This window comes from Zootoca vivipara, chromosome 4 (assembly GCF_965207765.1).
Source record: "Zootoca vivipara chromosome 4, rZooViv2.hap1.1, whole genome shotgun sequence".
Taxonomy (NCBI): Eukaryota; Metazoa; Chordata; class Lepidosauria; order Squamata; family Lacertidae; genus Zootoca; species Zootoca vivipara.
The window spans coordinates 33,592,062-33,708,061 of NC_142587.1; the positions used below are offsets into that span (position 1 = coordinate 33,592,062).

General features: G+C 42.9%; 4 protein-coding genes across 11 annotated transcripts; 3 read left to right on the forward strand and 1 right to left on the reverse strand.

Moving 5' to 3' along the window:
* The first annotated feature begins 21,000 nt into the window (after window positions 1–21,000).
* On the forward strand, window positions 21,001–50,962 carry CD99 (CD99 molecule (Xg blood group)). 4 transcript variants are annotated; one of them, XM_060273474.2, is made up of 12 exons: window positions 21,001–21,267; window positions 33,228–33,383; window positions 34,265–34,297; window positions 35,386–35,439; window positions 36,286–36,324; window positions 37,792–37,863; window positions 38,661–38,714; window positions 41,648–41,671; window positions 43,467–43,505; window positions 45,157–45,267; window positions 45,548–45,601; window positions 48,296–50,962. In XM_060273474.2, the coding sequence occupies exons 1-12, from the start codon at window positions 21,204–21,206 to the stop codon at window positions 48,322–48,324; spliced, it is 729 nt and encodes a 242-aa protein (XP_060129457.1). In that variant the 5' UTR covers window positions 21,001–21,203; the 3' UTR covers window positions 48,325–50,962. The 4 variants fall into 4 exon arrangements, with proteins under 4 accessions (XP_060129457.1, XP_060129458.1, XP_034970773.1 ...); XM_060273475.2 differs by lacking the exon at window positions 41,648–41,671; XM_035114882.3 differs by lacking the exon at window positions 33,228–33,383.
* Window positions 50,963–54,405: 3,443 nt separating this feature from the next.
* Window positions 54,406–75,876, forward strand: XG (Xg glycoprotein (Xg blood group)). The gene is made up of 11 exons (XM_035114887.3): window positions 54,406–54,584; window positions 55,099–55,302; window positions 65,508–65,546; window positions 68,368–68,409; window positions 69,010–69,075; window positions 69,583–69,621; window positions 70,573–70,641; window positions 71,731–71,787; window positions 72,245–72,283; window positions 73,331–73,450; window positions 74,565–75,876. The coding sequence occupies exons 2-11, from the start codon at window positions 55,245–55,247 to the stop codon at window positions 74,579–74,581; spliced, it is 546 nt and encodes a 181-aa protein (XP_034970778.3). The 5' UTR covers window positions 54,406–54,584; window positions 55,099–55,244; the 3' UTR covers window positions 74,582–75,876.
* Window positions 75,877–78,359: 2,483 nt separating this feature from the next.
* Window positions 78,360–97,657, forward strand: GYG2 (glycogenin 2). Of its 2 annotated transcripts, none has more exons than XM_035115355.3 (10): window positions 78,360–78,549; window positions 79,739–79,865; window positions 82,267–82,408; window positions 85,498–85,672; window positions 86,607–86,769; window positions 87,778–87,904; window positions 90,043–90,265; window positions 90,717–90,845; window positions 94,225–94,329; window positions 94,946–97,657. In XM_035115355.3, exons 2-10 carry the CDS (start codon window positions 79,859–79,861, stop codon window positions 95,105–95,107), a joined length of 1,233 nt encoding a protein of 410 aa, XP_034971246.3. In that variant the 5' UTR covers window positions 78,360–78,549; window positions 79,739–79,858; the 3' UTR covers window positions 95,108–97,657. The 2 variants fall into 2 exon arrangements, with proteins under 2 accessions (XP_034971246.3, XP_034971247.3); XM_035115356.3 differs by having other exon boundaries at window positions 78,372–78,549; window positions 79,736–79,865.
* Window positions 96,438–112,673, reverse strand: LOC118085068 (arylsulfatase D). 4 transcript variants are annotated; one of them, XM_035115351.3, is made up of 10 exons: window positions 112,183–112,673; window positions 110,000–110,140; window positions 109,346–109,467; window positions 108,179–108,301; window positions 106,691–107,114; window positions 106,140–106,276; window positions 105,083–105,217; window positions 104,240–104,402; window positions 101,812–101,933; window positions 96,438–96,821 (listed from the first exon to the last, which is right to left on the reverse strand). In XM_035115351.3, the coding sequence occupies exons 1-10, from the start codon at window positions 112,230–112,232 to the stop codon at window positions 96,445–96,447; spliced, it is 1,794 nt and encodes a 597-aa protein (XP_034971242.1). In that variant the 5' UTR covers window positions 112,233–112,673; the 3' UTR covers window positions 96,438–96,444. The 4 variants fall into 4 exon arrangements, with proteins under 4 accessions (XP_034971242.1, XP_088523821.1, XP_034971243.1 ...); XM_088667695.1 differs by lacking the exon at window positions 112,183–112,673 and adding an exon at window positions 110,842–110,856; XM_035115352.3 differs by lacking the exon at window positions 109,346–109,467 and having other exon boundaries at window positions 112,183–112,513.
* Window positions 112,674–116,000: the final 3,327 nt, after the last annotated feature.

Consider the following 116,000-nt stretch of genomic DNA (forward strand, 5'->3'; position numbering starts at 1 on the left):
CCCTCCAGATGTTTTGGACTACAATTCCCATCTTCCCCAACCACTGGTCCTGTTAGATCATGGGAGTTGTAGGCCAAAACATCTGGAGGGCTGCAGTTTGGGGATGCCTGTATTAATCTAATGAAAAATGGGGAAGAGATAGTCGTATCAAATTAAGCTTTCTAGATATGGCATTGCAAGGGAAACATCTTTGAAAGGAAAACACAGTATTTTTCTAGACTGTAGGAGTTTCCTTCCTTGATTGACTTATCTAATAGCTCCACCTAATGGGATTAATAGGAATATGCCTGCCAAGGCTTTTCTTCTTCTTAGAACTTTTTATTTGTAGGATTTATATTGTATATGGAGGAGGACCAGAGAGTTGCCGGTGATATTTGTGCTTCAGTCTCAAAGGTGGCATTGACTGATTTAATTGATGTTTACAGCTTCAGCTTCTAGAACATCCCCACACACTGCAAACTGCAAAGGGTGCTTTGACCTTAAATTCAGGCAGAAACTAAAATTGAGGGGAGTAGCAATGAGCCAGTCTTTTTCAGTACCAGTTCAGCACCACAGAAACAAATAAGGAAGCAGAGGTGCAACGCTTCTAACAATGAATTACACTGGGGAAGAGAACGCTGGCTGAAAGCTCCTGCGTGCTGACTAGCCTATTTGCACACAATTGGATTTATCATAACGTGAGAAGCAGAAAGACATGATCTCATCTGTGGCCAGATTTTAGCCCAGAAATGAATTTAGGCTAATTTAGAAACAGCAAAGGGTTTCAAAAACCACTTGTACTTCTGAAAGTCACCTGCTGGGCATATTAATCAGCATGTGAGGCTTCACTTTGTTTCATAGGAAGTGTCTGTGCCAATGTTAGTGGCCTCCAAAAAGACTTCTGTACGTTGTAACAGCTGCATGGCAGTGCCATAAACAGCTGGATTTCCTGAGGCATCTATGCAGCTGTGGTAATAAATGAAATTGCCACAACAGCCTAACATGATGCTCTAGCTAGCAGCACATGAAGCTCACATGTACATGGATTTCCTTGCAAAAAAACTCATTTTTTAAAAAAACTTGCAAAATTTTAAAGAGAAGGGAAAAAATGAAACCCAGAAGCAACACCATTAAACAAATAAAACTCCATCCCCCCAAAAAAGAGTCTGACAACTATTATGGCATGACAGCTGAACAACCATAATATTCTTTCTTGTTATAAGTTCTAACATAGCAACCTGATATTTACAATTTCCCGCTTTGAACATCGCATTTGAAGAATTAATTTAACAGCACGACTGACTCACACCTCTAAATCCCTGCTTCTTTTGAACATCCAAATCAGTCCTTTCAGAACATTTCAGGCTGCGCACAGGTTGCGATCTAGGCGTCGCTGCTTATTTCTAAATATCTGGATACACACAAAAAAGAGTTCATGCATCTGTAAAACATAAGAAAGAAGGGGAGAACTAGCTACCTGTCTTGATTTGCTTCCTGATACCGGTATCAATGAAGCTCCTGAATGAAATATGCAGAGCTCTCACAAGGAGAGGCTGTGAGGACTAGCGTCATGAAACTAGCTTCATAAAAACTGCAGAAATAGATCCGAGGTGCGATTCATACATCAGAATAGGAGCAAGAAGACTACTTCAAAATGGCAGCATATGGGCACCATTCCATGTGAGTAGCCCATGTAATCTCAACTACACCAGCACAGCCTCTCAATGTTAGGGGATTATGCTAGTGCACTTGAAATGACTAGAATTCCATCAGCATCACCCACCCTGGAATGACACTCATTTAAATGTGTTAAAGACAGTGATGTTTGATTATTTTTGTTTCCCCTCTTTATCTTCTAGAACTCTCCTATGATGTTTGAGGCCGGCAGCCATAGCTCGAGTCTGACACGATGATATGGGTGTCTCGTCTGCAACCACACCGGGAAATAAAGCGGCAAGAGGAACGGCTTAGGGATCTGGGTATGTTTAGCCTGGAGAAGAGAAGGTTACGTTAAGGGGTGATATGATAGCCATGTTCAAATATATTAAAGGATGTCATATAGAGGAAGGAGAAAGGTTGTTTTCTGCTGCTCCAGAGAAGTGGACACGGAGCAATGGATTCAAACTACAAGAAAGAAGATTCCACCTAAACATTAGGAAGAACTTCCTGACAGTAAGAGCTGTTCGGCAGTGGAATTTGCTACCAAGGAGTGTGGTGGGGTCTCCTTCTTTGGAGGTCTTTAAGCAGAGGCTTGACAGGCATATGTCAAGAATGGTGTTTCCTGCTTGGCAGGGGGTTGGACTGGATGGCCCTTGTGGTCTCTTCCAACTCTATGATTATATGATTCTAAGATGCAAAAGGCTGGGTGAGCTGGGCTGCATTTATTTAAATAGTTAAACCCCAAAACAATTTCATAAAGGGAACAAAGTGTGGGATCTAACTACCGGTAATAACCACACAGAGGTTGAGCCAACTCTGTCAAGGGCCAGATCAGTCCTTCTACTCATTCCCTCAAGCCCTGCACTTTCAGGAAAGGAAGGAGGTCTTTCTGCTACAGTCCTTCTTGGGGTCCCAGAACTCCAGGCACATGTTACAGGTTGGCCCTAAAGGCATTCCCTCACCATCAATCAAGTTCCACAGCCCTTGAAGGCAGGTTTCAGGTCTACACCCTTCCCCTTTAAAGGTGCTGAAGGGTGATATCACCAAACCTCAGCTACATCATAACTCCAAACACATCTACCAGCCAATGTGGCCAATTGACCAATTTAACAACCACCACCTTCTAAACACATCACTACAGAGCAGTAGGGCAACAAAAAAACCCAACAATTTCCAGGGCTACTAATGGAGAGCCTTTGAACTGCAAGCATTTTGTTTTCTGGGTTAATGTATATTACAGTTTTCATAAATAAAAAAGCATATTTTATTAATCCAAAGAGATTGAAAGTGGCCATTTTCATCAGAAGCAGGTGAAAAGAAAGCTCATACATTCCATGACCCTTGCAGAGTGACATTTCAGAGAAATGTGAAATGTCTATAAATAACTTTAATAAAGCATTACAGTGGATTGAGTACTATAATCTATATAAAAGCATTCTCTCTGCAACAATATATTTATCCTTTCAGCTTCTTCCTTTCCTCCCCAACCTTTTTTTTAAAAAAAAAATCATTTGGCATAATAGAAGCAGAAGATTAATTTTGACGCACTGCATCTCCTTGAACAAAGTAGTACTAATTTTTGGATTAATTTATTTTTCCTGAGTAGTCTAAATTTAGCCCGACAGAAATTGTTGCTGTCTTGGAATGAGGTGTCTAAATGTGAGCAAGTGTGTGAGATGGGGGCAGAAGGAGAAGGGAAACAATGAACTAAATCAGAAATATTCCACCATATTAATCACCAGTAAAGTCAGAAGGTGGGAACTTAAGGAAAGGATACTAGGAAAAGAAAGGTAAGATCCACTGAGGATTCCTCACAGATTGATGTGCCAGGTTCTGCCCCACACGCATGATGTCACACACATGACATCACATGGTGTGGTGCGACCTGGTGCAGTGTGCATATGACATCACACAGCATGGCGGGCCCCAGTGGGCCTCGGTGCACCATGTGACAAGTTTAGGAAAATGACAGAAATGGCCGCAGAGAATGAGTGGTTCTCTGTCTAGGGAGACCCACCACTCCCCACCCCCACCCTGGGATTTGCTGTTTAAAGGCAAATTGAAGGGGGTGGAATTGGGTCGGTGAATTTTAGCTATCATTTAGAGGGATAAAACACCATGTAGACATTTGATCTCCAGGAATTTTCCCAGAGTGGCAAACTCTGCTTGTGACTTAAAGGTAAAGGGACCCCTGACCGTTAGGTCCAGTCGTGACCGACTCTGGGGTTGCAGCCCTCATCTCGTGTTATTGGCTGAGGGAGCCGGTGTACAGCTTCTGGGTCATGTGGCCAGCATGACTACGGTGAACCAGAGCAGCACACGGAAACACCGTTTATCTTCCCGCTGTAGTGGTACCTATTTATCTACTTGCACTTTGATGTGCTTTCGAACTGCTAGGTTGGCAGGAGCTGGGACCGAGCAATGGGAGATCACCCCATCGCGGGGATTCGAACCGCCGATCTTCTGATCAGCAAGCCCTAGGCTCTGTGGTTTAACCCACAGCACCACCTGCGTCCTCATTGCTTGCTTGTGACTTACATACATTTAAAAGTTCTATAGCAGGCATGTCCAACTTGAAGTTGACTGTTGACTGTGCTCCATGACCCAATATGAAAACTGGCAGTGATCTACTGCCCAGGGATGGGTGCAGGGTGCTCAGGTGCTGGTTGCTTCCCCTGAGAGGGCAGGGATGGGTACAGGGTGGGCGACAGGGATGGGTGCAGGGCACACATGCTGGGCGCCGACGGGGCAGGGGTGGGTGTGTCCGCAGCATCAGAACAGCCCTTCCCAACGTCTCCAGCGGAAGGTGGGTGGCGATCGACCAGAATTCATCGCAGGATCTACCCGTCGATTGCAATCAACACATTGGACATGTCTGTTCTATAGCATTAAGTTAACATAGCCTTTCTTGATGGGTTACATGCACCTGCTCCTTTAAGTGTTCACAAAACACTGTTCTATGGCTTAAATGAAGCAGATTAGATAGGAGGCCTTCTGAGAACTAAAGGCAAGTTATTCTGAACTCCCTGGAGGAAGAGTGGCATGCAAGTATAAAAACAAAAGCTTTATCTCAGTCACCCATACCAGGCAAGTTTGATCATATTGTTGTTCATTCCTATAGTAATTACTGAAAACGACAGCTGAATTAGGCATTCAGAAATATAAAAATTGCATGGTATTTCCCTCCTGGGAATGAACCGCTTCATACGTTTGAATGCCTCCTCATGTTTAAAACAAGAGCACACCATACTAAACAGCACATCAGGGAAAGATTTAGGCTGACAGTCAGCTTTCCACAGGCGTGGAGATGTTTACAACAAAACATTGGGCCTCACAAATCACCACATACATTCTCAAACGTCTAAAAATTAAATCTGAGCACCTCTGTTTCGTGGAGCAGGCAATCTCGCATAGAATGACAAAAATGGTTTTGTTATCCAGCAAGTAGTCTGTTTGGGCTTTTTTCCTTTCTCAGCCCTCATTGCTTGCATCAATGATTTCATGTCTGTTCTTGTAGGTTTCCTTGGGAGAAGCTTATTGGCTTTCCTTCTCCTCATACGGTGCTGTTTTAAAAATGCCGTGCCCCCTTTCAAATTTAAGTCTTAATTATGTTACAGTCTCATCTGGATACTGCTTTTGATAGGCTTGTTCTACTGACTAGAGTCTAATAGGGCTGGAGGAGAAATTCAATTCAGTACACATTAAAAGCTGAAACAGACAGAATGAAACACAGCTAGCCCTCAAAATCTGCACTTATCTGAATTTTGCGATGTAGTTCTCCAACCAACCAAAGTTTACAAAAAATGCATATATTAAGGGAAGTGTTTGTAAGAATATATGGGGGAAACTGTGTGCAAAAACGTGTCCACATAAAATTATATGCATATAAAATGTGTTATTTCTATTAGGAAAAATTCACACAAAAATGCCAGTGAATGTGCTGCAAAATGTAGAATACGGAATTTGAGAATAGAAAAATGAAAAACAGGAGAACTGAAACTGATAAGTGCTCCAGCCCTTAGAATCTGCTCCTTTAATTTCTTCAAATATCTATTTTCTCCCCCTTTGCTTGTCTGGACAACTGCCTCTGTTAATGAACTATTCGCTCACGAAGTCTTCATACACATCCCATACCATAATTACCAATGCTTCCCCATTACATTCCAAGTTAAAAAATGTCTCTTAATATTGATGTTCCACTTTCCATGTGTTATTTGTGAAATCAGATTTGAGAATATGTTTGCTGCAGATTAGGTCTCAAGGTCATACATATGCCATTTATTACAATGAGCCCAAGGTCAAGCACACAACTAGAAATAATGTTGTTTTTAAATGTGCTGGCTGTGATGTATGTATTCCATTACACTGTGCGTTAATTGGGTCCAAAGTGAAACACAGCCCTTATTTTGATAATTTTTCTGATGTTTGTTAGTAGACTGGAACCAACATATTCCTATGTGTCCATATTCTAGTGTCAGAGCTACTTAGCTAAAAATCGAATTAAACATTCATGTGTTGTTTCAATTAGACTGAAATACTGGGTTGGGGGGGGGGAATTAGGAAGACTGAGAATTAAATATCAGATCTAGCCCAAGGGCAAAACTTAGATTTCTTTTTTAAAAGCATGAATGTTGGTTGTCATGATGTGGCATGTGAGTACGCTTGATAAGCTAACAGTCTTTTCACATACAAACACTATTCCCCCCCCCCAAAAAAAAATTATATAACACTCTTGAACAGAATTAGAACTGCAAATACAATGACAATATAATTGCAGTTATTATTACCCACGCTTGTTACCTGCCTTTCGCCTGCGGGCCCCAGGATGGATTGCTACAATTTCAATTCCAATATTAAAAACAGTTAAAACGAGTTTCAGTCACAAGAATAGGGTGGGTCCTGGAAAAAACACCCCACATCTCAGTTGTCAAAGGCATGGATGAAGGGACATGTCTTCAGCATTCAACAAAAACTGTATAATGAAAATGTACTAGACACACCTCTGTGAGGAAGGACCTTTCCCAGGTCACCACCAACTCAAATTTGCGTGGGTGGTGGAACTATGAAGAGCTTAACACCCGAGAGGGTCTGTAGGGAATGATGTACAGTAGTCTCTCGGATATTTGGGGCTTAAGTCATTTGGGCTTTAAACACTAGTGTGAGCACCTTAAATTGGGTTCATTCGAAACAGAGCACATTAGAACGGTGTCAAGTTCAAGTGTACTTCCTACATTCCTCGCTTCATGTGGGCAGCTGAGCAAACCAGGATTCAGCTCACTTAGCTACAGGCTATGTGTGCGTTCCAGAAACTGTGACTAATTACTTTAAAACAAAATCCAGGATATGATGCCATGGTTTGAAATGGGCTTAATATCTCAACTTGTTTTGAAGACATTAGCCATAGTTTCTGGGTCCATACATAGTGGGGAATTATGGTTAAGTGATGAATCTTGCCTTCTTCAGCTGCTTTAAAGCGTTAAAGGGGCTCCATGCCATTTGGACAATCTCTGGCTCATTAAGCCAGGATTTTTAATTTAGGTTTTCTTTCAAATGTGACCCACAGCGTTTATTTATGAGAAAATGCAGATAGAAAAGTGACAGTTACAGTCCCATCCTATCTCACTTTAAAATGGCTAGATAAAGATATAGGAAAGTCCTTCAGTTTAAAGGGATTATAGTGAAATTGTATGCATGTACATTGCAAATATGGCTGCTCTGTGGTCCTCCAGATGTTGTTGGACTCCCATCAGCCCCAGCCACTGCAGCCAATGGTTAAGGATGATGATGTAGTCCAATAGGATACGGAGAACTGCTGTTTAGTCATCCCAGATGCTTAGGTTTGCAGCTTAAGTGTGTGGATTGCAAGCTCCCCAAGAAGATGAGGTGGGATACAAGTCAGAAAGTATTAGATGTATTAGAGTGGTTATAATTTCAATTTAGCAATCAAGGATCAATGTCCAGGCTCATGAACTCAAAAGTTCATGAATAATGGTTTTAACCATTACTGGATCAGCCTCCATAGCACAATAATAAATCACCACTAGCACTGTTGATAGGAGATATCCATGTAAGACAATGGGTGCATTCCAGAAAAGATTGAAGTTTTGAAACGGAAGCAACTACCACTGTCAAAACTTGCAGGAAGACTAGTTATGAACCAACAGTGCAGATGACAAAGTCAGGCACTATCAGTTTCCAGAAGGGGGAAGCAAAGAATAATAAACAGGGATAGCTTGTACTTCATTCAAGTCCTGGCTACTAATGATCTCAGTGGAGTGGACGACATCTGGTCCTTTTTGTTTGGCTCTGGGGTACTTGCAAGGATTCTAATAAATCTCTTAAGATCATAAACAATGAGGCAAGAAGCTTGGTTTTCCACCATTTTTGTGTTTTGTTTTTGAAGTAGAAAAGCTCATGTAATGATGAATGCACAGAAACACTAAGCTCACTGTTCAAACCATCAGGAAACATGCTAAATCTTCTGAAATACAACAGGACAGGGTATTTGTAAAATACAAATGGGACAACTCATGAAGTTGTCTTCTGTCAAAAGCTGGCAAAATGGACAGGATTGCTACAAAACCCCATTTCTGGATCAACACATTTTTGACCTTGCTCCAGGACAGGCAGAGGGACTGGTCAAGATTGACAAGACATTTAAGTGCATGAATGTAATTAAAGTAAAATGTAATGTAAATAAAATTAAAGATTTTATGTAGATTACAGCCATGTGGAACCCTGAGCAGCCTTGGGAATGGAAGCAAAGCCAGCCCTACCATTAGACAGAGAGAGACAGCTGCCTGAGGCGGTGTTGGCCATTGGGGCTGGGTTCCAGGAACCTTCTTATATTATCACATACAATAATTTCCTCCTAGCTGGAGGTTATTTTTGTTTATTTTTACTTTTTTCTCTGATAGAAACATGCTATGTCTGAAACTTGCCTGCCACTTACAGAGAGGCTAGTAGTCAGAATTTCCCAGAGGCTCATGGCCATCCCATCTACTGCTACTTTTTGGAGAGACTCTTGGTACCTCAAAACCCGAAGCCTGATTGTCGGAAGTAGGTTTTATCAAGCTGGTGACTTGTTCTCTCTTCCTGACTGCTATAGTTGTTTGTGCTTAAGAGTAGAGTGGCGATGAAACATCTCTCCCACTGATGCAAACTTTGTTTATTGCCATCTTTTGAACGATCGCCCAAATGCTCCAAAGTGGAACTTTGCAGATGTGTCCAGTAACATTTAGTTACTGTATAGTGGCATGTGGTCAGTGGACAAGGGGAACTAGGCTACTCCCTTCATTGTTCCCCTGGCACCTCCTTCCCAAAGCCTGGGGAGCTTGTGCCCATCTTAGGGAGGGAAGCATGGTGTTCTGACGGGTCCAAGAGCCCTCCTGCCTGGCTTTGGGAAGGAGGCAGGAGGGCTACAGCATCCTGTCAGAAGCCTGATGCCTCCTTCCTAAAGTCTGGGACGCTTCTGCTTGGTTTAGGGAGGGAAGCATGATGCTCACACAAACATCTCTTCCTTCCACCCACCATTGCCCTCGGACACCGGCGCTTCTAGCCCTAAATGTTCCCCAACGAAAAAGTTCACCACATACCACTGTTACTGTATGATCTGTGGCCCTCCAGATGCTGTTTGACCCCAACTCCCATTATCCCCGACCACTGAGCATTCTACGTGGGGCTGGTGGGAAATAAATTCCAACAACATCCGGAGGGCCATAGGTTCCCCAGCCCTGCCGTATGTAAGCACTGCCATTCACTGAGGGTTACAAGAACAAAGGAGTGTGTCTGATGGTTAGTATTCATTTATTAAAGTTCTATACTTCCCTTCATCTGAGGATCACAGGGCAGCTTCTAATATAAAGACACAAAAATGCACAGCATATCAGCAAACAAAAACAATAGGCTTCTTCCAACATTTTGGGTGGGTTTGCTCATTTCAAAGCAAGAAAGTAGGGGTTCTTGTTTGTGCTGGAGTTGAAATGCCATCAGTTTTCTTAGAAAAAGTTTATAGCTTTAGGTGGCTAGTTAAAGACATACCTTTTCCCACAGGCATTTGGAGAAGAATCCTGATAAGATAAATGGATTAGTTGCAGTGGCAGAGTACATTCCTTTTCAGTGAGCTGCCGTGAGTTCTGGAATTGTGAATTTTAAGGACTTCGCTATTTTGCAGATGTTATGTATTCTTTTTATCTTATTTGACTTCGTTATAAACCACTTTGTGGTAGCATGTCATGCCAATTAGTATTACATCTAAAGATGCATCTATAATTTATATTAACTTAAGAGGCTTCACACTCAATAACATTTCTACTTCTTCTCTTAATAGTGTTACATCTCCATTTAAATATAGTACACTGGTGGATTGCCCACATCTACTGCCCACAGCAAAGTGTACCTGCCATTGAGTTTGGGGCTGGGCTGGGCTGTGGTGTCGTTTGGTGGTAGAGGACAGAGCTGCTTAGTTAACCTGGATAATATTGTCCTGTCACCAGTATTTAGGTGAGATTCAACACCAATCTGCTTGGTTTATTCTGCATGTGGAATGGGGGGGAGAGGGCATCTTGCCCTTTCCTCAGGCAGCGAATGGAACCAAAGGCAGAGGAGAAATTGGTGTCCTTCTCTCCCTGTCACAATGCAAACCACCATTTCCATAAGCTTCTATTTGCTTTTCTAAGGGAAGCATCCACTGGCACCCGCGAAGGTATCCCTTGAATTGCAGATAGCAGCTTCTAAGTGGGAATTCTAGATGGCACTGTGGGAGGTTCTACTGCTCAGGGTTCCCTGTAGCTTCTGTTTCCATAACTAAAATGTACATATTCATTGCAGTCATGCAATTAACATTGCATCAAGGTTGGCAGCCCTCGTTTGTGCTTCCATAGCACATCATCGTACGATCCCTATAAAATAATGAAATATGTCCAATGAAAACACAGTCTTTTGGGTCACAGGTACATTATTTATGCTTATCCCTGTGATCTTCGGATGAAGGGCAGTATATGAAACAAACAAACAAACAAATCTCACTAGTTCTGTGCATCAACACACACACACATAATCAGATATAGATTGTATGAATAAAGAAATAATCAAAAGAAAAATATATTAAAATGTACTGTGGGAAAGCCTGTAACGTTTTTAAAAGTAGATGTCTTGCAAAGATAATGTGAACCAATGGATAGGTGACATTTAATTAAGCTTACTGACCAACGTGAAAAGATTCCAAAGTTTCCCTTTTAGACCTTCTTGAAATATCATGCTACTGGCATCTTCATAAAATGCCACAGGTTTCTCAAATGCCAGGCAATCACATGCACTCGGTCTGAAACCGTGAATATCTGTATGGAAGATAGCTTTGCTTGCTTGCTTTTTCAATGGGAATTAATGGGGCTTCAAAGATGGAAATCTGAAGAGAGTTGATCTGCAAGAGTAAGTGATGTAGCATTGCTACACGTTGTGCAAAAGTAACTAAATGGATGAGAGACACTAAGAACCCTGATACCATTATCTGGTGCGCAAGGCCATAGACAGATAGCATGTCAATGAAGCTTTATCACTGCCCACATTTGCCTCTGGCCCTCCCCACCTCAGGCATGTGGCCCTCAGAATGTTTCTGAAAAGTGAATGCAATTCCCAACCTCAAAAAGGTTCATTGCTATGCGCCTGAGGCATCGGGATCTCTCTCATCCTGTCCTTTGTATGGGAAGAGCAGGATCATATTTTCTTACCATCCGTGGGTATTTCAGATCAAATCTTTTTCATCATTGTCAACAGTTTTAAACAGTGCTGACATCCACCTGCCTTCAGCCCTTCCGCTTGGCAGTGGCAATGTCTCAGCATGGACTCAATGCTCATCTTCAATGAGAAGAATCTAACCCTTGATAAATAAATTCAGCTTCATTTGGCATTTCTGATCATATCCGCTCATGATTTCACTGGTACGAGTGCAGCGGTCTTTGAAAACCTGGCACATATGTCAAGAAAAAGAAAGTAGTTTGTTGACAAGCCTGCTCTCAGTATGCGAAGAACAGGTTTCAGGAATCTGACAACTTGTACAGCTGTAAGGTGATTATACTTTGGTTGTTCTGCCTTGTATAATCTAGCCGGAGATTTTCCTTTTCATTAATATTTACTGCGAGTTAAAACTCCCCTATCACAGCACAGAAAATTCAGTACAATTTTGCTCTGTGAGTGGAACAGCATGTGCCATGTCTAGGTTAGAAAAATACGGGATCAGCAGCGCCGACACCGGAAGTCGCTTCTACGCATGTCCAAACATGCGTAGAAGCAACTTCCAGTGCCGGCACTGCCTGATTTCCGGTGCCCAGACATGGGCAGACCGGAAGAAATCCAGGGGAATTACGGGATATTTCGCCATTTGGGATGACAGGCTTTAAAAACGGGGGTTTCCCGGGGAAAACGGGAGACTTGGCAGCTATGTGTGTATGAAGTGAGCTTGCTTTCCCTTCTTACTCCACCCTGGCAGAAGGCGGGGAGAGACGTACAGAACAGAAAGAAGGCAGGAAAATTCAAAACCAATGAGTCACATTTGTGAGGGCGATGAACTGAACTGAAATGATAGAAAACCTGGTTGCTCGTATACACCTGAGACAAGGTGGCCACACCTCAGTCTCAGCTGAAATATGAGAAAATTGGCTCAAGGGGTGGGCAACTGTTGATTTATTTTAAGTTACTTAAACACAGACAGATTTTCTTTCGGAAATCCCACCTTGGGCTGTGCTCTGCTAAAGAATTTCAAAACACAATGACAGGCATGTTGCTAGTTATCACAAGTATGCTGAGAAAGGGGTAGAGGGGAACAATGGACAGCTAGAAGACTGAGCAGCACTTGGAAAAAAGCAATCTGTTTTTAATGCAAATCTCTCTCTCTCTCTCTCTCTCTCTCTCTCTCTCTCTCTCTCTCTCTCTCTCTCCCTCCCTCTCCCTCTCCCTCTCCCTCTCCCTCTCTCTCTCATGGCTTTTCATTGCTGCCTGCTGATGTTATCCCCCCCCCAAAAAAACCCCAATTTTGGATTATAATATATATATATATATATATATATATATATATATATATATATATATATAAAAACAATATATATGTATGAGTCATGAACTGATGACCAGATTAATGTGACTTTGATCACCATAGTTGGCTAGTTTCCACACTGAAGTCAATGGATTAAAAATAATAATCACAGATCAGCCCTCTGGAGCATTTTGTACAATTGCGGTTATGCTTCCTATTCAAACTCAGTAGCAGTTTGATGTTCCAGGAATGTACGCAATCTGTATTTTTCTTTATACACTTTATCTTGCTTTGGGTAACAATTGTGTGCAAAAGAAAAGAAAGCCCCAGGGTTGTTTTAGTAATGATCTTTACTGCTTATCATTACTGCCTAGTGTAATGTGGACGGAAAAGGTCAGCAGGCATGGGGCTGTACAGTATTTCTCCTTCAAGCTAAACACCACGGCGATTTGCATTCAGCAGGCCTCTCGTGCCTTGCTATGTCTATGATCTTGAGGCAGGGGAACACAACAAAATAATTACGGGAAAAACTCAAATGAAGACTCTATAACCTTCAGATCGTTCTATATCTTTGTTTGCTTAATGAAAAAACCCCACATATAAAACTGATGGTGGCAATGTTGCCGTCTTGGGCTGTATTTCCCCCCAAAGAATCATGACAACTATCATTTGTTTGGGGTGCTGGGAATTGTAGCATTGTGAGTGAGTAAACTACAGCTCCCAGGATTTGGGGTGGGGGGAAATGTGCTTTAAATGTATGGCATGTATACAACCTGGATATGACAAGAATTGAGACAAACACAGTTTTTTCCCCCATTTGCTTTAGAACAGGTTGGTCCTCCAGCATTCTGCATTATCTTCCCTACTCTGTGCCCTCCAGAGTTTGTGGACCTACAACTCCTGTCATCTCTGACCATTGCCCATGTGCCCAACAGCATCTGGGAGACCTGTCAAGGGTGCTTCCCAGCCAAGGAATGTGCAGGGCAGATAATTAAGTATTTATTGTCAAAGATAACACAGTCATTTCTACACACACCAATCTATTGGCTAGGCAGCTATTTCCAGGTCTGTGCTTTATGGAGCAGTTGCAGCAGTTACAATACCTGGAATAGCTCAGCTGGTAGTACATGTGACTCTTAATCTCAGGGTTGTGGGTTTGAGACCCATGTCGGGCAAAAGATTCCTGCATTGCAGGGGGTTGGACTAGATGACCCCCAGGGTCCCTTCCAACTATGATTATAACAGGGGGCTGCCCGCTTTCCACCAGTTTAAATACCTCCCCCCAACAGGCTGCATACACGCAGCCCGAGACTGAGCCTGCATGGAAACTTTCTCTGCACATCCCTTTTCAATTCCCTCCTGGTTCTGTGAGACAGTGGTACAGGAGAGGGTGGGGACTGGGGAAACACCAGTCCCTTCCCTTGCCTGACCTGCTTCTTTCTCCTCTTCTTCTGACCCATCCTGTGCTCCACCCTCCAGCTCTGAAGCTTCCCCTGCCTCTGACTCTTGCCTTCTAGATGGTACAGTTCCCCACAAATCACTGACCCCCTCTCCCAAGAGGGACTCCAGACCCCCTGCCCCCGGTACACACTCACTAGCGGCCTGCCAGTCCCTGACAAGACCACAGATTCTCTGTTGCAGCTTTAGGAAGAGGTGGGACATGATCCTTTACTTTTCACCTGCAACCTTTAACACATGTAATAATCCACTCTTCTCGGCATTCTTTGTGATAGGGTTGGTACTGCACAGCCATCTTCATTGTACTTTTATGTTGAGATGTCGATGGATTCTCTCTCTCTCTCTCTCTCTCTCTCTCTCTCTCTCTCTCTCTCTCTGTGTGTGTGTGTGTGTGTTTCATAGCTGCTACTCAAATATTTTCAGAGACGCTTAGTATGCCACTGGTAGGTGGTTAATGTACAGTGGTAAAGAGAAAGTGAGTGCAAACAGCCCTGTTTAGGGAAGTTTTTAATCTGTGATATTTTAATGTATTTTGTTATTAGTTGGAAGCCGCCCAGAGTGGCGGGGAGAACCCGGCCAGATGGGCGGGGTATAAATAAATAAATTAATAATAATAATAATAATAATAATAATAATAATAATAAATGGGCCCCCAGAAAGGACAGTTTGAAAAATCTTCCCAAGAGGAAAACAAAACAAAACAAACCAGTAAACAGGAGGGTAGTGTCACGAGGGTATAAAATCACATCATCCACCCAGAATTGGAAACAGACAAATCTACTTTCCATTCAGACACTGATATGCTATTCTACTCTCACATTTCTAATTTGTTTGTTTGTTTGTTTTCCATAGAATCATAGAATTGCAGAGTTGGAAGGAACCACTAGGTTCATCTAGTTCAACCTCTTGCAATGCAGGAATCTTTTGGCTCAGTGTAAAGCATGAACCCACGGCCCTGAGATTAAGAGTTAATTCAAACTGCAAAAGTTAAATCCTTTTTCATGTTATAACTGTTTTCAGGATAGTGGCATGTGGGAATACTCCTGCAAATTAAAATCTTCTCATGAGGCACTTGAGCTTGGAGTTACATTACCCTGAACAATCATCAGGATAAGAACATTCCCCAAGGAATACTACAACTGCTGCTTTGGCACAGTTGGCTGCGCAGTGTTTGGCTTGAAAGCAACACATCTGTTTTTCAGCAATGAGCACCAGGAGCACAATCTAACATCCTCTTTGATAGCTTCAGGAAGCTTTGGGGGGGGATAGATTCACAACTCAGATTTCTACCACATCCAAATCCATTCATCCACTGTGCTTCACTGGCATGAAGGGGGATGCCAGTTTGGTAATGCTAGCAAGTTTCATTGGGGGCAAAGACCAAAACTAATTGGGAATGTTTCAAGCCATTACGTGAATGAAATTCTGCTTGGAGATATGTATTTTCATATCTTTAACAGAAATTGTAATTCTCGAATTCCCCTTTGTCTTTGTCTTTCTCTTTGTCAAGGAAGTGAAAACAGAAAAATACAGGAAATAAATGGTTACTTAGCAATATTGTCATTTTCCTCTCTCTCTCTCTCTCTCTCTCTCTCTCTCTCTCTCTCTCTCTCTCTCTCTCATTGTGGTGATAAATCATTTCCTGCTGTTCTTCCATTCTCCAGCTAAGCAGTATTTCAAGTCCCACATCATGGCCACCCCACCCCACGAGCTGTTGCTAAGTGAAAATAAAAACAATGTTGGCAACAGTTTGAGAAGTCGGAGAGCTACATTTAATAGGCAGACAGCCTATTAGCTTGGCAGCAAGTTAGTAAAACTACCGGGGCTTCAATGCTGGTTGTTTCCATACATACACCCACTCAGCAGCAAACATGCACTGTTTGGCAGCTAACACACATTCATCAAAAGGGATTCCAAACTCTGTTTTGTTGTTTTATTTATCCATCATGTGCTTTTCAAGGCTGGGACAGGGAACCCACACTTGCTCCTGAAGGCCGAAGGCCACCCTTTTCAGTCTGTTTCCCTCTAAACTGGCTCACAGCATAAACTTGCACTCCCTCACTCATCCACAAAGACACCACTTCAACACAGCCAGAATCTGTATGCATCCCTAAAGTTCAAAGCATGCTGGGAACAAGAATACAGGTATTGTTTCCTTTTCCTGACAGCTGTTTTCCAATTTAGCCTTTGGGATTCAAAATGCCTGTGCTTCCCTGCGTAGGGAAGCTTTTGCTTCTTCATAGAGCATCGTACAGAACTGACAGCTTCTTTGTCTTCTACCCTTTCATGAGATGGGCAACTAGATGTCCCGCCTGCCAGAAGCACTACATAGGGAACATACGGTACCTATCTATGAAAGGAGAGCAGGTGGCTCAGACACACATTAACACCAGTGTATGTAGCAAGGAGCAAGAAGGCAAATTGCTAGCTTAAAGTTAATGATGCTATGCAGGTTCGAGGACTTGGAAGGCAATCACATTCAAGCCACGCAGTCTGCATATGGACACCTAAAGTGTTATGTTGGCATGATGAGGTAACATTTACAAATATTTAAATCAGCACCTGATGAGCTCAGACACAGAGTATCCCACAATGCATGGAATCTAGTAATATATGGCTGCAACAAGTTTATCCCACTTAATGTAATAGAAATCTCTAGGCAGTCTACTTAAAAACAACGGGTTGTATTCAGAGTAGTGCTATGTAAAGCATTCCGTCAGCACAAAGATTTCTCCTCCTCTCCTCTTGCCATGCCCTGCTCCATCTGTTTTGGAATTTCCCCATTTTCCCACAGCAGAATTATTTAGCTGAATACTGCCCAATAAAAGAACAACACATTCAATAACATTTTCTAAAAAGTGAATAAAAAAACAAAATGCAGCTGCATATCACAAATAAGACTGAGCAATGCACAATCCAAAACATAAGAGTCAGAGTTCACAAAAGCTTGGGGAAATATAGACATTTTAAAGAGACGGTTACAGGTCTTTGCCTCACAGATTACCTGAGGGAGAGCATTCCAGAGGGCGGCCGCTATCACTGAGAAGCTCTGCTTCCACGATGTCACCTGACCTTTCCTGTTATAGCAATGACCCTCTGAAAACAGGGTGGAGAATTTTACCAAAGATAAGCTCTGACAAATTAGATTATACTGAACATTGTAAAAACTGATAGGTAGTATAGATTTGATATGGTATCTCCTGTGGAGCTAACGGGCAACTTATTCTCTGAGACATACACATTTGTCTTAAAGGAAGTCACAGGAGCTTGTGCCTGTGTTCCACACACAATCTAGAGATTGCAAAGTACTTTTTGAAATAAGTATTTTAGTTTTGAAATAAAAAATGCTGCATTACCCAGCAGTGTGTCTATCAGAAAACAGTGCTATGCAATTCTGGCAATGTGGGGTGTGCCCACACTTGCCCAGTGTTGTTGTGGATGGCTGCCTACCAAGATCAGTTTCTGTGCTACAAACAGGTTAGCGTGGACACAGCTTGAGTTGTGAAGACCATTCAAATTTGTGAATATTTTGTGCCATTCCCACTCTCTCCCGACATTTTGAAGGATTGTCAAAGCCCTAGTGGATGCTTCTTCCTGTATGGCAAAGGCACTTCCTTTACCTTCTTCCCCCCAAAAAACCATTCCCCCAATCTTCCAGGATGTTTATTAGCTCTGTTGCCATTACTGCTGCCATGATGCAACCATGAGCAACTTTGCTTGACTCTTTCCTCCTGGATCTCAGTTCTCTAGGGTAGGAAACCACTGCTTTCAGTCACTCTCAGTGGAGTAGGTCCTGCAGGAAGAAGATGGAGAGCAGGTGCAGACAATTTTGACTCTAATTATGGCAGCACAATTGTCTCAGAAGGTGTGTGAAGGAGGATGAAGGTGTATGAGTGAGAGAGAGAGACCTGAGCAGTTGAATAGCCTAGTTAGCAAGACAGGATGTTCCAAAGCTTGGAGAACATTTTGTATGTAAAGAGTTGAACTGACCCTTAATAATAATAATAAATAACTTGTGTTGATTGTGGGCACAAAAATCTATGTTTAAATTATAAGCTTACTGAGAGATAAAATGTCTTATTAAGTAACACATTAATGTCTTGAACAATATCTAAAACAGCTCCCTTTCTGTTTGCTTGCCTGGTTAGCTGGAATGGATTCTAATCACCACAGGCAAATAAGCAAGTATCAACTTAAAAGCCCATCTTAGCTTCATGTGACATGTTTGTGAAGGGTGATGAGGAATCTGTTAGCTGAGACTGTTCTGGACTAGGATACCACTGAATGTGGTAATGAAATGTGTCCTTGATGTAAGAGAAACAGAGAAGATGAGGCGAAAAGGGTGGCTAATATTAAAATGGTTTAGAAACGCATCCAGATTTCATAGGAGAAAACACAAATTGTTTCAGGAACAGCTTGGCACTTTTTCATACAATATTAACTGTTAAAAAAATGCTGAAGATTGAGGAAAACAAATGACAACAATGTGATATTTAGTCACATCAAGTGATTCATTGCAGCTCAGTAGTCAATGCTGAGTTGTTCCTTCCTTGGCTTAAATTCCATTGTGCCAAGTTTTGGAAACACGCTCTTTAAACACTGTGTATGACTACACGATTCGCCATTTCTGATACAAACTTACCGTAACTCCCATTCTATTTTCCTCCCAATACAAACCTAAGTAGAGCCTGATGGATCAGGCCATGGTCCATCTAGTTCAGCCTCCTTTTCTCCTGTGGGAAAACTACAAGCAGAATTCAAGCCTAAGCAAACTCTTCCCCTTTGGTGGTTTCCAGCAACTAGTATTCAGAAGCATGGAGGCAGAGCTTTTCCATCATGGCTAGTTGCCACTGATAGTCCTATTCGCAAACAAGCTGATATAAGAGCCTGCTTTCTTCTTCCAGAAGGCAGAAATGTATGTAAATATCATATTAACTTTAACTGTTTGTTAAAAGAATGTTCAAACTGTTTTAGAGTGTGTGTTTTTCCTTTTTAATTGTGGGTGTGTTTGCTGCCCCACGGTCCTTCGGGAGGAAGGGTGGGATACAAATTTTGGCAAATAAATTCATTAAATAATATGGGAATAAAACACATGGGCCTGCCTTTTGCCAAACAAAACAATATTTTAAATCCACAGTATGGAAAGGGAGATCCTTGCATAATGCTGGCACAAACTCTGTATAATGCTTTCCAACAGGGAAGAAAGGTTGGGTCAGAGTGAAACAGTCCAGTAAACTTAGCAGGTGACAAATTATTTTAATTGTTAAGCGCAAACAACAACACCCACCCACACCAGTGTTCTCCTGGAGCTGGAGAAATCAAATCCTGAGTAACCACTAAATAATCATTTCTGAAGTTCAATTGATGAGGGAACTTAATATTTGTAACTTTCTAGAGTATAAAATATCTCTGCCCCTTGTCTGTGCAGAGGAGAGGCCATAGCCACCGCTCTGAGGCTTAATTTTTTTACAGTCAAGTGATGTATAAAGTTTATGAGATAAAATAAATTTGTTGTTTAGTCGTTTAGTCGTGTCCGACTCTTCGTGACCCCATGGACCATAGCACGCCAGGCACTCCTGTCTTCCACTGCCTCCCGCAGTTTGGTCAAACTCATGTTCGTAGCTTCAAGAACACTGTCCAACCATCTCATCCTCTGTCGTCCCCTTCTCCTAGTGCCCTCAATCTTTCCCAACATCAGGGACTTTTCCAGGGAGTCTTCTCTTCTCATGAGGTGGCCAAAGTATTGGAGCCTCAGCTTCACGATCTGTCCTTCCAGTGAACACCCAGGGCTGATTTCCTTCAAAATAACTCAGTGCTATTCAAAGACATGATGCCTACCAGGCAACAATACTTTCCTATGCTCACTAGCAATCATTCCATAAATTAAAGACCAAACTTGACCAACTTTCTTTCTGTTCCAGAGCTAGGGAGCATTTGGACCTCCAGGTGTTGCTGAACTCCTAACTTTCATCATCCCCAGTAGAAATGGACAGTACTCACAAGATGATGGGGTTGCAGTCTAGCAACATCTGAAGGACAAATTTCTCCATACCTATTTATACTAAGACAGCCAAAAGTAACCTGCCAGAAGAGGTTCAAGCATCCTCCCTTGATGAGATGCCTGGCTTTTGTGAAGCATTTCTAGATTGCCCTAAAAGGTTGTATCCAACTAAATGGAGCTGGTCAGGGTAGACCCACTGACATAAAAGGCCCTAAGTTAAGTCATGTTCATTCGTTTTGATGGGTCTGTCGGCTACAACACATCTAAGGCTGGCCTGCCCTGAGAGCAAGCAATGGGTATCATATGTATTGCATTTCTATCTTGCATTTCCGCCAACCATCTGAAGATCGCGCACGTGGTTCTCCCCTGCCAAGTTTATCATCAGGCCAACCTTTCAGGCTGCGCGTGTGAACTCTGGCGATAAGGGCGGATTTGAACCCGAGCCTCTCCGAAAGCCAACGGCGGGATCTCCAAGCCATCCCTGCCGCCACATGCGGAAACAAGATGACCCCGTTGACCTGCACACCTCAGCCTGCCAAACTCTCCGTTCAGCCAAATCCCTAGCCAAATCCGGGCCTCTTCTGCTGTGATCTGAGCAGCAGGCCTGCGATTCCACACACACGGCTCCCTTCGCAGATGGAAGACAGCCCAGCTGCACCACACCCGAGCCAGCGGCTGCCCGCGGGTTTCCTATTACTTCGGGGCATGACTCAACGCTGGTGTCTTCTCCTGGCCACCGGGGTGGGCGGTGCTCTCCCAGGCCTCTCCTTCCATTGGCTGCCGGCGCTCGGCGCCCACTCCGCATTGGCCGCCCTTCTCCTCGGGGGGCGCGTCTCCGAGCGAGCGCCGCTCCGAGTCCACTTTTGGCTGCGGGGCTGGAAGTTGCGGGCCGCTTGTTTTGCTGCTGAAGCGGAGAGGGCGAGGGGGGAGCTCGCGGGAAACGGGGTCGCTCGCTCCATCCTCTGAGGGGAGGGGAAAAACAAGGGGAGCGCGAGTGGAAAGCATTGGGAGCGCCGCGAAGTTCGCCTCAAGTCTCCGGGGGCAGCAGTAGCTGTCGACGGCAGCGGCGGCGGGACCATGACGAGACTCGCCCTCCTGGTGCCTTTCGCCGCGCTGGTGCTGCTGGCGGGACGCGGCCGAGGTAAGTAAGGCGCGCTGCTTTAGCCCTTTCCCCCTCGGGCGCCGTCGCGGAGAGGGGCCTTCGACGCGGGGCGCTGCTCGTCCCTCTCTCCCCCAGCCCGAACAAAGGCTCCGGGAGAGCGGCAGGAAAAGGGGAGCAGCAGCAGCAGCCGCGCCCCGTCGGGAGGCGCTGAAGGGACGCCCACCCCCTGCCCGCCGCAGCGCCGCTCCCCGGCGCCTTTGTGCTACCAGCCAGCCTCGAGGAGCGGGCGAAGGGAAGCCCGTCTGCACATGCTCGAAGGCATCCTCATCTTCGAAGGCTCGGCTTACCCAAGGATGCCCTGGCTCAGATGCAGTGCTTGGGGGGGGGGCTATGCATGCCCCTTAAAAAAATTGTGGATTCTTTGTAATTGTGTCCATTTACAGCATTTATTTTTCCCGTTTTGAACTATAAAATGGTGGTTTTCTGGAGTCAAAATGAGAGTACCCCTACACATTCCCCCCCCCCCCAGAAAAAAGCACTGCTGAAATGGATCCTAGAATGATTTTTTTCGGGGGGGGAGAGGGAGTGGGAATCGCAACGGGGTGACAGGCGTTTGATCCATCGGGCTGTAAGCAGACCAGGCGGCAAGTTGTTGCTGTTATGTATTTCTCGACACGCTGCCTTTCCCACTGATAGGGACACAAGGCAGATAAAATAAGAACAACTAAAAACATAACAGGCAATAATAATAGAAACCCAATTAAACATTAGAGTCTGGGAACACTTCCAAGAAGAGCAAGCAGATGGTTTTATCTGTAGGCCAAATGGACAGGATCACACCTAGCAGGAGGTGGCAGCTTGAATAAAACATTGGGGGGCCAGGTAAGCCCCTTCCCGCACAATCAATCACATGGTGGGACACACCCACACAGTTTGAATGGCAGTGCCTATCAACTCAAATATAGGGGCAGCCCATGCACATAGCTAAATCAATAGAAATAAATAAAAATACATAGCTAACTGAGGTTCCCCCCCCAGCAAAAGGTCTGCCCCCCAAAAACAAAGGCCTGTCCCTCCAACAAAAATCCTGGCTACGCCTTGGCCCCTAGGAGTTGGCTCCTATGGTACCCAAATGTTGTCCTAATATTGTGGAATTATTCTCCCACTTCACCCCTTAAGCTGGCTCTGAAAGGAGAGGGGATTCTGCCTGCATCATGTCTACATTCGAAAGAGATGTCATTGTTAAGATCTTGGATAAGCATGTGTTTTCTGGCTTCACTTTCCTGTTACGGTAGACATGCCCACAGGTCTTTGTGTGGAACCTTTCCCTGGTTGTTTAAGGACCCGCTACTATAAACTCCTGCCAACCTAGCAGTTCGAAAGCATGTCAAAGTGCAAGTAGATAAATAGGTACCGCTACAGCGGGAAGGCAAACAGCGTTTCCGTGTGCTGCTCCGGTTCGCCAGAAGCGGCTTTGTCATGCTGGCCGCATGACCTGGAAGCTGTACGGCGGCTCCCTCGGCCAATAGAGCAAGATGAGCGCCGCAACCCCAGAATCGGTCATGACTGGACCTAATGGTCAGGGGTCCCTTTACCTTTACTATAAACTTGGTAGTGCCTATCAGATGCAGAGCAAATGGCACTGAGCAATGTGGTTGGGTGGGAACTTAGGGTAAAGTGCGAACTGGAGGTGCAGAGTCTTGGCTTGGAGCCTTGGGCAGATGGTGCTAATTGTTTGGCTCTGTGGCATGGGTTTGCCTCTTGCCAATTACCATCACATTTCAGAACTTGCTACAATATATCGTGTTTGTGGAAATTCATTCTTCCTGTTGGCTGGTCGTGCCAGACTGGTTTGTTTATTTGCCACTGAATTAACATCCTAAACAAATAGGAAGGTAGCCTTGAAATCTATTATACTTTTATGGGGTATGGACTTGTATATTTTCACTGGGGGAAAGGCAATATAGAGTGCAGCCCTATATAGGTTTACTTAGGGGGAAGTCTCACTGAGGTCAGGGGGCCTTGCTCCATAATAGGTGCATTTAGGATTGCAACCCATGTCTGCTTTTGGCTTAGTTATGTTATTGTTGAATAGTGACAGACGTACTGAAAGAGGATTTTCCATGGCTATGGAATAACCATGAGTATAGAATATGCAGTATTATTAGCAGACTACAGTATTAACATACAAAGGGTCCAGTTATGGACTAACTGTGACTGCTAGTCACATTATTTGAGCTGACCTCTTTGGAAGACATTTATTATGAGGATGGAAATTGCCCTTTATGTGGTTCAAGAATGTGAGGGGAGATGCACATGATGCTAGACTTCCATCCTTCTGTGACATCTGGGGATATCCCTCCCCCAATGGAATCACCACAGTTTTTGGGAGGAAACCATGTGCACACCCATAGGGGAAGGATGTATACAGCTGTTTTGGTCTTGTATGTGGTAGAGTACACCTAGGAGTGCTATTTAGGTATGACAATCTACAGGGATGCTACATATATTCACACTTAAGTGGTAATCTTTGTCTGAAGCAGCCCTGATGTACTGGAAGAAGAAAATTGTCTTCTCTACAGCAAATCATTCTATCATCATTGTCATCATCATCATCATCATCATCATCATCATCATCATTTTTTTTTTAAAAAAACCCCTTTGTAACAGGACTTTCTTCCTTGGAGATCAGAGCACTGGTTATTGCTCAGGCCGCACATGATGTTTTTCGTTCTTTTTATTATCTAAAGTAGTCTTTCAAGCTGCAATGCCCTGTGGGAGAGGGGAAAACATTTTAATCCTTTCCATTCTACTGCTTTTGCACACCTGCAAATTGTCCCAGAGCTGTGTTTAGCTTCATTTATTCTGTCTCTCTCCCCCCCCCCATGAACTACAAGCAGCTATGTGTGGAAGTAGCATAGTTAGCCTGGGGCAAGGGCGTAGGAAGCTAGGGGCGGTCCGCCCCGAGCGACGCGACCCCAAGGTGCCATCACGGCTGCCTGCCCTGCCCCCGAAACGTATGTCCCGCCCCTCCAGGAGGCACGTCATGCCCCAAAACATGTGCCACGCCCCTCCAGGAGGTGCAGCACTCTCCCGGAATGTGCGCCCCTCCCCTCCGGGAGGCACACCACGTCTCCGGAACGTGCACCCCGCCCCTCTGGTAGGCGTGCCACGCCCCTAGAATGGGCGCCACCCGGGTGCCGGAGCATGAAGCTCCGCCGCTGGCCTGTTGTGGTGGTGGTCTGCACACGGGAGTAGAGGGGCTGTAGGGTGTCACGGGGGTCTATAGGGCAGCACGGCATGGGAGCTGTTGTGCCTGGGGGAGTGGGATTCTGTGCCTCGGGGGAGCTTGCAGGTAGCACAGCAGTTCCTGGGCATTTCGGGTGCTGCAGGGGGGGTGGTATCACTTCCCATCCCTGAAATCGGTGACTGCCCTAAACCCAGGCGCTGGTGGCCCACCGTGCTGTGAGTCTGGAGGTGAAAAAGCAGCAGAGAGCCAAGGGTTAAAATGTTCTATCATACTCCTCCTCTTTGCATCATGTTCACAATGGCTCACCAAAGTTTTCAGAATGGGGACATTCCCAACCCTGCCTAGACGCTCCAAGGATTGAACCGGAAACCTTCTGCCTGGAGAGTTTGTTCTGCCGCTGAGCTGTGGCCCCACGTCACAGAATTACTGTGTGAGCTTGTTGCCCTAGCAGAGATTGCCTTACCATTTAGCTATTGCCCACCTGGTTATAAAGTGCTGCATCAGATTCCAATTATGTTAGCAAGTGGGAATCTTATAGGGGCAGGGATGTTTAAGCAGCTTAGCAGAAATATTAGCATTATTGTATTTTATGTTTACTGTTCTGGGGATAAAAGAAGAAGAGCAGGGTATAAATATGTTAGTACTGAACTGGCAACGTGCAATAATATATATCGTAGGAAAAATCCTAAAAATACAGCAATTTAATTAATACAGCCGCCTGTCCATAGTACAGGCAAATGAAAGCATAAATGCAGCTATTGTAAGCTCACATGGCAACAGCGGTGCATTAGTTGCTTTAAGTATAGGGTCTTTCCCCTACAAAACTGCTGTCAAGAACAAAAAGGAGGAACAACATATTTGTTGGAAGACAAGCTGTTAGGCAATTCATTCCAGATGTTTGTTTCCACCAACCCTTATTGAACTTTTGCCAGCAGCTTTGTGTTTACTGGGTATGTTTATCCTGTAGATTGCAAATGGTCCACCTGCTCTCTTCTCATTCCTTTCCCCCACTTGTGCAAGGAATATAGCCCATTTCCAGGGGGGGGGGAGGAAGCAATGGATGATGATGGCAGGTGAAAGAAAATAAAGAGAGAGGCATTCAACACTGAGCACAAGCTTCAAATTAAGTGCTGTCTGCAGGTACCATATACATTGGTGTTACCCAGAATGAAACTGTATCACACTCCAGTGTGGGTAAGATTGCCATGTTAAAAGCCTGCATCTGTCTGAGGAGGGCACATGATGCAGCTGCCTTGGGGAAGCTAAGAAGGTCTGGATCTTGTCAGTACTTGGGAAACCTTGGCTTCCATGACATCACGGAAAACAGGTGGCACTCACACAATGCAATAAACATTGTTAAGATAAAAAAATCAGCAAGATAGAATTGGAAACCTACTGCATTCTTAACTGATTGTAGTGATACAGTTACAGACACTGACGGAGGAGGAAGAGGAGTGCGGGGGGGGGGGAGTGCCCCACCCCCAGCAGCGCGATCCTGGTGGGGTTGCATCATGGCTGCCCCCCTGTCAACTCTGTTGACTTGTGAAATAGCTGGGCTTCGGTTCTCCTTCCATGACTGGAAGCTTCTTCCATTAACAGACGTGAAACTATTGGATACATTCCTGTTAACTACAACATAGTGGTATAGGTTTTCCTGAAAATAATCAGTGCAAATATGGATAATTTGTAGTGGAAAAATTGCTGGTACCCTAATACTGATCTAGTTAGCATGCCTGTTTTGCCCTTATTTGGTATACAAAGCCCAAAACAGCTGCTTTCAAATGACCAAGTTTGCCTAATAATCCATCTGCAATTGGCACCCATTCTTTGTTACCAATTAACTCGAGAGATTTGTAGGGTGGCAACATGAGAATGTGCCCTCTCTGCAGTGGCTCCCCCATCTGTGGAATGCTCTCCTCGGGGCAGTTCAGCTGGAGCCTTCATTATACACTTTTAGGTGCCAGGCAAGAACGTTCCTTTTTAACCAGGCCTTTGGTTGATTTGATTGACATCCTGTGCCCTTTTAAAATGTGGAGGGTTGTGGGTTTTTTTGGAAGGTGGGTTATTAGGTTGTTGTTTTTATTTTGATTATATATTTTGTGGTTTTATATTCTGATTTTGTTCTGTGAACCACCCTGAGACCTTTGGGTATAGGGCGGTATATAAATTCAGCAAATAAATGAAAAATAAATAAACTTTTGAAATGGACATCTTTCTGCAGAAAAAATTGCACTCCCATCACTATTACTAAATTATTGGAGTATAAATATAGACTATGGGGAAATTGGAAAGAAACTATAGGCTGAAGGTGGTCATTTGAGACAGCATTATCCCCTTCCATACAAAAGTATGTATTACATCATCAGTCTCAGTGAGACGAGGGAAATCCCAAATCTTGTTGTCAAAATCAATTTTGGGTAGTATTCCTACAGATGAATAAGTCAAATCAGTCTGGTGTGCCTCATGGCCTTCATTTTTTTGTGGGAGGTGCAAGTGTTAATTTATGAAAGTTTAGCCTTGCATTAAAGTTTCAGAAAAGTCTTAAGGATGGGATTCTTGAACAACTAACTGTATTCCAAAAAGAGTACTGCACTCTTAACCCAGTCACAGCAATGCATTTAGAAAGGGTTCAGTGTTCATGGTGCTATGTTTTTGATTTGCCACTGTGCAAACAGAATGTTAGATAAGATGGACCTTGGTTATGTTCCTCTTACATTTTACACTATGTTATGTTAGAAGTTAGTTTATATAGGACTCGGTATACCTCCTCCTTTTGTGTCAACTGTGTCGGCTGCCTGTATCTATCTTTGTGCAATTCAAAGTGTTGGTTCTGACATATAAAAAGCCCTACATGGCTTTTAAAGACTAGGTCGCCTGCCAGGTGCCCTTCTCTATAGAATCCTGCCTGAGAATTGATTTTCCAAGGAGGGCCTTTTTGGTGGTGCCCTCTCCTCTATTGGAGTACGCTTCTCTGGGTGATCTGGGCTTACTGCTTATGTCTGGCCAAGGCAGTTAAACATTCTTGAGAGCCAGTGTTGTGTAGTGGTTAAGAGTGGAAGACTCGTAATCTGGTGAACCGAGTTCGCTTCTCTGCTCCTCCACATGCAGCTGCTGCTAGACCTTGGGCTAGTCACACTTCTCTGAAGTCTCTCAGCCCCACTCACGTCACAGAGTGTGCGTTGTGGGGGAGGAAGGGAAAGGAGAATGTTAGCCGCTTTGAGACTCCTTTGTGATAAAGCGGGATATCAAATCCAAACTCTTCTTCTTCTTCTCCTTAGGAGGAAGGGAGATATACAAACTATTTGAAATAAATTAATGGCTGACAGACTGTGGCATTGGCACTTCTGACTTTGGAAAAGCTAACCTAAGGGCCAGAAGGCTACCGGCTGCTCACAGTTCAAAGCAGTGATTTCCGCCCCCCCATGCCACCCCCCCCCACAAAGAGACCCTTAAGTTGTGCAAACACTTTAATTATCTGTCAGTGGTACTTACTGACCCTTTTAGCCCCCTTTGTAAATTGCAATCTCTTTCCTAACACTGGCAACAATCAGTGCAGGAAGCTGTCTTATACTGAGTCAGATCATTGGTTCATCTAGTTCATATTGTCTGCTAGTTCATAAAAAATATTCCATATGGTATGTGTTACCCTGCACACTCCTTTTTAACCTCCATCAAATAGTTGAATTTTAGACATTTCAAGAGACCAGCATTTCATTTCCCATTGAGCAATTCATGGAACTCTACTTTCTTCTGATATTGGGCAGTCGGGACCATGGCAGCCATTGTTTGAGTTTAAACAAATGATTGTCATCTATATTTTGAGGTGGAGAGCAGCCATTTATACTTAGATGTTAGATTCACTTGGAAAGTACATCAATCCTTCTGCATATATTCTAATATAAAGTTTGACTTACAGCTGAGCTAGTAAATATTCTTTACCTCTATTGTCTGGGGCTGTAACTAGGGTAATGGCTCTGTCTTCAGCCATTATATCAGCTGAGCTAATGGTTACCTAGAGATGAGGGAGGAAGGGGTTAATGGACTATGATGATTAATATGGTGATTAATATGCTGATCAAAACAGGACAACCCCAAAATACCTGGGGTAGATTTTCACTGGCGAGTGTTACTGCCTTATCAGGAAAAGAAACTGATCATGGGAAGGGGGACACATTAAGTTAATCCCCCCCCCCGAAAAGAGTGCTTTTAGTACTGGTCGCTATTATTATTATTATTATTATTTCCACACAAAAACAACAACATGAGGCCCCAATCTGGATCAGGCCAGTGTGGACAAGGGATTAAATATTCCACTCCCACATGCACCGCCCCCCACCCTCTGCAGTGCTATCAACTTTCCCTTTTTTTGCGGGAAATTCCCTTATTCAGTGCCCTTACTTTCATATCCGGGAGTTGACAACACAATAGGATTTCCTTATCTTCAAATCCGGAGGTTAGCAATGTCAGCATGTCAAAGGGGGAATGATTTCTGGTGAAAAGGGGATGCATTTTCATGATCCCAACCCAGAAGGTGGTCTTGCAGAGCGACTTGCTGGGTGTACAGTATGTATGTGTGGAAAGTTAAGCATTTGCCCCAGTTGGGCCCCTTCTTTAAAAATGACCTGAAAGGCAGTGATTCGAACTGTTAAAAGGTGCAGTAGAAGGAAGTATAACACAGATTAGTTTAGTGATTTGGCGGGTGGGAAGGAGCCTAGTGTAGACCCAAAAGCAGCTGGCAGCATGGTAACTTGTTAGAAACAGGGAAAGTGAAGTAGCAGAGGCATGGGATTTCAGATTCGTAGGAAAGCATGTAGATGCAGTTGGGGTTGTAGTACTTGAATCTATGAAAAAGCTTTGTCTCCTAAGCTTGGCCATTCCTAACTTTCTTGAATCTGCAGTGCAGCGCTGACGCTTCCCAACTTCATGGTATGTTGCTGCAGAGCTAATTATAAAGGGCTGCTTGGCAGCGCGTGTAAACATCCTGCCAGGGTTTTTGCCTCATCGGATAGCCCACAGATTTCTGCATAGCATGAGATGACTCATGCTGTTGGAAGCTGTCAGTTATTCTCCTATGAGTCATACTTGTAGGCCAGTCCCTCTGCTTTAAAGGTGTCCAAATGTCCAGATCTCTCTATTGAGCTGTTTTGCAGAGGTGATATGGCAAAGGCATTCCAGTCTGTTACTTATTAGCAGGGAGGGTGTCCCCCACTTCATCGTTCTGAAATCCCATACCCAATGGTTTTTGGTGTGCCTCTGTTGCTAAATGGATTGCAGATGACAAATGAAACTCTGGAGAGAATTGCAACAACAAAAATGATCAAAAGTGTATGCAGGAGGGAGAGCTTAAATATTACCCTGAAGGAAGATGTAACCCAATTCTGATCATATGTATAGTTTACTTGATCATATAGTTTGCTTAATCATATGTATAGCTTGCCAATTGCCAATTCTGATCAGGAAAATTCTAGCTGCAGGAGTTCACACCCCAAGCTGGGGCCCTGCACATTCCTAAGATGTTTTCTCTCTATCTCTCCATTCCTCTTGAAAAGCCATTAGTGCCTTCATGCCAAAGTGCAATGTAAGCTATAGACAGGATGCCCTGTGTAATGTAAACTTGCATTACTACTAGCTATCAAGGTTAGTGGTTGGCCTTTGTCAGGAAGACAGAGCGGCTTATCATGAGGATGATGCACTACCAGCTTGACGCACACTAACCAGGCAAGACTGGAATTCAAAGCCCCACACTTAAGCACGCTCAAGGCTGCTTGAGACAGGTACCATGGGTTGCCTAGAATCTTTACATTGACAACGTGCTTATGATAAGGTGCAAGACAGGAACCTTTAAGATATACTCAAGATGTAACCCCTGACCCTTTATGCCCATTCGCTTTATCAGTATTATTTCTGGGGATTCCTGAGGAAGGGGGAAGAGAGCCCCAAAAGTGTATAAAACCCTCATGCAAACTGTCTTTCTTTGTACTTGCTTGTGAGCTAATCACACAGTGCCTTTCTTTCTCTGAAGAATCCTTGGTGTCTTTTGACTCTTCCCTCCCTCCCTCCCCGGGAGCAACGTTCCCAGCTAACTGGAAAAAGGCTACAACCCCACCTCTCCAGTCATTTGAAATGGATGTTTGCTTCTGTTTATTGAAATGGTAAAAGGTGACCCAATGTTTTCATTGGTGTTAATCTCACTGGGCTGGATCCTGATTCTTCTCCATGGGTGTAAGGGATCCTTCTGTGAACACAACTATCCTTCTGATTTTTAGAAGTTCTTTCGATTTTTAAAGAAAAGTTGGGAACCATGTTATTTTTAATTGAATGATGTTGAGCTATTTACGCACACTTTATAGTTGTTTAGCAAGGTATATCTAGAAATAAACGATAAATTGCAAGAACTCAGGCCAAAAGAAGATGGATTTCAAATAAATCTTCACAAGGTTTTATTGATGTGATGCGGAGTTTAAATAGGAATCAATCCCAATATTGAAGGCAAATAAAGGTAAATTCCAATAAAAATCAGGACAAGGTCCTGTTTCGACTATTCTTCAAGGCAAACATATTTGGTACACTTTGACCTGTGAATCTTTGCTGACGAAGAATAGTCGAAACAGGGCCTTGTCCTGATTTTTATTGGAATTTACCTTTATTTGCCTTCAATATTGGGATTGATTCCTATTTAAACTCTGCATCACATCAATAAAACATTGTGAAGATTTATTTGCAATCCATCTTCTTTTAGCCTGAGTTCTTGCAATTTATCGTTTATTTCTGGACTTTCCCAAGAACTCCAATTTCTATAGCAAGCTATATCTGCCAATATCAGAACAGAACTCTCATCCCACCCAGCACTTTCTTTCCTGATAAATCTCTATTGATAACTGAACAGGAAATAAGTTATGTGTTTTTAAACACTAGTTTTGAGTTGGAGGAGAAAACCCACCAAAAGCAAGGCACCTTGACAACATGCTAATAGTTTTTCGCACATACCTGCACCCTAACTTGACTATCCATGGCTGAAAATAAAAATCGATAATGTGTTCATCAAACCACTGTACTGTGACTCCTGCTGCTTACAACACCAGGCCTTTATATTATTTTATTTACTTACCATTCAAAACACAATATTTTTGGACACCAGCTTACAGCCATTTAAAACAGTGGTTTAAAACAATCGCTATCTTAATAACAGCAATAAAAAAACATCAATATGCCACAGCCAGTGATATCCATATAAGGCTAGAACAGAAGCTGCTGCCTTTTGGACCATCTCATTATTAGACTCCATTTCATTTTCCTTATGTGTGGTGGAATTGAACACTGGAAGTACCGTAGTAGTTGCTATGGGGTGGGGCAGGTCCAGCATGAATGCGGTCATGCACTTATCCATGGATTAGTTTTGGGTGCAGGATTGAAAGGCAACTTGCCCAGAAGTCATGTTGGGTGATCACATGTATCCTTTAAACACCTGGATCAGGTCTTTGGGGAGAACACAATCCCTGAGCAGGTACAAGAAGACTGATGGCATCCTGTCTTAGACAAAATTGTGATCACCCAGGCAGGTACAGAGGGTTAGCACCTGCTGTTCCAGCTTTGCAGGGTGATGTTGAGGGAGCATATCTATTGGGCTGCTATTGAGAACCTTCTGAAACCCCACAGTTCTACCCAAGGGAAATCGACACGTTTGGGGGTACAAGGGTACTGTTGACAGATGCCCAGGGATATGTGTTTGGCAAGCTTGTAATGCCTCTTCAATCATGTTAAGAAATGGAAGAATGGAACAGTTAATTGGAACAAGCTCTTGTGTTTTGTTATATTCGCCCTGCAGTGACCATTTTTCCCCTTGAACTGTTCTTTTTTATGTGGCAGAGCTTGCCAACCTTCTTGGATTCCTTTGCAGCGTGAAGATACTGTCATGGGCAACACACACCACAACCAAGCACACATTGCAGCCAGTTCTTCTGGCTACAACAGAATGCTTCTTTCAAGCTTAATTTCAGTGGGAGATGACATTGGGGGGGGGGGGCAACGGAAGCTGCTATGGGCACATATGTATACAGATATGCTACATTGGTGACCCCTTGTGTGTGACATAGGGCTTATCTATGCTACCAGATGGGGACGCAGGTGGCGCTGTGGGTTAAACCACAGAACCTAGGGCTTGCCGATCAGAAGGTTGGCAGTTCAAATCCCTGCGACAGGGTGAGCTCCCGTTCCTTGGTCCCAGCTCCTGCCAGCCTAGCAGTTCGAAAGCACATCAAAGTGCAAGTAGATAAATAGGAACCGCTACAGCGGGAAGGTAAACGGTGTTTTCGTGTGCTGCTCTGGTTTGCCAGAAGTGGCTTTGTCATGCTGGCCACATGACCTGGAAGCTGTACGGTGGCTCCCTCGGCCAATAATGCAAGATGAGCGCCGCAACCCCAGAGTCGGTCACGACTGGACCTAATGGTCATTGGTCCCTTTACCTTTACCTATGCTACCAGATATGAGAAATCTTAAGGAAACAGACTGAGGAGTCATCTAGTTTAGTGATTTGTTTCTAGTGGGTGCTTCCAATAAGCTTACAAGCAGGATATGAAAGGAAACCCGCATCTGGCATTTAGAGGTAAACTGCCTCTGGACACAGTCTTTTCCCAATAGCCCTTAATAGGTCTACTCTACACCTTAGGGAAGACTCTTTATCACCATTGGTTACGTATATCACAAGCTTTGCAGTTTACACTGTTCCCCTTCACTGCATCCCACCTTACAGGAGGAGCCTATTGTTTCAATATCTCAGACCATGGAGAGGCCATTAGGAAACTCGCAGGAACCATTGAGAAAGTTGCCCATGTCCCAGTCCAAAAATGGGAAGGATGGGACATGACATGGCTAAATGGCTTATTTCCCGAGTCAGCAAGGCTCAAAGGTTTGTTAATGATGTTCTTAGGACCAATTTTTATCTTATTGCTTCTCTGCTTCTGTATTCCCTGCTTCTTGCAACTTTGCCAAAATATGTGAGATAGGAAGGAATTACGTGCATGAGGGAACGGGGAGGGCAAGGGAAAAGAAAGAATATAAGGTTGGAGCACAACTCAGGCTGAGCCTACACTTCAGGCGGTGCAGAATATGGTGGCCAGACTGCTGATGGGGGCATGTGGTTAACAACATGAAAAACCATTTTTATAACACCCACAGCAACTGCTCATCTACTACCAAGACAGGTTTAAGGTTATGTATTATCAAGCCCTGAACAACTTGGGCCCATGTTAGGACCATCTGAACCGCCTTGTATCCCAGCCAAATCACTAAGACTATCTGCAGGACCACCACTGGTCGTTCCCCAAGTGGGTGAGGTTAATCTAACAGTGACAGCAAACTGAGCCTGTGTAATGCTCTTCCAACAGAGACCTAGCAGTCACCTTTTGTTTTAACCTTTAAACATGTGCTGGAAAAAAATTCCATATCACCAAGTTTGGTCAAGCCGTTAAGAAACTATTGATGATCTCTGATTTTAAATATGTATGTTGTTTTTATTGTATGTATGTATGTATGTATGTATGTATGCATGTATGGTGGCTATGGGATGTGGGTGGCGCTGTGGTCTAAACCACTCAGCCTAGGGCTTACCAATCTGAAGGTCGGCAGTTCAAATCCCCGCAACCCAGAGTTGTCTGCTACTGGCCTTAACAGTCAGGGGTCCCTTTACCTGTATGGCGGCTATAAACTGGTGTGATATTTTTTCCTATGACCAGAGGCATACAAATATATTTATTTATTTATAAATAAGCAAATATTTTAATTTTACAGGACAAGATTTTGACTTGGGAGATGCATTGGCCGGTAAGTTAACTACAACCTAATGAAGTAAACTTAAGAATATTTTATGGGTTTTATAGTAACCATGATATTGTGATGCAGATTTTAGTCTAAATCAGATATTAACCCTGTCTTAGCTTCAGTTGCATCCTGCTGCATCATCTCAGTTTGATGAATCAAGAGGGATGTTCCTGATTTATAGAGCCCAATAATTTAAAACAAGGTGGGCAATGCAGAATTGAGGGTAGGAGGGGGAGGAAATGTTAAATTACTTGAATGTAAAAAATCTGCAGTGAGATTGAGCTATGATTAACATACCAGCATAGCATTATATAACCCATGGGCAGCATCAAGAGAACTGGAAAACTAATTACCAGGGTGTACACTGGATTCTGTTGAATTTAAGGCTGAACCAAATCTTATGGTAAGTGCACGCCTGTACTCAGTTATGTGAGCCTAAGGGGCTTTAGACATGCTGGCACAGGGGCTTGGGGAGCAATAGCCTCCTGCCCAACTGATTTTGGTTTGGTATTCAACCCCCTACACCCAGATGAAAACATTTATTCTGAGCTAGCACAAATCCCTTGTGGGAACCTAAGCAGCTCTTTCACTTCATGCCCCCCCCCATGCATGCGCACATGCACACACCAGTGCAAGGGTGCGGTCTTTAAAGCTTGACCATGTGCACTGTCCAAAGTGAATTCTTACCTTCCATTTCCCTCCCCCTCCCCTTTGGCACAATCTTTGCTTTGCCTCCTACTCCCTTCGGATGACCAGTTTAGGGTTTGGCACAGCTCTACTTTACTCATTGTGCAAATGAGCAGCAAAGGCTTGCACCTTGTATCTGGTTTCTTTGTGTATTTTTTAAAAATAATGAATATATGTTACCCACCCTTTGCAAAACATCCTGGGTGAGGTCTAGTAAGAATAAAAATGCAGTCAAGCAACTATCTTACCAGCAAGAATAAGTGCAGCCCTGTCCAGTTTTGTTTGTATGTGATATGTATGTGAGTGTATATATAATGCTGAATCACTAATCAGTCCTAGCAAGTGCCCCTTTGGTAACTGGTCATTGAAGTTATATTAAGCCCTGTGTGTTTTTAATATGGCAGATCCGACAGATGTAACACAGAAGCCGATTCCACCTAACAAAAAGCCAACACACAGTGAGTATAAGAGTAATCAGCACATTGATTTGCTATTCCTATACAATTATTTTTTCAGAGTATGTGGCTAGGTTTGGGTTATAAATGGCATTGTATGTCTTGAGTTGTCATCCCTCCGTCTCAGGAAACAATGGGGGAGTGCGCTCTGATGAGTACAAGAGAAGTAGATGCCAAATGTGTCCAATGTGAGTGGACTTTCCATAACACTGATAATTCATGTATATAGGGTCTAATAATGCAACCCACTTCAGGCTGGGTATAGGGCAGGACAAACATTCAAATAATGCATCCGTGACTGCATGTGTACATGAGTGTGAACACGTGTCACCAACAGAGGTCTGATTTCCAAGATATTGGGCCTAGAGTCAGGGCATGCCATGGGGACGTGGCCTTGCCAGACTATTTACAGAGGGGAAAGCATGAAGTACTAATAACTGTTCCAAAGTTTCTCATTGTGCAACAGAATGTTTTCCTCCTCCCCCCCCCCCCGTGTACCCACTAAATCTGTTCTGGAAGTTCCCCCAACCCTTCAGAGCAAATTCGGGGACAGTGCAAGGTACTTGCAGTGGGAAATCTTGTTGGGCTAGTTTTAATCCTTGTGTTAGTGAAACTACTTTATTGAGTACCATCCTTTCTGCTTTATAAAATATCAATCATTTTAACCTATAATATTTCATTGGCAACCCCTGACATTGACCATGGGTGCCCAATTTAAATAGGATTCTACATGCATTGTGAAGCCCCCCCCCCTGTGTGTCACTTACTATTATATATATCTAAATCCTTTTACCTGGAATATTTTGTTTCTGGGAGAAAAATTACAACTGTGTTGTCTTCCCTGTTTAGATGATGATGATGGCTTTAACTTGGAAGATGCCTTTGGTGGTAAGTATTGTCTGCACTCCATGCAAATCTAGTTTGTATGTTGCTTTTGAAGCCCAGACAGTTGCAAATTCAAAGACCATAGCAGGAGGACCTTTGGAAGTCCTTTGTACAAATAGCACTTCTGCAAACCTCTGCAAACCTAAGGTTTTAAAGAACAGTGTGAAGGTGTTTGCAAAAGGCTTTCGAACAGCCCTGTTTTGTGCTTTGAAGCAGCATCCGGCAAGATGCTGATGAGTGGAGATTTCAGTTTTGCTTTCTGCAGGGGTCTGAGCAGGATTTAAACTCAGCTTATCAACTGTTGGCTTTGGCTGCACACGCCATTTGCCTGTGAGGCAGTGGCACTTGCAGCTAATGCAGAATGGAACTCTTCCACCTCCCTCAGCAGCTGATGTCACCCTCACAGATTGGTAGGTGGCTGTGGTTTTGGGGGGAAAATGGCCTTGTTTGCCAAAACAGGTCCAAGAGCCAGAGCTTCCCTATCCCAGTTGAGCAGCATAAGCAAATACAATGGACAAAGCAGTATCTCAACTGTACAGTTGCATCAAACGGTTTTCTTAAAACCAGCCAGAGAATTGCCTTTTCCATCTTCCACAAATTTTAGGAAATGCTGCTGCAAGATAGGCTACAGTCACACTTTGCACACTATGAAAACCTTTGCCAGATGTTGCAAGACTGCTAGTCCCATCATCCCTGACCGTTGGCTAGGGGCGATGGGAGTTTTAGTCCAAAATACCTTGAGACACCAGTTTCAGGCGGCTGACACAGCACTACAGATGTTGTTTCCCTTTCCCTTGCTCTTTGTATGCATGCTTTAGTCACTGCTGGTAATCTGTACACCCCTCACCTGGATGCATTAATAATTTGGGGGAGTTGACATGGTGACATTCTTAGTGACTGTGGAGAAGTAATATGCATACTACAGTGGCTTATTGAACTGCCTCTACTCCTGTACCAAAAGAAACTTGAGGAAAGAGAGGGAGGTTATTTATCCTGCTTGGTCTGGAACAACTCCTCCCCAAAGAGCTTAGGGTCTTCTAAATAGTTCTCCCCATCCCTATTTTATTCTCACAACAATGCTGTGGAGAGAGACAGGCCCAAGATCACCTAATTAGTTCCATGGCTGAGTGGAGATTTGAACCCTGGTTTCCCAGATCCTAATAGTTTTCTGCTCAGAAATAGCCAAACCCCTCCTTAAATTTGGATGGATTTATGAGGGTATGAAAGCTGCTGAACTAGAAAGTGACGGAATAACCTGAGAGCATGCCAGGATGTCATGTACAGTACACACAGCTGTTGCATTGGCTTTAAGCTAGATTCCAAGTTTTACCATTGTGGATGGGCTTGCCAAGTACATTATTCTACCTAATGAGCAAAGAAAATGGGATACCATTCCTACAAAATCAGAACATCAAGGTGTTTTCTACTTCTCATATTTTGAAGTTTGTTATCTCTCTCTCTCTCTGTTAGTGGATGACCCCAAGAAGCCAGAACCACCAGCACCACCTCAGCCAAATCCTGGAAGTCATGGCAATACTGGTGGTAAGGTTCTCTAGAAATACTACTTCAGAGCGTACCCTGACAGTATCAGTTATGGTCAGTAACCTAAAACCTAACCTGAGATTAAAGAAGAGAGGTGATAACTTTCATCTGTGCTTCAGTGCATCTTCAGATCCTTAGTTCACCATCTGCAAGATTTACAGCTCAGTGCTGATGTAACACTGCTGATGGCTTACCCATAGCTAAGAGTTGTGGTGGTGGGCTGCACACACATGCCCTCTCTCCCTCTCCCTCTCATTCTCACTCCCTTCCTTTGTCAGCAATACTGTAATATAATGGAGCTCTATATCAGCATTGATCCTGGTTTAGTTTTAACCAGAACTTGAAGTGTTTTGTGGACCTGGTTAAAGCTCAATTAGTATTCTGCTACTGCACCAGACCTTTTGCAGGAGACGTGGAGAAATTTATAAAGCACAGTCGTATGTAATGTAAGGCACTGTAGGTGGAGAGTGCTGCCATCCTAATCATGTACACGGGTGCTTGGTGCCAACATGTTTCACGAAATGGCACCAGCATGGCTGTTCACTTGCCCCTCTTGAGCAACTTCAAATGTGAGTCTTACACGCTCTCCATAACCAGCTGAGCTGAATTCTGTGGGCTTTTCTTCGTGGTAAACATGCTTGGGATTGTAGCTATATTTATATTCCCTGGAAAAGTGCCACAAACACCATAGTGTACAGATTGTCATAGGAAATAATATGTTAAAATTATGTTGCGGGTTTTTGGAAGACTTTATTCCTAACAAATATTCTCCCTCTCTCTTTTTTTCTTTATTAAAGATTTTAGTGATTTGGATTTAAATGATGGTCAGGCACCTGCAGAGCCACCAAAAGGTAAGTTTCTAGTGCAAACTGTTATAAATATACTTAGATATGTCACATTTTTAATAATACTGAGGGTTTATGATGGGAGTTCTCTGGAATAATAATAATTATTATTATTATTAATAATAATAATAATAATATAATCTGTTTCCCTAAATCAGTTGAGATCTACTTTAGCTGGATTGACTTGCATTAACTAAGCAAATCTTTTAAAAATGTTAATTTAAACATTTTAAACAGTTTTCTACTAGCCAAAATATGCTGAAATGTTTTATTTGGGTGTGTGGTGTGTGGGACAAACTAAAAAGATGGATTGTGCTGTGATCTTAGCTTTGGTGCTTACAGAAATTCAACATTTTACTTGGAAATCATCTTGATTAGAATACCTATAGGTAGTTTGAGATGGAGCTTGGGAACTTGCATCTCTCCAGGTGATATCAGGCTACAATACCATCATTCCTGATCTTGGGCTGATGGGACCTGGCTAGAAGGTCACATGTTCCCCATCTCTTACAGATGTTTCCCTTAGATGCTGAGGGGGTGGGGGTCAGGGGCAATAACACTGAAAACTTTGTGCATAAATACATGTTTCCCAGGGACAGGCATCTGAAAGTAAGTTAATTACAACTTTATTTTAAAAAAAAGATTTTACTAACATTTCTATTCAATGTGCTATTACTGGTAATTAATTTCTGAAACGGGAAATGTCTAAAAATGCGTTGGGTTTGAGAAAGCTTGTAAAAGTATAGCCATGGCAAATGCTCAACTATACATCCTTGGTTTATTGAACAGCTGTGGTTGACTGGGTGAGGATGGGAGCATAAGCAGTGTAAATCTTGCTCCAGAGCAATCAGAACTACCACATAGCTGTGGGGGCAGTGAAGAGATCCTACTCCAATATCTGCATCACATCCTTGAGAAGCCAACCAGCAGAGTTGTTCTGTATTGTCCGGAGGTTGAGCACTCCTGACCGGGGGGTGGGGTGGACCTCTGGAGCACATGCTGCCTTTTCTGTAACCAATTGGCTAAACACTTTGAGGATAAAGTTGGCCAGCTCTCCTGTTGTGGCATTGCCAGCCAAAGTGTCCAATGCAACATTGTTGGATCCAGTGTTGTGGGATTGTTTCCAGTTAATTTGGTCTGATGATGAAGACAGGATACTGCCAGTGCTGGTTAGATCCTGTCAGTTAGTTGGAGTGGAGCGACTGAATTGGTCCAGGGTGTGGCCAGTGCCTCATTGTTGTAACTCTTAAAGACACAGTGATGCATATTTTCTCAAACAGCCTGCTCTGAATCTGGCAGAATATAGAAACTATAGGCAAATCACCAACATCCCTTTCTTTGCAAAGATGGCTGAGAGAGTGGCAGTGGAGCAACTTCAGGCATTCCTGGATGAGGCTGATTACCTGGATCTGCTACGATCTGAGTTTCAGACCTGGTTTCAGAACTGAATCAGCCTTGGTTGCCCTGAGCAAGAAAGAGACAGTGGGTGGGTGTGACTCTGTTGCTTCTGCTTCATCTCTTAACAGCTTTTGATACCATCAGCTATATGAAGTGGCTTCAGATTTTCATACATTACTTTCTCTTAGCCCCCAGTATTAGTATAGTAACAGAGCTGATATAGCTCCTGCTTTCTTTACCATGAAAAGCCCACTTTGTAATATAAATATACTAATGATGAATTATTATTGTTTACAGTTTTTTCATGACATTCAACCTGAGTTGAAAGAGCATGAATGCTCATATTTGCAAATTCCTTTTGCTTTGGAGTAGACAAACTACAGTCCAGCCACAGCAACACTAAACTTGAATTTTTTTCTCAAGGCCACAATCACTTTTCTATTAGGGACGATGGAAAAAAACAGCTTCAAAGTGAAATAAAAAAATTCCTTCAGTAGCACCTTAAAGACCAACTAAGTTTTTATTTTGGTATGAGCTTTCGTGTGCATGCACACTTCTTCAGATACTAAGTTTGTCATTGGTATGAGCTTTCGTGTGCATCTGAAGAAATGTGCATGCACACAAAAGCTCATACCAATGACAAACTTAGTTGGTCTCTAAGGTGCTACTGGAAGGGTTTTTTTAATTTCTAAATTTCTTTATATAGCACTTGGTTATCACTTGACAGTCTTGGTTATCGGCTAAAACACTGAAGATGGAAGCAGGCTCATATCTTGCAAACCAATTGCTTAATATACTGCCTGCACATTTTGCTTTATTAGCTTTTGTTCTGCAAGGACTAAAGACTTGCTTTCTAAAGAAATGAAACTCATTTCTTTTTAAAGAAATGAAACTCCATGTTCTCCCGCTGGCCAGTATCTCTTGAATTAGTTTCCAGTCCTGAAATTTGTTTGACAGCTTTGGAAATCTACTTTTCTATACCCCCATTGTACATAACAGCAGTATCAGCATTCCTGACCAGACAGAAGCTCTTAACATAACACAGTTAATAACATTTTTATTTATGTGCAATAGCTTAATAGTTTTAGTTTTCTGTTCTAACCATTCAAGAAACTAATGGCACAAGTTAGCGTCTGCTGTGGTGGCACTTACACTGCTCAGATTTGTCTACATGCTCCTCAAAACTCCCTGTGAAGGTCCTTCATAGATAGGACACTCTTAAATGATCAGCATGATAAATGCATGAATCGCCTTGATTGAGCATGATGAATGGCTGAATAATCTTTGAGTTTTGATGGGCTGGTTTTGCAAGGCTCGTGCAGAAGACTTTGATAGTTTGAACGTTATTCTACATTTTAAATAAAGAAGTACAAACATGTAGTTGGAATTGGTTATGTCTGCGTGTATTCAATGTACAACTAATTGATGCTAACTATGTGCATAGCTAATTTACTCATAATTTCTCAGTTACTTTTCTAAGAAAAATTTATGTTGATTTTGCTTCTCACGCTGGTATGCACAATTTTTCTTTCTTAATGTAGGCCGTGCTTCTAACCCTTCTGCAGGTATGTGAGCTGTGCCAATGTTTGCTTTTCCATGTAGCAAGATATTTGCAACTGTTGTATGTTATAGCACACATGTCCTTGTTACATTGTAGTAGTAGTAGTAGTTGTTGTTGTTGTTGTTTTACTTGTAACTTGCAAGTCCCTTGTAAGTCTTGGTGATACTGCTCATCATATGCTTTCCATGGGGTTGTGAGCTACTTGAAGGCACACAAGGTTCTAAAAAGAAAAACAAGAAAACAATCCAGTTTAATTGTACAGGCCGTCCTTAATAACTTTTATCAAAGCAAATTTATTTTAAGGATAGCCATAACTCAAAACAAGGCAAGACAGCAATTGCTTGTAGTTCTGGACCTCAGTCTGATAGAAATATGATTACAGTCATACCTTGGATCTCAAATGCCTTGGCTCCTGAACAAAACGGCTTCCGAACGATCAAAACCTGGAAGTGAGTGTTCCGGGTTTTGAACTATTTTTGAAAGCCGAATGTCCAACGCTCCTGCAGCCAATTGGAATCCGCACTTTGGTTTTTGAATGGTTCTGGGAGTTGAAAGGACTCCCGGAACACATTCTGTTCGAGAACCAAGGTACGGCTGTAATAAGAAAAACAGAATACATATCTATGGACATTGATGAGCCAGTCATGGGTAAAACAAACACAAACAAAAGGATTGGCAAGACTGCAGGTAGAGTGAGGAGACAGTCCATCATGTCTGGTCAGATACCAAGGGATGTATTAAGTGAGGTTAGAGACCAAGATGAATTGCTGACTGTGCTACCTTTTCACAGTATCTTCAGTACATCAGCAGTAGAAACAGTTGGTGTAGACCTGTGAATAAGATTGCGGCTCTAGTCTTGACTATTCTCTCTGCTGCCATCTCACTTTTATATAGAAGTAGTGCAGCACTAACAACACTTTTACATTTCTTTCCCTCCCACTCACATATTGGGAAGGCCAGTTATGTGATTGCATTCAGCGTTCTCAGGGGGCTGTTGTGTATCATTTCCCTCTGACTTAACTGCTCACATCCAGAGTATTTCATAGAACAGCACTGCTATCTGGAAACTGAAAGGGTTACAGCTAATTGTTGGAAGGGAATATTCTAAATATCTCCTCCAAGGAACTCTTGAAAGGCTTAAAAAGTGGGGTGGGGGATCGCCCTGCCCTCTGAGAGTCCTGGGCCATGCTCAGCACAAAGATGAACAGCAAAATACATCTGGAAATAAAATGCATGCCAAACTAAAATATTTAGAGAATAACCATCATTGAAACACCAACCCACAAATTTCTTCTAGTGCCAATGTAACAACAACAGTTTCGAAAGTTCCGTGTGATCTATAAAGTCTTCAGTTGCTGTCTCTCAACAATGAAGGGGAGAGAGCTAACCTGAGGCAGAGATCATTTCAAAGTCAAGGCCCCTTAGGGCTAAGTGATAGGGTACCTTTGGTTAAGCATTTCTGGCAAGGAGCACCAACCGACTTTGAAAAAGTGTGCCACACTATTTATATCTTTCAGTGATTAATAATATGCACCTTGCCTTTGATCGCTATTCATAGATTAAGCAGAAGAAGGAACAATATATGAAGAGGCTTCAGGTTTAGATGTAAATATTTATCTTGGTAATAGCACTGGCCCTTCACATACTGCTTATTTGTTAATACAAGAATCATTCTGACCATCTTTTACTCTGCTAGTATTTGAATTGTAAGATAGAAAACTTTTTACTGCAGTTGCCTCATAGGGGGAAATAAAGAGCTACTGTTTGCAAAGCATATTCTAACAAAGCTGCTTTCATAGGTGGACATGGAGGCTCGGACTCTGGTGGCAAGGAGCAAGGTAAGCTTGTGAGGTTTTTTATATGGCACTTATAACCATGGATTCTTAAGTCATCCCTAAAAGTTAACCTTTGTGCTGCAGCAGTCTATATGTTTTATCCTTGCTGTGTGTGTTCTGGTTCATCAGGTCAGTTGTGGGACTGAACTATTACGAATGACATCTTCTGTAATATTAAATCATATCCAAGGGGGAGCACAATGTTTGACAAAAGCAAAGTTCAAAATGGCCATGTTCACACATCACAGTCATCCAGGGTTGTTGGCTTCTCACATGAAGAGTGGGTGAGATTTGTAAGCAAAAGAGCAGGGGCAGCAAGCTTTAGATTTTTTTTAAAAAATAAAATTTTATTTGCTTCCATCCTATTATTCCTCACAGTTGGCAGGAACCTGTTGTCACTATATGATTCAACCCCCCCACCCCCACCCACCCCATTTGAGCATTGTTTGAGCTTTTTGTAAGGAAACAGAAAATTGATGACCCTTCAAAATTCTGCTGAAGTTCTTGGATTTGTCATTACTTCTGGGAGGAAGTCTAGCCATCTGTTCCCCTTTCATTCCATCTGTTCCCCTTTCTATACACTTCCTTGAAACTTCTCATGAGCAAGCATCCCTTATCAGATCTGACAATCGCTGAGCCACTGTTTCCCCTGGAAGCAGATTGGACAGCAGTGAGTTGTAGCGTAAGAACACAGAAATTGCTCTGCTGGATCAGGCCAGTGGCCCATCTAATTCATCATTGTGTTCTCACATTGACTAACCAGATACCTGTGAGATGCCTCCAAGCACATTCCGAGAGCATTAGAGATCTCTCCCCTCCTGCACTTTTCAGCAAATGGTATTCAGAAGCATACTGCCTCTAACCATGGAGACAGAGTGTAGGCATTGTGGCTAGTAGCCATTGACAAACATATCATCCATGAATTTGTCTTTATCTTCTCTTCCTGCCATTCTAGTTGGAGGTCATCACCGTCTGTCCTGAATCTTCCGACATTGAGCTGTGTTGATGTCCATGAGTTCTAGTGGTGTGAGAGAGGGAGAAAAACCTACCTCTATTCATTTTCTCCATACATAATTCACACATTACGCCTGTGAAGTAATGACTGGTTTGAACACTTGGGTGTTCTTCCTTTCTGCCATGCCTGAACTCACCATGGACTTGTTTAAGAACCTGGATTTTGCAGCTAGAAGCCAATGCATATGGATGTTGGAAATTTCACAATATCTAGCTTGGGTTTTAAATTGAACAATTAGCATTTCTTCTAATGCAGCTTTAAAAAAATATATTTTATTTTTTAAATTTGTATACAGTTCTTTATCCATAGAATTCAGGGCAGTTCACAACATAATAACTTGAGTAATTGGAGCTGGAGCTCTTTCTGTCTTAGGGAGCACCACTGGGTAGTAAATACACGATCAAGCAGTCACAAACATTATGAAATGTAACATTTATTTCAAAATTTGCATTATTTGAATGCTGTTAGTGGGTGCCTTTTAAAGAAAAGGAAGCAAACTCTGTTGAATACAGTGATTTCTTCCAAGTGCATATTCTCTGGTGTCATTAAATTGCTCTTAAAAATGCCTTTTCTGTTATTTTTATTTATATGGCCGTTGAGAAGTGGATCAGATTAAACCTGCTTTCTAAATTTTCACAGAAAATCCAGGAATGATAGCTGGAATTATTAGCTCAGTACTTGTAGCAATAGCTGGGGCTGTGTCAAGCTTTGTAGCCTACCAGAAGAAAAAGCTCTGCTTCAAAGCAAGTGGTAAGTTTTTATATTGAGTTTCTTTTTGCCTTTCATATGTTTCCTTTAATGTTTCTATTAACCTAACCAGTGACATGAGGAATCTTGTTTGTGTGTGCACGAGAGAGAGAGAGAGCTTCTCCATAATATGCATTATGACTGTACATATTAGAATTGTATTTCCCAGTGTAATTGGAGGCTTAAAGTTTGAAATGTGCCCGCACTAGGCATTAGGTAATGTGTGTGAGCTGAATTATCTATGTGAAGTATAAATGTATCTAAATTGTGTTTGTATCTACAGATGAAGAAAATGTTAATATGCAAAGTCAACAAGGAGCACACTCTGAACCACCTGGTAAGGAATCTTCTTTATGAAACAGAACTGAGTATGATTCTTTGCATACTTGAGATGTTTCAGAGCGGCTTTATATACGGAATTCTGCAAGGTCTCCCATCAAGACAACAACCAAGGCCAGACCTCCTACTTAACATACCTTCAAACAACTCTCATTTTTCACTTAACATTGTCTTCCTTACTAGCCCTTTTATTAGTTTTATTTATTAGCCTTCTTTATATGACAGTGGGAGATTATGGACATGTACCATATGGAGACGCGGGTGGTGCTGTGGTCTAAACCAAAGAGCCTAGGGCTTGCTGATCAGAAGGCCGGCGGTTCGAATCCCCGCGACGGGGTGAGCTCCCGTTGTTCGGTCCCAGCTCCTGCCCACCCCTCTTGAGATTTGGCTGGCACTGACTTAATCTTTCAGTGCCAGCTGAAGTCTGCCCTCTTTGGACAGTCATTTCAGGTGTAATATAGACTATTACAATGACAGATGAACCATCTTGCTTATGTTGGGCTTTGCGTACATGTGTGTGTTGGAATGTGTACATGCAGGGGGACACAGACACACACACACATGTGTTCTGTCAGAAATGAGATGTTACTGTATCAGAAACCCTTCATTTCCAAGGGATAAAATGGGGGTATCTCATTCTCTGTAGTGCACATGAAGTGACTTGTAGCATAAAAGCAATAACATTAATTATCAGTTCACAAAAATATCTCTCTGAAAATTACAGTGATGAAAAGAACCCACTAAACGCTATAAGCATGCAGCTAAATAAAAATGCATAAGATAGTGGAGAGTGCTACCCTTTAAATAAGTTAATAATAATAATAATAATAATAATAATAATAATTATTATTATTATTATTATTATTATTATTTTATTTAGTTATACCCCACCCACCCATCTGGCTGGGTTTCCCCAGCCACTCTGGGCAGCTTCCAACAAAATATTAAAATACAATGGTCTGTTAAACGTTAAAAGCTTCCCTAAACAGGGCTGCCTTCAGATGTCTTCTAAAAGTCTGGTAGATGTTTTTCTCTTTGACATCTGGTGGGAGGGCATTCCACAGGTGGGTGCCACTACCGAGCAGGCCCTCTCCCTGGTTCCCTGTAACTTGGCTTCTCGCAGCGAGGGAACTGCCAGAAGGCCCTCGGCGCTGGACCTCAGTGACCGGGCAGAACGATGGGGGTGGAGATGCTCCTTCAGGTATACTGGACCGAGGCCGTTTAGGTCTTTAAAGGTCAGCACCAACACTTTGAATTGTGCTCGGAAACGTACTGGGAGCCAATGTAGATCTTTCAAGACTGGTGTTATGTGGTCTCGGCGGCCGCTCCCAGTCACCAGTCTAGCTGCCGCATTCTGGATTAGTTGTAGTTTCCGGGTCACCTTCAAAGGTAGCCCCACATAGAGCGCATTGCATTAATCCAAGCAAGAAATAACTAGAGCATGCACCACTTTGGTGAGACAAAATGTCTCCACCCTGCTAAATTATGGGAACACCATAAATTCGAGCTGCCATACGTCTGCGTTTTCCCTCACATTACTGGGATTTCAGAGGTGGAATTGATGTCTGGGGGGACTTCGTCCCGGATCTTAGGCTTATCTAAAAATAGCTCAACAACTTTTGGGGTGTCCTACATAAATATCTGGTATGCATGTGTGTGTTTTAGGTTATCCTCCCCCCCCACTACATGCCTACTTTTGGTGCTTAATCAAAATTATGAATCCTAAGTAATCCTTAAGTAAAAGTGTAAGAAACAGTTGCATCAAAAAGGGGGAATATGAATTATGATGAGGGATATGTGTGTAACCTGAAGATTACAAGGCTGAAGCGACAAATGGTGCGCAGCACAGTCCAATGCATGTCCACTGAGAAGTAAGCCAGTGTTTCTCAACCAGTGTGCCTCCAGATGTTTTGGGACTACAACTCCCATCATTCCTGACCACTGGTCTTGCTAGCTAGGGATGATGGGAGTTGTAGTCTCAAAACATCTGGAGGCACACTGGTTGAGAAACACTGAAGTAAGCACCACTGTCTCCAGTGGAGTTTACTTCCTAGAAAGAGTGTTTAGTATTGTAACCTCAATAGGCAAAAAGGTTATTATCAACAATAATCAGCTAGTGGTCATGGTAGTGGAATGTTGGATGCCTGACAGCTGCCCCTTTGGATTAGGCCGAAAAAGCAAAGCTTAGCAGGACTTGGCTTTAGGGGAACGTTAATAGAATTTGGACAGACCTGAAACAAGCTGGAAGCAGGAAAGATTAACTTTGCTGGTGAATTGTTGCATGGAACAAAGAAGCTTCCTATAAAAGAGAGTACAAGACAGCAACTTTTTCTTTTGTGTTCATAATGATCAGATATTTTTTTCTCCATCTCCAAAGTGCACGGCTGTTAACAACTGCTGAGAGGGCTTTTGGGGTTTAGGATGACAGAGGACAGAAGTATTGTCCATCTTCAGAAAGCCTTTCCCCTTCTAGATTGCAGTGGTGACAAGATGCTTCACTTCAGAGAAAACGGGATTTCTGCCTACTAGGAAAGAAGTTCCCATAGGTCCTGTTTTGGGGCTTTTGAATAGGCATGCTTAGGCATTGACTGTAAGAAGTTTTAGCAGCAGCCTTTGTACGTAAACACACTTTTTATTTACTTCAGAAAGTATCTTTGAATACGTTAATCTGTTCCTCTTTTTTCCTTTTTAGTTCAACGCACACTTTTGCAGAAACAGTAGCACCATTTAAGATTAAGTGAAGGCCAGAAAACTGGACAGAGAATCTGCGTATTTCCCTGAGAAAATACCACACATTTCAAGCAGCAAAAAATTGAAGTTGCAAAGTAGAGTGGAAATAGTCCTGTTGAAAATGTCTTTTGAAAGGGAGAATGGACATTTTAACAAATTAAGTACTTGTATCTGTGGTTTACCCTTTGAAGTTCAAAGTTGCATACTTGCTGATTCCTGGCTTTAAAACAAAAGAAAATTGTATTTGTTGGAAACTGTTGCTTTTGTCCGAAGACTCATATTTTACATTATGGCAAGAACCTTAACAGGGGAGATTATTTTAATGTATACTGGTTAAATGCCAATGGGTAAGCTGCCCCTGCCTCTCAGTTGTTGGGAATGGAATAAATGTTTGCCCTCTTCATGTTAGTGCCCTAAAATGCAGCATCTTTCTTGTCCCCCATAAGAATATATCACAACCACCTCCCAAATGGATAGAAGTTAAGCATAGCCCTCAGGCCTATGCTTCACATAGAGCTAAACTTCCTTGTCCCTAGAGACGCCAACTATTTAAAAACTGCATAACCTTATCCTGGCTTTTGCTTTTTTTGTCATCTTAGAATGTGAGCAGTAGGTTTTTATATGTACATGTATTTGCCTTGGAATAAGTGATTAAGATCTAATGTCTATTTTGGAGCATCTCTGATAAGTGTACATTTGCTTTACAGTGAATGTATAGAACAGGCATCCCCAAACTTCGGCCCTCCAGATGTTTTGAACTACAATTCCCATCATCCCTGACCACTGGTCATGTTAGCTAGGGATCATGGGAGTTGTAGGCCAAAACATCTGGAGGGCCGCAGTTTGGGGGGTGCCTGGCATAGAAGGTGGAGGTGCTATACGCATTGCCTTGCTACTTATTCTCACTCAGAGAAAGTCCTATCTAGTATACATGTTACACCTGGGGCCTTTTGAATGCAAAATAACAATACAATGGTACCTCAGGTTATGAACGTAACCCAAAGCATTTGTAACCCAAGGTACCACTGTATTATATTGAAACGAAGTGTGGAATTTTTGGGGTGGGAGAGGAGGTCACAGTAAAGCTGTGCAGCTGCAGAAGCATATCATGTATAACTCATCCAGCCACTGTGCCACTGTCTCTGAGCTGGAGTTGTTTTCTACAAGAATACCAAAAATTAATTTAGCAAATGCAATTGCCATTTAAAACTCAGTGATAGCATGTGCCTCTGACTATGGGATTTACCTCTTTATTATTCACAAGTGCCCTGCTTCCTCTTGTTTCGTATTTACAAAAAAAAAAGTTGACATTCTTGTGACCACTTGGCTATATTTTTCAGTAAATGGCTTCCAACAAGGCTTGTTTGACCAATTCAGATGCCTTTAGTTGCATACCTTGAAGTGCCATTAATATAGCAGTAGGTAATTGATCAAAATAATACGAACTGAGCACTCTGTATTCCACTTCATGTGCAGAAAGGCTTGAGAAAGGTCACTGGGAGCATGAAAATGGATTGTTTTCATTGGATCTAAATAAATTCCTGTCTACATGCTTTTGGTTTCAAGATTGTGGTAAACGTTTGGCACAAGCTGACAGCAAAAAAAATTAACCAGCTAAATCATGCAATGAGCATTATTTTTGGAACTCAGATACTTTCTCTCTAAGCATTGTGCCAATGTAAAATCAAAGTTATTGCATAGAATGTGATTTCTGCATGCATGACTCTCGTAATCAAAGCAATATTGGATGGCATGTTCCTATTTAAACTAGAAACTAGATGGTAGCTAGCCACAGGTGTGGAGCATGGGTGCTTAAATTTATTTCCATTTTTAATGCGCACAGAACTCAAGATCAGTTCTTCATCATATTATAAACTGAGCTAGGCACATGCTCCACAGCAAATGCGCATCATAGTTAATCCAATAAGAATATTGCATTTTGAGGCAATATGTGCCACTGAATGCAACTTGCAAAGTGGTAATACTTTTTTAAAAAAAGAAAATAATCATTTTGTAAACTACAATCAATGCTAAACTTAATATTGGAGTTCTGCTGATTTCTAAAGATGTTTCTATGTCATTCCTAAGCAGCAGAGTCTGAATTTGTGCCTATTACCCCCACATCTTTGCATATTTTATTTAAAGCTCCACAGAATTCAGGACAGCTTACTTCCCAATGACATGTGTATAAAATTGGCTGCACTCCTATATGTATATGGAAGTAAACTATATTGAGGTCTGTGGGGCTTGTTTCTGAATAAACAGACATACAATCAGGCCGTTAATTTCTAATGGAAATCATTGTTTTATTTCATCCCATCTTATTTCATGTGCACTATGTGATAAAAATGACTTAAAACAGTAGCTGTTTGAGTGTGCTAAACTTCAAGTAGAGCAAGGATGGTGAGCCTTTGCTCCTGCAGAGATTGCTGGACTACAGCTGCCATCTTCCTTGACTATTTGCCATTCTGGCTGGCACTGATGGGAGTTGGAGGCCAGCAACATTTGGGGACCACAGGTGTAAATTAGTGTTTTGGCTCCTTAGATTGCGAGAACTTCTAGGAATTTGGTAATTAAGACATAATACTTGTGATCTTTTTTAAAAAATAAAAATCAACAAAACCTAAAACTTTTTCACTTGTCTGTATGTTTTTAAGGGGGGTCTAGACAAAACGGCTGTATGATTTTAGCAGAGGCTTTAGGATTGAAAACCAAAAAATATAAGCGGCTTGTCAACAATAATAGAATTGTAGGCTTGGAAGGGACACTAAGGATCATCTCATCCAAACCCCTGCAATGCAGGAATCTCAGCTAAAGCATCCAAGACAGATGGCCACCCAAGCTCTGCTTAAAGACCTCCAAAGAAGGAGACTCCACCACACTTCTTGGCAGCAAATTCCACTGTCGAACAGCTCTTATTGTCAGAAAGTTCTTCCTGGTGTTTAGTATGAATCTCCTTTCTAGTAACTTGAAGCCATTGTTTCGAATCCTACCCCCCAGAGCAGGAGAAAGCAAGCTTGCTTCATCTTCTACGTGACAACCCTCTTGTAGTGATACCACTCTCCGCCCTTCTTATCCAGTCCTTCTAGACACTGACAGGAACTGGGAAAGAAGGAGAATAGTAGTACCATTCTTTGCAGAAGCACAAGTCCATAAAGGTAGAGCTGCCACCACTTCCTTTCTCAGGGCAACCCTAGGCCGGGGGGGGGGGGGACAAGGAAAAAGACCCTCCGTGTTTACCGGGTTTGCATGGTCCTGAGTCACTTTGCCGCGATGCAGGCAGAAATTCAACAGGTAGAACAAGTACGGTAGGTGTCCAAATGGTGAGGCACTGGTTTAGCTTCCCCAGGTAAAAGGCACAAAACAGAAGACAAAAGGGTCCTTTTCAATATTTATTAAAAGAAAGCTACACAGTTCCTGAAAGGTTACAAACAAAAAATAAAAACATTATAAGGTATAACTAGCTAAAAAACATACAGCAATTCTTGCAAACAAGAAGGATTTCTCCAGCAAATCACCCTCAGGCCTGTGGCAAAAAGATTGGTAGTTAAGTGCTGAATGCTAAGAGCAATTAACATCTGAATTCCCAAACCTTTATCCTTGAGACCCCACGTGTGGGACAGGTTAGGGACCAATCTCCTTGTAGGTTTAATTATGAATTTACCAATACCAAGTGATGGGCATGTATCTCTTGATTGTCAGAGACCAGCGCAGCAAACTTTGTTTGGTCTCGGAGGCCTTGAGAACAAAAGGCACTCCCTAAATTCCCAAGCCCCTTTTGACACACCAGGCTCCTAAATTGCAAATGGTTTTGATAACCTCCTGGGTCTTTTACAACCCAATCCACATTTCACTCTCACAGCTGCACCAGGTTCTCGCTTTAGCATTGTAAATCAGATAACATCTCATCCTGCAGTTAGCTAGCCTTACATCCTTAAGAGACAGGAAGAAATTCTTAAGGGGACCAGATGCCCCGTTCCCAGAATGCTGCAGTCTTATCTCACAATGCCACATTTCTACATGAACCAACATTTGGGCATATGAGGCTTTCCCAGTTTCACTACCCCTCTAGTTATTTGAAGATGGCTATCATATCTCCTCTGTGTCTCCTCTTTTCCAGGTTAAGAATACCCAGCTTCTTCAACCGTACCTCATAAGGCTTGGCTTCCAGACCACTGATCATCTTAATTGCCCTCCTCTGCACACAATAACTGATGATGACCTGGTTTGGTTTTAAATTAGGTGAATGTCTGAACTAGCTTTGGAAGGATGCCAGTAAGCTAGAGGGCCTTAATATAGCCTCCTTCAAAAGGCTCATCTCTTTCTCCATGCAAGCCAAGGTGAAGAGATGGGGCTCTACTACACCTTTCCATGGGCGTATAGTGAATAGAGTTATCCCCTTTGGCACTCTGGGCTGATAACCTTATTTTATTGATACCCCCCCCCACACACACACACACAATTCTTCCATGGGAGCTCAAGGCAATGCACAAGTCTACAGCATCTAATCCATAAACAGGCTTAGCATAGCAACAGAAAGGCTGTGGCATCATGTGCCGTCTGTTCACACCCTTGGACTTATGATTCACAGGTGGGCATGAGCATCTGAGGAAGTTAGTGCCATTTTGCCAGTCTTTGAGGGAGCATCAGGGAGGGGTTGTATCAGGAGCGCTCTGCCAAAGTTTCAGCTGTTGCTTTCACTGCAGTAACTTAGGAAGGGAGTTAAAGAACCCATGGCCTGTTCCTTGACTTTTGAGCAAGAATGAAGTAAGGAAGAGAGGCAGTGTTGCTTCCTCCTCTATCTTTATTCACCTCAAAGCCTTGCCCTGATGTAAACAACAACAGCAACAAGTTGCCAGCCAGGAAAAATTGTCACTTCACAACCTGCTAATGTTCACAGTATCAGTTTATTTTCCATTTGTAGACCAGAGAGGCACACTCTTCAAGACCAGCCTGTGCCTGGCTGCTTTCTCATTCTGTTGCCCACTGCAAGTTGACCAACACAACACTAGCATCCCAGGTAGAAAAGCCCCAGGAAGTTAACAGTTTGGGTGAGCAGGCCCAGGGCTGAGGATCCCAGAACAGCTCTCTCTCTCCCCCCCCCCCCATCACTCCATGCACAAAAATGTGCCTGTGCAAAAAATGGGCGTTCTGGATTCCGCCATTTGTTTGAATAAGTAGTGAGTAGGGATGGGGAAGAAAATGGATTCAGATCACATTCAAAGCTGATAAAAGGGAAAGGGAAAGGACCCCTGTCAGTTAAGTCCAGTCGCGAACAACTCGGGTTGCGGCGCTCATCTTGCTTTACTGGTCAAGGGAGCCAACATTTGACCGCAGACAGTTTTTCAGGAGCTGGGACCGAGCAACGGGAGCTCACCCCGTCACCAGGATTCAAACCGCTGACCTTCCGACCAGCAAGCCCAAGGCTCAGTGGTTTTATACCACAGCGCCACTCACATCCCAAAGCTGATACCCTAACCCTAATTCACACTTTCTGAAACATTACATGGACCAAAACAAAACCAGCCTTGAAATCCACCCTTCTCTGAATTTTTCAATGCGTATTTCTAACCAAGTAAAAGAAATGCAGGTTCTGAAGTAGTATACAGATACTTCCTCAGATCCTGAAAGTAGTATGCAGCCATCATGGCCTTGGATTGTAGCTACCTTTATGATCTTAAGCCAGTCCTATCTGTCCACCTAGCCTACCTCGCAGGGTTATTGTGAAGATAAAACGGGGAGAAATATGGATCTCAGCATTGATTTCCTTGTAGGAAAGACTGTGGGGGGGTGTCTATATGTTTATGTCTATGTATATAATCATAAAATGCACTGCAGACAAACATGGCTTGAGTCTCCACAGCAGTATATTCAGCACTGTTGATCTTTTAAAGAGGGCGGCATTAACGAAAGGCATAAGCATGCTAAAACTACTCATGCCTACTCAAAACTAATCGTACATGATCACCCTGCAACTTGGCACTAAATGGTTGGCTGTGTAGGTTATAATGCACAACATACGTTGCTGTTTTGCAGCATGATAATTCCAAGTTATTTCTTGTTCTGTGCTTTGTCACATGCAAGCGATGCTGCTAGTCAAAATGTGAGGAAACTCTGCTCTCTTTTTTCCAGCTGAATCTTATGATTCATGAGCAGCTGAGTGAACTCAGCTTTCAACCAGGGAGCTTTTCAAGTCCTTGCAGCGCAACACCTACAGATGGGCAGGACATGTTTTGACAGCTTGTTAACAGGTAAGCCCTGTGTATGGTTTGGGCTTTCCTTCCATCCTTTCTCTGTCTCAACCATTGTAATAACAGATGGGGAATTCAACAAGGGGATCCTCCTTGACACTTTGCACTCATTCTCTGCAAAGCAAAGATGTGACCCACAGCTCTCTGGTGATTTTACAACAAGTTGGTTGAGCTTGCTTCACAGACATCTTCCTTCTGCTGGGGATTAGCATAATGCATACTTATGCCACACCCTGCTTGGCTGTTTAATCATATGACAATTATTTCCAAACGCTGAGTGTCTTCTCCGTGGGAAGGGAGGTGAGCTGGGGAAAGCCTTGGTTTGTGCTTTTTGACTGGCTGCAAACAGCTGGTCCCTCCCCTTTCCTGAATCTACATGCCTCTTGCTCATAGGTGAATGGATGCAGATGTGGGTGTTGTATAATGCAGCTGCCAACTGTTTGTTTGAGATACTTTGTGATCAGCTTTTGATGCCTTCCAAACCTTTTCTCCTGCATATGACGTGGGCTTCTAGGTAGGACACCCGCGAGACCACAGGCGGTTCATGGGAGTATACAGCCATCATCTACGTGAGGGTCTTTCTTCTTACGAAACAAGGAAAGGAACTGTAGAGCTGTGACTCCTTTATCCACTTCAGACAAAAGAAAGAAAGGCAAGGCCATGGTGAAGTTGGCAGTTGCCCTTTTGTGTGCAGGTTGCTTTCTGCTCGCAGTCACAGGTAAGAAGCCCTTGTGGCTCTTTTCACCTCTGGCATGGGGTGGTCAATGAAGCATTAAGCCCCAATAGGTTCGTAATTTGTTGATTGTGTGGTCCTTCCTGCATTTTATGCCTAGGATGAAAAGACACAGGTTATCTCTCTCTCTTTCTCTCTCTTTCTCTTTTCTCTCTCGGAAACTTTGGGGTGGGTGGTAGCGCTCTTCCAACCATCAGGTAGTAGATGTGGACAAGAGTGCCCCGTATCCAACTTATTACTTTGGCAGCTCCACCTCCTGCTGCTGGGAGAGAAGATATTTGCCTGCATTCCTACCTCTGTGATCTCCACATTGGTTTAAACCATTGGGCTGCTCTTGACAATTGTTCTCGAGCAGCAGCTGGTACGGAACATGGCTCCCCATCTCTTGACACTCATAGGCTGGTGAAAATACATCTAAAACATCCGTATTGGCAAACGGTTTGTTTACAGACCTCTGCATTGTGGGTGTATCGGAGTATTTGCATAGGAAGCCTTCAGGTCTGCTCACAAGAGCCTGCTCCTTTAGGAAGGTGAGATGGTTAAGACCAGGCATCCCCAAACTGTGGTCCTCCAGATGTTTTGGCCTACAACTCCCATGATCCCTAGCTAACAGGTCCAGTGGTCGGGGAAGATGGGAATTATAGTCCAAAACATCTGGAGGGCCAAAGTTTGGGGGTGCCTGGTTATGACCATCCCCCAGGAGTGGGTCTTTTCCTCTATTGGTTCAAGAGTTGTGGATTAATATCCCCAAAGATGCCCTGTGGACATCTGAAGATTATTTCATTCCACTTGGCATTTAAGGGTAATGGCAATTTCTTATTTTTGCTTATGTGCAGTTTGCATTTTTGTTGTTTTAACGATAGCTTTCATATAGGAGTTTTTAAAAAAGTATTTTAAGTTGTAAGCTGCCTTCTGAACAAGCTTCACTTGAACAGCAGTCTGTAACTGTTGTTAAGAAAATAAAATACTGGGGATGGCTAGAAAAGAAAATGACTGAATAAGATAATTCAAACAGGTTAGAAGAATCAGATTTTGATAAGGCTTCTATTTTCCCTGGTACTGTATGTATTTCTCCAATAAGGAAAAAATAAACTTTCAAACCCATTTCTATGATAGTTAGAGCCAGGAGCAGAGGAAGGGGAGGTGGTAGTGGGGTCATCACTGAGGGGGGTGACATTCAGTAAGCCACCCGCCCACAACTCCCAAGCCTACCCCAAGCCAAAGGAAGAGGGAAGGGAGGAAGGCTGCTGGCAAAGCGGCACGGCTCCCTCCTCCCCCTCCCGCCCAGGAAACAGCCTGCCATGGGCAGCTCGCTACACCCCCAATGGGTGGCTCGCCACCTGGGATACTCGCTGTGGCGCCCCCCTGGGACGCTCACCCCACCACCATGGCCCCGCCCCCAGATGTACAGCTCCGCCTCTGGTTAGAGCAGGGGCATTTAACATTAATAAAAATGAGAAAGCTCAATTCTGTGAGAGATAGAAAAAATGATGTTGCCCGATAATTTCTTTGGATGATAAACAACAACAACAAAAATATTATTTTATTATTTTGCAATTCATTTCCAACAAAGGGGCCATTTTCCAGCTATATAGCTCTAAGATGTAAACATCAACCAACTGTGGTTCTTTGTATCACGTGGTGTTAACTTTTTCATTGGATCAGAACATTATCATGAAGCACATCAGTAAACATAATATTTGGTCTTATTTAAGCTGGGGTTGCCATATTTCAAAAGGTTAAAATCCGGACTGAAAAGTGGTTGAGCTTTTTCTTGATTTCCACCTGGACACTGTTTGCAGCTGCAGTATTCCAGAAATTCTGGACGTATGGTAACCCTAATTTAAACTGAACTCCCATCAAAACACATATTTGAGAGTAAGTCCAGAACCTTCTTTCACTGAGACTGCATACACACCATATATTTAAAGCCAATTTTAAGAAAATGGCCATCTCCCAAAGAATCCTGGGAATTGTAGTTTGCTAAACTGGGACTTACAGCCCTGTGAGAAATAAACTAGAGTCCCTAGGATTTTTTATGGGGGGGGGGGAGAATGTGCTTTGAATGTATGTTGTGTATGCAACTTAAGGAAGAATTTGTTGCTCTGCCTCAGGCAGCAAAATGTCTTATCTCTAGTCATGGTGAACCTTACCCAAGGCTGGCCACATTATTTTGGCACCTGAGGCAGAAAATCCCACAAGCAATAACAGATAAAAATGATACATTAAGGTGTGTGGGGGGGGGAGCCTTTGCTGCCTTTCCATTATACCCAATATCAGCTTCCTGAGGTGGCCACCTCTTTCTGTTAGAAAGTCTACTTGACAGAAGTGTAAAAGGTAAAGGTAAAGGGGCCCCTGACCATCAGGTCTAGTCGTGTCTGACTCTGGGGTTGTGGCACTCATCTCGCTCTATAGGCCGAGGGAGCTGGCGTTTGTCCGCAGACAGCTTCTGGGTCATGTGGCCAGCATGACAAAGCTGCTTCTGGCAAACCAGAGCAGCGCACGGAAATGCCGTTTACCTTCCCACCTTCTACTTGCACTTTGATGTGCTTTCAAACTGCTACGGTAGGTGGGCAGGAGCTGGGACTGAGCAACAGGAGCTCACCCCATTGCAGGGATTCGAACCGCCGACCTTCTGATCAGCAAGCCCTAGACTCTGTGGTTTAACCCACAGCGCCACCTGGGTCCCTCTGACAGTGTATTCAGCTGTAATTATTAAACCTTTAAATTACACATTTGGGTAAAAAAAAATGCTTGCAAAAGAGGATTATACAACTTTGTCACATTCATTTTGCATTCTTTTAAAACGCCTTTTACTGCAATCTGGAAGCTGCTTATTAGCATTATAATCAGTACTGCTATATTTTCTTTTCTTTTTCTTTAAAAAGCGCACCAACAAGCTTTTTAAATACATAATGTAATGAGTTCAGACTTCCAATAATACCAATCATCTGTAGGTGATCTCATGAGTTTTCATTTTTATTTTTGCATGCAGTGGAGGGGGGAGGTCAGAGGCCTAGGCATGGCTTTGCTATTACAAACTATGGAAGCAGAAACAACCCAAGGCCTGCAATGAACAGATGCTCTTTGCAAACTCTGAACTGCAAGTGAAAGTCTTTACCAGAATGAGAAGAGAGAGGAATGCAAGTTATGGCCATAAAAAAGTGATCTTTCAATTAATATAGGTGTATTATCCACACAGCTCTATTATGTAGCTTGCAAACTCCTGAGCTAGTGTTTCGTCTTGAGCATTATTGAACAAGCTGTTTTTCTGACTCACGAATTAAAAAAACTTAATTCATGAATGCTAACAGAACTAATTTACAAAAGTTAGTCCAGTTTTTTTCCTGAAATGAATGATAATTGCCTGAAAACTGGTGTGCTGGACAAGCTTTTCAGCTTATCACATAACTAATGAATGACTGAAAGGATGACGGTCTTCCAGAGAAGAATAAAGTTCATTCGAGTAGGTGAAGAATGATAATCCACACCATCTTATTAAGTTTGGTATGTGGACTTTCTTGTTATACAAAAAAATTAGACTGGGAGTTCCCTCTTTATGACACTTGGTAAGACTTCAGTTTTCAAATGCAGAGGCAGCCTGTATATTGAACGGTGTCTTTTATAGGACGTATTGCTTTCAACAATTGTGATGCCAATGTATATATAAACAGTATGTGTGAGATGTGGCCTTTCTTTGCTCCCATTTTGCCCTCTGAGTTGTATTGAGAGGTAAAGAAGAAGAACCCGAGTAGCATTTTCATTTTAAAAGCATGAGATTTTCTAGGTCTCTTGTTATATATGTGCCTTTTGAATGGGATGATCTGTTGGAATGTGCTTTTCCATAGTATACCTTTGATGTCCTTTTAAATGTGTTTGTATGTGTGCTGGGGTATTGGTTTGTTGTTTTTATTATGCATTTTGTGCTTTTATTTTGTATTTTTATGTTGTGAACTGCCCTGAGATCTTGGGGTAAAGGGTGGCATTATATTACGACGACGATGACTAATAATAATAATAAAATATATTGCTCCTATGACAGAATCCATAGTCTGCTTTAGGACTTAAGTGATCTCCTCAAGAGAGACTATTTGTAGTGAAACCTCATTACTAATACTTATTTTTGAGACTACTGATTTGCACTTGACTTGAGTGCCCACCCTCCCCTAAAATGTCAGGCCCCCAAGGCCAGACATAGCACTAGATTATTTCCAAATAGTCCATGCTCCACACTGAAGTCATGTCAATCCTCTGTTTCAGGTCCACATATACCTGATAGCCCTGTTTGCTGTATAAATGCATCCTGATTGCTTTTGAAATACTAGAGCAGGCATCCCCAAACTGCGGCCCTCCAGATGTTTTGGCCTACAACTCCCATGATCCCTAGCTAACAGGACCAGTGTTCGGGGAAGATGGGAATTGTAATCCAAAACATCTGGAGGGCCGAAGTTTGGGGATGCCTGATCTATATTATCCTTGGTCCACACTGGACTCTGCTTCAAGCTCACAGTATCAAATACCCATCTAGGGCACTAAAAAGCTGACATGAGGACTGCAGTCACATGTTCCACACCTTTCCCTCAAAGTCCCAATCTTTAAGTGTTGTTTAAACGTCATCATGAATGCCAATCTCACCTCATGGCTTCAAGATGATGAGTCATGTTGACAACCTGCTGGTGAAGAACGGGCATGTTCAGGATCCTGTGCCTGCCATCCTCTTGGAAGTTAGTCATGGCCTCTGAATCATAAGCAACCTCTTTCACTCTTCTTTATCGACGTCTTCTCTTCCCTTGGCTTATGAGCCACTGTCTAAAGTGGTTGTTGACAGTGCTGTTGATCAACCTGTTTTCCCTGTCTGCAGTACACACTCAGTATAGGAAAACGCACCCAGCTGAAACCATTTCCATGATTGTATATGTTACAAAGTTTCTGCATGAATACAAGGTTGGATTTGATGAGGCCCATGGTCCCTTCCAAGCCTGTGCTACTGTAACTTCAAAAAGCAAATAATGAGGAGCTAAAGTGGGGAAGAGACCGCAAAACAGGAAGGGTCAAAGGCCTGCCAATCTGCGTTTCAATAACAGAAATGCAGTTCGTTGTTCTTTGAGTGTTGATAATACCTGTGATATCACAGATCCTGCTACCTGTGCAGCTTGGAGATGTTTTCGAAGTGTGACATTTTTGTGTGTGCTTGCCCACAGATAAAGCTATGAAAGAAAGAGAAATGCCGTAATGCAGGATTGCACCATTCCCCCATTGCAATGTCATTTTTCTAATCAATCAATCAATCAATCAATGCTTCTTTGTAGTGACTCTCCTGAACAAAATGAACAAAGCAGACTTTGGTGGTGCTATAAAGGACACTATTCCTTAAAAAAAATTTTTTTTACCATTATTAAAAATGATCAACAAAACTGTTTTTTATTTTTAAAAACCTTCAGATCATAATATTCCACAAGTAAATATAACTTAGCAGAAAATTACAACATTTCTTTTATAAAAACTCTAAACCTACCTGAATGGGAGGTAATTATTTTCTTGACAATATTGTATAAAGGACCACCTGTTTCCCCAGAATTTATTTCTATATTCCCTTGCAATTCTCACTCTTAGATAAGACAAAGGATACGATTTCATACTGCAGCAAGGATACTGTTTTCTCCCTTCTGCTTCATTATCTCCTCCGGCTGTTAATCACAGTATATTAAAGTTCCATATAGCATGAATTAAATCATTGATGCCCTAATAATAATCTTTGCTCTCCCAAACCATGAACGTATGTGTGTGATTCGTCTTTGAGTGCCCTGCATGCCTCTGTCTTCTGTGTCAACAGAGCCATTTTCCTCGCAAAGATGCATTTTCCTGCACTCCAATTCCAGAACTGCTCAAAAGCCAGTAATGAGGTACCTATTGAGATTGCCGTGCAAATTGCCTCGATAACTGTGTCTAGAGGGAACTGAGTAATGAGGTGCTTGTGTCATCCAGGAAGTCACTTATCACATCATATTTCCTCCAGTTTTAAAATACGGATACTCCAGTGCAAAAATAACTGGAGAGGAGAATGATTACCCATTTTTCATTCACTGGAGCTGCCCATGTTCCATTTTTGTCATTAGAAAGCAATGCTACTCATTTTGCCAGATATTCAGGATAGTTTCCAGGCTCTCCAATTGTCTCAATTTTCCAGGGACATCCCTGATTTAAAGAAGCTGTCCCGGTTTCTGATTTGATCCCGGAAAGTCCAACTTTTCCTAAGGATGTCTCTATTTTCATTGGAGAAATGTTGGAGGGTTTGGAGTTATCCAACCCCCAAGCCATCTGAAGGGAAGGTTTGGGTTTTTTTAAAATTTAATGTTTTATTATTATTATTTATATATGTTGGAAGCTGCTCAGAGTGCCTGGGGCAACCCAGTAAGATGTGTGGCGTATAATTAGTAAAGTTATCATTATGGAATGGGACGTCCCTATTGTAACTGGTGAAATGCAAGAAGAGGTGGGAAGAATACCCAGAGGATTTATACCAGAAAGATATGGAGGTCTCATACACCCCAGGTAGTGTGGTTGCTGACCTTGAGCCAGACTTTCTGGAGAGTGAAGTCAAATGGGCCTTAGAAAGCACTGCTAATAACAAGGCCAGTGGAAGTGATGATATTCCAGCTGAACTATTTAAAATTTTAAAAGATGATGCTGTCAAGGTGCTACACTCAATATGCCAGCAAATTTGGAAAACTCAGCAGTGGCCAGAGGATTGGAGATCAGTCTACATCCAAATCCCAAAAAAGGGGAGTGCCAAAAAATGCTCAAAATTCATTTCACACGCTAGCAAGGTTCTCAAAATTCTGCAAGGCAGGCTTAAGCAGTATTGTTGTTGTTGTTGTTTAGTCGTTGAGTCGTGTCTGACTCTTCATAACCCCATGGACCAGAGCACGCCAGGCACTCCTGTCTAGGCTGTCTAGACGACTAAACAACAACATGAGTTCCCCTTTAGACAGAATATATTGCTGGCTTTTCAAAACATTCATCCGCTTTTCAACACAGATTTGTTGGAACAAAGCAGTGCAATAAAAAGAAACTGGCACTCTGCTGTTTGGGTATGTACAGATGTTCCACAAAGGAGATGTTTAGGTGAGATGGTCTGTTGTTATCAGAAAAGGACTATTTTTACCAATCCATTCACTGCCTGCACGACTCCAAGCATTTGAATTAGGAGCATTGGAAGCTACCTTATACTTAATTCACCCATTGGTCTTTCCAGCTCAGTACGGTCTACACACCAACTGACAGCAGCTCTCTAGGGTTCACATGATGCTCATGATGGCCCTACCTGGAGATGCCATTCAGGTATGGGATTGAGCTTCAGACCTTCTTTGCATGCAAAGCAGATGGCCTACTACTGGCCTTTTGCATAGGCGATATCATCTGCAGCTTCTAGTGTAATCTGTCCTTGCATCACCACACTGGGATTTACTGAGTGATCCCAGACCTCAGGTGTTTCCTGGCTTGTCGATGGGATCTAAGGATGCTCTAGGCTGGGTATGGGAATCCTGTGCCCCTCCAGATGTTATTTGACCAGTGGTGTGTCATTAGGGGAACTAGGCTAATCCCCTAAATGTTCCTCTGGTGCCTCCTTCCCAAAGCTCGCAAAGCTTCTGCCTAGTTTGGGGGGGGGGGGTAATGCTCATGCACACGGTGTCAGGATGTTGCAATGTCCAACATGAGCATTGGTTGCCCTTGCAAGCCAGTGCCTCTGGCCCTAACTATTCTCCTTTGAAAATTTTTACTGCAAAACACTGTATTGGACAACTCCCATCACCACTGATCACTGGTCATACTGATAAAGATGGATGGGTCTTGGGCATCCAATAACATCTTACTATGTCAGCATCCAGATCAGTTTATTAGACTGCCCTAACATTACATTTTCTAGAGGCAGATTTAGAAGAAGAGTTAAGGAGCTGACATGGTTGTTGATTATTATGGCTGATTGTTATTGAAGCACTGTGGTTCTGACACATAACAGATGCATAGTGTGGTTCACCACTTTATGTCTTAACAAAAGATGCCATTTCTTATCCTGTGGTCCTGTGATTTCACCACACATGCACAGAATATATCGGAACATTTAATCACCGGTCATCACAACACTGTGTGGCTTTTAGCACATTGATACTTCAACATCCCCCCCCCCAACAGCAGGCATTTGCCGGGCACTGAAGAGCAACTAAAATAAAAAAAATGTTTATATATGGCAGGGCTGTCCAGCTCCCAAGAGACTGTGATCTACTCACAGTATAAAAAAAATATAGTGTGGAGAGATGAATTTGTCACTGAATTGGACTTCTTCCCAATTCAGAAGACATTGTTATTAAGTAAAAATGGATGAGAAATGTCACTTCTTGTTGATTTTTCCAGATCCAAAATGAATGCAAGACTACATACACAACATACATTGAAAGTACCCCCATCCAATAATTCTGGGAACTGTAGTTTTCTTCTCACAGAGCCATGGTTCCCAGCACCTTAAGCAAATGGCAGTTTTCAAGATTCTTTGTAGGGTGGAAGATGCACTTTAAATATGTGGTATGTACTCAGCCTCAGCCTCAATCCAGAATTATAAATGCATAGGCTCTAGAGAATTCCACCCCCATCGCAAAAAAGAGAGAAAAGCTAGGAAATAGTGCCATCACAACTCTGATCAGAAACAATGTAAAGTTTTTCAGTGTAGCAGCTTTTGTTTTTGTTTTTTAGTAGCTGTCTCCTGATCTGCACAGCAACTGTAGCTATGCTAAAAGCAATTTTGATTCTGCTTCCCCCTCGATGTTATGTGCATACATCAATCAGATTTTATACTGCTGCAGTTCTGTTGGCACTTAAAGTGGAATTATTTCACAGTTTCACATTTCCTATGTGCTACGGTGCTTTGTCTTTCCTAATGCCTCATTTGCTTAACTTGCAGAGTGATGGAAAGACTACAGATTAACTAGAGCACAGACAGGAAGAGGTCTTAATGAAACAATGTCACCGTATCCATATTATTATTAATCATTTCTACAGCACTTTTCAGTTATGCTTTGCGCCCAAGATTTAAATGGTTCTTTCTAATCAGTATGGCACCCCCAGTTTTCACCATCCTGGCCAGAAACTCCTCAAATCCCTGCTTGCTTGCTTCACCAACAGAACACAACCTCACCCTTTCAGTGGTGACTAGTCTAGTAGAGCAATTGCAGTCGGCCTTCAGGCAACCATCACTTGTCTGCAACCAGTTCAGTGGGTGGCACTATTTCCTTCCTCCATCTTTGTATCAGTGTTGCTATTGTAGGGTTCAGCAGAGAGGAGAATGGGGACTAAACCAGAATTAGTGCCTCCAGTGGGAGTGAGTTCCATAGTTTAACTCTGTGCTGAGCAAAGAGTTATAATATACCTGACCGGATATCTTATTCCCAGGATATTGGGTATGCCAGGTATAATCTTCTACTATCCAGTATTAAAGTCCCTTTAGCTTCAAGAGGTTTGCCACCATGCAACAGGAGGAGAGAATTCAAGACTTCAGGAAGAAATATTATTGGCACATTGGCATCATGGCACCATTGAAAACATCATTTTTATTTTGGGGGGATCGGGTATAGGGAAACAATACCTGCAAACCAAAATACTTGTTTTCAAACACTTCCATTAAGCTTACTTTGGGAATTTGTAAACAAGCTTTTTGGAGCTGCAGCCAAACTGGCTTCTAGACTCTAGAGGCTGTGTCACATGTTTCATGTTCATTCTGATGAATTAAGCTAGTGTGATTCTATAAATGAGATCATTATGTTTCATTTCTGAGAGGTCCTGTTTTGAATCAAGTGGGCCAACTGCATTTGTCATGCCATCTTCCATGGGACCCGGGTGCAACAGCTGTGGAAAAAGGCACATTCCGTGATGGCAATAATTATAGGAACAGGATAGAAAATAAAATTTGCTAATATCAAGTTGGGGAGGGGAAAGTTCATTTTGGGTTCCTTTCAGACGAGTTGAACTCGGAACAACCACAATCTTTCAAATTTTATATAAAGCTCAGGCTACACAAGTCTGCCATCATGCTGTTGTAGCAGGCCAGAATCCTTGGCAGATATTCTGGGGAGACAAGGCAGATTGAAGCTTTGCATTCTGTTACAATGTCTTTCTAAATAATTGTGTTCTTTTGATAGGCAATGAGGACTTTGACTTAGCGGACGCTCTTGACACAGGTAAGATTCCTGGCAAAAAATTTTTTGAATATTATTTTTTTGATCTAAACATCAAACTGAAGTGAACCCTCTTTCAACTTAAGTCAATGGCAAAACTGGCCATCATTGCACAGAAATAAATGTGTAATCCTGGGTAGATTTTCTGAAGAAACAAAACACACAATTAACAAAAGGGTCTAAAAGAAGTAAACAAATACTGCAGTTCAAGATTAGTCATTTTTATTTTTATTCTTATTATTTTTAAAAGAAATTTAAAAAAGAGGCAGAACATGTTCAATATGATTTGCTGGAGATCTCCCTCTTCTGGTCATGACGAAAAGGGAAACCCAAATCTAGGATTCAAAGGAGCGTGTGTGTAAATTATGCATATCCTAACTTTTCCTAAACTATTTGTGCTTCCTATTCCTCCCCACCCAAAAACCTATGCAGAGAACTACATATGCATAATCCTCCCAGAATCCTTCAACAGATGCCATTGTGTGTAGATGTTGTTTTTGTTTAGAAACTCGTCTTTCTATCTAAATAGCAAACTTTTTTTAGCACAGAGAAACTCAAATAATGAGTTTGGGGTTCTAGGTGGCACCTTCTTTATCCAGGAGTAGATCTTGGAGGGGGGTTCACAGAAGATGCAGTTCGATCTTGGCCCAAGAATTCTTCATTTTAAACATATTTTTAAATGCCATGAAATGTGATTCTTCTTGATTGAATCCAAGGGTATCCAGCATCAGCTACTTGCTATCTGGGAGAAGGGAGACGAAAAATATAAATCTAGAAGGGGCCATTAGTGCAAGACAGGAGTGCCTGGCGTGCTATGGTCCATGGGGTCACGAAGAGTCGGACACGACTAAACGACTAAACAACAACAAGAAGGGGCCATTGCAGTTCCTTCTACTTTAAAGCAGGGGTGGGAACATCTTCAATCCAGGGACCACATTCCTGCATGGGGAACCACCTGGGTGCTGTGGCAGAAGGGGCTCAAGGCAAAATTGGGCAAATGTAATTCTTACCTTCACACGGCAGGCTACATTTCAGCCACGGAAAAGTCAGAGGTTTCTAACACACACACACACACACACACACCTTCACCTTCACCTTCACCTTCACCTTCATAGAATCATAGAGTTGGAAGAGAGCACAAGGGCCATCCAGTCCAACCCCCTGCCAAGCAGGAAACACCATCAAAGCATTCATGACATATGGCTGTCAAGCCTCTGCTTAAAGACCTCCAAAGAAGGAGACTCCACCACACTTCTTGGCAGCAAATTCCACTGCCGAACAGCTCTTACTGTCAGGAAGTTCTTCCTAATGTTTAGGTGGAATCTTCTTTCTTGAAGTTTGAATCCATTGCTCCGTGTCTGCTTCTCTGGAGCAGCAGAAAACAACCTTTCTCCCTACTCCATATGACATCCTTTTATATATTTGAACATGACTATCATATCACCCCTTAACCTTCTCTTCTCCAGGCTAAACATACCCAGCTCCCTAAGCCGTTCGTCATAAGGCATTGTTTCCAGGCCTTTGACCATTTTGGTTGCCCTCTTCTGGACACGTTCAAGCTTGTCAGTATCCTTCTTGAACTGTGGTGCCCAGAACTGGACACAGTACTCCAGGTGAGGTCTGACCAGAGCAGAATACAGTGGTACTATTACTTCCCTTGATCTAGAGGCTATACTCCTATTGATGCAGCCCAGAATTGCATTAGCTTTTTTAGCTGCTGCATCACACTGCTGACTCATGTCAAGTTTGTGGTCTACCAAGACTCCTAGATCCTTTTCACATGTACTGCTCTCAAGCCAGGTGTCTCCCATCCTGTATTTGTGCCTTTCATTTTTTTTGCCCAAGTGTAGTACTTTACATTTCTCCTTGTTAAAATTCATCTTGTTTGCTTTGGCCCAGTTGTCTAATCTGTTAAGGTCATTTTGAAGTGTGATCCTGTCCTCTGGGGTATTAGCCACCCCTCCCAATTTGGTGTCATCTGCAAGCTTGCTCAGGATGCCCTCAAGCCCATCATCCAAGTCATTGATAAAGATGTTGAATAAGACTGGGCCCAAGACAGAACCCTGTGGCACCCCACTAGTCTTCCATCCCAGCAAGCAAGAGACATTTTTGCAGTTCAAGAAGGATACCTTCCAGCCAGGCAAAGGTGCTTGAGGATAGCATAGAACAGGGAAGAGTCCCTGAGGGGCTTAAAGGTAAAGGGACCACTTACCATAAGGTCCAGTCATGACCAACTCTGGGGCTGCGACGCTCATCTTGCGTTATTGGCTGAGGGAGCTGGCGTACAGCTTCCAGGTCATGTGGCCAGCATGACTAAGCCGCTTCTGGCAAACCAGAGCAGCACACGGAAATGTTGTTTACCTTCCCGCTGTAGCGGTACCTATTTATCTACTTGCACTTCGTGTCTTTTGAATTGCTAGGTTGGCAGGAGCTGGGACCGAGCAACGGGAGCTCACCCCGTTGCGGGGATTCGAACCGCCGACCTTCTGATCGGCAAGCCCAAGGCTCTGTGGTTTAACCCACAGTGCCACCCGCGTCCCACTGAGGGGCTTAGGTGGCTACATTTGGCCCTCAAGTCTGGACTTCCCAACCCCTGCTTTAAAATAAAAGGCCAATCATATTTCACAATGCAATGTATATACAGGTCAGGGGTGGTGTGTCCCACTTTGTCACCTGAGGTGAAATAAGAAAGTGCCACCCTGCAGCCAAATGAGTATAGAATTTCAACCTTAATCGTCTCCCTTGGATTGAGAAATACAATATCAAGTTGCCCCTGCTTTTGATAAGCTGTATGATACACTAACTTTGATTTTTATCGTGTTAGGTACCCCAAAGCCGCCTCCAGCTACCAAAAAGCCTTCAGTGGGTGAGTTGCTGTAATTATACTCCTTCTTTTTATGCTCTTTTAGATGTGGTAGACATTTTGTGTTATGCCACATGCACATTTTGTGGCTGGTGCTCGGGCACTTTCCCAAAACATCAAATGTGTTTCATGGGCTATTAAGGCTAGTGACCCTTGCCTTAAACCAGGCATAGGCAAACTCGGCCCTCCAGATGTTTTGGGACTACAACTTCCATCATCCCTGACCACTGGTCCTGTTAGCTAGGGATGGTGGGAGTTGTAGTCCCAAAACATCTGGAAGGCCGAGTTTGCCTATGCTTGCCTTAAACTATGGAAGTTAAAACAATGCTCTTACTAAGGAAAGAGAAATATGTGTAGATTATATTCGTTTATGGAAATGTTTATCATTAATAGGTGGCAATCCCAGACCTAACCTGTATTCTCACCTTGAACCACATATAGGTGGCCAAGGAAATAATGGAATGAATGATTTACATTGGTAATTAGGCAGATTTCAAATTTAATAGTTAAGACTGGATACAGATTTGAAACAGGAGCAGGAGCATTAATTCTGTTTTCCATTTTATTTCTCTTCATGGATACACTTCTCAAAATGTTTAATAGATGGCAACTCCAGACCTAAGCTGTATCCTGACCTTAGACCACACGGAGGTGGCAATGGAAACAATGGTAAGAAGTATTTTCACTTTTAAGATAAAAAAGAGTGTTCATTTCTGATAATTAGAGTTAAAGGTAAAGGGACCCCTGACCATTAGGTCCAGTCATGACCGACTCTGAGGTTGTGGCGCTCATCTCGCATTATTGGCCGAGGGAGCCGGCGTACAGCTTCCAGGTCACAAGTGTTTTGGAAATCCTTATTAGATTAGTATTTTTCTTAGTTCTATCCTAAATTTTCCCTGTTACTATGAGATTATTTTTTTTAATGTTCTCTTAACATGTCTGACTGGAGCAGATCAGCCCTGAAATACACTGTGTACTGTTGAATAAAGTATTTGATTGAGATTAAAAAATGGATTATAAATGATGGGATGAAATGTCTGGGTGTAGACATGGGATGGCTGTTATAATTGTTCACATTTGTTTTCTATTTTAATGCTTTCATTTATTGTTGAAAACTGGTATTTTAACTACATTGATAATGCTCATCCATTTGTAATATATTTTTATTTGTTTTAGATCCCGACTTTCACTTAGGAGATGCCCTTGGTGCTGGTGGTAAGTACGGTATTTGTCCATTCCCTACATTTTGCAGTAATCTTTCCCTTTTTTCCAGCTAAATCCACAAATCAATGAGCTCCAGTTAGTTGGAGTTAAACTCATAATGCTAATTTAACATAAATTCATCTAAACACATTCTGCATTACTCGTTTAAATCCATGTAATCTGGATTAACAGGGTTATGAATCAGACTTTAGCCCTTTCACATGTGCATTCTATGAACTTGTGAACTCATTGTGACTGCAAAAACATTAAAATTGAACAAGTTAACACCTTCAGTCTAGTTTCAGGTATATTTAGGATCCAATACAAAAAAATGGAGTAGTTAATTTATGAAGGTATGTAGGCCACCATACAAGCAAGATATTATAATCCTAGGAATGTTTACTTGGAAATCATACTATGCTCAATAGTCCTTATTCTCAGGTAAGGCACATAGGATTACAGCCTTAAATATGCATTGCATTGTAAGACTCACATGTTACATTCCCAATTGAAAAAGTGTGAGGCTCTTGCTTCTTAGCGCGTTTTGCATTTTTAATTCATACCATTTACAAAGAATAACGAGCTTCTAGTGGTTACCACATCTGTGCTCTCACTACTTACACAGAAGCATCAACAGAAGGAAACATATGGTAAGTAAATTGGCTATTTTTTTCTTAGCACAATGGACCAATATTGTGTTTTTGTAACACAACAGGTATTTATGTAAACTTTTTAAAAAAGGAATAATCATTGGAACTGATTTTAACTAAACATTTGCACTTTAAAAAAGAAAAAAGGGAAACCCTGTAAAACCAGTTAGGGAATGTTAGGCTCAACCTTTCAAGATGGAAACCTTCAAGGTATTTCTAGAACTAAAACCCAGCAAAGGCTAAAGCAAGCAAGCAAGAATTCTGTGCCTTGTTTTGATTTTTCATTTCTTCAAATTGTACCTGTCATTTCTAGATGGTCCTCCTCCGAACCCTCAGCCATACCCACGGCCACGTCCACAGCCAGGAAGCCATATTAATTCCGGTAAGCATAAATTGTGGTAAATGCAAAAGGCTGTTTAACAAGCAATTAGTTGCCTATATATTTTGATAATTATGACTGTGTTTAGGAGCAAAGTGATTGATGTGATAATAAGGTAACTGATGGGGGTTGTAGTTCAAAACATCTGGAATAGATCAGGTTGGGGAAGACCAGGGTCATTCTGCAAAAAACAGCACATATCTTACAGTATATGTCCTTTTGAAAATATATTGTTCTACTATTTTTGTTGTTAGAACAGCAATTTTTTGTCTGTCTGACTGCTAGGTATTGCAGCTTTTGAACAGAATCCAACTGGGTGCTTTGAGGTTAAAGATAGCTCATTTCTTATATCTAGTTCTAGATCAGGGTTTCCCAAGCTTGGGCCTCCAGCTGTTTTTGGACTACAATTCCCATCACCCTTGACCACTGGCCCTACTAGCTAGCAATGATGGGAGCTGTAGTCCAAAACACCTGGAGACCTAAGTTTGGGAAACCCTGGTGTTGATATAGGCTGAATGCAGGTAACTGCCTTTGAACCAAGAAAGATGTTTGCAAAACATTAGTATTCATCCTGGGAAAAGCTGGGAAGGATACTGTCAGGGTTGATGTGGCTACTCTTGAGTAACGACCTTCCACATGCTTGTCTTTCAGAGGCTTTTATTAGTGCACATTATTTACAGTGTAACGAGTTGCTGGTTTCATGTCGACTCATTCCGATTCAGATTCCTGCACTGGCGGCTTCCGCGTTCTAGACCAACATAAAAGCCGCGGAACTGTGAAGCGTTTCCCTTTTCTCCGCCTCCTCAATTCCATTGTCGGGGCGGGGCGGGGGGGAAAGGTCTGCGGACTGACTGACTCCTCTCCCCTCTTTCCCCCTCCCTCTCTCCCTGCCTATGGAGCAAGGGCTCTTGGATGTTGCTAGAGGGCTGGCACTCCCTTTCCGTTTCTTGGCTCTGCCCCTCAGACCCTTCGCTCTCATGGCTGCTTGGAGACGAGCTGCTCCTGATGAGGGGGGGCCTGTTCTCTGTAAGCCTTCCCCCTTACAGATACTTTGGAGAAAAGGACTAATGCCGTAATTTTAATTATTTGTAGGTGATTTTAATGATTTGGATCTCAACGATGGGAGAGCTCCACCTCCAGGACCAGCAGGTAACCTACAGTGATTCAGGTCCTTCACATTGGTTCACAGTCCTCCTCTCAACATATCATAGCAACATATCATCAGCATTATTTTAGCTGCACTCTTAGAAATTCATAGATCAGAGATGGGAAAACTGTGGTCCTCCGGATATTGTTGGACTTCAACTCATCCTTAGCTATTGGCTGAGGTTGATCTGTGTTGGGGCCTAGCAACATCTTAATGCCCACATTAATGTCCTGCCAAAGAGTTAACAAAAAGGTGTCATTGACTGAGGAGCATGTATTATCCTTATTCTTATTGCTGATACAGAATGAAAGCACAAAAGGTTAAGCTAACATCCTAATAACTGGCATAACTATAGCAGAGTATTTTTAACCAAATCTTGCTAAATAGCTTGCTGTGGTTTTGACATTTCTCTATTTCTCTCCCCACCCCCCCAAATCATGTTTTTGTCTCTCATTTCAGGGGGCAACGAGCACATTTCAAATCAAGGTGGCAACACTGGTAAGGCTAGTGTACAGACTTTTTAAAAAAATGTTGAAGTATATTATGGAGCAAAGTACAATTTACAATAAATGGGCTTTTAAAAAGCAGCCTTAAACTGGCCACGTTTTGAAGAAAAAGTAGCTGGAGGTCCCCCATCTGCTGAAAATCACTTTCCCATCTTCAGGCATTTATTTGCCCCTGGAGTTGTGGTTTGAAGTAAGCAGCAGTCAGGTGAAGGCGTTATCTGTGGGTGAAACCATTTATGTTCCCAACATGGATCAAGAGCATGTTCCAGTTGGTGACCTGTGTAGCTGCTTTCCCTTCTAATTCAGGGAGGTCTGCATGTGGCCCTCAAGGCCTTTTCTGGTAGCCCTTGGTAACATTTGATGCCCCTCCCAGCTCACTGGGAGACGCTGGGCTTTGGGAAGGACGTATGAGGGGACGCGGGTGGCGCTGTGGGTTAAACCACAGAGCCTAGGGCTTGCCAATCAGAAGGTCGGTGGTTCGGATCCCCGCAGCAGAGTGAGCTCTCCTTGCTTGGTCGCAGCCCCTGCCAACCTAGCAGTTCGAAAGCACATCAAAATGCAAGTAGATAAATAGATACCGCTACAGCGGGAAGGTAAACGGCACTTCCGTGTGCTGCTCTGGTTTGCCAGAAGTGACTTTGTCATGCTGGCCACATGACCTGGAAGCTGTACGCCGGCTCCCTTGGCCAATAACGCGAGATGAGCGTTGCAACCCCAGAGTCGGTCACAACTGGACCTAATGGTCAGGGGTCCCTTTACCTTTATGAGGGCTCTAAGACTCTGCCAGATCCTCACACCTCCTTCCCAAAGCCTGGTAGTCAGTCATTGCTTCATTTATTGTGATTATGAGCAGTTCTATTCAGATCTCTCTTTCTTAAAGTAAACAAACATTATTAGACCACCCAGACATGGATTATTATATTTTTTAAAAATATACATGTGTGAAACTACCATAGCGTGCTGGTTCAGTTTCTATACTTAAAACAGAATATTCATATATTTCAGAAGAGAAATATGTCTTTCCTCCCCTTCTCTCTAGTGGATAGTTCGGCAGCTCAGATTTCGTCTCCTGTTGTGATTGCAGTTGTGCTGTTAGCCTGTGGGGCAATAGCAGGCTACACTGCTTACAAGAAAAAGAGATACTGTTTTAAACCGAGAGGTAAGAATAAATGTAGTAAGGGTACCATATTTGCTATGATGAACCAAAAAATAAATGAAACCACTTAACCACTTGCAATGAACATTCAAATCTGAAGAGATGAGTTAGATATTCTTTGTTCTCGCCAATCATCCAGAGATTTACTGCTAGAGTCCTTCTGCCCACCTCCAGTTTAGTCTTTTACTATTTACTCTGTTCAACTGTTTTTAAGGCATTTCCCACCTCTACTGTCAGAGAGTCACATTCCTAAACCCAGAATGTTAGGTATGCAAGGTGTGTGCTCTATCACTGAACTCTGGACTCTTCCCGAATAACAGGGGATATCTGACTCTCCAAGCAAACAAAGATGCGAAGAACAATCCCTGCGTTACCCGTAGCAGAACTAGAAACTCAAGAGAGTGGGGGAAAGTGCATTCTTTTCTACAAAAGTAGAAATACTTTTGTATTCTCAGCTGAGAAATACTATTTTACATATAGAATAAATCTTTCTGGTTTCAACTTCTATCATGCCAGATTTCTAAGCTACATTAAAGCTGCAGTCATAAACACACATGAAATAAAGATTTTAAGTGTTCAAGGACATGCATTAGGAAGCTCACAACTGCATATTCCCAATGCTTTTTTTTCCCCTGGGGGGACGCAGGGGGATGCATACCCCTAAACATTTTGTGAATCTAAGTTTGGCCTCATTGACGGGCAGTATTTCAATATAAGTAGGAAAATGAGAGATGAGAGTACCCCTAAACATTTTTAAGAAGAAGAAGAAAGCACTGCATATCCCTGAGTGTTTAGAAATACAAACTTGACAGGTTTCCTGGATGAATTATCAGTGCAGTCACAGCAGATAGAATTGCCATGTAAAAGTATGATAAACCAGTGGTTACACAAACTCATGCTTCCTTGTGAGCATATAGGCTTTGATCTGTACATGGATTTCACCAAATTACCGTACGTATAAAGGCTTGCAGCATAATCCTAAGCATTTGTCTTTATTTGGAAGCAAGTCCCATTGTGTTCAACGGGGTTTTCCTCCCCAGTTAGTGTATTTGCATTGCACTGCACTTTAGGTAATGCATTCCTCTATTTTAAATTGATATGATCTCTTTCATTTTAGGTGGGGCAGTTGTCTAAACCATCAAGAAACCAACTGAGAAATATGGACCTCCAGAAGATCATCTATAAACTCTCTTGCACTATGTTACATTTATGTATAAATTCTCCCATTGAGGTTTTCAGTAATATGGCATTTTCCTTGAGTGAAAACTGTTAACCAATAGTTCAGACCTTAGAGACTAATTAATTGCACACAACTACACAAGAGTTCTTAATTAATATGACATAAAATGTTTCTAAATGTCATACTTTGTAGGGAAAAAAGTCTTTCAACTATATTTTCTGTTTTACTCAGGGGGTAATTGGAACATGGTTGCTACCTTAGCTTTGAGCAATATGCAGGTTTATTTGCCACTGACAATCAGAATATCAATAAATCTTTGTAATGGCAATATGAAGTGATTTATCTCAGTTCAGACATTACTCATTAATGGATGAGCCTAATGCCTTTTGGTAATATTTTATTAAGCAGCAGATATCCTAGTCAGTAAGTCAGACCCAGAGCATGTGAAAAAATGCATTCTCCCAACAAACCTGTCTGTGTAGTGGAATCAACAACAGAGACCCTGTTCTTGGAGTTTCCAACACCAGATATTCAGTGAATAACTACTGGCTATAAGGCTTTCTTGGTCGTGCTGCCCCAGCAATGGAATGACCTCCCCAGATCTATCCGCTGGTGGCATGCTCTTAAGTACTTGGCAAAGGCTATTTTTCTTTTTCTGCTTTTTAGTGAAATGTGCTTTTTCGATCTATTTTGGTTGCTAATGTTACTTTGTAGGGTTTTTTCTGATTTTAGTCAAATGTCTGGAAGGACAGGGTTGTGATTCTTTAATTCATTAATTTAATCGTATTGGTATCTGTGAGATATGAAAGACGTTGGGTCCACTTGCAAGTAATAACCCTCAATCAGCTATGTGGCTCCACATGAACAAATAAACATGTTTCTGAATGCACATTCCCATCTGGATTCAGTCTGGTATAATAAAAAATGTATTGTGCATCGTGCAGTGTTAAAAACTCTACTAGTATCCGCAAGGCTACTAGTTGGGCTCAATGGTTTCTGGCTTAGGGATACTTTATTGTATTTAAAAGTGGTGGTGGGATTTTCCCCTACCCCTGACTTTTCGGCCTATTTTTAATACATAATGATTTCTCATGATAATCATTGTTAGTGTATCAGTTGTATATTATTATTTTCCTTTCTGTCCTAAACTGCACCTGAATAATTGTGCCAAATGAAGAACTATTGTAATGGAATAAGTATTTAAATATATTAATATGCTGCACATTAAAAGAAAAGTAAAAAAGAAGAAGTCTGAGATGGAATCCTTTGTGTGTGATCTTCAGCCATATTTCAAAAAAAGTATTCTCAGATTAAACAAGCCCAGTCCTGACTTTAATCTAAAGTGAGGCCAGGTGTTTGCAGTGTGCCTTGGAAGCCTGTCCTTATCTGTTTGTTTTGATACATAAATTCATACCCTACAGTATTTCATCAAAAGGGTGAGCAGTTGTAGCACCCCAATTCTCTTACCCAAGGTTCAATTGCTATGTTCTTAAGTACTTCCTTTGCTAAATAAATTTATTTTGCAATGGCTAGATTGCCCTTGTCAGATACTGTAATTGTCTTAAAATGTTGTTACGCTCACTTCTCAGAGCAGTGGGGGTACATGTTTGTTGCATGAGAGTTTAAATGTAACCGTGAAACCTGAAATTGTCAGACAGTGACAGTCTGGAAGTGCCCTTTTGTGTTGTTCTCTGCATTCAAAACCAACCACCCTTTCTATTATTTCTTTCCATGCACAAACCAAGATTCCATCATTCTTGGCTGGGAGGGGGAAATATGTGCCCCACAACCCTTTCTCAGTGTCAGGAAGCAATCTTCTCACAATTAGTTCCCATGGAGACACACCACTTGAATATTGTGGGTTATTAACATTCCTTTCTCAAGCAAGCACAAGAACTCTGGCCAGGTACAGTATTGCCTGAAGGCAACAAGCGTAATTGTAAGAGAAATCTGATAGCAAAAATCCTTACTAATACTATGTGAAGCATATGGCTCAGGAGCTGCAGTGTGTGATATGCCAGGCTTCATGATGAACCCTCACTCTTTCCTTTGCTTAAAGACAGCCAAATTGAGGTGAAGAAGAATCTAAATTCAGATTTGGGCCTTATTTCGGGGGGGGGGGTAACCATTTCCCCCTCACTCCATTCTGCAGATCAAACACACACAAACACACACACACACACACTACCACCACCACTGCCAATTAATATGGAGATTAGTGCTAAACTTTCACAATATTCCACTAGATTCCCAGAAAAGGCCTTTATGTCATGTGAAAGCTAAAATATAATGTGCAATGTCAGGGAAATGGAATAAACTGCTGTGTCAATGCAGCCCAATTAATCTGGCACCTGAGACAGAAGAAAACAACCATATGCACATTTCTCCCTATCTCTGGCTTAAAAATACTGTCATACACTACATTAAATAAATAACATTTTGCTGCCTTTTCATGACACCCATAATATACTGCTGAGGCAACCACCTAACTTTCCCCTCAAGGCAAATAGCAGCCAGGAGAGCTTTTGACAGGGAGAGGAAAGTTAAGCCCCTCGTCTCTACCTTTGGGATTATTATGACATTTATATTCGCCCACGCGCTCCAATGTACAGTATCTCCTTGCCAATGGCACAAGGGAGCCTAGGTATGCCTCTGATCCTCACATCTCTGTGAGGTAAGTGAGATTAAGAGGCAGGCTGAGAAACTGGCCCAAGCTCACCCTCTGGGACTCATGACTGAGCAAGAGATTTGATTCTCCAGCCCAACACACTAACTACTGTGCCACACTGACTCCAATATGGCCCCTTCTTGTTATCAAGTATTTTATGTTTTTTATACTGTAAACTGGCCTGTGATCTTTGGGCAATGGGTGGTATATAAAAGGAAGGAAGGAAGGAAAGAAAGAAAGAAGGAAAGAAGACATCAGGCGGTATTAACATAGTTTCTCTCTGCCCTCCCCATCCACTTAATTTCCCCCAGTGTTGCGCAGTATCTCTCTCTTCTTTGATGCACACAAGAGGCAGAACACGTGAACCCTAAAGAGTGCCAACTCTAGCAACTCACAACGATCATTTTTAACAAGGTCGCCTCCGCCCAAGGCAAGACTAGGGAGAGCGATTTAACTAGGGATGGGAATGAGAAAAGACGAACTAACAGAGTGTCCAGGCGCTCCAACTCTCCCTATATTGACTTATTCGGATAATTTCATGACGTCGACTTGTTTCCAAAATCTTTTGATTGTCGTTTTGTATTGAATCGATTATGCACACCCACAGGAGCCAACGCCTAGGGGCCGAGGCCCCTTCAACAAAAATAAAATTATTTGAAGGGCTGCCACCCCCCCACCCCCCCCAAAGTTGATGGGCACTGCGATTCAAATAGGGTGTGCGCACCGCGTCTTGTGATCGATTATGCGATCGATCCCCCTATTTTATTCAACTTGGCACGCACCCCTGTGCTCACTGCTTTTTCTTCAGCGGCATATAAATCTTTTTACCAACTCCCAACCTCCAAGTGACAAGATCGACCCCCGCCCCACGCTCCGGCCCAAACGCAGCCTGTTGATGCTGCAGCAGAGCTCGCTTCGTTCCTGCTCCGACGCAGCGCGCCTGGCGAACCCTTCTCCGCGACGGAGCCCGGACACTGCTTGGCCTGGCGGAGGGGGGGCGGGGCCGCGGCGGCGGCGGCGGCGGCCAATAACCGCGAGGCCCCGCCCCCTCTGCCCAGGAGGGCGCGTCACAGGTTGCCTTTCGCCCCGTCGGCTGGCCGCGGCGGCGACTGGTCAGAGAGCAGCAGCGCGTCGGCCGAGCTGCCCGCGGAAGCCTCCAAGGGCGCCTGGAGGACTTGCAGGGAGAGGGCAGCGCCGCTTGCAGAGCAGGAGACGCGCATGGTGTGGAGTGGCAGCCGGGATGGAGCCGGCAGGGTAAGCGGGGAATGAGGTCCGAGGGGCGCCCAGCAGCCTTGTCCTTGCACTGGAGGGGAGGGGAGGGGGGAGTCAAGATTTCTCCCATGATGGAGGCAGGAAGAGGGTATTGCATTTATAGCCCACCTTTTCTCCAAGAAGCTCTAGGTGGCGCACGTGTCCTGCACCACAACCCTGCGAGGTAGGATCGGCTGAGAGGCAGTGGCTGGCACAAGGTTGGACTATGTCCTGCTAATAGCACCATGGGGGCGTAGGTAGGATTTATGTTAGGGGGGCAGGCTTTTTTGCGGGGGTAGAACCTCATTTAGTTAAGTATTTTCATTGATTTTTTTGGGGGGGGAGCTGCCCCCTCCTGCCCCCCTTGGCAGCGCCCATGCCCCTCACCCCGTGGGCGGATGGAGGGGGGGGAGCACAGGGTGGTTGCCAACGTATGGGCGAGCGGTGTTATTGCCCTGATCTGTTATAGCAAACCCGCCAGGAGCCTTGGGGCAACCTTGATGACTAGCGGATCGCCAAGGCATTAGCCTGTGTGCGCCAACTCAGAAGCAAGTTCCCCTGAGCTCGCATGCAAGCGGGCGTGCAGAGGATCGGGCCCCATGGTTGCAGCCCTGATCACGCGGAGTTAAATGCCGCTGAACTTTGACGGGCTTGCTCCGGAGTGAACGTCCCTTTAGCATCGTGCTGTTGGAAGAAGTGGGGGCTAGCTGGAGAAAACAAAAACCATCGCCAAAACCACCGGCCTGTTAGGCTGCTGCGAGACTCATTCTTTGTTTTAGCCTTGCTAATGGTCACCTTCGGCTTTTCTCCCTCTCAACTGCAAATACACGGTCAGCTATTAAAGAGTCAATATTTTTGCTGGGGGATGTGAAGGAAGGAACGTGAAACTGGGCCCTCCTTTTGCTGGTGAAAGGGAATGGAAGGAGACGCGCTCATGTGTGCTTCTGCATAGGCTTTAAAAGATTTGTATTGAGTTTCCTTTTTTGATCGACCACCCAAAGGAAAGTTTGGTGGGTACCGAACAGTAGGAAAGATCAAGTTCCTTCTTTTCCCTCTCCCTCCCCCGACATCTTTCCTTCTCTCTCTCTCAAAGTGAGGTTGGATTTGTCCCTGAGGCCACAGCAATCTGGAGCCACATGCAATCTGGGGAATGTGTGAATGAATGTTTTAATTCACTTGCTCTCATCAGCAGGAAAGAAAGAGGCTAATCTTATCTGGTGATTTGTTGAGTGAGACAGGCCTGCAGGGAACCCTTCTCTCTCTCCCATCAGTATTGGATTTACTTAGCAGCTTACCCTGTTGGCTTTAAAGGATGCCTGGTAAGTGGATTCCTCCCCCCCCCCCCTGTTCTTTGTTTCTTCCTTTGGGAACTACAGTATATGCATTTTCTCCAAGCAGTTTTCATTCTGGATACATTATACATGGGCACAGTTCATCAAGAAGAGATTGAGAAGGAAGAGGTTGAATCCTACTGCATGCTTACTTTTGTTACGAAGTAGGCCTACACATGGCACAAATACACCCTTAGTACATTCTTTCATTTCTCTTTTCTGATCTCAGCCATGTAGAATGACTCTTTCTCTATATATGCATGTGCAATAGCTTTAAAAAAATTGCATACATTTATTCCAATGGGGCTTACTTCCGAATAAGTATGCATAAGATTATGTAGAACATACTCTTGTGTAAGATTATGTAGAACATGGCCATTGGTCCATATAGCTCTGTATTGTCTGCACAGACTGGCAGCGACTCCAAGGGTTTGGCAGGGGACACTCCCAATCCTATCTAGATATGCCAGAGATTGAACCTGGGACCTTCTGCATGCAAACCCCTACCACTGGACTATGACCTTTTCTCTAGCAGATAACTACCACACTGTATTCATAGAATCGTAGCGTTGGAAGGGACCCCAAGGGACATCTAGTCCAACCCCCTGCAATGCAGGAATCTCAACTAGATCACATGTGCATAAAAACCTCCAGTGGAGAATCCACAACCTTCCAATGGATTCTGTTCTGCTGTGGAACAGCTCTTACCGTCAGAAAGGTCTTCCTGATATTTAGTTGGAATCTCCCTTCTTGTGATGAAGCTCCCCCCCCCCACTTTTTTATTTAAAAAGCACAGAAAATTGTATCTTTTTTATTAGTTCACCTGCTTCCTGTAAGTAAATATAAACAACCCTCTTTAATTCCTGCATGTTTCTCTATTGTGCCTGAAGTTTTATTCCATTCGCACGAGCATAGCCTGGCATAAGCAAAATCGGAAGTAGTCTGTAATGAAGTAATTTCCATTCTTTACATGGTAAGTGTTGTTTGATGAGCAACACATCTGCTTTCAAAAATAAACATCCAGTTGCAGTAGTTGAAGATTCATTGCAAATGCGCAGGGAAATTATAGGTTTCGTTTTGGTTCCTAATTTTAAGGTTTAGCACCCGCTCATTTCCAAGGAGGAATTTGTATTAAGCAAATCAGAGTCAATGGTACTTAGACTCTCCACGTTGCTTGCTTTCTGTACAACAGGGTTGTACAGTATCACGAGAGGGTTGCAATTTGGAGAATGTCTCCTCTTTCTATAGCTTAGGCCTAGGCCTGACTGCACTGTTAGAAAGGGATGTGGTACCTGCTTAGCCAGACCTCCATGAGGCCTGACAAGCTAAACTGGTATGTCACATAAACTCTGTGTGCATGCTGCACCCTGCATCCCAGAAAAATTGTGCAATTCACTGGAGTTCTATAACAGATGAATGTGTGTACAAATAATTATTTGAAGGCAGAGTACTTGAAGACCACAGAAATAGTCCAATGCCTATTGGGTAAAGGTAAAAGGTAAAGGGGCCCCTGACCATTAGGTCCAGTCGTGACCGACTCTGGGGTTGCGTGCTCATCTCGCATTATTGGCCGAGGGAGCCGGCGTATAGCTTCCAGGTCATGTGGCCAGCATGACAAAGCCGCTTCTGGCAAACCAGAGCAGCACATGGAAACGCCGTTTACCTTCCCACTGTAGCGGTTCCTATTTTTCTACTTGCATTTTGATGTGCTTTCGATCTGCTAGGTTGGCAGGAGCTGGGACCAAGCAACGGGAGCTCACCCCGTCACAGGGATTCGAACCGCTGACCTTCTTATCAGCAAGCCCTAGGCTCAGCGGTTTAACCCACAGCGCCACCTGGGTCCCTTGCTTATTGGTCCAATGCCTATTGGGTGCATACAGGCAAATTCAGAAATAGATATCACATGCCCATAAACAAAGGGCTGTGCATACATGGCCTGATGTCAGTGTCCTAAATGTATTAAGGCACCTGATCTCCCTACATTGCGCGATACAAAGCTCACATACCATCACTTGCACTCATAGGCTGACTCACCATATATGTTTGCATCTTTTTCAATTGCACCAAGATTGCATGGGTGGGCTTCTGTGTGCAGGAATCTGTGTCCAAGTGCACCATGTGTTATGCTTAATTCTATATTGTCTCTTTCACTATGACAAAACAAAATCTGGGACATGTTGTCATACAATCTGCTAATACGAAGCAAAAACCTTGCTAGCTTATGCAATTATTTACTTGTTTCTCTCAAAAGTTTATGTAAGCAAAAGAGCTTATTGTAGAGTCTGCACACGTTTACAGGAAATTGCAGCTTGGTAGGCTGAGGTAAGAAGGTCCCCCGCTAATTCTCGGCTGCTGTCATAATGGACCATTCTGAAATGCTTGTTTACAGTGACAGACCAGGCCTTTGTGACCCTTGCTACCAATGATGTTTATTGCCACGGAGCTCTGGTTCTCGGACAGTCCTTGAGGAACCATAAAACATCTCGAAGGCTGGCAGTGCTAATTACATCTCAAGTCTCCAATGCAATGAGGTGAGGACACATTCTCAGATTCAATTAACTGGATATCTTCAAAATGTAAATGCAAATTCGGTTCCATAACCCTGATGACAAAATAACAATAAAGCAGGCAGTGTGTTGAATGAGTTGCTTAATTCCCAAGGAAATCGTGTGTGGCCAAAAGTGTGAGCAAACAGGTTTTGTTTTGTTTAGAAGGCAAATTTCCTCTCGTGGTCCTATATTTGGATCACTTTGTGCACAGAACTGTAAGAAGAGACTGATATACTTGGGGGACTGCATGAAGAAAAGAACTGCATGCAGATTTTCAGCCATGAAATGTCCAAACTCCAATTTAGAAATAAACAGTAAATTGCAAGAACTCGGGCCAGGAGGAAGATGAATTTCAAGTAAGTCTTCAAAAAGTTTTATTTATGTAATGATAAGATGAATTCAAATAGGAATCAATTCCAGTATGATAATGAGGCAAATAAAAATAAATTGGTGAAACAGGGCCTTGTCCTGGGATTTTTTTCACTGGAATTTATTTTTATTTGCCTCATTATCATACTGGAATTGATTCCTATTTGAATTCATCTTATCAGTACATAAATAAAACTTTTTGAAGACCTCCTTGAAATTCATCTTCCTCCTGGCCCAAGTTCTTGCAATTTACTGTTTTTTTTCCCTGGACTTCACCAAGAACTCCAATTTCTACACAAACTCCAATTTACACACAGCTATGGATAACATTTCAGTGTTCAGTTAGAATGTGGGAAGGGGTAAGCGGTCAGTCTGGGTTCCCATTCCTTTGTGGGAACTGCGTTTATGAGTAGGAGAGCTCCTTTCAGAAAAACACAGGTCATACATTGGCCAGGAAGTATGCCTGGTGATAGCATCACCATGCATTTTCCCATCTCCCTTTCCATATTCAGACAGAACATCCAAAGAGGGCAATATTCTCTCCAAATATTTGTAATAGTTTTTGTGTGTGTGGATTTTCTTCCCTGCTCCCATTTTATTCACTTACCCATAGCACCGTCTATTGACAAATTTCGTAGGGAAACACTAACATATTTATTACAGTTTAGGAAAGGAGGTCTCTTAGAAGAACTACAGGTAGAAGTTTTGCTTCCTATCAGAAACAAAGAACTGAAGCTTATTCAAAGAAACGGGTTGGCAGTAGGTTCAGACTAGATAAGACAAAAGTATTTTTTTTGCCCAGTTGGCAATAAAGGCATATAAACATACCTGGGACTAAGTCCCATTGAATTCCATGGGGCCATGCTTCTGAGTAGACATGTGCAGCACTTGGCTATAAATTATGGAATTAGTTCCTGCCAGATGTAACAATAGCCACTTGTTTAAATGGCTTTAAAAATGATTAGATTATGCAGGATAGGACAGCTGGTGGCTATTAACTAAACCAAATGGTACCTGCAACAAAATGTTGCAGCACCGAATGTCTTTGTTTATTGTTCCAAGTGTTAGCCATGCCTTCCTTCCATTTGCTCTCCTCCCTAGCAGTCTGCTGCCTTTCTGTGGCCACTGAGAATATTTAGTCTTCAAATGGGCTGTATTGGGAACCCTCCTTCATAGGATTATTTTCTCTCTCTGAATATTTTCTGCAGATGTTGGGGTTTATCTTGAACCTGCTGATACCCCCTCCCCTTGCTCAGGGATGGTGTCGTTTTGGCTATGTAAAAATCAGCACTCGTGCCTGAACATAAAAATAGAGGAAATGACAGCTCAGTGGAACTTGATATTCAGAAGCCGTCTTTGTCTCATACTACTAGATGCTGGAGACAAGCAGCAGGGAAGAACATTCATGCTCTGCTTATGAGCTTCCAGGTGCATGCATCTGGCTGCCTGCTGTTGGAAACAGAAACTAAACTAGATGGACATTTTTTTGGATGCAATTGGACATTTCCCCTCCCTACACATTTACACAGCAGGCAATTCCTCCATTACATATTGATCATTACCCAAACACAGTCGTACCTTGGTTTTCGAACAGAATGCAGTCCGGAAGTCTGTTCAACTTCTGAAATGTTAAAAAACCAAGGTGCGGCTTCTGATTGGCTGCAGGAGCATCCTGCAGCCAATTGGAAGCTGTGAAAGCCGCACCGGACGTTTGGCTTCCGAGGCAAAGTTCGCAAACCGGAACACCTACTTCCGGGTTTGCGGCATTCGAGTTCCAAGTTGTTCATTAACTAAGCTGTTCGGAAACCAAGGTACGACTGTATTCCTCATCACTTGGCAGTCAAGTGCTTGAACCGAAGTGGACATTGAATCGTTCTTCTAAGTCTTATGGTAGCTGATCAACTTTGATTATTAGTTGACATTTAAAATAGTCAGATTGGTTTTGACCTGTAATCTTTGGTTCTTGTGTGGTGTCTTTAACTTGTTTTCCTTACATTTTGCTCCTGCTCCTTCGTTATCAGCAACTGCTTCTTATAGTTCATAGGAAGTGGATTTTGGGTTTTCTTATATTTCTAAAGTGACTTTGTTTGCTTGTTTATCTTGCATCTAGTAGATACGACAGGCGCCTTCCCACTTATGTGGGGGTTACGTTCCTGGGTACCGCATGTATACATGAAATCACGTATAGTGGGGAACGCCATTTAGAAAGCCTATAAACATCCTCTAAACACCTGGAAATCCTTGAAAACCCTTTAAAAAAAACCAGCTGCACTTACCAGACTGGCATAAATGGTGGCAATGGTGGCTCTCAGTCTTCCTCATCTTTGGAGGACGATGTGGAAATGACAACGGGGGGGGGGGGTAGACCGGTACGCTGAAGTGCCTGGCTGTGATTTAGAGGTACCTCCTTTCTCAAACTTCAACTCTCCACCAGGTCAGTGCAAAGGCTCATGGGATTGCAGTTGCAAAGTCTCTGGGGTTTGTAGCCATTTCCCCCAATTTTTACACCACTTTTTGCAGTTTTCCCACTCTTTGTGGCTGTTCTTGTGCAAACATGTGTAAGTGTGGAGATGCCTGTATTTGTTTTTTAAAAATTCAGCTGCTGTTCTCAGTTCAGTTTAATGTCAGAAACCCTGCCCTGCATTTCTTGCAAAAGGAGATGTCTCAAGGCTCCCAATCTTGTACTTTACTTCTTTTGTCAGGGCTGCCCTGAACACCATATTTGACACAGTGGTGGATGTGAATGAAATTGACAGCAATGACTCTGTGCACTTGGCTTTGCTGGAGAGACTGGAACTGGGTGTAACCTTTACCAAGCTTCATTGCTGGACTCTTACTCAATATAGCAAATGTGTCTTCATGGATGCAGACACACTGGTAAGGGAAGCACTGGTTAGAAAAAGAAAGCTTTGCCATGTTGCTTTCAGTTACTGGCAACCTTTTTGTTGGTTGTTGTGGGATTTCAATGGAAGAGATTTATATGTGGGTTGGAGGAAATCCTTGACACCTGTGTAGGTTTGTAAATACCGTATTGACCTGAATATAAGCCGCACCCAAATATAAGCTGCACCTTTAAAATTGGAGAGGAAAAAAGAAAATAAAAACACCTGAATATAAGCTGCTCCATTCCTCACTGTTCCTGGCTACATACTAGGTGGGTGGGAACGACGCTGTATTGCCGGCAGCCTTTCCCCTTACTTGCTCTCTCCCATCCTGGCCTTGGGGGAGAGGACGGGGGACTACGCACGGGGCGGGCACGGCTTTGCCGTGCTCCTGGCGCTGTTTGCCCTGCGTTCCTGACTGCATACTGCAAGGTTGCGAATATAAGCCACAATTTAACTTTTCACAGTCGGAAATTGAGGGGGAACGTGCAGCTTATATTCAGGCCAATACGGTATGTGTGCATAGCACATACATATGAACAATATATGCACACTGTAGGTGCAAATCTGTACTTCGTTGTTCAGTGCAGAATGTCAGTACAGTTATAAAACACCAGCTCTCTATATCTATAACTATATCTACACACTCTAGGGTGTAGAATGTTCTGTTCTGTTATTGAGATGGAAAACCATGAATGCTTAGCAGAGTCCTGTAGTATGTATATAAGTGTCTCCCATCATTTCCAATGTGAGAAGCAACACACTGGTGTCTTCATATTGATGCTGATGGCAGGGCTGAAGGGGAGTGGTAATGGTACGAGATGACATAGCCAGCTGATAGACAAAACAGCTAAGAAAGAGTTTTGGATCCCTGAAATTTGTATAGTAGGGGGATCGGCTACGATTCCAACATGCCACGTCTTTTCTAGGTACTGTGCAATATTGATGAGCTCTTTGACCGGGAAGAACTCTCAGCAGCTCCAGACTCTGGCTGGCCAGACTGCTTTAACAGTGGCGTGTTTGTTTTCAAACCTTCTTTGAAAACCTACAACCTCCTCCTGCAGTTTGCAGATGAACATGGCAGCTTTGATGGTAAGTTCACTGACCTGCTCCCCTTCCTGGTTCTGCTTGAGTGAGGTCCGCGTCGGTGAAGTTCTTTGACGATGTGAACTTTTGATGGAGCTGGACTCTTACTACAGCCAATGTGTTTAAATGGATGCAGACACTTTAGTTAGGCCACTGATCTCTGAAATGGCAAGATGGGGTGAAAGTTCAGAAGTAGATGCTACCAAAGAGAGAGAGAGAGAGAGAGAGAGGAAAGAACGTCAAACAGCAATTGCTTCTGTAAATGGCTTTCATATATACAGCTTTCCTCACTTTGGCTTCACAGGCTACTATTTGCTGGGTGGGGAAGTTGGCTAATTATAAATCCACCCCATAAACTCTTGGCATTTTCAGTGCTGGCTGTGGTTTTTGTTATCTCATAGCTCTCGCTATTCCATAAAGAGGAATGTCCAATAGAACTTGTGGTCCTCCAGATATTGCTGGACTCCAACTCCCATCATCCTCAGCAAGCATGGTCAGTTGTCAGGAATAATGGAAGTTGGAGTTGAGCATCAGCTGGAAGCCCACAAGTTCCTCTTGCTGATGTTTTTTTTTCCAAATATAGCAGGGGTCAGCAAACTTTTTCAGCAGGGGGGCGGTCCACTGTCCCTCAGACCTAGTGGGGGGCCGGACTATATTTTGAAAAAAAAATGAACGAATTCCTATGCCCCATAAATAACCCAGAGATGCATTTTAAATAAAAGGACACATTCTACTCATGTAAAAACATGCTGATTCCTGGACCGTCCGCAGGCCGGATATAGAAGGTGATTGGGCCGCATCCGGCCCCCGGGCCTTAGTTTGGGAACCCCTGAAGTAAATGCCAAGTAAAACAGGGGACCCCTGAAGTAAATGCCAAGTAAAACAGGGAAGAAGGAATAAGAAACATCAGTTTCGGAAACTGATTAAAAATTTGTCACTACCATTTGGCATGAGTAAATTTGGGTTTGAAGATTAAATGGTTGCTTATGCCATGTGTTCCTTTCAATACTTTAGGAGGTGATCAGGGATTGTTAAACAGTTTCTTCAACACCTGGGCAACAACAGACATTAACAAACACTTGCCATTTCTCTATAATCTAAGCAGCAGTGTTGTCTACACCTATGTCCCTGCTTTTCAACAGTAAGTACAGAAATATTTGTTGTTGTTGTTTAGTTTGTTTAGTCGTGTCCTGCCTCTTCGTGATCCCATGGACCATAGTACGCCAGGCACTCCTGCCTTCCACTGCCTCCCGCAGTTTGGTCAAACTCATGTTTGTAGCTTCGAGAACACTGTCCAACCATCTCGTCCTCTGTCATCCCCTTCTCCTAGTGCCCTCAATCTTTCCCAGCATCAGGGTCTTTTCCAGGGAGTCTTCTCTTCTCATGAGGTGGCCAAAGTATTGGAGCCTCAGCTTCACGATCTGTCCTTCCAGGGAGCACTCAGGGCTGATTTCCTTAAGAATGGATAGGTTTGATCTTCTTGCAGTCCATGGGACTCTCAAGAGTCTCCTCCAGCACCATAATTCAAAAGCATCATAGATATCAACAGAAAGCATCAACAGAAATATACCTCTCTCTATAATACATTGGTGAATGTCTACCTTAATCTAGGGCTGAAATCTCAGTGGCAGACCTTTGCATGGGCAAAAATATCTCTCCTAAAGACATACGTCACAGGTTTCTCTTTGTCATAGCTGATAATGGGATGTCTGTACACACACGCAACACAAGATTGCTCACAACCAAGATCATATATAGGTGTTGACCCTCTTGTAGAATCATAGAGTTGTAAAGGGCCCTGAAGATAATCTGGTCCAACACCTTGCAATGTTTCAATACAGTTTCAAAAGCAAGCCTGATTTAGGAAATCAGTAACTGGCTATTCTGAAGTTACTGATCACCTTGTGTCATACAGTACTGTACATAGCATTATATATATATGTCCTAAATATGGTGATCAACTGGTGAATTTATTTATATGGCAAAAACATTCAGCTTGCTGTTTCTGACCATTATGTTTTCGCAAAACCAGTAATCAGGATGGAATAGTTTGACTGCCGTGTTTGTGTAATCCGGAAGAAGCAATGACACACCCAAGAATGCAAAAATGTAAACGCCTAATTATGATCCAGAGCAAAAACTATTCGCTTGATATGCAACAGAAAAGCAAATGAGACAGCCCTTGCAATGCTCAACTGGAAAACCAAAATTCTCTACCAAGCGCTGATGGGATGCTTTCGCTTTGAATGTGAGAGAATCCCTTACATTTAGAAGAGGCCATAGGTGATGGAACAGAATGAGTGAGACTGATGTGTTTCCAGTGCCACTACAAACCAATGGCATCTTGCTAAACAGCATTCTGTCTATCCTGCCTTCAGCCATAATTTAAAAGCCCTCTCCCATGTTGAACATGGTAACACCTTCTAGTTGTCCCTTGCCCTCCCAAGTGCATCGTCAAGTTCATGCTCCGTTGTCTAATGAGCCGTTTGCAAGGAGTTCACTTTCTCCCTCCCCCCCCAACCAGCAAGAACATTACTCCTGCTGTTGGTTGGCCTAAGATTGCAGAAATGAAGGGAAGGGCACGGGACCTTGTCAATAGCCGGAGGACAATAACCACTTGAAGATTGCAATCTCCTTCCCAGGAGGCCACCCTGGAAAGGGTGATTTCAGCCATTGGTTAAATGACAGATGGCTATAACGAGCGGCTTTCGGTCTCTCACCCAACAAGAGCACTGCTGCTGGTGTGACAACAGAGGCCCATAGCTGCCAAGTTATCCCTTTTTTTAAGGGATTTTCCCTTATGCTGAATAGGCTTCCTCGCGAGAAAAGGGAAAACTTGGCAGCTATGACAGAGGCCTTCCCACCAAGCAGAGGATCAAGGCCTGCTGAGTACTTGCACCATCTCCATCTTAGCAAGAACACTAGCAAAGGAAGATCAGTCTGGCCCCAGCTAGATGCAAATGCCTGTTTTCAATTCACATCTTAGTACTGGAATTATCAACCTGATTTCCCTCCTCTACACTTATGTATTTGTTTGTTTGTTTGTAAGCCAGGGTCTGTTTTATTTCCACTTATGTTTAGTTCCTGCAGTAGTGCTGTGTATTGAATTCTAATTGCTGTGAGTCACTGGAAATATTTTTTTTAAAACTATATACCCATGAATGAATAAATAAAGAGTTCTGCAATGCCTTGCCAGAGATGAACCATCTTGCACCTGCTTTTAAAAAATGGGGCTTAATATAAACTCATTTTTAAGATTACATGTGTCCTTTTTTGTAGTTTTGGCAAAGATGCAAAGGTAGTCCACTTCTTGGGACCATCAAAGCCATGGAATTATAAATACAATCCTCAAACAGGAACAGTGACAGGAGACGGTTCATCCTCAGTATCTAACAGTCAGCTCTGTTTCCTTAAACTCTGGTGGACAACGTACAGTTCCGATGTATTGCCATTACTGGAAAAAACGCAGGAGTCTTCTGAGCCACAAATCCAGAGAGAAGAGGTAATTTTTTGGAAAGGGAAGCTTTTTGGTTTGGTTTCCTTGCTTTGTGGAAACCAGCTTTTGAAACCACAAGAACTTTTGTTATATACCCCGGGGGGGGGGGTCTTCAAAGAAAAAGGGGAGGAATAAGGGCAAACATCGCCTCCCCCACCACCATGCATCCCTGGGGCATACCTAAAGCACTTCTTGGGATATATGTTTGAATGTGCATTTTCATTCCCTGCCTGGCAAAACTATTCACATTTTAAAGGCGAACTTGAGCTATAGTAGAACAGCGATTTGCATATAATATAGTTGTTAGCAGTGATAATAGAATGGCAACTGTCAAAATAAATAAAAAGTGAAATGTAGCGGAAAAGGAGACAGAATATTTAAAATGCATGGGGTACAAACATAGGAGCTTTCATGGATGAAGAACTTTCAAAATTACAATAATTTTTGTTGTTATTAGCCTAACTTGAGTGGAGATGAAAGTAAATTGGAAAGAGGAAATCCTGCCATTAGCAGTTCTTTGCCAGCAAATGAGGAACATGTATCTGAAACAGTTGCAAATTCACCTGATGAGTTAGCTTCCAAAAATGTAAGTACTTTTTGTTTCTGCTAATTAGTTACAGTAACCTTAATTCTAAAAATTTGAATATGCTTCCAAGTGTTCTGTATTTAAAATTGATTTAAAGTATTGTGCCAGCTTATCTCCCGACTATAAATGACATGAGTGTGCTGAAAATCTGAGGGTGGGGGGGGGGGATTCCATTGGCCAAGCAATACTATTAAATTAGGATTTCAATTGTAAATAACTTACTATAATGTGATTTTCTGTTTTAAAATGAGTGGTTTGGACCAGACAGAGAGAAGCAGCATTAGTGTGATTCTGGTTTTCTTTCATGAGTTTTCTGCTTCTTGTTTGACTCTTGTAGATGCACATATCTCCCTGATGCCGGGGGTGGGGTGGGGATCTCTTTAAAGGATTTAGGACAAGACACAGAAACCTGGTGATACTAACAGCATGTTTATACTTCATTCAGTTCACTTGGGGTTTTCCTCCCAGTAAGTGTGCTCAGGATTGCAGCCTCAGAGCGAAGTACTCCATTTCTGATTACTTTTGGGAAGTGTCTTCTTTCCAGAGCAGAGATGGAGCTTATTAAGCTATATTCAGTTTAATCCTTAATACTTTTACCGCACAAAATGCTATGTTGTAATCAGTGGAACTACAGTCGCATCTTTGTTCTTGAACAAAATCCTTTCCGGAAGTCCGTTCGACTTCCGAAAACGTCTGAAAACCAAAGTGCAGCTTCCGTTTGGCCGCAGGAGCTTCCTGCACTCAATCAGAAGCCGTGTAAGCCGCATTGGATGTTTGGCTTCCAAAAAAGTTCACAAACCGGAACACTCACTTCCGGGTTTGCGGCATCCGGGAGTTAAAACGTTTGAGTCACAAGGCGTTCGAAAACCATGGTACGAGTGTATGTTGCATGCTAAGTAAGTTTGAGGAACTCCGTTTAAAAATGAGGGGTTTTTTAAGGTGACTCTGGCTGGAATCTTAAGAACTCAAGAATGTCCTCAATGAGGGATTGGAACAAGTGGATCTCTCGCTCAGCCAGGCTCAGCCAGTTGAAATCCTGCAGCCTGACTCAGCCAGGGCTTAGCCAAAGAAGAGTAAGCCAAGACCAAACTAAGTCCCCCAAAAGTGGTGTGGTAGGATGGCCAAGGGGAGAAATACTCCACCCCAAACTCTCCTGGTATGTCCTGCAGCAGACCCTAAGGTCCGCGAATAATAACAGCCTAAGGGTGCCGGGCCCTAAAGAAGCCAGATTATCCTCCACCAGCGCCAGGGCCTTTTCACTGATGGCACCGACCTGGTGGAATGCTCCGTCCCATGAGACTAGGGCCCTGCGGGACTTGCTCTCCTTCCGCAGGGCCTGTAAGACAGAGTTATTCTACCTGGCCTTCAATTTAGCCTGATCCTCCCTTTTTCTACGAAGAAACCCCACATTTAAATACTTCCCTGGTCTCCTAGCTGGCCATAGCAGGACTAACTTGGCCAGTTAGCCCTGACGATGCTACATTGATGTTGTTTTTAAGCTGTTTTTAATCAATGTTTTATATTTGTTGTTAGCTGCCCTGAGCCCGGTTTCTGGACCGGAAAGGGTGGGATATAAATAAATTATTATTATTATTATTATTATTATTATTATTATTATTATTATTATTATTCAGCTCAGTCACATGACTTATCAACTCTCTTTTAAAAGCTTGTTTTCCCACTGCCAGGCTCAGGCCAGCTCAAGTGACAGTAGCCCTGCTGCTGAAGGGAGTTTGGAATGGGAGTATTTACCTTGGCATAACTTGAGTTGGTTTCCTATACTGTATTTCGGATTGCTTTGCCAGGGAACAATACAAGCCCAAGGTCTACCAGGGCAATCTGCAGTTTGGAGTAGATGTATCTCTGGCTGAGCTGGTTAAAGTCTTGGCTCAGCCTGCAGCTGCACGATTGTAAGTCTTCCACTCCAGCTCAGCGAGCTCAGCAAAGGGATGTTATGGATGGGAGAGTGGAGAACAGGGCAGGTGGAGACTTACCACTGTTCCAAACTCAGTTCATCTTGGTCATGTGATCTAGCAACTGAAAGGACGTTATCCTGGTGAAAAGGGTCATGTAAGTCACATTCTATTTTAAAGGCTTGCTTTCCCTCTGCCAGGCTTGGGCTGGCTCAACCAGCAGTGGCCCCACTCTTGAATGGAGTTTGGAATAGGGGTAAGTTACACCAGCATAATGTACTCCGGTGTATATTGGCTTCCTATAATTTAAATCAAAAAACCAAGATCATGGCCACTGGTCCCATCACCTCCTGGCAAATAGAAGGGGAAGAAATGGAGGCAGTGAGAGATTTTACTTTCTTGGGCTCCTTGATCACTGCAGATGGTGACAGCAGTCACGAAATTAAAAGATGCCTGTTTCTTGGGAGAAAAGCAATGACAAACCTAGACAACATCTTAAAAAGCAGAGACATCACCTTGCCTACAAAGGTCCGTATAGTTAAAGCTATGGTTTTCCCAGTAGTAATGTATGGAAGTGAGAGCTGGACCATAAAGAAGGCTGATCGCCAAAGAATTGATGCTTTTGAATTATGGTGCTGGAGGAGACTCTTGAGAGTCCCGTGGACTGCAAGAAGATCAAACCTATCCATTCTGAAGGAAATCGGCCCTGAGTGCTCACTGGAAGGACAGATCGTGAAGCTGAGGCTCCAATACTTTGGCCACCTCATGAGAAGAGAAGACTCCCTGGAAAAGACCCTGATGTTGGGAAAGATGGAGGGCATAAGGAGAAGGGGACGACAGAGGATGAGATGGTTGGACAGTGTTCTCGAAGCTACGAACATGAGTTTGACCAAACTGCGGGAGGCAGTGCTATGGTCCATGGGGTCAGGAAGAGTCGGACACGACTAAACGACTAAACAACAACAACAAATAATTTAAATCGCTGTGTTAGTTAGGGTTGCCATATGTCTGGAATTTCTCAGACATTGCCCCGTTTCTGGGCAGGAATTGCTTTAATGTCTGGGAAAATCGGGCCGTATGGCAAGCTCAACAACTTTTGTGTCCAGATGTTCAGTTTTTGAAATATGGCAACGCTAGTGTTAGTGAAATGCTACCCCTTCGTTTTATATAAGTATGGTAGAATGGGATGTTGGTGGTCACTACACATCTGTGTGGGTTGTGACATACCATAGTGATGTTCTTAATAGCTGAATCTCAACAGAAGAGGCTATTTGCTCCTATTCCTTTTGTCTTTTGCAGCTTATTTTGAACCTGTAAGTTACTTCTACTTTGAAAAATGATTGACCAAGTGATGATGTATTTAAAGATATGGGCCAGGCTCCATAATGGCTTTGATAAAAACTGATCTCTTCTTTTTCTGAATGAGCAGTAAGAACTTGGTAAAACAGGCACTTTATCTTTATCAGTCTGTACAGAAATCTGAGGGCAGTCCTGAGGTCCACATTGCTGAGCCGAGTGAATCATCTCCAGAGCCCACTTTTAACCCAACTCCTCAGGAAACTGTGAAAATGGTAAATAGGCCTTTTGGCGGCAATGTTTATTTCTGCATTCTGCTCTGAAAACAGTGATTTTGGAATGGGCATCTTCGTAAGGTAATCTGTACAGACAAATAGCAACGTGATCCACTAATTTTGTTCTTTTTTTAAAAAAACAGAACAAAGAGTGCCCATTCTGCTGCCCTCTTTGCACTCATCCCTTCCATACCTTGGGGACTGAACTTGTTCAATCTCTACTTTTGAAGAATCCCTGTGCAATTTCTACTCCTATACAAGCCCTAGAAGATCCGAGTTCTGAATAGCACAGGGATTCTCCTCGAGAGGGTGGAGGACTAGGGAGCACCCCCCCTCCTCCCTCACATTATTAGAATCCTAGTGTGGGGAAATGTCTCAGTTTTGCTACTCAGACCAAACAATCTGTGCACATCCCTTTTCCCATACTGTAATAATGTCCCTCGAGTAGCCCGAGCTACTCTACTCTCTGTAATAATATGTAGCTCATCTTCTAGTTGCCTTGGGCACTGAAAAGTCACCTGTTTGCACTATTTTTAGAATCTTGAAACTAGCTTTAAGGCTTTATGTGTTGCCTGAAAATGGTACAAACGGCGTTTCTTGATCTCCCTTTTCGCAGGATGACGTTACCAGCTCTGCTTCAGAGCTATGTATTCAGCCAAATCCAGAGGTGCTAAGTGCAGAAGATGAACGAAGAAAATGGGAGGAAGGCCACATTGACTATCTGGGGAAAGATGCTTTTGAAAACATTAAAAAGAAGTTAGATTCCTTTTTATTATAGATCTTGCTCGTATACGCTTACAGGGACCGACTGCTGTTTAAATTTACAACATATGTGAAATCTCCAGGGCCCTTTCTGTTTTGCAGGGGGGAATGCAAACAAAAATAGCACCTTGAAAATGGTTGTGCTTGCTAAATGCACCTGTCTACGCATTATGACAGTATGCATTGCTTCCAGAGAATGAAATGCAATGGGCTCATAAAACTGCCTTACATGAGTCAGAACATTGGGTCAGCTTGGCCAGTACTGATTTTTCTGCCTGGCAGCATCTTCTAGGCTTGTATACTAAAGCTACTTGAGAAATGCTTAACTGGAAATGCCAGGGGAGCTTCTGTCTGCATTTCTTGTGTGGTTTATGGTGGGACAGTCCACAGTGCCTAGTTGCACAGCCCACCGGTACTGCAGCTATTCAATCTTCATTCATTTTTGCAGCTCAGTGTATTGTGTTGGACCAATGTTATTTTCTTTTGGATTTATTTACTTTTCTTTTGGACCAACTTCTATAGATAAGCATGATAAAGACTTTGGAATCCCCCCTCTCCCTCTCCCTCTCTCCCTTTTCTCTTTCTCTCATGCTGTACACTCTGCTAAAAACAAACCCCTGCTTTTTATTACTGATCTATAGTGCCTCATGAAATATTCTCACCTTCATGAGAGAGCATGAAAAATGGCTTTATACAGTGGTACCTCGGGTTGTGGACCCGATCTGTTTACACCCCAAAAAGTTCGCAACCTGAGCAACACTTTCATGCATGCGTGAAAGTGCGATAGAGCGCTTCTGTGCATGCTTGACGCGTGCAGAACTCTTCTGCGCATGCACGCATGGCAGAACCTCTCTGTAATAAGAATGCCATTGTGCAGTCCTTATTGGAGGATTTGTATGAAGTTAGGGTGGGAATAAAAACAGAGGCAGGTTGCACAACAGCATGGCCATGGCACGAGACCAAGAAGGGAGCGACACCGAGAAGAGAAAAGTGGTGCTTTTAAAGAATGGCGCAGGTTTGAGTCAAGTACCGCCAAGGTATGCAAGTATTGTGGAATATTTATGGGCTCAGCATTCTTTAGCTTCCTCTCATGAAGCAGCTGGGGATTGGTAGTGGGAGGTCTTATTATTATTTTGGTTAGTTTCCGTGTTATACCCATATATGCCACTTTCCCTTGTTGCTGGCTTGTTTTCTTTAAAACAGCAACCCCTCAGTGTCTCTCCATCCCTGCTTTGCTCAAACCTTGATTGAGAAGGAGCAGCTAAAATTATACAGGGAAACTTCCATTCTCACTTTCTTGGCCTGTGTTGTCTGTACTAAGAACAATGTTTCATTGCGAGAGGACTCTTTTTCCTAGCCCACTTTATTTGAATGGGTATCACTTTCTTCATTGTCACACCAACAGAATGGGAAGGTCCCACAGCATGGCTGAAGCCATGGTTTCCACATAAGGTTGTCAGGAGAGAGCTGCTGTGGGACCGGAGTGATGGTCTTGCGATGCTCCTCCACAGCTCTGTCTGTGTGCTTTAGGACTGTGTGGAACAAGGGCTCCATGTCCGGTGAAAGAGGCACGGACTCTGATGGGTCTTTCGAGAGATCAAACAGCAGGGGAGGGTCGTGATGTATCACACCTTCTCCAGAACATGGGCAAATCCCTTTCCCATAACAGGCTCCTGCACCTTTGGGGTTGAATATCGGTGTGATGTAATGAACTTTCCATACTGGACCACCTGGAATGGAAAACAAAGCAAAAACACCATGATACAATAGCTGTGAAAATGATGGAACATGACATCATTTTGTTGATTTGTTCTATGTACAAGGGGAGTAGAGAAAAGTAAGGAGGAAGGGGGTGGGGAAAAGGGGGGGTGAGAGTGAAAATGAGGGCGCAAAGGGAATTGCAAAAATAAAAGGAGGGAGTAGGAGGGAATGAAAATGAAACCAGGGACATCAAAGTGCATGCAGAATACGAGGGCATGTTGGCTTCATCAAGTACTGGAGGGGGAAAGGGGGAAAGGGTGCTTAGTAGTTGCAAGTTCCCACCATCAAATGTATGAACTAAGATGATTTCATCTCATTATGTGGACTCCAGAAACATGGATGCTATAATAAAAATCCTTATAAAATTATATTTGGCCTGGATAATTCTCTTTACAAGTTTCTAAATGAGCCACTAATGGGCAAAATGATTATTTTAATTAAACTATAACTGCAACTTGAGCCTACTGCAAAAGAAGAAGAAGTATACAACATTCTATAATTTGAGATGCATTAGAATCATTTTCACAGATTTCTGGACCCTTCCTGTATTTTACTGTGAACATCCCTGTTTCATAGTGGGAAAGGACAAGTCCTAAACTGACCACTTGTGCTCTTCCTAAGTAGGGTTCCTTGATAACTGTTGCTGGAGGAGGGAACTGCTTTTGCCAACACAATCAGCAGTTTCTCACCCATATTTGTTACTTTGTAATTCTTTACTTTCTGGTTTTGTAAATAGAGAAATCCTGCTTTTTTTCTTTATTTTTGTAACTTTGTTCATTATCAAATAAACATTTTATATGCTTCATTTCTATATCTGTCTTTCATTATATTAATTAGTTTGGGAATTGTGTGTGGCATCTGTAGATATTATTGTCAATGTGACTTGCAAGAGTTGGTTCTTTATTGGGAGAAATTTACAAGATGCAGTGTTTTTTTTTAAGGGAAAAGCATTTGAGTGCTCTGGAAATCCTGTTAATGAATGGGTTTTTAAAAAAATATATATACAAAGTATGGACTAGAGATATGAAGACAGGAGAATAATTGGAATACCCCCCCCACCCATTTTTTCTTCAATTTTTGGCAAAAAAAGAAGACGACTAAAATTCATGCTCATTGAAAGAGTGAGGGCTATACAAATGTTGCAAAAGATGTAATAGACTGCGGATTTGATCAATGAGAGCCAGACAAGAGAAGCAAAGGTGGTGACCTTTTAAAAATATATTTTGGGTGCGCTAGGCACTTTAATATGACCAAGGTAAAGTGATGAAATGATGTGGTGTTTTTTTTTTTTGTAATTTAAACCAAAAGGCTATCTCTCAAAGAACAAAGAATTAGACTGAAAGGATGCAGTTGTCTCATCTAAGGAACAGCATGCAACTAAGTCACTGAGTGGCCTTTGTTGCATTTTACACACTGCTCAAATATCCCCCCCTTCCCTTGCACTTTTCTTCACCATACCAGGAAAAGCAAACCTTGGCTTGCCACCATGGTTTGTTGAACAAACCATCGGTGGCAGTTTGCGCATAATGGCAACCTAACTGCCGGTTGGTTTCCTCCCTGGCATTGTGTGAAGCACAGCACTGGCATGCTAGTTCATTGTAAAATATAGCTTATTTTAAACCAAAGTTCAATGCAGCGGTGGGGAACTTCTAGTCCATGGGCCTAATTAGAATAATCAGGCCTGGCAGACCCCCCTCATTTGTCTTATCAGATGTCAGTCATGGCACCAAACTCAAAAGAACAGGAAATGTACTCATAGGGGAACTCCTGATCCTTTGGAGCTGTGGGCTGATATATTTTTTAAATTCATGCCAGTGCTGCAAAGAAAGAATTGGGAGTACACTCTGAAGCAGCCTATGGAGAGCTGTCCACTTCTCATTTAATGCTACATGCAAAGTAGCTTAATGACCATGGATCAAACTAGCTTGTACAGTAATTCATCTCTGGATTATCTCTTTCAACACATAGATGGATTGCTGTAGGAAAGAAGCCCTTTAACATGGCGCAGTATCCAGCCTGGAAATTTCCAAAGAGCTCAACTCAGTAGGGGTCTGCATAATCTCCCCTTCACACTGGGAAGCTGGTAGTTTATTTTAGGTGCCTAGCAATTCAATCAACATAACAGCTAAAATGGCATAGATAGGACCAAGCTCCTTTAGCTCCATCGCTCTCAATGAAAATTAATCCGTTTAAATCCAAGTACTTCGCTTTAGCAGTGTGGAAGTTTGGTCTGTTTATAAGGTTAGAGCTGATGCATGTAGGTATAACTGAGTTCATAGTTAGGTGCACTGAAGCCCCATTCCAGTGGGGTTTAACTATGATTATTTTATGAGCATGGTTTAAAAATGTGACCATTTCTTTCTGGATTGAGAGGAACACACAGAATTCACGACCATGGGCACAGTTATTTCCACTACAAATGTAAGATTCTGCCTTATACCGAATCAGATGAATGGTCCATCTAGTTCACTTTTTGTCTGATAAGCCATGGTTTTGTCTGATCATCTTCAAGACAACTCATGGTTCTTTGAGCAAACCATTACTTAGCATTACACATCAACTAGGCCAGTATGAAGGAAGTTCTATAAAAGTCATCTGAGTGTTTATTGCCAAAGAAGAGCTCTTGTCTACAATTTATTTGTTTAAATAAGTACATCTTCATTAACATTTCATTATTTTTTGGGGGGGGGAGATCTATCGGGATCATGCAATTGACAAGGATCCACCAGGAATGCCCTATGATCGACCAGTAGGTCATGATCGACCAGTTGAACATCACTGTTCTCTTTTTTTTAAAAAATATTTTTTATTAATTTCTTTTGCACTTGTGTAAAAGAATTTCCACCCTTTTCTCTCTCTATCCTCCCCATCCCGGCACTCCACATCATTCTTAAATCCTTTCACTGGGGGGGACAAATGACTAATTTGCACAGCTTCACACTATGCAAGTAAAATAATTGTACGTATATACTTTTGATTAAGCAAGGATTTTGCAAAAACAGGTGGACATTAGGATCAGATCCGTCAACTGCTAGATCCATATGTACAACATCTAGGAGCTGCAAAATGGTCTGATCTGGCAGTGTCTCCCAGGCTATCTGCTTATGTCTCAAAGCACAGTTGTAACTTCTGTTTAACACTTTTGTATGTTAAAGCCATTCTGAAAACACTGTGTTTTTGCATATGGGAATTATGATACCTGCAGCTGAATCACTTTCAAAATCTGGCATATTAAGCACTTCGCAGTTCTGTTGCTGTGAAAATAGCTACTTTTCAGAAAAATAAGCATTGGAAAAGGAAAGAATAAAATGCATGTTTGTACAAAGAAAGCTTGGATATCTTTGCCCTCTAGTGGAATATCTTATAATACACATATTCAGCCTCTAGTTACCATATATTCCAGGGGTCCCCAGACTACGGCCCGGGGGCCGGCTGCGGCCCAATTAGCCTGCCAATCCGGCCCGCGACGACCCCCGCCGCCCGCTCTTACGGCGCGCAGCGCGGCAGCGCTCTTCCGGGTTGGGAAAAAAGCGCCGAAAATCCTTTGTGCGCATGCGTATGGGCCTCTCCCGACCCGGAAGAAGTCATTTCTGGTGCACTTCCGGGTCGGGGGAGGCCCACGCGCATGCGCACAATGGATTTTCGACGCTTTTCCCACCTTGGAAGCGCGCCGCCGCGCCAGTAAGCGCCCGTGCGCATGCACACGGGCGCGCACTCCTCCGCCCGCCGGCCCGCACAGGCACGCGCTCCCCCGCCCTCTGGCCCGCCGCGCGATCGGCGCGGTGGGAACCGGCCCAAACGCCGGTAAGTCTGGGGACCCCTGATATATTCCAACAAACAAATTGGTGAAAAGAAAATGAGTTTCTGCGTAGAATCCTGAATGATGCACACTTCCAGATTAATGGAAGAAGAAGAAGAAGAAGAAGAAGAAGAAGAAGAAGAAGAAGAAGAAGAAGAAGAAGAAGAAGAAGAAGAAGAAGAAGACTACTTCTTTTATCTGTTTTGTATTACTCTAGTTTGGTAAAAAGATTAAGCTTGGCACTATTGATTTCTTCATTTTGTTGAATCCCAGAGCTGTACTGCTGAAAGAAATCCATCAGAGGTATCAAACCCAGCTCCTTCAAAACAGACAAGATCCATCAGCCACAAAATTGTTGTATTAATGTCATCAGTACTCAACCCTTACTGCAAGCAAGAGCAATGCTGTGTATGTTTAATCATACGAAAATCCCATCCTGTTCAATGGAGCTTCCTTCAGAGAAGGATGTTGTTGGTACCCCATGGCCAACTGACCCGACTTTTGAGAAAGACTTCAGGAAAGAGAAATTGTTTTGCCCCTTTGTGACCCCCCCCCCCCAGACAGTAAGTTCACAGAGAATGGATATACACAGATATTTAATGTCTCTCAGATTATTTTGTGTACATTGTGCTTACTGCGTGAAAATACTCAATGCTCTGACACATAGCGAGTGTGTGAGCTTGCTATTGGCAACTCACAGGTAGAATCCAGTCCAGCTTTTGAGATTTCCCCAAGCATTTCCAAAATGTTTTCAATCTCAACCTACCAGTCATAATAGACAGAAATGGATACTCAATCAAGAAATGGATAACAGGCTACCCAATACCAAATCCTCATGTTTCTAATAGTGAAATCCATACAGCACAACCTATAGCTTTGGGTGAGGTTGTGTGAACACACCATACATTTAGAGCACATTTAAAGTGCACAGCTTGCCCCCAAATAATCTTGGGAACTGTAGTTTACCCCTCACAGAGCAAAAATCTCCAGCACCTTAATAAACTACAGTTCCCAGGATGCACTTTAAATGTATGGTGCGTGCACAGTCTGAGAAGCGAGCAAGTTGGTGTCAAGATGCCACACTGAACCGTTCAGACTGAGCTAAGCATTTTATTTCAGTGACCCATATACCTGCTATACGGAGAATATTTTCTACTCACTCTCTTTCTGGTACCAGCGCACCGCATGCAAGTGCGACCCACAGTAGTGAAACATGAATTCATGCTCTGAGTGCTGCACTTCTCCCTGTAGCAAAGCTACCTGGCTCCTTCCATCAATCACCCTAAGAAAAGTAATAATACATTTAGTAATGTAGTACAGTATAAGCTGATTACTGATTCTTTAAATACAGCTCAGGGCAAAATGTGCCAGGATAGAAAGGAAGGGGGCAAAGAAAGAGGATGCAAGATTTACAGGATCCTCGCTGTGCCTCCATATTTCCCGTAAGAGTCTTTATTCTCCGTTAGGAGTTGAGCTACTCTTGGTACGATCAGTTTTTCCATTTAATTGAATGAACAGTTTTCAGTCGGGCAAATGCATCAGGGTAATAGGCTACTTATCACCAGATGAGCCAACTTCCACTCACATAAGACACCCTCCCCTTGTCTTGCCCCCTTTTCCTACCAGCTGCAGCTTTCTATCCATCCCCCATAATCCAATCTGGATGGTTGGTGGACCCACTGGGAGTAGAGGTGGTGAGCTTCTGAGGTTGTCAGGCAAGCAGAAGTCCATTGTGCAATTGATCAGGCATAACAATGTCAACCATATGTTCCAAATTCTTACCCAGGGCCAGATTTGGGTTTGATGAGGCCCTAAGCTACTGAAGGTAATGGGGCCCTTTATATCTCCAGCTGTCCTTTGTCAACAACATTTGACTCTGTCTCTCTATGTATATGTATATGGAGAGAGAGAGAGAGAGAGGGAGGGAGGGAGGGAGACTATATACTGTGTTTCTCATATTTTAAGTCATCCCTACAAAATAAGCCATGGCAGGATTTTCCTGAGTTGAAGAAATATAAGACATACCCCAAAAATAAGGCGTAGTGGTGGGAGCAGGTCTGGATGGCGCCATGGAAGAGGAAGATGCCTGTCAGCACCCGGAACCGGATGCTGCTGCCCCTCCAAAATGCCCAGCAGCATGCACCGCGCCAAGCGCTTACCCGGCGGCGGGACTGGCAAGAGCCACAGCGTGTGCCTCTCTAAGCCCCGACCCGGCGGCGGGACTGGCAAGAGCCGCAGCGCGTGCTGCTCCAAGCTCCAACCCGGCGGCGGGACGCAGCAACAACAACAAAAAACACCCGGCCGAGCCTTCATTGGCCGCCGCGGCTGCCACTCGCTGGTCCCTCCCGGAGCTCCTGTGCGAAGAGGCTGCCCCACCGGAGCTTTGAACTGCTGCGTGCGGAGGCAGCAGCGGCGGTGAGTCTCGCTGGGAGCTCGGCGCCAAGCAGGAGTGAGTGAAAACGCTGGGCGCGTTGTCGGCACTTCAGCACGGCACGCTGCTGGGTCCCGCCAAGTCGGGGCTCCACGCGGCGCGCGCTACGGGTCTTGCCGGTCCCGCTGCCGGGTTGGCGCTTGGCGCTGGCGCTGCTCCAAGCCCCGACCCGGCGGCGGGACGCAGCAAGAGCCACAGCGCGTGCTGCTCTGAGCCCCGACCCAGCGGCGGGACCCGGCAAGAGCCCCAGCGCGCGCCGCGTGGAGCCCCAACTTGGCGGGACCCAGCAGCGTGCCCTGCTGAAGTGCTGACAACGCGCCCAGCAGTGCAGCAGCAGCCAGTTCCGGGCGCCATACCGTAATTCTTTAAAAAAAATAAGACGCCCCCCGAAAATAAGCCATAGGCTTATTTTCTTGAGTACAAATAATTATAAGACGTGTCTTATAATATGAGAAACATGGTATATTTCTACATATAGGCACCTTATATAGAGAAATGAGCAAACCAGTGATATTTTAGGGAGCAGGCTAGCAGGCGGGCCCCATTACTTACATCATAGGAGCCTACACAACACAGAACACTGTTGCTGTATTTGGTTTTATTTTCTTTGTTTTTTATCTTATATTTTGGAAATCAAGTTCCCCCCCTTTAATTTTTTTTGGGGCCCCCAAGAGAGTGGGACCCTAAGCTATAGCTTGTTTAGCTTATACGTAAATTCGGCACTGTTCTTACCTATTATTATTATTATTATTATTATTATTATTATTATTATTATTATTATCATCTGCCTAGCCACTCTGGGTGGCGTCCAACAAATTTAAACACAATACGACATCAAACATTACAAACATCGCTAAATAGGGCTGCCTTCAGATGTCTTCTAAAAGTCAGATAGTTGCTTATTTCCTTGATATCTGATGGGAAGGAGTTCTGCAGGGCAGGCGCAACTACTGAGTAGGCCCTCTGCCTACTACCTTTAAATATGTGGTCTTGAAATAAAAAGAAAGATCAATTTACATTTGATTTTACATTATGAAGTCTGGAATAGCTCAGTTGGTAGAGCCAGGGGTGTAGGAAGATAGGGGCGGTGGGGGCGGGAAATTTTAATGGCTAAAATCCAATTCGTCTTGATCTACTTTCAGACCAGTATACTGTACCTGTCTTGTGGGATCGATGCCCCAGCCAAGTGAGCCACTGTGGGGAAGATATCCATAAGACTTATTGGTTCATCAATAACACTGCCAGCAGGGACTATCCCTGGCCAGCGAACTATTCCAGGCACACGGATTCCTCCTTCCCAGCCTCCCATACCTTTTCCACCTGCCAAAGAAGAAGTAATAGAAGAGAAAGATAATTACAATGTTATAGTTCAATGTGGAGGTCGTCAGTGTGGAGATCAGCTGTTAAATGCATTTAAAAAAAACCTAGAGCCCAGCATGAATAATGAAAGAACACACATATTGATAAAGAGGATGCACAGGCTCTTGACATGAATAAGTTCGTATAAATAACTGCCCAAGCTTTAAGACTGATATCCAAGGCACTGTTTTGTGATCTACCCATGAAAGCAGTGAGCTTGGCGAATATCAGGGATCTCCCATATCTGTGATGGTCAAGATGAATTCATAAGTCCCCCACTCTTTGGCCATTTAAGAAATCTTAAAGACTTGGGGATGGGGATCCAGGTGGTTTTTATGGATGTTCTATTTAAGAACTGTTTTAAGCCACTGATGCTATTATTTTTTAACCACTATTTTAAATTTTGTAATGCTAATGTTATGTCATAATGATTTGTTGCAACGCACTTTGGGAGCCAGTGAATATGCCTTTGTATGTTTGTAATTGTATGTATATGTTTGTATATGTATATGTTTGTAATTCAGTAGCCCAGTTTGCCCTCTCAAAGCCTTATTCTGTCTGTTTCCAGACACACAGGCACATTGTAGGAATCCAGACAAGAGGCTGCAAGGGCATGGAGAATTGAAGCAAAGCTGCCTTACCTTTGTATATACCGTTCCAGCCACCTAGCTGGGTAATACCCTGTCTAGCCTCCAAAAAGCCGCCGTGGTCAGAAGTAAAGTAAGTAAAAGTGTTGTTCCTCAAGCCCTCTTTGTCAACAGCAGCAAGAATTTTTCCTGCAGAGTTAGATGAACCACAAGAGTTAATTTTAAGCCAAATACTTGGATCCAAGATACCTCAAGAACCACAAAATCTTTTATATCCCTGCCCGATCACAGACGTCTTTTGGGATTCAAGGCTCATATCCCTCAGAAGACATGCACTTAATATTGTGGGCCCAGTTTTATGGCTCCCCCTTCCATCTGAGGTCAGGCAGGCCTCCTCCATGTTGCACTTCCGGCATCTAATGAAGATTTTAAAAATAATAATAATTCCAGATGGTATTTCAACTGGTGATTTGATTTCATAGTTTTAACTGGTTTTTATTTTTTGCATTGTTTCTTTGTAAACTGCTTTTAGATACTATTGTAGTTAAGCAACTTATAAGTTGTTTCAATAAGATATAAATGAGCAAGCTTGTAAAATCGATATAGAGAGGATTATCTGTCATTTCCAGATGTTGAGATGACATTGCCACACTATCCTAATCAGGGCTGTCTTAAGCGCCCCTGTCGCCGTGGTGCGATGGATCCCTCCGGCGCCCTCCCACCCCGTTTCCCAGTGCGGTGGGCGGGCGGGCGCAGCGCGGTTGCCGTGGGCACAGCTGCATGGCGGACCGGCCGGCCGGCCAGCCAGCGGGCCAGTGCCGTGGTGCCCTGTGCCACCCAGCCTGGCCGTAGGGCCGGCCCTGATCCAAATGCAGTTTCAGGAAGTGTTTCAGGGAACTGATGACAGGGAAGGAGAGTTATCAGATTTATGAATCTGTGTTCTCCAGTGGCTGAACACTGCAGTCAGTTGAAAGACAACAAGGAAGTTACAAATTCAGGAAGAAGGAAGAGGAGGAGGAGGAGGAGGAGGAGGAGGAGGAGGAGGAGGAGGTCCAAGAAAGCTACTACTTTGGTCCTTAGACAAATATCAATAATCACAAGTGCTACTCACCCACCATCCAGTCCATTTCCTCTACATTGTCTCCATATAAACCATGCCTGCTTTTTCCATGAAACATCTTTGTGGTGAAACAGGGTGTGTGGACGTGTAACAAAGAAACAAAGAGGAGGAACGGTCCTTTTTTGTTTCTGGGGGGAAAAAATAAAATGTTTTAAAATGTTGTTTTAAAACAACAACAAAAGCATCCATTAGCTATGTGGAATTCATAGCTGAGCAAAGATCTGAACAGAGATAAATAGATACAGATACAGACCCAAGTGGATAAATAGGTACCACTCCGGCGGGAAGGTAAACGGCATTTCCGCGTGCTGCTCTGGTTCACCAGAAGCGGCTTAGTCATGCTGGCCACATGACCTGGAAGCTATACGCCGGCTCCCTCGGCCAGTAAAGCGAGATGAGCACCACAACCCCAGAGTTATCCGCGACTGGACCTAATAGTCAGGGGTCCCTTTACCTTTACCTAAGCACTGACAATGAAAGTTTCAGAATCAGCCCACTCCTCTCAAAATCTGAAAAGCAGTTAAATCATTTTAATGGGTTACCGTTTAATAAATGAGATCGACTCTTTCAATATCCTGGAGGCAGCATTTTCCAGCTTTATTGGCTGCTGAGTAATGATGTGATCCCTCATCATGATGCAGTTCCAGTATCTTACAAATCCATAATTGGCAAACCAGGAGATGAAAAATAGGAAACCACATGAAGCAGTGAAGGCAATTATTTTCCATTTCACATAGAACAAACCAGTAGTTCGTCCCAGCACAAGAGTGAACACCAAAAGAGCGGCCACCTGGGTGTAAAACCAATACATAGCTTGCAGTTGGACGTTCATCTCAGGATCCTTGTTAGCCTGGCATTCATTCACAAGTGTAAAAGGTGTGCCATAGAAGTAATCAAAGCCATGGTTTAAAGGGTGGTGGCAGTGGTCATTGTGGGATTCACAGTTCATGCCTTGGTGCCATTTTCCTGAAAAGATAAATAATGATAGCTGAAGAAACCATGAATCCTGTAAATTACCAATAACCAACTTAAGACACATCATACTTATACCGGTATTGGAAAAATACAGGCAAACCCTCCCCCCCCTCAAAATAGCTTGCCCCCTTGATTCTGACTGCTCACCCCCTAATTTATTTTATATATTTTTAAAGTTTTTAAAATACTTTTCAAGTTTATACATTTCATGAATTTTACAATCAATTTGACATTTCAAAATTTGACCTCTTTCCCCCTCTTCCTATGGTTCCTTAAATTTATTTTTCAATATCTTCTGCATACCCCAATTCATTTAACTTCCTCATTGAGTTATCTACTGTAAATATATACTCTTATAAAACACCAGGTTATTACAATAATCCTACTAATGTTTTTATCCGTTTGCAATTTATCTGTAAATATTCAATAAAACATTTCCATTCTTTTATGAACAGTTTGTTATCTTCATTTCTTATTCTTCCAGTAAGTTTCGCCATTGCTGCATATTCCATAAGTTTTTGTATCCATTCTTCCTTTACTGGGACTTCTGCTTCTTTCCACTTTGGGGCATTGTTGCTGCTGTAGTAGCATACATAAATAAGTTTCTATACGGTTTAGGTACAGTGGTGCCTCGCTTAACGAATGCCCTGCTTAACGAAATTTCCGCTTAACGAAAGGATTTTTCGAGCGGAGGTTGCCTCGCTAGACGAATGCATTTTACGAAAAATTCATCTAGCGAATTGCGGTTTCCCATAGGAATGCATTGAAATTCAATTAATGCGTTCCTATGGGCAAAAAAAATCCCCCCAAAAATCAATGCATTCCTATGGGATTCGCTAGACGAATTTTTTGCTATAAGAAAAGACCCGGGGAACGAATTAATTTCGTCTAGCGAGGCACCACTGTAGTTCTGTCCCAATAATTTCTTTTGCTTGCCCTCTAATTTAACTTCTTCAGCTGGAAGCCCCAAGGAGGCAGTGAAAACCATGACATTTTGGATCAAACTGAAGCTCAGGTGTGAAAAATGGAAGGAATATGACAATGTGATACTGTACCTAAAAGGCCCGTGGTGTAGCCCTGTTGCTGTAATAACTTAGCAAATGTTGTTTCATTCGTGGGGAGTCCTCCAGAAGCACCAGTCCGCATGATGACACGGGGCTCATGTCTGGACACCATACCTAACATGTAAAAGGAATTGGGGGAGGGGGAGCCTTAGTATGAGTGGCAGCTGCTAACACATTGACTTGGCTGGGCTGCAGTTAATAAAACCTTCAGGATGTCCCTCCCAGCCCAACCAGGAGATGATGGGGATTGAACTGGGAAACCTTTGCACGCAACACAGTTGTGCTACCACTGGGTACAGACTTGTGCCTGTGTGAAAAGACTCCTGGAGTCCTGTGCTACATGGCAGCTGGCCAGGAGGTGTGACTGACAGGGTCTTGTCATGCTAGGCCCAGCTATGTGAAAAATGCATTGTAGAGCCCTGAAAGAGGTCTGTGTATGTGTGTGCATATGCTCCCCCCTCCCCACGATCTGCATCAGGGCTGGTTATCGCTTAGGGCAGTGATGGGCAACCTTTTGAGCTTGGTGTGTCAAAATTCGCCAAAAAAACGAGCATAACTCGGGTGGTTTGTCACTTCGAGAAAAAACAACAACAATTTCGCAATATTTATAGTTTAAATAACAAAATGTATAATTGTAATATATAACTGTATTTAATAAACCAAAAACTAATTATTTAACCAAACCAAACAAAAAACCCCTTATTTATCACAAAGTGCCCAGAGTTGTTGCGCTTTTTTGGGGGAGCTGCTGACCAAAGTTTTGGAGGTTTTTTTTTGGGGGGGTGCAAAAATTGCTTTGCTTTTTGGGGGGGAAAGAGAACAGGAATAAATGACGAATAATACCTTCACTGGAACTAGCACGCAGCACCGACATAGTCTGCCAAAGCGCCAAAAAAAACCAGCACAGGACAGGTTAAAAAATGAACGCTGTTACACCCAATCAGAGTCTGCCAAAGCGCCAGAAAAAAACAGCACAAAAGGGTTAAAAAACCAATCTTTGGCTACCAGCAACAGCGGAGACAAGCTGTAGGAGGAGTGGGAGAACAAATGGGGGGGCAACAACAACAGCGCGAATGGGTCATAGGTTCGCCACCACTGGCTTAGGGTAATCCTCCGTGCACCCAAACACCAGCCAACCATTTAAAGAGAGTGCCAAACCTGATCTGATGGGGTATCTGCCAGTCAGGAAAGCTGCTCTGCTTGGGGTACAAAGCGAAGCTGCAGCAATCTGCTGAGTAAGCTTCACTCCTTCCCTTGCTAGCTGGTCAATATTAGGAGTCCTAATATGTAGAACAAAGAGATACTTTAGTTTGGGAATACTGCATGGTCCCCTGTCATTTGCCTAAACCTTTTCATGAAGCCTTTCTTTGGTCGCAGCTCCATCTTGAGGGCTGCAGAGGCAACGATGGGTTTATTTAGAAACTGTATAAAACACTTACTAAAAAAAAAAAAATCCCTAGGCTGTAGAGATGAAATCAGAGAAGCAATATGGCTAAATTGCATGACCCCAAATCATCAGACTCTAGTAATGCAGTGACTCTGTACAAAACTGTGGTTTACACTGTGATGGTTAATTGCACAAGGAGCCATTGGGGTGAATAGGCAAAGGTAAAAAAAACCCTGACCGTTAGGTCCAGTCACAGATGACTCTGAGGTTGCAGCGCTCATCTCGCTTTACTGGCCGAGGGAGCCGGCGTACAGCTTCCAGGTCATGTGGCCAGCTGCCCCCCAAAGCAAAAGTTGTGCCTGGGGAGGAACAGGATGAGTGGGTGGGGCTGAGTGCATGATCTCAAGTCACAAAATGACACTTACCTGAGTGTATCATTACCAAAGCATCCCAAATCACCATAGCCAAGGTCATCCGCCATTATCAACAAAATGTTGGGTCTTGACGGGGCCGCATCACACATTTGGGGAAATACGGAGGAAACTAGCAAAATAGCTAGACTGCATCTACATAAACAACCACCAAAATATCTGGATCAGAATTTTCTAAGGTTGGATTATCTGCGATTGTGGTAGTGGTTCAATGACAGAGCAAATGTTCGGGTCACATCCACATCATACATGCAAAGTACATGGCTTCTCCTGAAGAATTCTGGGAAGGCAGTTCCTGGCATCTCCAGCTGGTGCTAAGGAAGATTCCTGTCTGAAACCCTTAAGAACCACTGACTGTAAAAGAAAACACACAAGAAGCGAAGAGTGCCGCACCACCTTTTCACTGAAAGCCCTGCCTTTCGATATGAATGGGTATAAACTTTATATTTCTTGATGTGAGTTTGGATAGGAATGCTTATGCCCTTGTGAAGCAGAGAAAATAGAAACTGTGGGATGTCTTATTGCATCGTTCCTTCTACCGTGAAATCCACCACCATTTTATTAATCCACTTTTACAAAGGATACCACGAAGATCTGAAGTGTTTTATATCAATTATCTTTTGCCTGACCAGTTTCTGGAGATCACTGCCAAGGTAGCTACCGGTAGTTCTTGTGCGGCAGCAATAGCTTGTCGGCACAGGATCTTGTCTTAATTTTAGAATTATTAACACCTTACCTTGGTTATTTAAAAAAAACCATTTTAACATAATTATTTTATATTTCCCCTTGCTTTTTAATATCTTACATTGTTTTAAACTTCACATATAATAGTATACCTAATGTATATTATTGTAGTTTGCTTTCTTCTTATCTTCTGTACTGATCATTGACTGAAATAAATAAAGTGTTGATATGAGAAAGAGAGAGAGAGAGAGAGAGAGAGAAAATCTTGCTTTAGGGTTTCTTGTACGTAACCTGAATGTCCCTGACCTGAAGGAACAGGTTTTGAGTTTCTCTGACTTATGGCATGGTGGGGTGTGTGATGATGATGTAAAGTTTGTTTTAAAGTTAAAGTCGTGTCCTTTACCCCCTGATACTAAGGAATAGGTTTTTAGTCTTTATCATGAGGTAAGGCACCTGCAGACCCTGTAGTAGGTGATCATATTTTAAAAAACCCGTGTTTTAGTTATAGCTACTAACTTTCCTTATATTTATTTCCATACCCCTGCCCACTACCCAAACAGTAGGAATAAGGGATAGACATGACCAACCATATCCAGGCCCCATTATGGTGCTGAGGGGTTCATTTTGCTCAGGTATACAAAGGCATATCATTCTCCACTTACCACCCCAATGCGATTGTTCCCTCACCTCAACCAATAAATAAATGCATTACAACTTCACTAAGAAATACACTTTATAGTTCATTGTGTTATGCACAGGTTTGTCCCCATTTTAGCTACCCCCAATTTCTGTGATGCGTCCATTTCCCACCACCACAAATTTCTTCTCTGAATCAAATGACAGACATCTCTAGAATAAATCTGACATGTACAGCGCAATGAACTTTAACAAAAAAAAAGTTGCAACCACGAGCTCCAAAACCACAATGAATTCAGCATACTGTTGCTCGGAAGCCAGAGTTGTCTGGGGAGTAACACTGACACATTTGAAAAGTACTCAACACAAGTAGCATTTTCGCTGTGTTATTTACTGGTTTGCATGTTTAAAGAGAGGCATTTTTAGAGCCGGTGCAGCGTTATTTAGGTATTCAGGTGCATACAAATCCCATCCCCCTCAGAGACAACAAAACTTACTTGGATAGGGCTTCAATGGGACACAGTACTGAAGAAATATTAGAAGTTAGCCACCTGCTACATTCCCTTAGTGTTTCAAAAATATAGCTCAGTCTTGGTCAGATAAATTCCCTGCATACTGTAGTTACTTCTGCATTCACCACCAATCAATGGGACATCAGGGAATAGAGATATTCTTTTAATTCTATCTGGGTTTGTCTGCACAGAGTGCATGGTCACAACGGGAAATATGCCGTCTAGCCATTGCTACAAATACCAGAAAGCACTGGAAAAACTAATTGGCAAGAATCCGCATTAGTTGCTAATTAAAATATATAAAGAGAAGGATTCCTTTTTCAAAAAGGAATGCTTTCCACTTACCTGGAGAGCCTAATCTTCCATTTGTTATGCATCCCCAGTCCCCAGTCCATAGGTGTTGGGAGGTGATATAGCGAGAACCACTGTCAGGCTTTGTCTTCTTTTTTGACAGCTCGCAAGGCTGTTTCCCCAACCATCTGCTTGCTTAGTAGCTTGCCAAGTAAATCGGTGGATTGTGAAACAAGATGGCTATTACAAATTGACACAAACCCTTGAACAGCTACGGACAAAGTCCTCTCTTGGAAAGCAATCACTGTTATGCTTTTCAACTGCTCTAGTGGCCTTTATAGCAGCTTCTGTTGCGCCCAGTCACTCAGAGAAAAACCTTCACTGTGCCAACAGGAAGTTTTGTTCCTGAAGCAAGCAGGATTTTTTAAATATACTGACAAGCTGGAACGTGTCCAGAAGAGGGCAACCAAAATGGTCAAAGGCCTGGAAACGATGCCTTATGAGGAATGGCTTGGGGAGCTGGGTATGTTTAGCCTGGAGAAGAGAAGGTTAAGGGGTGATATTGATAGCCATGTTCAAATATATAAAATGATGTCATATAGAGGAGGGAGAAAGATTGTTTTCTGCTGCTCCAGAGAAGCGGACACAGAGCAATGGATTCAAACTTCAAGAAAGAAGATTCCATCTAAACATTAGTAAGAACTTCCTGACAGTAAGAGCTGTTCGGCAGTGGAATTTGCTACCAAGGAGTGTGGTGGAGTCTCCTTCTTTGGAGGTCTTTAAGCAGAGGCTTGACAGCCATATGTCAAGAATGCTTTGATGGTGTTTCCTGCTTGGCAGGGGGTTGGACTGGATAGCCCTTGTGGTCTCTTCCAACTCTATGATTCTATGATATATATTTCATTATATTTTGTTTTCTCTCGTTTTTGCTCCTGATCCCAAATTTCCAGACAGCTGAGAAATATATATTTTTCTCAGTTCACACTACATTCTAAGCATGGCTCTGTTTTTTTATTAAGGTGCTGGTACTCACCATGAAGTTGTTACAGTAAGTGCCAATATTTGGCGGAGGGGGGGGGGTTGCCGGCACTACATATCCTTGAGTACCCCCAGAAAAAAACCACTGATTCTAAGAAAGGTGCAATCACTAAAGGAAAAATAGGGATGCCTACGGCAACCTACAAAGGATTTTTGGGGTCTCATGGGCTTTTGTGGGCCAGTATCCAATGTGAAATGGGCATAGGTCTATACAAGCTCTTGCAAATGCAATTAGTTGTTAATATTAGTTGTTAATGGGACACAGGTGGCGCTGTGGGTTAAACCACAGAGCCTAGGGCTTGCCGATCAGAAGGTCAGCGGTTCAAATCCCCACGATGGGGTGAGCTCCTGTTGCTCGGCCCCAGCTCCTGCCCATCTAGCAGTTCAAAAGCACACAGTGCAAGTAGATAAATAGGTACCACTACAGCGGGAAGGTAAACGGCATTTCCATGTGCTGCTCTGGTTCACCAGAAGCGGCTTTGTCATGCTAACCACATGACCTGGAAGCTGCATGCTGGCTCCCTTGGCCAATAACGCAAGGTGAGCGCTGCAACCCCAGCGTCAGTCACGACTGGACCTAATGGTCAGGGGTCCCTTTACCTTTACCTTATTAGTTGTTAATATGGCAAATTTTCTGGATTTGCCATAACACACCCAGTCAGTTACTCTTCTTAGATGGGTTGAGAATATTTCCAATTTTTAAATATCACATTTCTTGCTCTTGCACCTTTATCTGATGCATTTTTATGTCACCTTTCAATTCAAGAAATTCAGAAGAAGGCATCAACAGCTGTCCAGCTGGGGGAAAGTTTGTCTAACTGGGGAAAAGTTTTCTTTACAATTAGAAATATTTCCACCACCTCCACCACCCCTGCCAGTCACTATACTGCCTCTAACAGTCTCCCATACTCAAAGGGAATACAGAAGCTATGAAAACTTCACACAGAGAGTTGTTAGGAACATCAATATGACAAGGAAATGCTTTGTGGCTTGAGCCTGAATGAATGAGGTTGGCTATCAATCTCAATAAATACAGCCAACAACTCTGGCTTCTAAAACCAGAGTTTGCCAAGTAATTTGCTAAAGGATATATAAGTCACAGCAGTAAAGGAACAGAAGTAAATGTTGGCAGGCCTACAGAGGTTGGTAGAAGCATATAGGAAATGTCATCTATGTCACACTCCAATCAGAAACAAGATTTTTCATTCTTTTGTAACAGCCATATTTCGGGGACATACTTCCTCAAACCTCTCAAATGCAACTATGTGTTCTCTCCATGTTTCCAAAGGAAAACATATTCTAACCGGTGCTAAATCTCACTATACAGTCCTAAAATTAGTGAAATTAACTGAAAACATATATCTAGTTACAGTAGGTAGCCGTTTTGGTCTGAGTCGAAGCAAAATAAAAAAATTCCTTCAGTAGCACCTTAAAGACCAACTAAGTTTTTATTTTGGTATGAGCTTTCGTGTGCATGCACACTTCTTCAGATACAGAAGATCTGCATGCACACGAAAGCTCATACCAAAATAAAAACTTAGTTGGTCTTTAAGGTGCTACTGAAGGAATTTTTTTATTTTGCTTGAAACATATATGTTATTCAACTTCATTCATGATCAAATACATCAAAAGCAAAATATCAGTCATCATTAGTACTGCAAATATGGACACTAATCTCCAAAAGCCTTACTACCAGCATAATCATGAGTATGTCTGCTCACAAGCCAGTCACATTCTGTTCAAGGGAGCATGCTCCCACGTAAATATGTAGAGGATTGCAGCCTAATTTTATCTTAAAAAATAAATAAATCATAACCCAACAAAAGCTTGAGGTTTATATGACTACTAGTTGACTCCAAACCCAAGCCACGAATTTTAGTAAGCTGGTTTGCAGATGCTTACATGGAAAAAGGATAGCATAGTTGTATTTTATAGGAAGGGAGAATACAGAACCAAGGTCAACAGTGATTGTGTGTTCACCATTTGAGAGTCTAACCTTTTAGGCGGTATTCCAAGTTTTGTTTGGAGACCTGATCAGAAACGTCATCAGCTGTCTAGCCCCTCCTTATAATTTCTGCACATTCCTTTTAGCACTCCCTGTTTTGCTATGTCCCTCCTTTCACGATTTTGGTTATTTTGCTTCATTTTTAACATTTTGCCATACGTGTATTTTTTTTTTTGTGCCTGCAAGATTTCTCATCAGATTTATGTTCTGTCCACCCCACCAAAATATCTATGGATTGTGCACCACAGAGCATTACATCTCATTTGTACATGAAAAGGCATGTGAGCAAGCAGAAGAGGAACATCTCTTGCTGATCCTTCTTTCTTAAAAACAAAGAAACCCAGAAGCCTCGTATTTTAAACATGGATCAAAATCTTGTGACATGTACCAGATCAGCCCACTGTGACATAGACAACTGTGACATAGTTTCCTTTTCCTTCCTCTTCTAGTGTGCTTCTTAGATTTTGCTTGCTAGTTTAATGAGAAGAGCTAGTTTATGATGTTTAGATGGCGCCTCCCTCTAAGTGCTTGGAGTTGCCAATTACTGCATGGAAATAGTCTGTGCAGAATTATTGTCAGTTTTCATTTCAGGTATAATCATCACTGGTAGAGTTAACGTAGAAATCGTTTTCTCTCTCATTATCAGCCCTGCAGCCATGAGGGTAGAATCGCTCTGCAGCCCCACTCAGGCTTATCCACACACCCTACACACCATCCTGTGTTGTGCAAAGTCCAGCAGGTAAGAAGAGAGATCAGGTGACAGTAATGGGAGACGTGAAGGGCACTGAGGAGGAATGGTGGGGGCCATCCCCCTTTCTACACAACCTTC

Coding starts and splice junctions, on each gene's coding strand:
- CD99 (XM_060273474.2), top strand. CDS start 21,204: ATGACGAGACTCGCCCTCCTGGTGCCTTTCGCCGCGCTGGTGCTGCTG. Junction 41,672..43,466: donor TGCTTCTAACCCTTCTGCAG/GTATGTGAGCTG, acceptor CTGCTTTCATAG/GTGGACATGGAGGCTCGGAC. Junction 43,506..45,156: donor CTCTGGTGGCAAGGAGCAAG/GTAAGCTTGTGA, acceptor AAATTTTCACAG/AAAATCCAGGAATGATAGCT.
- XG (XM_035114887.3), top strand. CDS start 55,245: ATGGTGAAGTTGGCAGTTGCCCTTTTGTGTGCAGGTTGCTTTCTGCTC. Junction 69,076..69,582: donor AGGTGGCAATGGAAACAATG/GTAAGAAGTATT, acceptor TATTTGTTTTAG/ATCCCGACTTTCACTTAGGA. Junction 71,788..72,244: donor TCCACCTCCAGGACCAGCAG/GTAACCTACAGT, acceptor CTCTCATTTCAG/GGGGCAACGAGCACATTTCA.
- GYG2 (XM_035115355.3), top strand. Junction 85,673..86,606: donor TCATGGATGCAGACACACTG/GTAAGGGAAGCA, acceptor CGTCTTTTCTAG/GTACTGTGCAATATTGATGA. Junction 90,266..90,716: donor CACAAATCCAGAGAGAAGAG/GTAATTTTTTGG, acceptor TGTTGTTATTAG/CCTAACTTGAGTGGAGATGA.
- LOC118085068 (XM_035115351.3), bottom strand. CDS start 112,232: ATGGACTGGGGACTGGGGATGCATAACAAATGGAAGATTAGGCTCTCC. Junction 108,302..109,345: donor CAGATACCCCATCAGATCAG/GTTTGGCACTCT, acceptor TTTACATGTTAG/GTATGGTGTCCAGACATGAG. Junction 104,403..105,082: donor CTGGAACGGTATATACAAAG/GTAAGGCAGCTT, acceptor CTTCTTTGGCAG/GTGGAAAAGGTATGGGAGGC.